The sequence below is a fragment of the Poecilia mexicana genome, unplaced genomic scaffold (assembly GCF_051168715.1).
Source record: "Poecilia mexicana isolate PSO_F unplaced genomic scaffold, ASM5116871v1 scaffold_12, whole genome shotgun sequence".
Taxonomy (NCBI): Eukaryota; Metazoa; Chordata; class Actinopteri; order Cyprinodontiformes; family Poeciliidae; genus Poecilia; species Poecilia mexicana.
The window spans coordinates 22,930,444-23,074,622 of NW_028263381.1; the positions used below are offsets into that span (position 1 = coordinate 22,930,444).

At 40.6% G+C, this 144,179-nt stretch overlaps 5 protein-coding genes, 3 long non-coding RNA genes and 1 pseudogene across 10 annotated transcripts; 7 read left to right on the forward strand and 2 right to left on the reverse strand.

Annotated features, from left to right (window-relative positions):
* Positions 1 to 15,254: 15,254 nt before the first annotated feature.
* Positions 15,255 to 19,874, forward strand: LOC148156131 (NLR family CARD domain-containing protein 3-like). Its single transcript, XM_088010610.1, has 4 exons — positions 15,255 to 16,088; positions 16,242 to 16,367; positions 17,332 to 17,799; positions 17,942 to 19,874. The coding sequence occupies exons 1-4, from the start codon at positions 16,064 to 16,066 to the stop codon at positions 19,735 to 19,737; spliced, it is 2,415 nt and encodes an 804-aa protein (XP_087866736.1). The 5' UTR covers positions 15,255 to 16,063; the 3' UTR covers positions 19,738 to 19,874.
* A 256-nt stretch (positions 19,875 to 20,130) lies between these two features.
* On the forward strand, positions 20,131 to 21,068 carry LOC148156132 (uncharacterized). The gene is made up of 2 exons (XR_015764762.1): positions 20,131 to 20,360; positions 20,635 to 21,068. It is a non-coding gene; the product is annotated as an uncharacterized LOC148156132 (long non-coding RNA).
* Positions 21,069 to 41,734: 20,666 nt separating this feature from the next.
* Positions 41,735 to 42,520, reverse strand: LOC148156133 (perforin-1-like). Its single transcript, XM_088010630.1, has one exon. The coding sequence runs from the start codon at positions 42,294 to 42,296 to the stop codon at positions 41,910 to 41,912; it is 387 nt and encodes a 128-aa protein (XP_087866756.1). The 5' UTR covers positions 42,297 to 42,520; the 3' UTR covers positions 41,735 to 41,909.
* Positions 42,521 to 55,756: 13,236 nt separating this feature from the next.
* On the forward strand, positions 55,757 to 105,563 carry LOC148156134 (NLR family CARD domain-containing protein 3-like). 2 transcript variants are annotated; one of them, XM_088010614.1, is made up of 3 exons: positions 55,757 to 56,252; positions 101,203 to 102,994; positions 103,449 to 105,563. In XM_088010614.1, exons 1-3 carry the CDS (start codon positions 55,994 to 55,996, stop codon positions 103,624 to 103,626), a joined length of 2,229 nt encoding a protein of 742 aa, XP_087866740.1. In that variant the 5' UTR covers positions 55,757 to 55,993; the 3' UTR covers positions 103,627 to 105,563. The 2 variants fall into 2 exon arrangements, with proteins under 2 accessions (XP_087866740.1, XP_087866737.1); XM_088010611.1 differs by lacking the exon at positions 55,757 to 56,252 and adding an exon at positions 100,541 to 101,058.
* On the forward strand, positions 60,580 to 61,411 carry LOC148156135 (uncharacterized). Its single transcript, XR_015764763.1, has 2 exons — positions 60,580 to 60,781; positions 60,978 to 61,411. It is a non-coding gene; the product is annotated as an uncharacterized LOC148156135 (long non-coding RNA).
* Positions 62,215 to 63,386, forward strand: LOC148156136 (stonustoxin subunit alpha-like; the record flags this gene model as incomplete). Its single annotated transcript, XM_088011327.1, has 2 exons — positions 62,215 to 62,284; positions 62,432 to 63,386. Coding segments are annotated over 2 exons (600 nt in total), but the record flags the coding sequence as incomplete, so codon positions are not given.
* On the forward strand, positions 81,640 to 84,597 carry LOC148156137 (uncharacterized). Of its 2 annotated transcripts, XR_015764753.1 has the most exons (4): positions 81,640 to 81,937; positions 83,954 to 84,074; positions 84,267 to 84,359; positions 84,477 to 84,597. It is a non-coding gene; the product is annotated as an uncharacterized LOC148156137 (long non-coding RNA). The 2 variants fall into 2 exon arrangements; XR_015764752.1 differs by lacking the exon at positions 81,640 to 81,937 and having other exon boundaries at positions 83,018 to 84,074.
* LOC148156138 (E3 ubiquitin-protein ligase TRIM35-like) lies at positions 84,639 to 85,792 on the reverse strand (annotated as a pseudogene).
* LOC148156139 (stonustoxin subunit beta-like) lies at positions 104,270 to 107,398 on the forward strand. Its single transcript, XM_088011366.1, has 2 exons — positions 104,270 to 104,285; positions 106,408 to 107,398. Exons 1-2 carry the CDS (start codon positions 104,270 to 104,272, stop codon positions 106,962 to 106,964), a joined length of 573 nt encoding a protein of 190 aa, XP_087867492.1. The 3' UTR covers positions 106,965 to 107,398.
* The last annotated feature ends 36,781 nt before the right edge of the window (positions 107,399 to 144,179 follow it).

Here is a 144,179-nt window from a genome sequence, read left to right on the forward strand (position 1 = left end):
TTCATGTCTAATGGCATTTCGACTGAGCAATGACTGGAACTCACTAGATAAAAATTCAGTTCCATTATCAGATCTTATACATTTGATTTTCCCATAAGGTGCCACATCTGCAATAAACTTCTCTGTCCCTTTAACAGTGTCACTCTTAGCTTTCAGGAAGTAGGTAAAAATAGTACCTGAATAGTCATCTGTAAAAGCTAGTGTGTATCTAAACCCATCTTTAGCAGCTGGCTCTATTGGGCCAGCCAGATCTGCATGTACTAGATCCAATGCACCTTTAGCTTTTCCATCAGGCTCTCTATTTCTGGTCTGAGTAAACTTGCCCTGTGTGCACACTTCACAGTTTAGATGAGGCTTTTCAGTTTTACCTTTAATTTTCATTCCCTCTACAACACTCTCCAGCTTTGACACATCTTCATAATTACAGTGACCTAATATTTCATGCCACGTTTGAATGTCATAACATGCATTGCATTTATCAACCTCATCTGCAAGAGTATTTAAATAGAACAATCGGTCATGAACATCAATATCAAAAGCCGTACCATTTTTATGGATGAGCCTGTTCTGTCCGTCTTTGAAGATGACTGTCGCTCCTTGGGCTGTTGCAGCTTTAACTGAAAAGATGTCCTGGGAAAATGACGGGACGTACAAGGTGTCCCTCAACATCATCTCCACAACCCGTCCATTATTGTCTCTCACACGAACTCTGGCGGTGCCTTTCTTCAGCGCGATGCCACTGGCCCTCACGCCATCAGCCAACTCCAACACATGGCTCTGAGGCTTAAACGTTGAGTCGAAATCCTGGAACTTTGCCGCGTCCGTCACAATGTGCTTTGTTGCCCCGGAATCAATCATGAGGCCCTTTATCTTCGTGCCATAAATCTGGGAGTCGTCAATCTGCTTCACCTTGAAAGCGAACGTGTGGTCTTCCTCATCCCTCGCTTGTTTCACCTTGTCTCGCCTTTTCCGCCGGCAGTTTGCGTCTTTATGCGTGGCGCTCTTGCAGAAACTACACCACTGTCTCGACTCTCTGCGCTCGCCCAAGGTTGAAGAACAATCCAGGGCTTTGTGACCTCTCTGGCCGCAGGTGTAACAGATGAATTTCGTGCTCCAATCGTCTCTTCCTTTAACTTTCATCACGCAATCTTCCGCGGAGTCCGCAACACTCAACTTCTCGGTGCCCTCATAGCTCCTCAGCTTGGTTTTAAATTGGGCAAAAGTTAACTCTTCATCACTCTGTGTAACGTAAACAGAGAATGGCTTGAACTCATCGGGCAGTCCTTTTAAAATCATTGCAGTCAACAGGCCATCGCTTAAAACTTCTCCTGCATTACGCAACGCTGTAATTGCAGTTTCTGCTCGTATAATATAATCAGTGACGTTCTCATTGACGGCTTTCTGAAGAGACGTCAGTTCCGTATACAAACTGATCACTCGTGGCTTACTAGAACCAGCATAGTGATCTCTCAGGATCTTTAAGGCTTTTCTGCCATCATCTGCAGCATCTCTCATGACAAGGGACAAACTCTTATCATCCAAAACTTGGATTAATTCTGCATACGCCTCTTCGTTCTTGGTGGCGTCTTCTTCCGCATCATCGGGTTCGTCTTTCAATAATATGGTGCTTTTCAGCTCAAGCAGACGTAAGTGGGCTAAAAACTTGGTTTCCCACAACTCATACTTCTTCTCATCTCCGTCAAAACATAATCGGTTCCATCGGCCGCCAAGCTCCTTCCTGGGCCCATAACCTGTAGACGCTGCCATTAGTAAAGGGCTGGAAATGCCGAGGACGGACGGAGGAAATCAACCCACAGAGCCACCAGATACGTTTGGCCTGAGTGCAGTGCTCATCAGAGCGACCTGTGGCCTTTTATTGAGAAACGATGTCACCTGCGCAAAACTCCGCCCACAACAGGAAGTCAACATGAAAACAATATTCAACACCTTTACCTGCTTTCAAAGATGATGTAATTATTATTTGATATAATAATTGATGTCTGACTGTGACATGGTTAACCTGCTAAATCTCAACACATAATAATGGATAATTTTCATTTCCTCCAGGCTGAAAGAATCATAAAGAAAGTTATTAAGAAAAGTGGAGGTCAGGCTTCCACTGATAGTGTAACTCTGGATTATTGACAGAACAAAGGAGATTATTGCAGATCTTTCCAACCATTGATGGGGAAATGTTGATTTTTATCATCTACAAAAGGAAATACAGTTTTATTAATATTTCAAAGTATTAACAGTTTAAGCTCCAGTTTCTTGACTTTTTTCCTCTTCTATAAATGTCCAGTTCAGACCTTGGGCTCTACCTCAATGTTCTCATCATGTGATGAATTGTGTGTCTGCAGCTTATCAGGCTGTTTGGTCTCAGAGGAAGGCTGTGCTTCTCTGGCCTCAGCTCTGACCTTTAACCCCTCCCATCTGAAAGAGTTGGACCTGAGCTACAATCATCCAGGAGACTCAGGAGTGAAGCTGCTGTCGGCTGGACTGAAGGATCCAGACTGGAGACTGGAAGCTCTCAGGTATGGAGGAACCTGCTGCAGGAGCAGAGAAGGTCTGATAGAGGAGGAAGAGGAGAAACGTCTTTAGTCTGATGGGAAACATTTAGTTTGAAGAGAAATATTTAGTTTGATCATTAAATATTTAGACGCCTCATCTGGAGGCAGAGATCATTACCCAGTTTTCTGGAATATTCTCCTGACTAAGAACGGCTCACAAGGAAAATGAAAGAGTGGGATGGATTTAATAGAGTTTAATAGGGACTCTGACTAAATGAATAAAAGTGAAGTTCAGTTAGATTTCCATGATGATCTACTGATGACAGAAAGGACTTTAAAACAATATTTGATGGAGCTCCAGACCAATCAGCCCCAAGGAGCAAAGATGAGAAGAAAAGTAACTCCATGTTGGTCAGATGGATGTTTAAAAGTTCAGAGAGAGAAATCAAGATTTTGAACTAAACTCACAAGTGTGTATAGCGCCACCTGGTGGTGCTGGTTGGTAGAGGAAGTGCTGAAAGGTTGGAGGTGTTTGTCAGAGGTGTGTGATGATGGAAGCCTCTCCCTGGTTTGTGAGTCTGAGCTCAGAGATCAAATGTTTGGTTCTTGTTGAACTCTTTGTTGAATGTGATGCAGCTTCTCCTTTTTAATGTTTGTATTTCTGGATATTCCAGTGAAGCCACAGCAGGTTTTCAGCAGCAGGTTGTTTAGTGTTTCATTCCTTCATCTGTGTGTGGGAGTGTGGATGGAGCAGGTATCCAGGTGTTGATCAGAGTTTAGACTGATTGGATTTTAATGCTGATTATTAAATCAGGTTGAGCTTCCAGAAATGTTTCCTTAGTTTCCTGATGTCCTTTTAGGCTTCAGTGAGTTTCTTCAGGTTGTTACTGAGGGATTTCCTTTCTCCTCTCTGTTGGAGCTTTTCCTGTGTTTGGAGAAATGAGTTGTGCTGCAGCAGCACCAACTGTCCTTCCTACATCCACTGCAGTTTGCAATCCAGATGTTGGACTGTTCCTGTCTCAGTGGAGGACAATGTGTGTCTGAGAGACATGTAATGTCCATGTTTGCTGCTGAAAGAGACTGATGGTCTGACCCCCCTCCTCCTTTCAGGGTGGAGCCTGCTGGAGGCCCATTCTTGACACCAGGTCTGAGGAAGTGTAAGTGTGTTTTTCATCTGATTCATGACAACAAAGCAGCTCACATTCAACCATCTTCAAACTGTCACATCACTCATTCAGGATCATCATCAAAGATCAATAAATGATCAATAACTGCAGCTGGATTGTGTTTGTTCTCTCCATCAGATTCCTGTCAACTCACCATCGACACAAACACAGTGAACAGAAAACTCAAACTGTCTGAAGACAACAGGAAGGTGACATGTGTGGAGGAGCTTCAGTCATATCCTGATCATCCAGACAGATTTGATCACTGTTATCAGCTGCTGTGTAGAACTGGTCTGACTGGTCGCTGTTACTGGGAGGTCGAGTGGAGAGGAAATGTTTATATATCAGTGAGTTACAGAAGAATCAGGAGGAAAGGAAACAGTAGAGACTGTTTGTTTGGATATAATGATCGTTCCTGGAGTCTGATCTGCTCTGATGATGGTTACTCTGTCAGGCACAATAACAGATCAACTCGTCTCTCCTCCTCCTCCTCCGTCTCTAACAGAGTATCAGTGTATGTGGACTGTCCTGCTGGCATTCTGTCCTTCTACAGAGTCTCCTCTGACTCACTGATCCACCTCCACACCTTCAACACCACATTCACTGAACCTCTGATTCCTGGATTTAGGTTCTTGTCTTATAATTCCTCTTCAGTGTCTCTTTCCTGATTTGAGTCTAAAGATTTTCCTCCTGTCAGAGAAACTCTCTCACTCTTGAACAGATAGTTCATCTCTACAATCTATTTCTTGGTGAACCTTTTCTGATTGAGTCCTTGGAAACTTTTTCTTCTTCCAGTCCTTTAAAGATGGAAGCTGGGATTATTCCAGGATTATTCCAGGATTATTCCAGGATTATTCCAGGAATATTCCAGGATCCTCATGTTTTCCTGTGTGTTTCCAGTCAAAGCTTCACACTGAATATCAAGATGTTGTTTCTCTCATTTTTTCCTCTCATTCATCAGATTTCATTGAAATGTTGATCAGTTTTTCTCTCTGAACATTTTCTGTTTCTGTCGGCTCCTATTTTTCTAAACTCGTCAGATTTTAGGAGGAGGAGGAAGACGAGGAGGAAGAAGAGGAGGAGGAGGTGGAGGAGGAGGAGGAGGAGGAGGAGCAGGAGGAGGAGGAGGAGGAGGAAGACGAGGAGGAAGAAGAGGAGGAGGAGGTGGAGGTGGAGGAGGAGGAAGACGAGGAGGAAGAAGAGGAGGAGGAGGTGGAGGTGGAGGAGGAGGAGGAGCAGAAGGAGCAGGAGCAGGAGGAGGAGGAAGAGGAGGAGGAAGACGAGGAGGAGGAGCAGGAGGAGTAGGAGGAGAAGGAGTTATCAGACCCAGTGATGGTGACCTGGATCTCCTTCCTCTTCTTCAGCCCGTTTGCTTTGAAAAGGGCCATGTTGGTGTTTGGCCTCCTTCATGGAGGCGATGAGAGCGTGGGCCTCCTTCAGGGAGGCGATGAGAGCCTGGGCCTCCTTCAGGGAGGCGATGAGAGCCTGGGGCTCCTTCAGGGAGGCGATGAGAGCCTGGGGCTCCTTCAGGGAGGCGATGAGAGCCTGGGGCTCCTTCAGGGAGGCGATGAGAGCCTGGGCCTCCTTCAGGGAGGTGATGAGAGCCTGGGCCTCCTTCAGGGAGGTGATGAGAGCCTGGGCCTCCTTCAGGGAGGCGATGAGAGCCTGGGCCTCCTTGCTTGGCTCCTCATTCCTCCTTCATGGACCTGATTTAAAGTCTCCACCATCAGACATCCGGAGTCTTCTGGGCCTCCTGCAGCTCGGCCTCCTTCTCCTGAACAGCTCCAGATCTCCTCCACCTCCTGATCTGGGAGGTGGAGCTGAGGAGCAGAAACACCTGATATCTTTTCTACCAGGTTAGTTTTCTGAAGATAGTTTATTAAATACCGTAAATATCCAGAAGAATTCCCCAGAACATCTTGTGTTTTAACTGTAACTTATTCTTTAGCCGTCGACTTTCTAACTTCCTTCTCTCCTCAGAGAACTGAGGACAGAACAACTAAACATGTTTTACTGTCTCTGCTTGGAAACTAAAACCACAGTTTCCTGTTTCCCCATTTTAAATAGTGAAACTGTTTAAACCTGAGTGACCAAAACGTCACCTGGATAAAATGTTTCCTTCTTTTCTCCTTCTTCCTGTTCCCCTCATTGCACCAACTTTCCTCTGAATCCTATGAAGCATCTACCAGTTCTCTCTTCTTCACTGCTTCTGCCATCTTTCCTTCACCTTTTGTTTAATAATACATTTTATTTCCTCTTTACTAAATGAATCAGTTTCTCAATAAAACTGTTTTTGAAGCTTGTTTTGCATATTTATCTGCCGACTCGTTTCCTTTTATTCCTCCATGAGATGAACCCATGAAAAAATGACTATTAATCCCACGGCCTGAATTATATAAAGTAAAAACTGAATCTCCAATAAAAGGTCTGGTCGACTATCAGACTGATTATTTTAACTGAGTCTAATGATGAACTTGAATCAGAACAAAGTGAATTGGCTGATTTCCACTTTACTGCCATTTGGTTTCCTGCTTCCTAATGGGACCCCCCCCCCCCCCCAAAGCCCCTTCAATAGTTACTTCATTATGCAAATCAATCTAAAGGTTATCAAGCTGAACTCCAGGGGGAAAAGATCCTTTGGTCTATAAAACAAAGAACATTGTGTTTATATGTGACCAACAGCATAAATTCATCAGTTTAACATCCACAGATCATTTCATGGCTGTTCATCATATTTTCTGTTCTCCATCCACCAAAACAACAAGACAAACAAACAAAAAGCCCAAATCAGTCCAACGTCTCAGACCAGCAGCTCCACATGGATCCTCTGGTCCAGCAGAGGCCCGGCTCACACACAGACCGGGAATTAAACCAGTGAGGTCAGCATCTTCCAGAAGATGTTTAGTTTCCATTTATTCCTCAGACGTCCCAGTGACCCTATAAACCAGAGACTCTTCAGAGGGCCCCACTCCTCGCTCTGAACCGACACCTTGTCAGGTTTAGTCGGTGAGGACTGAAAGTCCAGAGACGCACTTTCCCCTTTTTCCCTCTGATTTCCATTAAATCCTGTATTTCACCATGAAACGAAGCTGCAGCCTTGAATTTAGGAGCCTAATAATTCAGACACCAGCCTCTTCATGTGGTTCAGTCACTCAGTTAAAGTTTCTATTGACCTTTTGTTTCTGTGGGTCAACCCAGAGTTGGGTCTGCTGAGCTCTGCTCAGTTTCTCTCTGACCTCCATACGTCTCAGCAGAGCCTCCAGACTGTGGAGAATTATCCTTTCTCAGTTCAGCTTCTCAGTGTTTGAGGCTCAATGAGTTGAATTCATGAACTCCATGAATTCAGACTAAGAAGCAGAGCTGGTCCATCATCAGGCCGTCGTTATGGGCTGGAACAACAAAAAGGCTCCTAGCAACAGGTTCTGGTTCCTGTTGTTGGCTCATTTTTAGCTTTGTGCACATGTGCACTATGGCTGCGCATGTGTAGATACGAGCATGGAAGCAGCTGGAAGAGACGGAGGAAAACATGGAATTATTTATTCCAACTAATGTCAAGAAATCTTTTTCATTAATTGTTGAAAAGCCAATAGAATAAATCTACTTGCTATTTTTAAACCAACTATAAATAAACTAGACTTTTAATGATAGATGCAAACATAGATATATGCAGAATAGATCAGCACACAGCGACTCAGCAACCCAAAATAAATCCACAATACAGCCGACACAGCAAATTAAATCATGTCAACATGTCACAGCCAAACTGAATAAATCCAAAATAGTAAAAACATGAAAATAACTCAAAAGGCCACTTTGCTACACAAAGCCTTCCTGTTTCCCATCAGAACCAGAACTTCTGGTCCAGTGAACATCATCTGGATCATGGAGATTATTTGCTGAGATCTTGTTTCCAGGCAGGTTTTCCTCTGATCCTTCAGAGGATCTGGGTTTCCTCCTCAACACCATTCAGCTCAACTTTCACCTGATTTGATCTTATTGCAGATTCTGAAAGCAGCAGGTTCTGAACCAGGGCTGCATTTTACCAGGGCTGGTCCAGAACCAGAATGTGGCCCTGATATGAAACTGGATCATGTCTGATTGTCCGGTTTGACCATCGTGGCTCCAGCTGCTCTGAGAGCTGCAGATCCAGAGCGTCTCTGTCTGAGGATCAGATCCAGAGGAAACGGCGATCTGCTGCTGAGAGGATGAAGGTTGATGATGATGAGTTACAGGTGTGATGCGTTTACAGCTGGCGTCTCCTAGAGACGTGTTGGTCACCTGGCAGTAGAAGGTGGAACATCTTCATTGGAAACATTCAAATCCTGTTTTGAGAGTTTTTATTGTGGTTCTGTTTCTCCTGAGAAATTCTTCTTTTTTATTTTCTCATGTTGTTTCAGCTCCAGTCTCTGACATCAGGATCCATCAGGATGGAAACAGGATCACCTGCAGCTCAGAGGGGATCTACCCTCAACCTGAACCCACCTGGTCCACTGAGCCTCCATCCAACACGGCTCTGCAGAACAGAACCAGAGTCCATCAGACTGAGGAGAAGCTTGATGACATCAGCAGCTCTCTGACGGGTCCAGATGGTCCAGATCTGATCACTGAAATATCCTGAATGAGGTTCAGGATTTCTGAACAAAAGGTTTCATTACTCAGCAGATTACTATTAAACTTCCAGTTTGAAGCTGGTTTAGATTCATTTAGAGAGAGAAACAAGGTGACTGAACAATGATCTGTTAGAGGAGCCGCTGAGATTTCACAGCTTGAAGATTATTTACCAGATTATGAGGGATTAACCAATAATCTGGCTTAGAGCTCTGGCCATTTCCAGAAGGATTGAACCAGGAGTATTGTCTGGTTTTAGGGTTTCTAATTCTCCAGCAGTCTGTCAAATCTGTATTAGAGATTAAGTTACAAAAACATCATTGTAAATGTGGTGCTGCCCCCTAGAGGGGAGACGATCGATTGATCCATCTGGAGTTACATTGAAATCCTAGTTAAAACACACAGACTACTGTATTTTGTGGGACCCAAGTTGGATGTGAGTCTTGCTGAGACTGGCAGCCCAGCTGAGGATCCAAAACTCACTAGCAGGATGGAATAGATCTTGGAGAAGCTGCTGGCTTTGGTTCAGTGGAACGGCCACATTAATCTGGATGAACTAGAAGAGATATAACGGTTAAAGACTCGAGGACAGACAGAAATGTTAAGTCTGCCAGATCTAAAGAGAATTTGTTCTTCTGAATCTGTGTGGCCTTCTGGATATCTGGACTCTCCTGGAGACCAGATGTAAACAAACGGCTCGTTCCCGTCTCCTCTCCCTTCCCAAGTCACCCTGGAATCTGATGGCTGAACTCTAGAGGACTCTCTCCTGATATTTCCACCTTCATCAGAGAGTTTTTACATTATTACTTTGTAGAAACTGTGCAGTTCTCACTGTTAACCCAGAAAAGGAATCAGAACAAACCTGGAATCCAGAAAAATTCCTCCAGAACCAGAACATTTAGTTTTTATTATTACTTAGAAACTTGTAAAAGTACTAATTACTTTAATTACCTCAACTACATGTCAGACGTTTCAGTCATAAGACTTTAATTCGGTATTTAAAAATAATTCAGGTTTTTGTTGTTAGCTTGATTTAAAAGCCTTTTTTAAGAATGACCTACTAATTTTGAGTATATTAATTATTTACTCCAAATAAATTTAAGAAAAATTAAGATGTATTTTCTTTTGTGATTGCAAACCAAACGGTTCTGTAAACGTTTTAATATTTTTGATTCAAATAATAAAAATAAGTACGGATCCCACAACAATCCAAGAAGAAGAAGCTGACGTCATTATATGCGACACTTACTTCCAAACCGGTGAGTAGAAACCTGCATCTGGAGGAGGAGGGGCTCTCGACTGCTGGATGCACCTGCAGGAGTTTTGGGACGAAGGATTGAGGAGTTTGTTGCTTTTGAACAAAAGATCTAGGATTGTGGAACAAAACTTGGAGTGTGGAAAAGGAGGGTTTTGGCATAAACTGGTATGTGAATGGATCGGATGGAAATGGAGATAAGTGATGAAGAAGAAGGGGAAGATGAAGGATGGACGGCAGTGGGAAGAGGGAGAGGAAGAAATGAAATAGATGAAGGGAATCAGAGATAGTCAAGGTAGCAAACGGGATCTAGAAGGAAGCAGTTCAGAGGAAGAGAGAGTTAGGATAAAAGATGTGAGGAATTTAAAGTCATTCTGAAAGTTAAGAGTGAGGAAGGTCAGGAGAAAATCAGCCCAATTGGGGCGTCAAGAGAAATTAAAAAGAAAATAGGAGACGTTGAAATGGTAAAGATTTAGAGAGACGGAAACCTATTGATAGAATGTAAGAATATAGAGAAAAGAATAAGGCCTTCAATGTGGATAATATATGTAAAAGAGCTGAGCTGGAGAAAACAATGTTGGGAGGAAATAAAACAATTAGAGGGGTGATCTATGGGATCCCTCTAGATGAGGATCTGGAAAAACTTAAGAGAAATATTGTTGGAGCAAATGTGACTAATGTGAAAAGGCTGTGAAGAACTGTGGATGGTGAGAGAGTGGGGAGTCAGTCAGTCCTAGTGGAGTCTGAAGGAAAAGAGCTGCCAAGTAATATAAAAATAGGATTTATAAGTTTCCAAGTCAGACCTTATGTTCCTCCACCACTTCGGTGGTTTAAATGCCAAAGGTTTGGACACATTGCGGCAGTTTGTAAAGGAAAGCAGAGATGTCCAAAATGTGGGGAAGATCATAAAGAATGTAAGGAAGATGAACAAGAGAAATGTTGTAACTGTGGGGAAATCATAGGGTTACGTACGGAGGATGGGAGGTAAGGAAGAGGCTAAAGAAGCTGTGCAGATTAAAACATCTACAAATATAAGCTATGCAGAAGCTGTAAAAAATGTGAAGGAGCAGGAAAAAAGAGGTGAAGCAAATGGGGAGTCAAACAATACAGCAAACTAAAATACTAGCAGAAGAAAAGGTCACTTACTCAGTGGAAAATCTAGTTTTATTCATAGCTTCTGTTATCAACTGTACTGATCAAGCTAAGCACAAAACCAGAAGATTAAAATAATAGTGAGAGGAGCTGAAATATTCTTGGGCTTTAAGGAAGGAACATGGGAAGAAATAAATAAAAAGTTAGAGGTGGATAAGAAGTCGGGACCAGCAAGTGAAAGTAGTTTATGTTCATATTGCAATGGAGCGCTAGGAGTTTGGTAGCTAATGGACAGGAATTTAAAGGTTATATTGACCAGCTTGAAGTCCAACCGGATTTAATATGTGTGCAGGAAACTTGGTTAAAAGTAACATTAGATTTTGTGATTAGAGGATATGATGGTATAAGAAGAGATGGAGAAGAGGGAGGGGGAATATTTATAAAACCAGGGATAAAATATCAGCTTTTAGGAAAACAACTAGAATTCATAGTAATTGAGTTCTGGGAGCAGGGAGGTAAATTTAAAATAATAAATGTTTATAATCCATGTAAATCGTTATCGGCTGAAATAATGGTGGGATTATTAGATTATTTGGAGGGGAGAGTAATTTGGTGTGGGGATTTCAATGCTAATAGTTCACTGTGGGCTAATAGTGATGATAAAAATGGGCAGGTTATAGAAGAAGTGATGGAAATGAAACATTTAGTTTGTATTAATGAGAGAAGGGGAACAAGAATCAATATAAGAACGGGGATGGAATCAACTATTGATCTAACAATTGTATCAATGATATAGCTGGTATTTGTGATTGGTCAGTTGATAAAGAAACTACAGTAGGTAGTGATCATTATCCTATAACTATAAGGGTAGGAATAATTGGAAATAAGTATAAAAATAGTGGGGAGAGATTGAACTTTAATAAGGCAGATTGGAGTAAATTTAGATATTCGAGTCAAATGTATTTAGAAAAGGTAGATTTTAAAATGCATATAAATGAAGTAAATGCAAGAATCTCAAAGATAATAACAGCAGAAAACTCTATTAAAACATCAGGGAGTATTAATGATAAGAAAAAGGTGCCATGGTGGACAAGTGAGTGTAAGGAAGCAATTAAATGAAGAAATAAAGCCTTGAAGGTATTAAAACATAACCCAGTTTATATGAACTTATTGATTATAAAAGGAAGCAAGCAGCAGTAAGGAGGATTATAAAGAAAGCTAAGAGATTATTGGAGACATTTTAGTAGTTCAATAGGGAGAGATACAAAAACTGAGAAGATTTGGAAAGTAATTAAAAAATGAATGGTATTAAAAAGAGTTTGATTATCCTGTATTAAAAGTAGAGAATGTTAATATAATTAGAGATGAGGATAAAGCTGAGGTATTGGCAAGATTATTTAGTAAGATACATAGCACACATAATATTAGCAAAGAGGGAAGAAAAGGAAGAGAATATACGGTACTTAAGTATAAACATTTAATACAGAGTGATGAAGAAATAAATAATTTTTTGAATGTTGAGTTTACCAAAGTGGAATTGAATTGTGTGTCTTTACGGACTACCGGATCGCCGGCGATCCGAGATGCATACATATTTTTCAAATGCCGGTAGAATTCGAACCACGTAAGATAGAACAATATTTATTTTTTTATATAAAACCGTAAGAATTATACTTACTTTTCCGACATTCCACACGTCCCAGAAGCGCTGCATGCTGCACTTACGACTTCATAGATTTATAATAAACAGAGGAGTCACACATGCCTGGCACATGTATACATGACATCTCTCTATATGGTTTTTAGATCTGCGCCATCACTTCCTGGTTTGGATCTCCCATTCTCACGTCGACAGAGTAAGATATCGTGAGATATTTTCACAGGACTACATATCCCATCAGGCTTTATTTCCGGGTACAGTGTGCTGTACCATTCACATAGTGCCACGTAGTGCCACGTAGTGCCACCTGGCATACAAAATGGAGCCAGGTGTGCGGTACACGTTTTTTTTTATTCTTTAGATCTTTATTGAGAAACGGTAACAGTACAAACATCCTAAACGGTGTAAAATATACGAAAAAATACACAAAATCAATTAGACAGACGCACAACATTTCTATTTTGGCTTTGGATACATTTTTATAAACTTGGCTGTATGTGCAAAACTAACTTTTGCAAAAACACAAAATACAATTTATGTGGTTCATCAGGCCTCAGTGCAACTTATTTATATAGACAACTTTCCAAAATATATTAGGAAATTGTTGTATTTGCAATATATTGAAAAAAATTATGAACCGAATGATGTTTTGTGATTTTTCTTTGCAGTTTTTAGCATTTTATTTTGTTGTTATGGATTAATAACATATAAATTATGAAAGACCTGGATTTAAGGATTGTATTGATGTATTGGTTATTGAAATGCTCCAAATAATGGCTGTGCAGCATCCAAAAATGTAAAAGTAAGCTCATGCGAACCTTTATAATTGTAGTCCTAGACCAAAAATACAGGTAAAGATAAAATCTGGTATAGAATGATAAGTCAACTCAGTGATAAGTCAAAAGATATAATATTACAATTATTTAATAAAATCTGGGAGGAGGGAAAAGGACCAGAGTTATGGAAGGAATCTATTATTGATTATTATTATTATTATTGATTATTGATAGTTAAACCAGGAAAAGATCATTCAAAACCAGAAAGTTATAGGCCAATAGCTTTAACTTCAAACTTATGTAAAATAATGGAAAAATGATTAATAATCGATCAGTGTATTATTTAAATAAAAGGGATATATTTCTAATGATCACAGTGGTTTTGGTAAAGGGAGGAGCACTAATGACTCAACGTTATGTCTGGAGCAGGAAGTTAGAAGAGCTCAAGGAAACAAAGAAACTGTAGCGGCAGAATTTATCGATACTGAAAAAGCATCTGATATGATGTGGGTGGAGGGCTTATTAATTAAATTACACAAATTGGGGATCAAAGGAAAATATATGAATGGATTAAAGACTTTTTAACAAACAGGAAATTACAGGTAAGAATTGGTGAAGCAGTTTCAGGTAAATATGTAGTGGAAAATGAAACGCCACAGGGGAGTATCATAAGCCCATTATTGTTTTCTGTTTTGATAAATGACATATTCAAAAATATTGGAAAGGATGTGGGTTGTTCACTGTTTGCAGATGATGGAGCAACATGGAAAAATGTTGAGTTTATAGTAAAGAAATGACAAAAGGTCATTATTGATATAGAGTTGTGGGCACTGCAATGGGGATTCAAATTCTCAGTGGATAAAACAAAAGTAATTATATTTTCTCAGAAAAAAACAAACAAGGTAATAGATTTAAAATTATATAATCAAAAAATAGGGCAGGTAAAGAGCATAAAATGTTTAGGTTTGTGGTTTGATGAAAAATTAAAATGGAATATTCACATTCAAAAGATTGTAGATAAATGTAAGAGAAAGTTGAATATATTGAGGTGTTTGGCTGGTAGTGAATGGGGGCAGACAGACAATCGTTAAAACAGATTTATACAGGGATGATAAGATCCAACTTTGATTTTGGTTGTTTAGTTTACAGTTCAGCAGCTAAAACTCATCTGGATAAATTAGACAGTATTCAACATCAAGCATTAAGATTGTTTACTGGAGCCTTCAAAACAACACCTACAGCAGCATTAGAAATAGAAACGGGAGAAATGCCACGGTGTAAGCTAGCTAAATTAGCCTCCTGGAGGCTAATTATACCTGTACACTGTACCTGAGCTTAATACGTTTAATTAGCCATGATAGTCACATAATAGTGTTTATAAGCCTGCTTGTTGTTGCCACTTTCTAAAATTGGAGGGTTGCTAAAAACATCTGTGCCGCTTGGCTGTGATAATCTTTAAAGTTTTGTTCATGAACCCTGTCTGAATACACTGATAGCAGCGAGATCATTTACTTGAATGAACAACTTTAACAACTAGAAAATGGCACATAATAAGAATATTTTTTCCACTCTGATTGGCTGCTGTTAGGCTTACTAATTTTAAGTTGAATATCCATTGCATTTTTCTTAGACACCTGTGAAAATAATTTCTATTCACATGGCTTTTTGTTCTCTGGGAAATTATTTTTGATGATAAATACAGAAATAAGCATAAAAATCAAAACATCTACAATAATGATAGTAACATTAATAATAAAATAATAGTCAGAGCAAAGTAGCCTACAAATTCTTTGGTGGGGGCGGTGAGGGACCTGGATGAAGGCTGGGGGGCGCTGGCCCAAAAAGGTTGAGAAATACTGGTCTAAACAAAGTAAATCCTCATGAAGATTTTATCAACCTGCCTCTGATTTCACTGCAGACCTTCAACTTCCTGGTTCTGCTGCTCTGAAAGAAAAAACTACAACTCACATGAGCTGTGACGTCATCAGTTATGCAACAGCCGTCACATTTACTTTCAGTTTGAATGACACTGTTAAGGTGCGGCTCTGATCAGGTTGTTGGATCTTTATTTGTTCTTCAGATGTTTTTCTTCGACTCTTTTGATCGTTTGAGCAAATTGTAAGTTTGATTTGTTTACTTGAACTTTGTCTTCAGGAACTTTCCTGTTTCTGCTCTCTAAAGTTTGGAGAAAAGATTCACTGATTATTTCAGCTCAAAGTTTCATCTCTCTGCTGATTGAAGGTCACAATTATATTACTGATGAACTGGAATCAAAATGATAAAAGGACGATGTTTCTATGATTTATTCTCTGAAAAATCTGCTTCATGTTTTTATTTCCTGTAATCAAACTCTGGTTTCCACCATCAAGGTCACAAACAACAACTGGTTGCTTCCTTTCAAAGTAAAATATCGATATAATCGTTGAAGCAGAATATAATCCAATCACTGCAAATGATTAATTATTTGTTAATCCACTTGTAGAGATTAATAATGAACTAAACTCCTTCCTGTTGTTCAGGCTGAATCAGTGAATGTAAATGTTGCTCCATGTCTCCATCTAGTGGACTGATAGTAGAAGTGCAGGCTGAATCAGTGAATGTAAATGTTGCTCCATGTCTCCATCTAGTGGACTGATAGTAGAAGTGCAGGTTGAATCAGTGAATGTAAATGCTGCTCCATGTCTCCATCTAGTGGACTGATAGTAGAAGTGCAGCAGCTGATGCAGCTTCCTCTGCCTCTCTGCTGTCTGACTGCATTCACCTGACACTGATATGAAGCAGAGAAGAAGAGCCAATCAGAGGAGGAGCAGCTGATCTTTTTCCAGCACTAATGATGTAAAGGATGATCAGAGTTGATGTGCAGATGAATGATGTGTGTTTCCTCTGCAGGTGAAGCTAGAAAGTGTGTGTGAGCTGATGTGAATTCAGCAGCATGGATCAGTGTGAGGACAGAGAGGAGGGAGTCCCTCCCTCTAAAACCACTCTGTGTGGGGAAGATGAGAGCCAGAGCAAAGGTCAGAGGTGAGGTCACCATCTCTAACTGTCCACAGCCCTTTTCACACAGCGTTCACTATATCAGGCCAAAACAGACATGGTGATGAAGCTGCTGCTGCTCCTCTTTGCTGCTTCATCCAGACTGAACAGATTCAGTTTTAATCATCATGTTTCTGTCAGGAGCCGTAAGAGACGCAGACCAGAACCAGAACCAGAACCAGAACCCAGCTGTGTGTCCTTTAAGAGCAACAGGTCAATGGGTCTTCCCCTTGACTTTAAATCTCCTGGATCTCCACCATCAGAGAGGTGAGCTGCTTCTAACTGCTGTAAACTGAACCAGTAAGTCTCAGATGTTCCCAGTTATATTTACAGAGTTTTGATCCATTATCTAAACCAGCTGCTCTGTTCTAATGAAAACACCTTCATGTCTTCATCTCTGGGTGATGATGATGATGTTCTGCTGCTTCCTGGCTCCATGTCAGACTAACAGTGGGACACATTTCCACCAGCCACTGGGAAATAGCTGGTAAACCAGTCTGATCCATCAGGACTTGGTTCCTGTGTGCACTGTGAGATCAGTTCAGCAGGAAGGAAAGCTTCATGATGTGTTTGGTGAGATCTGCTGGAACTCAACCAGACTGAGCTGATGTGGACCATCAGAGGTTCTGCTGGTTCTTAGTGGATCAGCAGGAACATTAAATCTTTACTTGGATCATCTGGTTCACTGCTCACATCCAGATATCACTTCATGGACCTTTACCTTCTGATTGTCTCTGTGTGGACAGATATAATGTGAGCTCACTGGCTTCCAGGATCTACAGGATCCATTTTAAATCCTCTAGAACATCCAGGAGAGGATCCCACATGAACACACCCACATATCTCAGAGCTCCTCCATGTCCACATCACCTCAGATCCAGTCATCAGAACCTGATGGATGTCCCACACTGTCCTGAAGACCTGTGTGGACAGAGCCTTCACTTCCACTGTCCCCAAGCTCTGGGACTCTGTCTCCACCAGCATCAGATCTGCTGACAGTGTGGACAGTTTGAAGTCCAAGTTCAGCACCAACTTTTTAAAATGTCTACTGGTGATTCTGGTGTTACTGGTCTTCATCCTTGTAGTTCATCTTCCTCTTTCTAACTTCTTTGTATTGTGTTTATGTGATGCTCTGTTTTCTGCTTTAATGTGACACTCTTAGTTATTTTATTAGTAAATATTGCTGGATGAATATTTCCTGCCTTCCTGATTGTTCCTGGTTCCTCCACAGAGTGGACCAGCAGAGCTCAGAGGTTCCCAGTGGTCCGTCTGCCCAGCAGCATCAAACACAGCTGGACTCCATATTTATGGTCGGTACATGAACAACAACTACTTTTCCATGGTTCTGTTCACAGTCGTCTCCATGCTGCACTTTGTAGACCAGAGGACTGTCAGTCTGTCCAACATCCATCTGGTGTTTGGCTCCATGATTTCAGTCTGATGTTTCCTTCATCTATTATTCTGTTCCAGCTGCTGGAGGAAAACATTGTCACTTTTGTGAAGAACGAGCTGAAGAAGATCCACAAGGTGCTGAGTCCAGATTACCCAGAATGCTCAGAGAGTCAGAGAGAGGATGATGAGGTGTTGGGAGGTGATGATGAAGAGCAGAGGAGGAGCAGCAGAGAGGCAGTGATGAAGATCACACTGAACTTCCTGAGGAGGATGAAGCAGGAGGAGCTGGCTGACCGTCTGCAGAGCAGTAAGAGGATTTCTACAAAGATTTGACCTGATGGATAAATGACACATTTACTGATGTCTGAGGAAATGGAATCACATTTATTTAAATAATCTTCAGAAGGTATTTTTGTTTCATCACTCATTTTACTTTTGTGTAAATTTAGAACATTTTGGTCCAGTTTGTCAACATCAACTTAAATCTGGTCTGAAGAAGAAGTTCCAGTCTGTGTTTGAGGGGATTGCTAAAACAGGAAGTCCAACCCCTCTGAACCAGATCTACACAGAGCTCTACATCACAGAGGGAGGGACTGGAGAGGTCAATGATGAACATGAGGTCAGACAGATTGAAACAGCATCCAGGAAACCACACAGACCAGAAACAACAATCAGACAAGAAGACATCTTTAAAGTCCCACCTGGAAGAGATCAACCAATCAGAACAGTGATGACAAAGGGAGTGGCTGGCATTGGGAAAACAGTCTTAACACAGAAGTTCACTCTGGACTGGGCTGAAGACAAAGCCCACCAGAACATCCACTTCATATTTCCATTCACCTTCAGAGAGCTGAATGTGCTGAGAGAGAAAAAGTTCAGCTTGGTGGAACTTGTTCATCACTTCTTTACTGAAACCAAAGGAATCTGCAGCTTTGAACACTTCCAGGTTCTGTTCATCTTTGATGGCTTGGATGAGAGTCGACTTCCGCTGGACTTCCACAACAAGGAGATCCTGACTGATGCTACAGAGTCCAGCTCAGTGGATGTTCTGCTGACAAACCTCATCAGGGGGAAACTGCTTCCCTCTGCTCTCCTCTGGATAACCACACGACCTGCAGCAGCCAGTCAGATCCCTCCTCAGTGTGTTGGCATGGTGACAGAGGTCAGAGGGTTCAATGACCCCCAGAAGGAGGAGTACTTCAGGAAGAGATTCAGAGATGAGCAGCAGGCCAGCAGGATCATCTCCCACATGAAGACGTCACGAAGCCTCCACATCATGTGCCACATCCCAGTCTTCTGCTGGATCACTGCTACAGTTCTGGAGGATGTGTTGGAGACCAGAGAGGGAGGAGAGCTGCCCAGAACCCTGACTGAGATGTACATCCACTTCCTGGTGGTTCAGACCAAAGTGAAGAAGGTCAAGTATGATGGAGGGGCTGAAACAGATCCACACTGGAGTCCAGAGAGCAGGAAGATGATCGAGTCTCTGGGAAAACTGGCTTTTGATCAGCTGCAGAAAGGAAACCTGATCTTCTATGGATCAGACCTGACAGAGTGTGGCATCGATATCAGAGCAGCCTCAGTGTACTCAGGAGTGTTCACACAGATCTTTAGAGAGGAGAGAGGGCTGTACCAGGACAAGGTGTTCTGCTTCGTCCATCTGAGTGTTCAGGAGTTTCTGGCTGCTCTTCATGTTCATCTGACCTTCATCAACTCTGGAGTCAACCTGATGGAAGAAACACAAACATCTGAAAAGTTTTCATCATCTAATAAACCTAAACTAAAGTCTTTCCATCAGAGAGCTGTTGACCAGGCCTCACAGAGTCCAAATGGACACCTGGACTTGTTCCTCCGTTTCCTCCTGGGACTTTCACTGCAGACCAATCAGAGACTCCTACAAGGTCTGTTGACACAGACAGGAAGTAGCTCACAAACCAATCAGGAAACAGTTCAGTACATCAAGGAGAAGATCAGTGAGAAAGTGTCTGCAGAGAAAAGCATCAATCTGTTCCACTGTCTGAATGAACTGAATGATCGTTCTCTAGTGGAGGAGATCCAACAGTCTCTGAGTTCAGGAAGTCTCTCCACAGATAAAATGTCTCCTGCTCAGTGGTCAGCTCTGGGTTTCATCTTAGTGTCATCAGGAAAAGATCTGGATGTGTTTGACCTGAAGAAATACTCTGCATCAGAGGAGGCTCTTCTGAGGCTGCTGCCAGTGGTTAAAGCCTCCAACAAAGCTCTGTAAGGACACACATTGGTACTGCAGGTATTGTTGATGGGTAGAAATCTGCTAATTATGAGGTAAATATTCATGTTTCAGTTTATATTTTGGTGCTTTGTCTCTTCAAAATGTCCCACTGGGGGGGATGCGCAAAAAAGAAACAGACTTCCTTCAGCAGCTGAACATAATGTTACATATTCAAGCAGCAAAACTCCTCCACTTTATGTTAACATTGAAATTAATTAATATAATTAATTGTGTAATTTTATAATTCTCTTTCCAACCTCCTTGTTACCTGTAGTTCTGTCATTTAAGGCTGGAGGCCCAACTATAGAATGAACCAGTTCACAACAAATACAAAGGTTGTGTAAAATCAGATGGTTCCATCTCTGTCCAATAAAAACATTGTTGATTTAAAGAATATAAATCCTGATGAATAGTTTAATACCAGATTTTCCTCCCTGTCTCCTCAGACTGAGTGGCTGTAACCTCTCAGAGAGAAGCTGTGAAGCTCTGTCCTCAGTTCTCAGCTCCCAGTCCTCCAGTCTCAGAGAACTGGACCTGAGTAACAACAACCTGCAGGATTCAGGAGTGAAGCTTCTCTCTGCTGGACTGAAGAGTCCAAACTGCAACCTGGAAATTCTCAGGTATCTTTGGGCTCTTGACAAATTGCTGCATCTTTGGTGCAAAAACAATAATTATTACAGATCCAGCATTTGCTTGGCTTTCTTATTTATTCCACATGTCACAAATCCATCCATCCATCCATCCATCCATCCATCCATCCATCCATCCATCCATCCATCCATCCATCCATCCATCCATCCATCCATCCATCCATCCATCCACCTGTCAGTATCCAGTTCAGACCTTGGGCTCTACCTCAATGTTCTCATCATGTGATGAATTGTGTGTCTGCAGCTTATCAGGCTGTTTGGTCTCAGAGGAAGGCTGTGCTTCTCTGGCCTCAGCTCTGACCTTTAACCCCTCCCATCTGAAAGAGTTGGACCTGAGCTACAATCATCCAGGAGACTCAGGAGTGAAGCTGCTGTCGGCTGGACTGAAGGATCCAGACTGGAGACTGGAAGCTCTCAGGTATGGAGGAACCTGCTGCAGGAGCAGAGAAGGTCTGATAGAGGAGGAAGAGGAGAAACGTCTTTAGTCTGATGGGAAACATTTAGTTTGAAGAGAAATATTTAGTTTGATCATTAAATATTTAGACGCCTCATCTGGAGGCAGAGATCATTACCCAGTTTTCTGGAATATTCTCCTGACTAAGAACGGCTCACAAGGAAAATGAAAGAGTGGGATGGATTTAATAGAGTTTAATAGGGACTCTGACTAAATGAATAAAAGTGAAGTTCAGTTAGATTTCCATGATGATCTACTGATGACAGAAAGGACTTTAAAACAATATTTGATGGAGCTCCAGACCAATCAGCCCCAAGGAGCAAAGATGAGAAGAAAAGTAACTCCATGTTGGTCAGATGGATGTTTAAAAGTTCAGAGAGAGAAATCAAGATTTGGAACTAAACTCACAAGTGTGTATAGCGCCACCTGGTGGTGCTGGTTGGTAGAGGAAGTGCTGAAAGGTTGGAGGTGTTTGTCAGAGGTGTGTGATGATGGAAGCCTCTCCCTGGTTTGTGAGTCTGAGCTCAGAGATCAAATGTTTGGTTCTTGTTGAACTCTTTGTTGAATGTGATGCAGCTTCTCCTTTTTAATGTTTGTATTTCTGGATATTCCAGTGAGGCCACAGCAGGTTTTCAGCAGCAGGTTGTTTAGTGTTTCATTCCTTCATCTGTGTGTGGGAGTGTGGATAGAGCAGGTATCCAGGTGTTGATCAGAGTTTAGATTGATTGGATTTTAATGCTGATTATTAAATCAGGTTGAGCTTCCAGAAATGTTTCCTTAGTTTCCTGATGTCCTTTTAGGCTTCAGTGAGTTTCTTCAGGTTGTTACTGAGGGATTTCCTTTCTCCTCTCTGTTGGAGCTTTTCCTGTGTTTGGAGAAATGAGTTGTGCTGCAGCAGCACCAACTGTCCTTCCTACATCCACTGCAGTTTGCAATCCAGATGTTGGACTGTTCCTGTCTCAGTGGAGGACAATGTGTGTCTGAGAGACATGTAATGTCCATGTTTGCTGCTGAAAGAGACTGATGGTCTGACCCCCCTCCTCCTTTCAGGGTGGAGCCTGCTGGAGGCCCATTCTTGACACCATGTCTGAGGAAGTGTAAGTGTGTTTTTCATCTGATTCATGACAACAAAGCAGCTCACATTCAACCATCTTCAAACTGTCACATCACTCATTCAGGATCATCATCAAAGATCAATAAATGATCAATAACTGCAGCTGGATTGTGTTTGTTCTCTCCATCAGATTCCTGTCAACTCACCATCGACACAAACACAGTGAGCAGATTCCTCAAACTGTCTGAAGACAACAGGAAGGTGACATGGGATGAGGAGCTTCAGTCATATCCTGATCATCCAGACAGATTTGAATATTGTCACAATGTCCTGTCTACAACTGGTCTGACTGGTCGCTGTTACTGGGAGGTCGAGTGGAGAGGATTAGTTTATATATCAGTGAGTTACAGAAGAATCAGGAGGAAAGGAAACAGTGAAGACTGTGTGTTTGGATGGAATGATCATTCCTGGAGTCTGAGCTGCTCTGATGTTGGTTACTCTGTCTGGCACAATAACATAGAAACTCGTCTCTCCTCCTCCTCCGTCTCTCACAGAGTATCAGTGTATGTGGACTGTCCTGCTGGCATTCTGTCCTTCTACAGAGTCTCCTCTGACTCACTGATCCACCTCCACACCTTCAACACCACATTCACTGAACCTCTGATTCCTGGATTTGGGTTCTGGTTCAGTTCTGGTTCCTCAGTGTTTCTTTGCTGATTTGAGTCTAAAGATTTTCCTCCTGTCAGAGAAACTCTCTCACTGTTGAACAGATAGTTCATCTCTACAATCTATTTCTTGGTGAAACTTTTCTGATTGAGTCCTTGGAAACTTTTTCTTCTTCCAGTCCTTTAAAGATGGAAGCTGAGATTATTCCAGGATTATTCCAGGATTATTCCAGGATCCTCATGTTTTCCTGTTTGTTTCCAGTCAAAGCTTCACACTGAATATCAAGATGTTGTTTCTCTTATTTTTTCCTCTCATTCATCAGATTTCATTGAAATGTTGATCAGTTTTTCTCTCTGAACATTTTCTGTTTCTGTCGGCTCCTATTTTTCTAAACTCGTCAGATTTGAATATTAAATCTTCCTTTTGTTTATTTGCTGCAGTTTTTCTTCATGTGTTTTAGAGAAATAAAAACATTTTTCTTCTTCTGCATTTGGTTCATTTGCTGCTCATTCTGTTCTTTTCCTGTTCAAATTTAAATATTTTCATTAAAATATTTTTAATCAACTCTGCCTTTCAGAAAGTCCTAATTAAAGTAAAACATTCCCATCCCATGAAGGTGAAAAATGAAAAATATAATCTACAACTTTGGGTCATTTAAATACAGGTTTGTCTCACCAAATTAGTTTCCAGCAGTTCATTGTTTTTTGTAAAATTAAAAGATGACATTTTGTCTCTTCCCTCAGAATAAACTCTGGACTCTCAGTGCAGAATTAGTAGTTTGAACAAATTCAGGCATTTATAGCTGCAGTGTGTAACTTTTATTAAAAATATGTTTTTTACATATTTGTGAAAAATGTTACCGTGTCATGACTGTATGGCATCAGACAGATGAAATGTGAACAGATCAAACTCCTCCATGAGCTGCTATTGAGAAATACACCAGGTTGGTGTAGCGCATTAGCATTAGCTCCTGTTAAGTACTATGTTGTTGTAGCACTTTACAACTAGCTACTGATAAATGCTGAGTTCGTGTAGCACTTTGGCATTAGTTGCTAATGTGTACTATGTTGATATAGTGTGCTAGCGTTAACTAGTGGTAAAAACCAGTGTAGTGTAGTGCATTAGCGTTAGCTAGTGATATATACTTAGTTGGTGTAGCGCTTTGGCATTAGTTTCTAATATGTGCTATGTTGATATTGTGTGCTAGTGTTAGCTAGTGTTAAATATCAGGTTGATGTAGCGCTTTACAGCTAGGTACAGAAATCAAAATAAGGGACGCCCACTAATGCGCGTCGTCCGAGTCTCAACAATCCGCCCAATATTTGAACCTCCCGCTTATGCAAAAGTGCCTGAATTTTCACGGGTCAGTGAGTGGCGGATGCTTGGATTGAACTTTAGTATATTATTTTAGTTCATAGGTTCGGAGTTGTTTATGTCACGATGTCGACGGTGGGACTCAAACACGCAACCCTGTGATTCACCAGGTTCCTCTGTCACTTTGAGAAGCCGCTCACATAGAATCTACCTGGGAATTTTGCGTTGTGGACTTTTCTTTTTGGATTTTTCCACCTTTACAAGCTTTTTACTGATTATTAGTTATATATGGTTTACAATATGTATCAGGTTAAATTAAGTTCAGAGCGTAAAAAGCAAATGTAAATAAAATCTATGTACCTACATAGTAATACGAACTGATGAGAACTTAATCCTTCTGACACCTCAGTGTAGCTGCACCTGTGTTCGGTTGCTAAAGACCAGCCTGAAATCCCACAGGGCTCAAAGTTCAGCTGATGATCTGCAGCTCCCCAGATCCCCAGATGGTCAGTAAACACTGCATCCTCCAAATCAAAGCAACTAAAAGTAGCACAACAAACTGATTCTGTGAACAGCATTTATTCCCACAAGAACACACTTCCACTTATAAGCAGGGAAATATCAAGTACAACTTTATTAAGGAATATAAATGGGAAAAAACAAACATCACAATACAAAACATACAAGTTATATTATATGTTTGGGTAAGTATAAAGACCTACTTACATTTTTACAAATATATATACAATATTTAAAGATGTACATCCACCTATGGGGGTTGTGGTGCCTCTGCTGGCGCTGCTCTCCCAGCCTGGCCTCCACCAGCGCTGCCCGGGCAGAATGTGGCTCTGCCGAAGCGGCTGAGGACCAAGTCTTTGTCTTTGGTTGGCCACATGTCCTGCACGCGTTGAATGCCACCTCCCATACTACCTCCTTTTCTGCACACCAGCGGCCTCTTCCTCTGCCCTGCGTCGCCGATTCCTCGTTGTGGAGTGGGGTACAGGGACAGCAGGCAGAGGAGCCACTGGTGTGCCAACCAGAATGAGAGGAGCAGGACAGGAGCTGCTGAGGGACGACCTGCACCGGTCAGCGCTGAACTTGGCTGGACCAGGATCTGGAGTCCTTGCACAAGTCCTAGCACAGGAGCTGGCAGTGGCACTGCAGGGACGATGGGACTGCAGCTGATGAGCAATCTACTCACAGGGACCTGGAGTGGATGCTGGACCCAGAGGGTTCTGCAGGAGGCTGCGGCCGAGACGCTCCCTGGCTGGACGACGTGGACGGCCCTGAGGAAGATGAGGGCGAGGCCAGGGAGACGCCGCTGTCCTCTGGGGACATGTTGAGGGTCTCATACAGGACGGGCACCGTCAGGTCCTCCGGCTCCCCGTCTACAAAGTCGTCGTCGGCCGCCTCCTCGTCCTCCATGTTCTCCATCCACCAATCCTCTTCCTCCGGGTCGACCAGGACGGTCAGGGACTGACCGGACCGGCTGTAGAGGTCCTCCATCCCAAGGAGTTCTCCTGCAAGAGAACCTGGTCCAGAGCTGGAACCAAATAAGTGGCAGAAAAGTAAATCCACTGGACTTAAGGAAACGTTCAGATCCTACATGGTGAAGCTCTGAAGCAGCATCGCTGCCCTTTGGACCAAAAACATTTTCATAAAAATACATTTAACTTTTTCTGAAAGAAGTGTAGTTTTTACTGACAAAGTACATTTAAAAAGTTTTATTTGAAGTGGAATTTAAATTAAATGAGCTGCTTTTGTATCTATACTGTGACTTTAAAAACAAACTGTTGCACTTTAATATCCATCTGTATAATTGTTTCTCCTGCTGTCAGAGTTCTGGTCAACACTTGTTGCCATGTGTGGCTGCTGGTCCAGTCAGACCTGCTGGATGAGCTCATGGTCCAGCAGCGGCTCTCCCAGAGTGTCCTTCCCGCTCTCGACATCCATCTGGTGGCTGAGCGCCTGGATCCTCCTGGCCGTCTCCTCCGGGCCGCCTCCTCCGGGCCGCCTCCTCCGGGCCGTCTCCTCCTGGCCGCCTCCTCCGGGCCGCCTCCTCCTGGCCGCCTCCTCCGGGCCGCCTCCTCCGGGCCGCCTCCTTCTGGCCGCCTCCTCCTGGCCGCCTCCTCCGGGCCGTCTCCTCCGGGCCGTCTCCTCCTGGCCGCCTCCTCCGGGCCGCCTCCTCCTGGCCGTCTCCTCCGGCCCGTCTCCTCCGGCCCGTCTCCTCCGGCCCGTCTCCTCCGGGCCGTCTCCTCCGGGCCGTCTCCTCCGGGCCGCTTCCTCCTGACCGTCTCCTCCACGCCGTCTCCTCCACGCCTGGTCCTCTTCCTGCAGTGTAGTGTCGGCTCTCTTCTGCTGACGAGCTGGTCCAGGGCCTTCTGGGACACCGGGTCGCCCCCCTGGCCAGGATGCTTGGCAGCCGGAGAGCGGCGACGTCCTCCGGGTCCAGCTGGAAGAGACACCTGGACAGGTTCATGTTTACAATGTGTCTGTTTGAGTTTAACACTTTGGACGAAACAACAAAAGTAGATAAATGGCAAAAGAAGCTGCAGAGTTTTAGCTTTGATTGATTTAAAGCTACTTTATAGTTGTTCTCTGGTTTTAGTTTACAAAGTGTTTGCAAATGTCATCAATTGCATCTATGAACTGAAATCAACTTTACTAAAACTAAACTAAAACCACAGTTTCCTGTTTCCCCATTTTAAATAGTGAAACTGTTTAAACCTGAGTGACCAAAACGTCACCTGGATAAAATGTTTCCTTCTTTTCTCCTTCTTCCTGTTCCCCTCATTGCACCAACTTTCCTCTGAATCCTATAAAGCATCTACCAGTTCTCTCTTCTTCACTGCTTCTGCCATCTTTCCTTCACCTTTTTTATATATATATATATTCATTGAGTTTTCAAAATACAACATACATAAATCATACACAAGAGAATGAAGCATATACATATTTAACAAATTACTGTATAAGAAAAATATACTCTTACCAATACAGCAGTACCAATAAAAACATACAGTAACTAAAAGTAAATAAAATAAGAACAAGTCAAGGCAATTATCTAAATAACTGGTTACCATTTTCACTTTAGGATGGTACAACCTGTCTATAAAGGCACAGGTGGCATACTAAGAGACTGAACGGGCGTGGGGGACACTCTTAGACTGAGAAAGATGGTCCAAAAGCGGCTGCCAGATACTACAGAACTTATTAGTGGAGCCCAAAACATCATACCAGTTTCTCCAAATGAAGAATCTCAGTGAAATCACTTAACACATTTTAAACTGAGGAATCTTGTCAGTTTTCCACAATCTTAATATTACTTTCTTAGCCGTTACCATTCCATACATCACAGTCGTTTGCATAGAAATGCTGCGGCTCCTAAGTGAAGGAGAATATCCAAACGATGCAATCTGGGCATCTGGAACCAACGTGCATCCATACACTTCGGAAAACAAGTTAAAAATGTCACACCAATATTGGAGGAGTTTGGGGCATGACCAGAACAGATGCGCCAGGGAGCCGTCAGCGGACCTACATTTATCACATTTTGAAGATATTGAGGGGAATATTCTGTGCAGTTTCATTTTAGAATAGTGGAGTCTATGAAACACCTTGAACTGAATTAACTGATGTCTTACATTGATAGAACATGACCGGATCCTCCCAAGACCCTTTTCCCAGACCTCACTCCCAATCTGCAAACCCAGCTCCTCCTCCCACCAAACCCTCAAGGAGTTTGTGGTGAAATTGATTTGCTCTGCAAAGATGTCAACAAAGCTTGAAATTATTTTTTTTGATTCTGGAGAGCCCAACAGCATTTTACATATCTTATTTTCTTCTGGAAGAGATACAAAATTTGGGATGTTAATTCGAACAAAATTTCTAATTTGCAGATATCTAAAAAAATCTGCATCCGGAAGAGAGAAACAGCTCTTCAACATTGCAAATGAAGCAAACTTTTTGTGAATATACAAATTTTTCAGCGTAATTAGACCTTTTAGTCTCCAATTTTTAAATGATATATCCGATAGCGATGGGGGAAAAGCATGGTTACGGTAAATTGGGGCATGAACTGAGGTCTCTGGTAGGTTACAGTATACCTTAATTTGTTTCCATATTTTCAAACAATTTAAAACAATCAAATTATTTATTCCACTATTTGTTGGAGTGTGTGATGGCCAAATCCATGGCCACACTCTGAAGTCGGTAACCCTTTTATGCAGTTTATTTTTTCATTCAAACACAACACTTTAGTTTAAGTAAAACATTTATTAGTTGATTTGGATACATTTGTTCTTTATGTTAGCGCGCACATTTAGTTAACATGTGTATTTATATCAACTTTAAAGTATTATTTGCTTGCTTAAGATTAACTTTGTTTTCTTTTGCCGGTGCTTACCTGCCTTGGAGTGGCCAGACAGGAGATGGGGTCCAGGGCTCAGCAGGCATAGGTGCTAATTGGACTGCACCATTAGTTCCTGCTGGCAGGGGAAATTTGTAGTTTCTTTATTTAGATAAGTTTGTATTCAAGTAAATATTAGTATTTAAACTTTAATATTTTTTATTTTCATTTTGTGAGTCTTTAGTTTAGCCAAACTTGGCTGTAATGTTTGTTTTTGTGTGTGTGATTGTATTCTGTTTAGATACCCCTATTGTGTCTTAATTGGTCTGATCAGCCAGTGTATATAAACCCCTGTGTGTCATTTCTTTGTTAGGTCAGTTATGTTTGTTTGTGCAGCCAGTTTGTTCACATTTTTGCCTGAGTTCAGTTTTGTTTCTTTGACCTCTTTTATGAGCTCAGTTTATCTTGTCATTTATAATCTTTGGGTTAAAATAAAAAACCCTATTTTTCTAATTAATTTCCTGTGACTCCTTCTGTTTTTTAACTCGGTCCATCACATGTGGTGTCAGAAGTGGGATTTTGAGTTAAGGAGCCAGGAATTTTTTTTTTCTTTTTTTTTCTTTTCTTTCCTCTGCTTTTGGTGAGCAATTTTTTTTCACTCCCCCTCCAACAAATTTTTTGAGCCATGCAGAATGGTGTGCGCCCAAGAAAAGGAAACAAGGTTGAGACCAAAGAGGCTTCCCAGCAATCAGAGAGGGAGGAAATTGAAGGAGGAGCTTCAGCAGCAGCTGGAGGCACTGATGATGACGAGGAGACCAGAGAGCCGACTCTGCATGATATTGCTGGGATTCTTCAGGCGTTCATGGGACAACAGGAAGTTCGGGAGAAAAAGCAGAAAGAGGTTTCTGCACAACAAGAACAGCGCTTTAAGTGCTTGCAACACCAGTTGCGGCTTTTGCAGATGGAAATGCATGCCAGGACAACCCCGCCCCCTGAGCCCACATCAACTGATCCACCACCTGTTGAAACTCAAATTGATCATCAGATTCAAGCAACATCTCAACCTGAGGATTCAGCTTTCAGCTCGACAGGTCAGTCTGTGCACATTCATCATCCTAAATTGGAAAAATTAACTGCTGAAGATGATATTGAACACTTTCTGACCACATTTGAGAGAATTGCAGCTGCTTATCATTGGCCAAAGTCAGACTGGGTTTTCCATCTCATTCCTCTTCTGACGGGTAAGGCTCGCTGTGCCTATGTTAACATGGATGTGGATGATTCCCTGGAATATGGAAAGGTAAAAGTTGCCATTTTACAAAAATATGATATAAATCCAGAAACTTGCCGACAAAGATTTCGCTGCCTTGATGTTCTTGATGAGAGTCCAAAGGAATTATATTCAAGGCTGAAAGAACTTTATGAGAAGTGGATTCAGCCTAAAGATAAAACTGTGAAACAAGTTGGTGAACTGATTATTCTGGAACAATTTTTGAGAATGTTGTGTCCCGAGCTTCAGGTCTGGATCAAGGAGCACAATCCGAAGTCTGCTGCAGAAGCTGCTGCTCTGGCTGACGTGTTTGTAGCTGCCAGAAGTAGGAGTCAGCCATGGAGCAACAGTGCATGGAGAGCTGCGAAAGATTCACGTCAGTTACAACCTTCCCAGCCTCATCACAAGTTGGCAATGGGTGTGGGTAAGCCTTTAAGAGAAAACCAGCCCTCTAAGGCAGGAAAAAGGCCTCTGGTGTGTTACCTCTGTGGACAAGAAGGTCACACCAAACCCATGTGCCCCAAGAATCAAAGTAAGCTAACTCAAATGTGTTTTGTGCCTCATCAGAATGTGGATATTAAACCTGAAATAAAGCAGTCAAGTAAAATCATTGCAGTGAAGATTGCTGGACATGAAATGAATGCTTTAATAGATACTGGCAGCACACAGACTCTAGTGCACAAGAACCATGTACCAACTAATTGTATATGCCCTTCTGAAACAATATCAGTTCGCTGTGTACATGGTGATGAGAAATCATACCCCACTGCTGATATGTTTGTTGAGGTGCAGGGGGCTCCCTATCTGTTGAAGGTTGGGGTAGCTGATAACCTACCCTATCCTGTAGTTTTGGGGGAGGATCTTCCTGTCATCTATGATTTGTTGAGGGATGTGCAGAGCTGTAATGTGGCTGTAACCAGGGCTCAAGCTAAAAATCAAGATGAGCATTTTGGAACACTTAGTGCTTTACCTTTTTTCGAGGCTGAGTTGCAGACAGAACCTGGAAAGCCTCGGAAGCCACGCAGTCAAAAAAGGCGTGAGAAATTTCAACATGCACTGGGTGAGACTTCAGTTGAGGTGGCTCCAGATATGCCACTGGGTTTTTCAATACCCACAAACATCAGACAAATGCAGCAGAATGATCCAACTTTGTCTGCCCTGTTGCTGAAGGCTAGGAGGGAGGCCTCGGTAGGATCTGACACAAATAAAGAGCAGTATATACTGCAAGATGGCATTTTATATCATCAACGTGGCCAGTTTAAGCAGTTAGTTGTCCCTAAGGAAGCTCGTGAGACAGTACTGACTTTGGGACACTCTATTCCCTGGGCTGGCCACCTTGGGAAGTATAAGACCACTGCTCGCATTAAGCGATATTTTTTCTGGCCTGGTTTAAGATCAGATGTTGCTTTATTTTGCAGAAGCTGCCCTGAGTGTCAGAAAACCTCAATTAGAGTCCCTACCAAAGCACCACTTCAACCCCTCCCCATTATTGGCACACCTTTTCTACGCCTTGGAATGGATGTGGTTGGCCCGGTGGAAAAAAGTAAATCTGGAAATCGCTTCATGCTAGTCATCACAGACTATGCGACAAGATATCCTGAAGTTTTTCCACTAAAGACTGTTAAAGCAAAACATGTGGCTTCCTCACTGATTCAACTTTTCTCAAGGGTTGGATTTCCACAGGAGATTTTAACCGATCAGGGCACTAACTTTATGTCCACACTGTTGAAACAGGTCTATAAGCTGTTGGGCATCAGGAGCATGAGGACGACACCATACCACCCACAGACGGATGGCCTGACTGAGCGTTTTAATCAAACCCTCAAACAAATGCTTCGTAAGTTTGTTAATGATACAGGCTCTGATTGGGACCAGTGGTTGCCATACCTCCTTTTTGCCTATAGAGAGGTTCCTCAGGCTTCCACTGGTTTCTCCCCATTTGAGCTCCTTTATGGCCATGATGTGAGGGGCCCTCTGACCCTGCTGAGAAATGCATGGGAGGGAGATCAAAGTAAAGAGGATCCGGTCAACATTATTTCATTTGTTCTCCATATGAGGGATAAACTGCAGCAAATGAGTGAGTTGGCTCAGAGTCACATGGCAGCTGCTCAGAAACGCCAAAAGGTTTGGTTTGACAAGAAAGCTCGCCACAGAAGTTTTGCTCCTGGTCAGAAGGTCTTGGTCATGTTGCCAACTTCTGACAGCAAGTTGCTTGCAAAGTGGCAGGGACCCTTTGAAGTACTGAGGAAAACTGGACCTACTACCTATCAAGTCTCTACACCAGGTCTCCAGCGAGGGAGTCGAGTGCTCCATGTTAACCTTCTCAAGGAGTGGGTTCCACGGAAGGAGAATGAAACTGAGGTGTTGCTTATTCACAGAGTGGAGGAGGAGGAAGAAGTTAATGACTATTTGCCTTCAGTAACATCCTCTGTGCTGGACCTAAGCCATCTCACCAGCAAGCAACAGTCTCAGGTAACACCTCTTATTACTTCTGACATATTTCAAGAGTGCCCAGGTCACACCACTCTGGTGGAGCACAGCATTGTTTTAAAACCAGATGCTGTTGTAAAGCGTATGAGTTACAGGATACCTGAACGCTTCCGGGTGGAGCTGAAGGAGGAGATGGACCTCATGCTGTCTCTAGGAATTATCCAACCTTCAACAAGTGAGTGGTGCAACCCTGTTGTGTTGGTTCCGAAAAAGGATGGAAAAATAAGATTTTGCATCGACTTCAGGTACCTCAACTCCATATCAAAATTTGACTCTTACCCAATGCCACGTATAGATGACCTCATTGAGCACCTGGGGGAAGCAAGATACTTAACAACTATTGATCTGTCTAAGGGCTACTGGCAGGTACCTCTCACCAAACAGTCTCAGGAGCTGACAGCATTTCGCACCCCCTGGGGATTGTTTGAGTTCACAGTCCTGCCATTCGGCCTGCATGGGGCCCCAGCAACATTTCAAAGACTAATGGATCAGGTACTCTCTGGGCTCTCAGCATTCACCTGTGCATACCTTGATGATGTTGTGGTTTTCAGTGCAACTTGGGAAGAGCATGTCGACCATCTAAAGGAGGTCCTGGATCGGCTGCGTTCAGCAGGCCTTACCATCAATCCAGCAAAGTGTGCTCTTGCTAGGACAGAAATACAGTACCTGGGGTACACCATTGGAGGTGGTACTCTGAAACCTGAAGTTGATAAAATCAATGCAATCTCATCCTGTCCGCTCCCACAAACCAGGAAACAGCTGCGGTCTTTCCTTGGCATGGCTGCATTCTACCACAGATTCATTCCTAATTTTTCAGCTAGAGCAGCATTCCTAACAGACATGACAGGCTCCAGAAGTCCCACTAAAATTCAGTGGACAGCAGATGCTATTGCAGCATTTAAGGACATTAGCCAATCTCTGAGTAAGAATCCTGTTTTGCACTCACCAGATTTTGCAAAAGACTTTTTGTTGCAGACCGATGCTTCTGAAAGAGGCCTTGGGGCAGTCCTTCTGCAGGGACCACCAGAGGACCAACATCCAGTTGCCTACATCAGTCGCAAGCTGCTGCCAAGAGAGACGCTATGCAACTGTGGAGAAGGAAGCCTTGGCTATTAAATGGGCCCTTGACTCATTCAAATATTATTTGTTAGGAAGAGAATTCACACTTCAGACTGATCACAGAGCCCTCCAGTGGCTAGAAAAGATGAAGGACACTAATGGAAGAATCACCAGATGGTATCTTGCAATGCAGCCATTTCGGTTTAAGGTTCACTACATCCCCGGTAAAGACAACACCACTGCTGATTACCTTTCTCGGTGCCAGAGGGAAGATCAGGAAGTGGGGGAGTGTGTGATGGCCAAATCCATGGCCACACTCTGAAGTCGGTAACCCTTTTATGCAGTTTATTTTTTCATTCAAACACAACACTTTAGTTTAAGTAAAACATTTATTAGTTGATTTGGATACATTTGTTCTTTATGTTAGCGCGCACATTTAGTTAACATGTGTATTTATATCAACTTTAAAGTATTATTTGCTTGCTTAAGATTAACTTTGTTTTCTTTTGCCGGTGCTTACCTGCCTTGGAGTGGCCAGACAGGAGATGGGGTCCAGGGCTCAGCAGGCATAGGTGCTAATTGGACTGCACCATTAGTTCCTGCTGGCAGGGGAAATTTGTAGTTTCTTTATTTAGATAAGTTTGTATTCAAGTAAATATTAGTATTTAAACTTTAATATTTTTTATTTTCATTTTGTGAGTCTTTAGTTTAGCCAAACTTGGCTGTAATGTTTGTTTTTGTGTGTGTGATTGTATTCTGTTTAGATACCCCTATTGTGTCTTAATTGGTCTGATCAGCCAGCTTATATACCCCTGTGTGTCATTTCTTTGTTAGGTCAGTTATGTTTGTTTGTGCAGCCAGTTTGTTCACATTTTTGCCTGAGTTCAGTTTTGTTTGACCTCTTTTATGAGCTCAGTTTATCTTGTCATTTATAATCTTTGGGTTAAAATAAAAAACCCTATTTTTCTAATTAATTTCCTGTGACTCCTTCTGTTTTTTAACTCGGTCCATCACAGAGATATTGGTCCCGAGAAAAGAAGTGCCGAAAGAGAACTGTTTATAACACCAGTTCTTTCAATAGGGGAGAGTTTGCAGGAAGTTCCTGAGCATCACCTTCCTGCCAGTATAACAGGGCCCTTGGATTCACTGCCCAATAATAGTGCTGGAAGCAGGGTAGTCCTACCCCCCCATCTCTCTTGGTTTATGTAAATGAGTTTTTGATATTCTATGAGCTTTAAAGCCCCAGACAAAAGGCAAAATTATTGAGTCCAATGATTTAAAAAAGGCCTTTGTTAAAAAAATAGGCAGACCCTGAAAAAGATATAAAAATTTAGGCAAGGACACCATCTTAATAGCATTAATGCGGCCCATCATTGAGAGTGGGAGTGTTCTCCATTTATCAACATCTTTCCTAAGATTATCCACTTTTTCTAAAAAGTTCAATTTGAAAATTTGTTTGGGGTCTTTAGGCAGAATAACTCCAAGATATTTCACTTTGTCAGTTATCTTAAATAAAAGGTTATCTAAGAATTCAGAAAGTCTTGCACCTAATGACATAAATTCACTCTTCTGCCAGTTAATAGTATAACCTGAAATCTCGCCAAATGACTGAATAAGGTCTAGGAGAATTGGCACTGACTGCTCAGGATGTGATACAAAAACATCATCAGCATACAATGAAATGTGATGGTCAATGTTTCCCAATTGAATTGGTTTGATTAGGGAGTGTTTTCTAATACTAATGGCAAGGGGCTCCATAGCAACCACAAAAAGCAGAGGGACTAAGGGGGCAACCCTGACGGGTTCCCCGATGCAGTAGAAAGGGCTCTGACTTGTCCTGGTTTGTGAGGACAGAGGCAGAAGGTTGAGCAAACATTGTTTTAATCCACGACACAAATTTACTACCAAACCCAAATTCCTCAAGTACAGCCAGAATGTAAGGCCACTCCAGTTGGTCAAATGCCTTTTCAGCATCCAGGCAAAGAACAGCTCCCTTAAACTTACTGTCAAATTTATGATACATAATGTTCATTAACCGTCTGATATTAAAAAATGAAAACCTTTTAGGGACAAAGCTCGTTTGGTCCAGATGAACAATAGAAGAGATATGTTTATTTAGCCTATTTGCCAGTACTTTAGCAAATATTTTAATGTCAGAATTCAATAATGAAATAGGACGATATGATGAGAGCTCTGTCTCCTCCCTGCCTTCTTTATGTAGTAATGTGATATTAGCTTCATACATAGTAGGGGGAAATTTTCCTGAGTCAAGAGAGTGAACGAACATCCTCTGGAGGAGAGGAGCAATCTTCTGGGCATATCTTTTATAGAGCTCAGTTCCGAAACCATCTGGTCCTGGGGCTTTGACATTGGGAAATGATTTGATTACACCAACAATCTCTTCCACAGTGATGTCTGCGTCGAGGCTTCACTCATCTTTGGGAGATTTAGATCTTTAAGCCAGTTTGAGATATTTCCTTTTGCTTTGGACATGTATAGTTGTTCATCATATTCCTTAAATGAGTCATTTATGTTTCTTGGTTCAATTATAATTTTTCCTGCCTTGGACTTGATTTTATGTATTGCCATGTTGGCCTGCAAGCCCCGCAGCTGACGAGCCAACAGTTTATGGGGCTTATCACTCAGCTCAACGTGCTTCTGCTTAATTTTAAACATCTGATCAAGCGCCTGCCCGGACAGAATAGTGTTATATTCATACTTTAATACAAGAATGTTTTGTAAAATCGAAGGGTTGGAAGAGGACTTGTAGTTAGATTCTAAGCGTGCTAGTTCAGTCTCAGTTTCTGAGAGGCGTTTCCGTCTTTTGTTTTTCAGGAACTTTTCAAAAGAAATAATATGACCCCTGGTCACAACTTTAAAAGTTTCCCATAAAGTAGAATCTGTAACATCTTTTGTATCGTTAGTGTCTAGAAATTCAGAAATTTTATCATCTAGGAATTTACAGAATGTCTCCTCTGATAGCAGGGATTGGTGAAAACGCCAGAAATATTGTTGTTTCTTATGGTTAAGATCGAGAGTCAGTGAAACTGGAGAGTGGTCAGAGATTAAAAGCGTATGATATTTGGAGGATATTACATTAGGTATTAATTTAGAATCCAATAGAAAATAATCTATTCTTGAATAGGACTTATGCACATTTGAAAAAAAGGAATAGTCCCTCTCCACCGGATGCTGCCGTCTCCAAACATCAACCAGATTTGTTGTGGTCATGAGGGTGTTCAAAACCACAGAGGAGGAGGAGGAGGGTGGCTGTCTCGTTCGAGCTGACCTATCCAGGCGGGTGTCAAGCATGCAGTTAAAATCCCCTCCCAAAATTAGATGTGTATCAGCCAGGTCTGGAACCAAATTAAATATTTTTCTGAAGAAGCCTGGGTCATCAAAATTAGGACCATATACATTAAGAAGCGACATGAAAGGAATATAAATAACCGTTACCAATATAAATCTGCCATTTGGGTCAGTCACAGTAGAAATGTGTTCTACGAATCAGAATTGCCACCCCATGAGCTTTACCTGAAAAGGTGGACCGAAAAACTTGGTTGGTCCAGCTGCATCTCAGTGACCCCTCCCTGCCTGGTCTTATGTGGGTTTCTTGAAGGTATATAATGTCCGCTGATAAGCTCTTTAAATGAGAAAATACTTTAGCCCTTTTTAAGACATGCCCCAAACCCTTAACATTCCAGCTGGTAAAAGTTATGCCACCGCCTTGCAATGATGTTATGATACACAGAGACTTTTTAACAGAATGGCTTCAGTGCACTCATGTGTTAGCCTGACCGAGTATTGAACACATAAAATATTTTTTAAACAAAAGAGACCAACAAAAAATTACCCTCCACCCCACTTTCCCAAACAAAGCGAGAGTAAAAGCCCCACATAACCAGATAGAGGAAGCCGGGCCACATGGGCCATACAAATACAGAACCAACTCCACAAAAAGGCTCCGTCACCCACTCAACTTTTACAAACTTAGATTATGGTACAAACATCAAGCTGTTATAAAAGTAATTCCGGTCCCCAGTGACCCGAAGCAAGAAGCACATACCACAGTGTCTCTAACTTCCAGATGCTCAGTGACTCTGTAAAGTTTCTCCCTCTGCATCCCGCGGAGAGGAGAACGTCTCATCCGTAGAGCCGATGGTGACACGTAAACGTGCTGGATACAGGACGCCGCACCGCTCCAGCATCCTGCAGCCGCTTCTTTACACCGTCCAAAGCCTGCCGCTGCCTCATCACCTCCGCCGGGTAGTCAGGGAAGATGTAGATCGGCTTATCCTTGTGACGGAGGGGGAACTGCTGACGGGCCAGTCGTAGAATCGTCTCCTTCACATGGAAGTAGTGAATCCGTGCTATCATTGCTTGCCGCCGCGCGTTGTCACCAGGCAGCCTGGTTCCCAGCCGATGCGCCCGGTCCACCTCCAGCTGTGTGTGAAAATGATCCGCACCAAGCAGTTCCGGAATGAACTTCGTCAGAAACTCTCTTGGAGATCCACCCTCGATTTTTTCCGGCAACCCGATGATTTTAATATTCTGCCGCCTGAAACGGGCCTCAAAATCGATCATTTTCACGCGTAGAGCTTCGTTCTCCGCCTGCATCCTGGCACAGGTCTCCTCCAGTTTGGAAAGGCGGCCCTCGTGATTGGATGTAGCTTCTTCCACCTCTTTAATCCGGTCGACGAGGTTTAATAAAGATGCCTGGGTTGAAGCTAGTGCTGCTTCAAGATCGTTAAATCTATCATTCATTGTGTTGCTCATATTATTTATTGCAGCAAGGATGGTGGAGGATCCCGTATCAGGCTACATGCTAGTTCAGTTTCTGTTGCGGTTGTCGCTTGTGTAGCTCCAGCACGTCGTCTCTTCCGAAGCCTTATCTTGCTTCTTTCCTTTATCCGCCTTGGGTTTAGTCATCCTCAATGTCAAAGCAGTCAGTCAGAGCACGGGGAAACCGAAATATGAGTGAAATATCAATGTAAATATGAAATTATTTTTAAGTGGTGAGGAGCCAGAAAAAACATGTCTAACTCCATACGGTGCTCACTGAGCCCTCCCCCTTCCCCCTTCACCTTTTGTTTAATAATACATTTTATTTCCTCTTTACTAAATGAATCAGTTTCTCAATAAAACTGTTTTTGAAGCTTGTTTTGCATATTTATCTGCCGACTCGTTTCCTTTTATTCCTCCATGAGATGAACCCATGAAAAAATGACTATTAATCCCACGGCCTGAATTATATAAAGTAAAAACTGAATCTCCAATAAAAGGTCTGGTCGACTATCAGACTGATTATTTTAACTGAGTCTAATGATGAACTTGAATCAGAACAAAGTGAATTGGCTGATTTCCACTTTACTGCCATTTGGTTTCCTGCTTCCTAATGGGACCCCCCCCCCCCCAAAAGCCCCTTCAATAGTTACTTCATTATGCAAATCAATCTAAAGGTTATCAAGCTGAACTCCAGGGGGAAAAGATCCTTTGGTCTCTAAAACAAAGAACATTGTGTTTATATGTGACCAACAGCATAAATTCATCAGTTTAACATCCACAGATCATTTCATGGCTGTTCATCATATTTTCTGTTCTCCATCCACCAAAACAACAAGACAAACAAACAAAAAGCCCAAATCAGTCCAACGTCTCAGACCAGCAGCTCCACATGGATCCTCTGGTCCAGCAGAGGCCCGGCTCACACACAGACCGGGAATTAAACCAGTGAGGTCAGCATCTTCCAGAACATGTTTAGTTTCCATTTATTCCTCAGACGTCCCAGTGACCCTATAAACCAGAGACTCTTCAGAGGGCCCCACTCCTCGCTCTGAACCGACACCTTGTCAGGTTTAGTCGGTGAGGACTGAAAGTCCAGAGACGCACTTTCCCCTTTTTTCCTCTGATTTCCATTAAATCCTGTATTTCACCATGAAACGAAGCTGCAGCCTTGAATTTAGGAGCCTAATAATTCAGACACCAGCCTCTTCATGTGGTTCAATCACTCAGTTAAAGTTTCTATTGACCTTTTGTTTCTGTGGGTCAACCCAGAGTTGGGTCTGCTGAGCTCTGCTCAGTTTCTCTCTGACCTCCATACGTCTCAGCAGAGCCTCCAGACTGTGGAGAATTATCCTTTCTCAGTTCAGCTTCTCAGTGTTTGAGGCTCAATGAGTTGAATTCATGAACTCCATGAATTCAGACTAAGAAGCAGAGCTGGTCCATCATCAGGCCGTCGTTATGGGCTGGAACAACAAAAAGGCTCCTAGCAACAGGTTCTGGTTCCTGTTGTTGGCTCATTTTTAGCTTTGTGCACATGTGCACTATGGCTGCGCATGTGTAGATACGAGCATGGAAGCAGCTGGAAGAGACGGAGGAAAACATGGAATTATTTATTCCAACTAATGTCAAGAAATCTTTTTCATTAATTGTTGAAAAGCCAATAGAATAAATCTACTTGCTATTTTTAAACCAACTATAAATAAACTAGACTTTTAATGATATGTGCAAACATAGATATATGCAGAATAGATCAGCACACAGCGACTCAGCAACCCAAAATAAATCCACAATACAGACGACTCAGCAAATTAAATCATGTCAACATGTCACAGCCAAACTGAATAAATCCAAAATAGTAAAAACATGAAAATAACTCAAAAGGCCACTTTGCTCCACAAAGCCTTCCTGTTTCCCATCAGAACCAGAACTTCTGGTCCAGTGAACATCATCTGGATCATGGAGATTATTTGCTGAGATCTTGTTTCCAGGCAGGTTTTCCTCTGATCCTTCAGAGGATCTGGGTTTCCTCCTCAACACCATTCAGCTCAACTTTCACCTGATTTGATCTTATTGCAGATTCTGAAAGCAGCAGGTTCTGAACCAGGGCTGCATTTTACCAGGGCTGGTCCAGAACCAGAATGTGGCCCTGATATGGAAACTGGATCATCTCTGATTGTCCGGTTTGACCATCGTGGCTCCAGCTGCTCTGAGAGCTGCAGATCCAGAGCGTCTCTGTCTGAGGATCAGATCCAGAGGAAACGGCGATCTGCTGCTGAGAGGATGAAGGTTGATGATGATGAGTTACAGGTGTGATGCGTTTACAGCTGGCGTCTCCTAGAGACGTGTTGGTCACCTGGCAGTAGAAGGTGGAACATCTTCATTGAAAACATTCAAATCCTGTTTTGAGAGTTTTTATTGTGGTTCTATTTCTCCTGAGAAATTCTTCTTTTTTATTTTCTCATGTTGTTTCAGCTCCAGTCTCTGACATCAGGATCCATCAGGATGGAAACAGGATCACCTGCAGCTCAGAGGGGATCTACCCTCAACCTGAACCCACCTGGTCCACTGAGCCTCCATCCAACACGGCTCTGCAGAACAGAACCAGAGTCCATCAGACTGAGGAGAAGCTTGATGACATCAGCAGCTCTCTGACGGGTCCAGATGGTCCAGATCTGATCACTGAAATATCCTGAATGAGGTTCAGGATTTCTGAACAAAAGGTTTCATTACTCAGCAGATTACTATTAAACTTCCAGTTTGAAGCTGGTTTAGATTCATTTAGAGAGAGAAACAAGGTGACTGAACAATGATCTGTTAGAGGAGCCGCTGAGATTTCACAGCTTGAAGATTATTTACCAGATTATGAGGGATTAACCAATAATCTGGCTTAGAGCTCTGGCCATTTCCAGAAGGATTGAACCAGGAGTATTGTCTGGTTTTAGGGTTTCTAATTCTCCAGCAGTCTGTCAAATTTATATTAGAGATTAAGTTACAAAAACATCATTGTAAATGTGGTGCTGCCCCCTAGAGGGGAGACGATCGATTGATCCATCTGGAGTTACATTGAAATCTCCTCCTGAAATAACCTGATCAGTGAATATTTTAATTTCCAATGTTTTATCATCACTCAGCAAAAAATATACTATTTATCGCTTTATTATTGTATCCATATACACACCAAAATGATCTTATTTCCTTAATTTCCACTATTACAGTTACCCAGAGGCCATTTGAGTCACTGATTTGCTCCAACAAAGAACCTGGGAATCTATAAAACATGATCATAACCAGCTGAATGCGACGGACCACGACTAAAATAAATGTATTTCTTTACTTGTTTTAACAGGCATCATCCACCGACTGAAATGTTTAAAATAAAAAAATATTCAGCAAACACCCGGAAAACATACATTGTTGTGCTCACGACCCAGGTTAGTTTAGTCAGATATTTGAAAAAATTATATTTTGTGTTTATTTTATTCAAATTTCATGCTTTATCCATAGGACCTGTTTTGTCCCTTTTCTCAAGAATCACTGATTAACGTCTAATTGAAGAATTCTTAAGTCCATAACCAAAACGTCAAACCAGATGTCAAACTTTATTCAACTGAAAGTTTACAACAAACTGTTTATCTGGAAAAATAATTTAGAGTAGTTAAGTTATTAAACGTTTTCAAAGTTAGCTGAAGCTAATCAAAGCGAATTAGCTCTGCTATCAGCAGATTAGCGGACGTGCGCCCACCTCCTGATGCAGAATGAGGGGCTTTGATGTTAAGGTTTAATTTCTGTCTCTTAAGTCAAATAGTTTAGTACCCAGAGGAAAAGACGGGTCATTAATGTTCCTCAGGATGGTGGAAATATTTTCTATTTCATCTCCAACAAGGAATAAAATGCCAGACTCGTTACATTTTGGTTTAATAAGTTTATTTCTTACTTTCAGCCCAGACATTTGAATATTTTGATCCTCTCGGTTTTCATAGTTGATCTGAAAGTTGATACAATCATTCATGTTTTCTAAACATATGCAGTGATATAAAACTTATTTCTGCCAGACACAATGAAGCAGGACAGCAACACTCTGCTCAACTGAAGCTGTAGGTGAAATACAAGGTTCCCCCTTTGCTCAGATTGCACCGGACGTTGTAGGTTCCCCTCTTGATCACAGCTGTGCAGCTTCCCAGGTAATCATCGAAGGCAACGTCCTTGTCGTAAACTTTGACCGTCAGTCGGCCATTCAGCTTGGCATTGTAGTAATTAAAGCTCTGAGGCCATGAAGGATCTCGATTGCCCTGCACAAAAGGCGTTTGACCCATGTTGCTGAATCCGTAGTAGACTTTCACATAGCCGTCCGGTTTGCTGTACTTGTCAGGCCGCAGGTTTCGGGCCCTGAGGTTGGAGACCGTCAGGTAGGAGTGAGCCAGGCCCACACAGCAGAGCAGCAGGACGATGAGAGGAAGGCTGGAGGCCATGACTCAGGAAGCTGCAGACAAACACAATTTATCATAAGGTTGAGCTGATTCTGCTGCTGGCCTGAAACTGAACTGTTCAAACTTCCTCTGGGTTTCAGTTCCTTTCATCTGTCAGACTGAACTACCCTTAAAGCAGGGATGGACCTGTGTTAACAGCATGAAGCAGGCTAACACATCAACAGGCAACAGCAGTAAAGCCATTCATCACTTCTAGAAACTAAGGAAGAAAATAGTCAATGAAAAGAGAAAGTTTTACCTGAACAGGTGATCAGAGATCTGAGCTGCTCCTGCTCTGGTTCCTGCTTATAAAGACCAGAGGAGCAGACACGCCTGATTTTATGACTTTATTGTTGTGTTCAGAGAAAGCATTGAAACTTTGTCATGTTGAAAAACAAAACCTTCAATAAAACATTTACTGCTGCTGAACGTCCCTGACCCTGGGAAATCTTTATTATTGTATAACAGACATGAAGAACTCTGGCTCAACCCTGGAGCTGTGGATAATGTTTGCTCACCTGTCCAGGTGCCACATCCAATCAGAATATTGCACATAGATCCAGGGGCGTGCAGAGACATTTTGGGGGTCAGCCCAAGTAAAAAAAAGTATACTTTAGTAGTATTTAAATAGTATTAAATTACAACTAATAGTATATTTTAGTATACTATACATACTTTTTTGGAAAAACTTCAAGTTGTACTTAGAGTGTACTTAAATTATAATTTTTAAATATTTCAGAGCTTTATTATTATTTATTATCTTCCCTGCTTCAAGTTTTTTTTCTCTTTGTGGCGTTTTTTAAATAAATGAAAGTGTGCAATACCGCCACCATCTGGTCTGGAGTATAAACTGGAGCTAATGCCGTTGATTATAAGGTTTTACATCAAACATCAGAAAACTGATTGGGTATTTTCTTAAAAAGTTACATCATGATTATCCTTTTTTATCGTATGCAATTTTAATAAATAGTAAAAGCTTGTTAAGGCACTTAAAAATTCATACATATTCATTCATATTTTGTTCACTTAAAATACACTTTTAATATATTAAAAGTGTATTTTGGTACAATTATGTTTAAGTGTGTTTAAAGTACTAATTTTGAAATTGGTACAAGTGTATTTTTAGCATACTTATAGGTAGTACACTTAATAATTACTTAAAGTGTACTTTCACAAAAGTAAGTATGTTTGAAGTGTACTAAAGTATCCTTTTTTTCACCTGGGTTTGGTTCACAAGCAGGAAGAAAAGGTGCCTTGTGCTGCATGTGGAGCTGCAGCTGCCTGGATGAATATTCAGACAAACTTTGAACATCATGTTTCAGATCAAGAGCCAAACAGGGTCTGATGTAGATGGGTAATAAAGTCTGAGGAAAGAACTTGACTGAAAACAAGATGCTGACAAAAACCTTTAGTCAGCAAAAAACCAAACTAGGTCAGAGCAGATCTGAAGTAAACGACGAGGTAAAGTTTAAGCTACAAGGTCAAAGAGTCACTTGGTAGTAAATTTAATCCCAGTTTACAATAAATCAGGAACAAAAATGTTGAATCATTTTTATTGCATAGATACTGGAACCTTTTCTCCGTTTCCCTGTAGCTTTACTGGCAGCACCGTAAACATCAAGGTGGATTAAATTAAATAAAAACAGTCCAGATCATCCCTCAGTTCAAATGACTGTCAGTAAACTGATGTACGGAAACACAGCAGATGGTAAATAAATAGTTTATTATTGCAACAGGAGCTGCAGAAAAACAAAAGCAGAATCAAGACAAAGATGAATATTTCCATTAATAACTGCTAAGAAACTAAATCAATATCTAATAAACATCAAAACTGTTCATAAATTTCCCCTGAAGTTCAGGAAGGGAGTGAAAAGTGATTAAATTTGCTCCAATATTTATTCATTTCAATCCAACAGATTTTGCTTTGACTCATAATAATTATAAGCTTTAACTGATGACTTAAAAAAAAAAAAAAAAAAACTCCAAAAACCTTTATTGTGTTGCAATTAGTTTAATCATCTGATAAGAAAGCAATAAATGTTTTCACCAAACTATGGGGAAAATGAAGAAAAGAGAAAATCTCCACCAACAAAAAACTATTAAATTTCTTGGTTTCAAAAGTCGAGAATTTTCCACTTTTATATCCATAAAGTCAACATCTCTGTTTGTAAAAACTTAGTGCAGATTTCAGAACCAATAATAAATGTTCAGTTGCTTCCATGTTTATGTTGCACATGTATCTGTTATTAACTTATAAATTTAATCTGGTTTTAACCCTTATAAGATCCAGTTCTGGAACATTACTACAAAGAAATGTACAAATGTTGACTTTCCTTCTGTTGTCTTGTTTATTTTTTATCCATACTGCATACAAGTTTCCCCCTTGCTAAGAAATATTTATTCATTGTACCAGATTATTCAAAAGAAGTCAGTAAAATGTCTTTTCAAATGTATTTTTTGTACAAATGGTTGTACAAAATGCAAATGTTTATGTTGTATTTAAAATAACAGTTTCATAAACTCTTATAACCCCCAAAATCTAAAAAACATATTTTCATTTCCAAAGTACTCCAAAAAACCTGCAAAACTCCTACAGATTTAGTGCATTTATTTATGTTTTACTGTTTAAATAATCTCATTAGATGTTATTTTAATAATCTCATTAGTGGGTAAAAGTTGCGAACAGCAGTAATAATAAACATGTGAACTTGGGCCTGATCGGAGCCGCTTTCAGAGCTGTCTGGGTCTGGCTGCTGGGACGGTTCTGGTAGGTTCCCAGACTGACCGGAGGGGGCGCTGTTGTTCCGCGCAGCATAAATCCAACGGGAGAAGAAGGATCAGAAGCTATGAGAACATTTGTGGAGATACATAGTGGGGAAAAATGATCAGTTAATGAAATAGAGTGTTGAAAATGACTACTTCAACACCGATGAATCAAAAATGTGCCGCACACGGAGCAGAAAATCAGCCAACACAAAGCAACCAGACTTTACTTATTTTATTCTTTTTTAGCGCTAAAAAAGGAGACGCTTACCCTGACAGACCAGGTGTGAATGTGACCGAGTCTAAACAGCATCTGATCAAAAACAGGAAGGTTCATTTTTTATACTCTAAGAAGGCACCCAGTGGTCATCCGATGTCTTACGTCAGTTTTACACCAACAAAGTTTCTATTTCCTTAGAGACGGCATCTCAGGAATGTCTCTAGTGTTACAATTACAAGAGCCTTTGTGTGAAAATATAAGAATGTAATGTATGAAAGCATGTGAGTGTACTTGACCTTGGTAAGCGCCTCAACAGCTCCCCCTTTTGGTCTCAACGAGACAACACAAGACAAGAAACAGGAAAATAACGAAAAGAATAAAAGAGGGGGGCTGCATGTCCTCGACTAGACACTGTCCCTTCTGGAAAACTTCCCCCTGAAGCTTCTTCCACCCAAACCCTAATGTTTGTTTGTCTTTCATTTCATGTCATTTCATTTCGTCATTTGGGGGTAAAAACGGACAGTGTTAGGTTTTCTTTTTTTGTCTTTATTGTTAGTAATGAAAAGTGACATTTACTAAGTTGTTAAATTCTACTAAAAGTGAAGTGAACAAAATTCTAGGCTAATATGTGAAAATTAATAAAAATGCAAGATGAAAAGTGCTAGGTTAATTTTTATTTTTTAATCATTAAAATGTGAAATCCATGTTAGGTAATATGCAAAAGTCCAACATAATGTTAGATTAATATGATTTAAAGTGAAGAACTCAAAAACGAATCAGATTTAAGAAAAAGTAAACTGATTAAGTTATGTATTACTTAAAACTTAATAAAATGTAAAAATAGAAATGTTAAAGTAGTAACTCTTAATGTCCACAAAGCAATAATCACTAATGCGTAAAACAATGTGTTAGTAAGTTAATTCACCAAACTGATTGAAATTTCTATGTAATATTTTGAAATTATTGAAATACAGAAAGGATGCAATGTTAAATGAAATTGGATGATAAGAGAAACATAGAAGTATTGAGTCGTGAAAGACAGAACATATAATGAACACATTCATAAAACAGCAAACCAATGCAATAAATCAGGATCAAAGGCAACACAAAATATACTGATATGAATTAACTATGATGAGGAAACAAGAAAAAAGGTTTTCTAAGTAAAATGCAATAATAGTAATAAAACAGAATCATCAGTCTCTATATAGCGAGACCTGTCTATGTCAAATCAGTTTCTGCGTGTGTCCAGATGTAGAGCCGGCGCAGCCCGATAGGAAACCCCGACAGGCCCGCGAGGCTTCAGTGGCGTTTCAGCTTTAACTCGGTCCACCAATCGTGGAAGGCGCCACAGTCTCACACCCGGCACACCCAGAAAGGATTGGACTTCATTCTGCAACAGAAAAAACACAACAAGAAGCGAAATTAATGGATTATATAAAGAACATTAAAGTGAATGAAAAAATGTTGTTTTGTCACTAGATACTAGTACTGCCCTTATACTATAGAAAGCTGGAGTTCAAAGGTCGTCTGTCGGTTCTGGGAAACCATCTGATAGGCAGGTGGGGTTCTATTGGTACCGCTGCCCTTCTCTGTGTTGGAAGTGATGCACTGAACAGCCGAGGACCTCAGGCAGGGAACAGCAGCATCCACAGGTGATGAGGAGAGCAAGGAAGGTTCTTTAAGATTCTGCATCATCTGATTAGTAAATATGTCATTTTGTTTTTGTTTTATTTAAAGGCTGCTCCTTGAAGCTGAAGATCAAGTATTTTTTTATATGTGTATAAATACTAAGCCAATAGAGCATCAATATATCAGTAACATTTGTTATTTAAGTTCTCCTCGTAATAATAGTTAAAAGAAAATGCTTAATTTAAGTAACACATTTCAACCTTCAAAAATAACTTTGCTTGTTTTAAGTGTTGGCATATTCAGAGGATCAGACAAAATCAGAAACCAAACAAAAATCATGTAAAAGATCAGATTATGAAATAAATGTGCAAAACTGCCCACAGTCATGTTTTATCAAAGAAATATCATTTGAAATGTATATAAGATTTATCCCTAATAGAAACTTTACCAGAAATCTTAAACCATATGTAAATGTTTTGCTTTGGTTTTTTTAATTAAATTCAATCAAATAGTCCTCATTTAACAAGAAGTAACCCGCTACACTAAAGGCCTATAAAATATCATCAATAGTGTGAAAAGTTAATGATCCGTGTTAAATTAATTTGTAATTTGTTCTATTCATGTAATAAAAGACAACCCTATTTTGTCTCAAACCAAAAACTGTAAATTATGATTATCAGAAATGTTTAGGCTCTATTACCTTGGATCAAAAATTACACATAGAACTAGATTTTTGGTTTTTGTAAATCCTTTTGACCCCCTTTAAGCAGGTCCATAATTTCTCATTTGTAACTTCCCAATTTAGACCGATTTAATTTGAATCCTCTGAGTCTCAGTCCAACTCTACTTGTGATGTTCCCTTTGCCCCGTCAGAATCTGTCCAGGGCAGCATTCAGTCCCGCTGTGCAGAAACATCTGGACAAAGTGTGTGGCCCCCCTTGTGTGGGAGAGACGGAGAGATACAGCCGATGAATCATTGTTTTCAAACCTCCGTCTCACGTCGGGCAGAAGCTGCTGGTCTTTTCTGCCATAGGAGACCCTCAGAAATGACGCCTGGGTCTCGTCCTTTAGCCAGGTGTTTCCTCAGAGATCACAGTCAGACATCCAATCCGAGATCCTGCAAACTGCAATCCGCCTTCAGGTGACAACAGGAAAAATCAATCCAGCCTCACTGACCTCTGTAGAAGCTGTAAGAATCGTCCAACAGGTCTTTGCTCTCAGACAGCTGTCCAGCAGAAGATGGCACAATTCATGTGTAGGAAGTGCAAATGTCCAAGTCAGCGTGGCCAAGAACAACGGAGACCCCTACAAAAACCCGGCCCCTACAGTCCGTCAGACCACAGGAAGCAGAACTGCTAGAGTAAAACACAAAGTAAATTAAGAAAATAAAAGTGTATGCCACCTTTTGCTCACATAATTATAAATTAAATGTCTTTTCTGTAGCTTGTGATGTAGAAGAAGAGTTGGCTCTGATTTTGTTTCTTTTTGTTTCAGCCAGGCTCAGGGTCACTGGAGCGGCTCAGATAAGGTCCACTGCCTCAGTCTCTGAGCTCCAAGGAAAGATAAAATAGAAATGCGTTAAGATGATTCACCCTCAGATGTTTCAGAATTAACCGATTATGGAATCAACTCCTCTCAAAAATTAAACTCTCAAAGATCATTAAAAATGTAAACAAAATTTAGTATTTCAGCTACATACACTTTTCACAAATTGGTTATTCAAATGCATATATAAAATAATTAAGTTAATAGTGTCCAATTTTACACAAAAGCATCCCTGTGATAATGCCACGCTTTAAGACAATCAGTTCTGTTTTCATCATAATTTACGTCAAAAAGAAAACTAAGCAAATGTTCTTTATACCATTAATAGAAATGTTACCTTTATCCTGACTTTCTTCAAAGCTGCTTCTATTGTTTTCTTTATTAATGCTTTTTGTAAAGAATTCAAAAAATTGTTCACATTTTATCAGAATTTTAAAGTATTATTAACCAAGATTTTCTCAATGATAACAATTACATCCAACTGTAACGTTGCATGATTAAAAAGTAGAAATGATGCAAGAAATTTATCAATAATTAATATACAAATAAACATGGCATAGATATTGATTGAAACTATTTAATTTTAAATTACCAATTTTAATTTAGTAAAAGCTTCTATATAACTCTGTATTTCAGTCGTGCAGGAAGGCACAGTGTAAGAGCTTATTAAATAAACTCACAATATACCAATGTCAGATGAATAAATTCTAAAGTCTTGATTAACAAATTCATAATTAACCATATCTATAAACCAACTAGGAATTAGTCTATTTCTTCTTTACCCCCTATTGATATAATTTAAAAATTTGAAAGCAATTTCTAATTCTTCTGTCTAGAATTGAAAATAGACTATGAGATGTTTTAAATGTAAAGTTTTATCAAAAATGTTTTTATGTTTATCATTTTCATTTCCCCATTTGTTTTCTTATGTAAATACAAAACAAACATTTCTGACAACATTTCTATTATCAGAAATATTGTTCAGAGACTGTTTTTCTGTACATATTTCTAAAATGTCCAACTAAAACTGTACTGCAAAAGCCAAAAGTTTTACTTTAAAGAGTTAAAATCAGAATTTAGATTTCTTTCGTAAAATGCAGTGTCAATGTTCTGTTTGAACTGACAAAAGAAGAATTGTTCAATTTAGACAGTGAAGCAAAAAACTGAACATGAAAATTTGTGTCAAATGTTGTGCAGTACTGTAAGATGTCTTTGCGTTTCAAATCAAATGTTTTGTTGGACTTGAATTTATGCATCAATTCAATCAAAATTTAAGGCACACAACTGCTGTGAGCCAGTTGTTGTCCAATCAGGTTGTTTTTGACATAATCAATTATTATCATATCCACTTTAAAAATGTTATGTCCAATTTGTGCCTTTCTACAAAGACACGCATGTGTTTTGAAAGCAGCAGTTAGTTAATTGGTTAGTTTGTTATTAGAAAAAATAAAAACAACAATAATATAAATAAAATTGAAAAGAAAATAAAACTTGTCAAACTAAATGAAACAGTCTGGTAATAAATGCTTTAAACAAAAGCTGAAATGTGATTACTCCTTTTTCTAACATTATTTCCCACTTTGAAGTAAGGTAAATGAATTATCTAGATTTAGAAGCATAAATTGTCTTTGAGACAAGAATATATTGTAACCAATATAATGAACCTTAAAGAGGAACTTAAACCAAAAATAGAAAAAACTCCCAACGGTTCCTGAAATCTGGAAACACTGGAGAGTTTTACAGATTATCAACTAAATAAAAACCAGATTAGTGGCTTTTATTTAGGTTTTATTAAACGGCCATGTTGAACATTTTATACCTTCTCAGTAATCACTTCTTTCTTTTATATGAAAACCGTCAAAACCTTCTTATAGTAGCTGTCCAGATTTTCCATGTTGTTGATATTTTGAATCTTTAAGCTTCAGATCTTTGAGCTCAGCCTCATCTTTAGCTGAATCCATCAGATTCACTAACATCACTTCCAATCAGAAGAAACATTGTTGTAAAATTAAAAGATGACACTTTGTCTGTTCCTTCAGAATAAACTCTGGACTCTCAGTGCAGAATCAAACCAAATGTTATTTGTACATTTCAGCAGCAAGGCATTTCAAAGAGCTTTACATCTTTGAACACAAAACACAAAGTCATGCAGCTGAGAATCAACAATCAGAAACATCACATTAAGTCAAAACTAATTAATTATGTTTCAACTCTAAACAGGTGGTTTTTAGTCCAGATTTAAAGGCTCTCAGTGTTTCAGCTGGTTTACAGTTTTCTGGAAGTTTGTTCCAGATTTGTGGTGCATAGAAGCTGAATGCTGCTTCTCCTCGTTTGGTTCTGGTTCTGGGGATGCAGAGCAGAACCAGAACCAGAACCTGAGGGGTCAATCTAATCATTCAGTTCACATTTACACTAAACTGGATTAAACCTGTTCACATTTACACTAAACTGGATTAAACCTGTTCACAATTACACTCAACTGGATTAAACCTGTTCACAATTACACTCAACTGGATTAAACCTGTTCACAATTACACTAAATTGGATTAAACCTGTTCATAATTATATTAAACTGGTTTAAACCTGTTCATAATTATATTAAACTGGTTTAAACCTGTTCACCACCTGTTGCTGAATGGAGGAGAAACTGAAACATGACAACATGATGGAGCGTCTGACTGAACAACTAGACATTAATATCTAGTCCAGAAGTAGGTAATTAAATATGTAGTTTGGACAATAAATATTAAATTTGAAAATCAAATGTTAATTTAGAAAATATTACATTTGCAAAATAAATGTTTATTTTGAAGTTAAATATGAATTAGTAGATGTTTTATAGCAATACTTAGTTTGTATGGATTTCCACATTTTTCTCTGTGTGAAATGATAAACTAAAATATTGATGTTAATTTTTTCATAATATTCACTATATTAATCATGGTCTAAACCAGGGGCCACCAACGCGGTGCCCGCGGACCCCCTGTCGCCCGCGGGCCCTTTGTTAGTCGCCCGCAGAGGAAGTTCTAAAAATAGCCAGTCATTAGGGAGCATTGCCAAATAAATTATTTAATTTAATATTTTTACATTGATGTAGTAAAATTTGTTTATATTCAGAATTTAAAAAAAAAAAGCTAATTATAAAAAAAAATTAAAATGTAAATTTTTATACGTAAATGTTATCGGAGGGCAGCAGCGCCTGCAGCTCCAACCTTAGAGTGGGAGCAACTCTAAGGTCTTTTTTTTTTAACTTGAATAAAACAAAAAAAGAAGAATTTCTGAAATTTTAATTATCGAACCCTCTTTACAATTAACAAAATTGTGGAGAAAAAAATATTAAGTGTCAAAACATCTTGTACGTGGCGCACATCTGAGTCTGTGGGGGTCAAAGGGCACCCAAAGCTTAAATCTTATTGGTCTGTTTGCTTTTGTTTATTTGGCGGTTTGGCGCTTTTTCTGTAAGCTAAAACTGAATGAGCGGAGTTTGAACCTCCCGTAGTTCTAGGAGCGGTTCGGATGTCGGTTGAGCTTTTTACCGTGTTCGGTTCTGACGGGTCGCCGGTTCTGAGCTTCTTTGATGTTTTCGAACCGGAGAGTTAGCGGGTCACCCGTTAGCTGACATCTTCCGCTCATACTTAGCGTCGCGCTAAGACTGCGGGTTAAACAATTTAATCTAGTTGAAACTTTCCTAAAAGAGTAAAAACTGAACAACCATTGTTGCTTCACCTTCTCCTCCTCTGGACGTCTGACACCAGAACCGGGGATCAACATCCTCCTCTTTCCGTGGATCACAGGTCAGCTTCGCTTCCATGTCTTTATTTGTATTTAGCATCGTTTGTGTTAAAAAAAAGGCCTTGCTGCTTTAGTGGTTTAAGTTTGCGCTGGTTTTGTGCGACGCGCACATGATGCGCTCTTATAGGTCAGGTGCAGGGATCGTTTTGTGCTACCTTACAATCTGTCGGACATTTTTTTTCTCGACATCAGGTGTCAGCCAGCAGATGTCTCTGCACAATTTGTTAACAGTAAAGAGGGTTGGATAAAATTATACAATAACTTTTCTTTATTGTTGCGTCCAACAGCTGCAATAATCCGGACTGTCATTCACTTGTGGGAAATTTAGAATCACACAGAAGAGCAAAAAAGGGAATCAAACTTAAAACTGAACTAAGAACTTCTGATCACATAATAGCAATTAACCATAGCTACCATGGTAATAATTACTGATAACTATTGTGAATAGTCTCTAACATTAATATGATTAGACGGCATGTAATCATATGTATTATTGTTATAAAGGGTGAGCCAAGGAAAGTAGCCCTTCGTGTTGCTCTGGACTCGTGAAGTAGCTCCCAGGCTCCAAAAGGTTGGTGACCCCTGGTCTAAACAAAGTAAATCCTCATGAAGATTTCATCAACCTGCCTCTGATTTCACTGCAGACCTTCTACTTCCTGGTTCTGCTGCTCTGACAGAAAAAAACTACAACCCAGGTGAGCTGTGACGTCATCAGTTATGTAACATTTGTCACATTTACTTTGTTTGGATTACACTGTTAAGGTGCGGCTGAGATCAGGTTGTTGGATCTTTATTTGTTGTTCAAAAATAGTTAAAGTTCAGATTTCCATCTGGCCAGCAGCTTCTTTGCTGACCTTTGACCTGCTGTGGAAGCAGAAAAGATGGACTTAGTTTTTTACTCACTGCTTCAGCATCTTGGTTCTGATTCTGGTCAACAAATAATGATTCAATATAATCTGTGATGCTGTTGTGTTGAACTCATTTTAAAAGCTGCTGACGAACAAATGATCTTTATTCATGTCCTGATTAATGAAACAGTAGAACTGGTTCTGGTTCTGATAACTTTGACCATCACTGACATATTTGGATAACATTTCGTCTGGGTTTATAATCAGACATCAGGCAAGTTGTAGTTTCACCAGCAGAGGGAGACAAATCCCCACCAGTTAGTTCAGTTGGTACAAAGTTAAAACAGGTTCTGGTTCCAGTAGATCTGAACAGAACCTGGATCGGCAGAATAACAGCAGCAGATTGTTTGTGATTGGACTGGAAGTCATGAGGAGGATTTATGTCTTCAGACGTCAACAGATAAACTTTCCTCTGACTCACAGTCAGTCTGACCAGTCAGACCAGTTTGAGCTCATTTCTCCTCATAACACTTTCAGTTTGTTCTGTTCAGGTGTGGCACCACTGCCGTGGTTCTGTTGGGTCTCAGTCTGTTGTTCAGATGTTCTTCTTCAACTCTTTGGATCGTTTGAACAAACTGTAAGTTTGATTTGTTTCCTATTGAACTTTGTGAACAGAAACAATTCGACTTGATTCTGTTTGGAGAAAATGTTCACTTCTAAATTCAGCTCAAAGTTTCATCTCCCTGCTGTTTGGAAGCTAATATACAGGATTATTATAATTGGAAGAAAAAACATGATGAACAGTTGATGTTTCTTTATTTTCTTTTCTAAACAAATGATTCATGATTTTATTTCCAGGAATCAAATTTTGCTCTTAACCATTAACTTCAATCACAACGATTTCCTGCTTTTTCATTTCAAAATGACTTTATTCTTAAAATGTCTTTGATTCAGTCAGATTATTAAATAGTGAATAATGATTAATTAAAAGATTATTAATCTAATAAGGACGTAAACTCCTTCCTGATGTTCAGGTTGAATCAGTGAATGTAAATGTTGCTCCATGTCTCCATCTAGTGGACTGATAGAAGTGCAGGTTGAATCAGTGAATGTAAATGTTGCTCCATGTCTCCATCTAGTGGACTGATAGTAGAAGTGCAGCAGCTGATGCAGCTTCCTCTGCCTCTCTGCTGTCTGACTGCATTCACCTGACACTGATATGAAGCAGAGAAGAAGAGCCAATCAGAGGAGGAGCAGCTGATCTTTTTCCAGCACTAATGATGTAAAGGATGATCAGATGTGCAGATGAATGATGTGTGTTTCCTCTGCAGGTGAAGCTAGAAAGTGTGTGTGAGCTGATGTGAATTCAACAGCATGGATCAGTGTGAGGACAGAGAGGAGGGAGTCCCTCCCTCTAAAACCACTCTGTGTGGGGAAGATGAGAGCCAGAGCAAAGGTCAGAGGTGAGGTCACCATCTCTAACTGTCCACAGCCCTTTTCACACAGCGTTCACTATATCAGGCCAAAACAGACGTGGTGATGAAGCTGCTGCTGCTCCTCTTTGCTGCTTCATCCAGACTAAACAGATTCAGTTTTAATCATCATGTTTCTGTCAGGATCCATCAGAGACTCAGACCAGAACCAGAACCCAGCTGTGTGTCCTTTAAGAGCGACTGGTCAAAGGGTCCTCCCCTTGACTTTAAATCTCCTGGATCTCCACCATCAGAGAGGTGAGCTGTTTGTAACTGCTGTAAACTGAACCAGTAAGTTTCAGATGTTCCCAGTTATATTTACAGAGTTTTGATCCATTATCTAAACCAGCTGCTCTGTTCTAATGAAAACACCTTCATATCTTCATCTCTGGGTGATGATGATGTTGTGCTGCTTCCTGGCTCCATGTCAGACTAACAGTGGGACACATTTCCACCACCCACTGGGAAATACCTGGTAAACCAGTCTGGTCCATCAGGACTTGGTTCCTGTGTGCATTGTGAGATCAGTTCAGCAGGAAGGAAAGCTTCATGATGTGGTTGGTGAGATCTGCTGGAACTCAACCAGACTGAGCTGATGTGGACCATCAGAGGTTCTGCTGGTTCTTAGTGGATCAGCAGGAACATTAAATCTTTACTTGGATCATCTGGTTCACTGCTCACATCCAGATATCACTTCATGGACCTTTACCTTCTGATTGTCTCTGTGTGGACAGATATAATGTGAGCTCACTGGCTTCCAGGATCTACAGGATCCATTTTAAATCCTCTAGAACATCCAGGAGAGGATCCCACATGGACACACCCACATATCTCAGAGCTCCTCCATGTCCACATCACCTCAGATCCAGTCATCAGAACCTGATGGATGTCCCACACTGTCCTGAAGACCTGTGTGGACAGAGCCTTCACTTCCACTGTCCCCAAGCTCTGGGACTCTGTCTCCACCAGCATCAGATCTGCTGACAGTGTGGACAGTTTGAAGTCCAAGTTCAGCACCAACTTTTTAAAATGTCTACTGGTGATTCTGGTGTTACTGGTCTTCATCCTTGTAGTTCATCTTCCTCTTTCTAACTCCTTTGTATTGTGTTCATGTGATGCTCTGTTTTCTGCTTTAATGTGACACTCTTAGTTATTTTATTAGTAAATATTGCTGGATGAATATTTCCTGCCTTCCTGATTGTTCCTGGTTCCTCCACAGAGTGGACCAGCAGAGCTCAGAGGTTCCCAGTGGTCCGTCTGCCCAGCAGCATCAAACACAGCTGGACTCCATATTTATGGTCTGTACATGAACAACAACTACTTTTCCATGGTTCTGTTCACAGTCGTCTCCATGCTGCACTTTGTAGACCAGAGGACTGTCAGTCTGTCCAACATCCATCTGGTGTTTGGCTCCATGATTTCAGTCTGATGTTTCCTTCATCTATTATTCTGTTCCAGCTGCTGGAGGAAAACATTGTCACTTTTGTGAAGAACGAGCTGAAGAAGATCCACAAGGTTCTGAGTCCAGATTACCCAGAATGCTCAGAGAGTCAGAGAGAGGATGATAAGGTGTTGGGAGGTGATGATGAAGAGCAGAGGAGGAGCAGCAGAGAGGCAGTGATGAAGATCACACTGAACTTCCTGAGGAGGATGAAGCAGGAGGAGCTGGCTGACCATCTGCAGAGCAGTAAGAGGATTTCTACAAAGATTTGACCTGATGGATAAATGACACATTTACAGATGTCTGAAGAAATGGAATCACATTTATTTAAATCATCTTCAGAAGGTATTTTTGTTTAATCTATGATTTTACTTTTTGTGTTAATTTAGAACATTTTGGTCCAGTTTGTCAACATCAACTTAAATCTGGTCTGAAGAAGAAGTTCCAGTCTGTGTTTGAGGGGATTGCTAAAGCAGGAAGTCCAACCCTTCTGAACCAGATCTACACAGAGCTCTACATCACAGAGGGAGGGACTGGAGAGGTCAATGATGAACATGAGGTCAGACAGATTGAAACAGCATCCAGGAAACCACACAGACCAGAAACAACAATCAGACAAGAAGACATCTTTAAAGTCCCACCTGGAAGAGATCAACCAATCAGAACAGTGATGACAAAGGGAGTGGCTGGCATTGGGAAAACAGTCTTAACACAGAAGTTCACTCTGGACTGGGCTGAAGACAAAGCCCACCAGAACATCCACTTCATATTTCCATTCACCTTCAGAGAGCTGAATGTGCTGAGAGAGAAAAAGTTCAGCTTGGTGGAACTTGTTCATCACTTCTTTACTGAAACCAAAGAAATCTGCAGCTTTGAACACTTCCAGGTTCTGTTCATCTTTGATGGCCTGGATGAGAGTCGACTTCCTCTGGACTTCCACAACAAGGAGATCCTGACTGATGCTACAGAGTCCAGCTCAGTGGATTTTCTGCTGACAAACCTCATCAGGGGGAAACTGCTTCCCTCTGCTCTCCTCTGGATAACCACACGACCTGCAGCAGCCAATCAGATCCCTCCTCAGTGTGTTGGCATGGTGACAGAGGTTAGAGGGTTCAATGACCCCCAGAAGGAGGAGTACTTCAGGAAGAGATTCAGAGATGAGCAGCAGGCCAGCAGGATCATCTCCCACATGAAGACGTCACGAAGCCTCCACATCATGTGCCACATCCCAGTCTTCTGCTGGATCACTGCTACAGTTCTGGAGGATGTGTTGGAGACCAGAGAGGGAGGAGAGCTGCCCAGAACCCTGACTGAGATGTACATCCACTTCCTGGTGGTTCAGACCAAAGTGAAGAAGGTCAAGTATGATGGAGGAGCTGAAACAGATCCACTCTGGAGTCCAGAGAGCAGGAAGATGATAGAGTCTCTGGGAAAACTGGCTTTTGATCAGCTGCAGAAAGGAAACCTGATCTTCTGTGGATCAGACCTGACAGAGTGTGGCATCGATATCAGAGCAGCCTCAGTGCACTCAGGAGTGTTCACACAGATCTTTAGAGAGGAGAGAGGGCTGTACCAGGACAAGGTGTTCTGCTTCGTCCATCTGAGTGTTCAGGAGTTTCTGGCTGCTCTTCATGTTCATCTGACCTTCATCAACTCTGGAGTCAACCTGATGAAAGAAACACAAAGATCTAAAAAATCTTCATTATTTAATAAACCTAAACTAAAGTCTCTCCATCAGAGAGCTGTTGACCAGGCCTTACAGAGTCCAAATGGACACCTGGACTTGTTCCTCCGTTTCCTCCTGGGACTTTCACTGCAGACCAATCAGAGAATCCTACAAGGTCTGCTGACACAGACAGGAAGTAGCTCAGAGACCAATCAGGAAACAGTTCAGTACATCAAGAAGAAGATCAGTGAGAATGTGTCTGCAGAGAAAAGCATCAATCTGTTCCACTGTCTGAATGAACTGAATGATCGTTCTCTAGTGGAGGAGATCCAACAGTCTCTGAGTTCAGGAAGTCTCTCCACAGATAAACTGTCTACTGCTCAGTGGTCAGCTCTGGGTTTCATCTTAGTGTCATCAGGAAAAGATCTGGATGTGTTTGACCTGAAGAAATACTCTGCTTCAGAGGAGGCTCTTCTGAGGCTGCTGCCAGTGGTTAAAGCCTCCAACAAAGCTCTGTAAGGACACACATTGTTACTGCAGGTATTGTTGATGGGTAGAAATCTGCTAATTATGAGGTAAATATTCATGTATCAGTTTATATTTTGGTGCTTTGTCTTTTCAAAGTGTCCCACTGGGAGGGGGATGCGCAAAAAAAAGAAAGACTTCCTTCAGCAGCTGAACATAATGTTACATATTCAAGCAGCAAAACTCCTCCACTTTATGTTAACATTGGATTAATATAGTTAATTGTGTAATTTTATAATTCTCTTTCCAACCTCCTTGTTACCTGTAGTTCTGTCATTTAAGGCTGGAGGCCCAACTATAGAATGAACCAGTTCACAACAAATACAAAGGTTGTGTAAAATCAGATGGTTCCTTCTCTGTCCAATAAAAACATTGTTGATTTGAAAGAAAATGAATTCAGATGAATTGTTTAATACCAGATTTTCCTCCCCGTCTGCTCAGACTGAGTGGCTGTAACCTCTCAGAGAGAAGCTGTGAAGCTCTGTCCTCAGTTCTCAGCTCCCAGTCCTCCAGTCTCAGAGAACTGGACCTGAGTAACAACAACCTGCAGGATTCAGGAGTGAAGCTTCTCTCTGCTGGACTGAAGAGTCCAAACTGCAACCTGGAGACTCTCAGGTAAAATGTGACCAATCCTAGTGAAACCAGATTTCTGTCCTTTACCTGCTTTCAAAGATGATGTAATTATTATTTGATATAATAATTGATGTCTGACTGTGACATGGTTAACCTGCTAAATCTCAACACATAATAATGGATAATTTTCATTTCCTCCAGGCTGAAAGAATCATAAAGAAAGTTATTAAGAAAAGTGGAGGTCAGGCTTCCACTGATAGTGTAACTCTGGATTATTGACAGATTGCTGCATCCTAGTTGATCAGAGCAGCAGGGGGCCAAATATAGCTCCATGTGGAACCAAGAGGTTGGAGAGAGAAAATCAGTTTAAACTGTTTCCTATCAGAGTTCAGTTTGTCTCTCTGTCTTCACATCATGGGCTGGGCGGGGCTTCCACTGATTGGTCTACTGAGAAAATACCAGGAGCTGATTGGCTGATGGACAGGAAGTTAGACTGTTCAGATAAATGACATTAACAGATTTTATTGGCAGTGAAGAGATTTGGCTGAGAGCAAATGTAGATTCTAGAATAAGTGGAAATGTTTCAGTAACAGGAAGAGGATGAGCAACATGTTAAAATAATCATCTATATTCAGAGAAACAAGTAGAGGAATTTATCTAGAATATAAATAATACAAAGTCAGAACCTTCTAGAAATTCACTGTTATACAGACCAAAGTGATCTTTAAGCTAAACAGTCATTAATATCTACAATAACCCTTTGAAGAATTTGAATTAAAATGAGTTACAAGAAGATTTTATTTCCTTTTGTGATCAATAAGCCATTTTTAATTATAATGTAAGTATAGCAGTTGAAACAATAATAATTTAAGTTAAAGAAGAGATAACTGTTATGAACATCAGAATCAGTGTGAGCCCCACAGCCCTGAATCCGACGGCCAACTGCTGCTTATTTCTTTGTTCTCTCTGTTATTTTACCCAGACTGCCAGAACCACTTTGTGTCCAGACTTGGGTTTAATAAAACCTCTTTGTTAAAAACATCATCTGGTCTGGACTTTGTGTTTTCTGTGTGATGACATGAGGATGGTAACATATTGGTGGTCCATCCTGTTCCAATAACATGTTTAAAACATATTTGGTTCAATGTTGTGATATTTATGAATGCAGTTTTAATGGTGGTGATTTCTGAAAGTGTTTCCATGTGTTTAGTGACCTTTAGTGTCAGGTTGGTGTTTTCACAACTCTTTAAATACGGGGTTAAATTTCCCAGTAACACTTTATTTGTGTGCATCAGACTGACATGACATTGTCATAAACGTGACATAGCAGCTGTTATGAACATGATGGAGTCTTCATGAATGTTTACAACTGTTGGCATGAAGAGTCATTTGGTAAATAATGACACATCTAATGCAAAGTTGACATTTTAATGGACTTTTAATACAAGTTTTAATGCAACTTTGGATTAAATGTGTCATTATTTACCGAATGACACTTTATGATAAAGTCGTTAACATTCATGAAGACTCCTTCATCTTCATGACAGAAGATATTTTTGACAGTTTCATGTCAAACTTATGCACAAATAAAATGGTAACAATTATTTTGTATTTAATGTTTGGCTACTGTTTGTTTTTGGATTGTTTTAGGAGCAAATTTGTTTCTATTTTTTCCCACATTACTTTTGTCATAATTTTGTCATCACAACAAAAGGCAACATAATTAAATGTAAAACAGTCCCTTAAATCAGTGAAACAGTAATATTGTTGGCTGGATAGAAAGAACATAAATTCAGATGAATAGTTTAATACCAGATTTTCCTCCCTGTCTCCTCAGACTGAGTGGCTGTAACCTCTCAGAGAGAAGCTGTGAAGCTCTGTCCTCAGTTCTCAGCTCCCAGTCCTCCAGTCTCAGAGAACTGGACCTGAGTAACAACAACCTGCAGGATTCAGGAGTGAAGCTTCTCTCTGCTGGACTGAAGAGTCCAAACTGCAAACTGGAGACTCTCAGGTAAGTCTGGGCTCTTGGCAAATTGCTGCATCTTTGGTGCAAAAGAAGAATTATTACAGATCCAGCAGCTGCTTGGCTTTCTTATTTATTCCACGTTACAAATCCATCTATCCATCCATCCATCCATCAGTTTAGACCTTGGGCTCTACCTCAATGTTCTCATCTTCTCATCATGTGATGAATTGTGTGTCTGCAGCTTATCAGGCTGTTTGGTCTCAGAGGAAGGCTGTGCTTCTCTGGCCTCAGCTCTGACCTTTAACCCCTCCCATCTGAAAGAGTTGGACCTGAGCTACAATCATCCAGGAGACTCAGGAGTGAAGCTGCTGTCGGCTGGACTGAAGGATCCAGACTGGAGACTGGAAGCTCTCAGGTATGGAGGAACCTGCTGCAGGAGCAGAGAAGGTCTGATAGAGGAGGAAGAGGAGAAACGTCTTTAGTCTGATGGGAAACATTTAGTTTGAAGAGAAATATTTAGTTTGATCATTAAATATTTAGACGCCTCATCTGGAGGCAGAGATCATTACCCAGTTTTCTGGAATATTCTCCTGACTAAGAACGGCTCACAAGGAAAATGAAAGAGTGGGATGGATTTAATAGAGTTTAATAGGGACTCTGACTAAATGAATAAAAGTGAAGTTCAGTTAGATTTCCATGATGATCTACTGATGACAGAAAGGACTTTAAAACAATATTTGATGGAGCTCCAGACCAATCAGCCCCAAGGAGCAAAGATGAGAAGAAAAGTAACTCCATGTTGGTCAGATGGATGTTTAAAAGTTCAGAGAGAGAAATAAAGATGTTGAACTAAACTCACAAGTGTGTATAGCGCCACCTGGTGGTGCTGGTTGGTAGAGGAAGTGCTGAAAGGTTGGAGGTGTTTGTCAGAGGTGTGTGATGATGGAAGCCTCTCCCTGGTTTGTGAGTCTGAGCTCAGAGATCAAATGTTTGGTTCTTGTTGAACTCTTTGTTGAATGTGATACAGCTTCTCCTTTTTAATGTTTGTATTTCTGGATATTCCAGTGAGGCCACAGCAGGTTTTCAGCAGCAGGTTGTTTAGTGTTTCATTCCTTCATCTGTGTGTGGGAGTGTGGATAGAGCAGGTATCCAGGTGTTGATCAGAGTTTAGATTGATTGGATTTTAATGCTGATTATTAAATCAGGTTGAGCTTCCAGAAATGTTTCCTTAGTTTCCTGATGTCCTTTTAGGCTTCAGTGAGTTTCTTCAGGTTGTTACTGAGGGATTTCCTTTCTCCTCTCTGTTGGAGCTTTTCCTGTGTTTGGAGAAATGAGTTGTGCTGCAGCAGCACCAACTGTCCTTCCTACATCCACTGCAGTTTGCAATCCAGATGTTGGACTGTTCCTGTCTCAGTGGAGGACAATGTGTGTCTGAGAGACATGTAATGTCCATGTTTGCTGCTGAAAGAGACTGATGGTCTGACCCCCCTCCTCCTTTCAGGGTGGAGCCTGCTGGAGGCCCATTCTTGACACCAGGTGTGAGGAAGTGTAAGTGTGTTTTTCATCTGATTCATGACAACAAAGCAGCTCACATTCAACCATCTTCAAACTGTCACATCACTCATTCAGGATCATCATCAAAGATCAATAAATGATCAATAACTGCAGCTGGATTGTGTTTGTTCTCTCCATCAGATTCCTGTCAACTCACCATCGACACAAACACAGTGAACAGAAACCTCAAAATGTCTGAAGACAACAGGAAGGTGACATATGTGAAGGAGCTTCAGTCATATCCTGATCATCCAGACAGATTTGATTACTGGAATCAGCTGCTGTGTAGAACTGGTCTGACTGGTCGCTGTTACTGGGAGGTCGAGTGGAGAGGAGATGTTGATATATCAGTGAGTTACAGAAGAATCAGGAGGAAAGGAAACAGTATAGACTGTTGGTTTGGATATAATGATCATTCCTGGAGACTGCACTGTTCTGATGTTAAAGGTTACTCTGTCAGACACAATAACATAGAAACTCGTCTCTCCTCCTCCTCCGTCTCTAACAGAGTATCAGTGTATGTGGACTGTCCTGCTGGCATTCTGTCCTTCTACAGAGTCTCCTCTGACTCACTGATCCACCTCCACACCTTCAACACCACATTCACTGAACCTCTGATTCCTGGATTCTGGTTCTGGTTCAGTTCTGGTTCTTCAGTGTTTCTTTGCTGATTTGAGTAAAGATTTTCCTCCTGTCAGAGAAACTCTCTCACTGTTGAACAGATAGTTCATCTCTACAATCTATTTCTTGGTGAAACTTTTCTGATTGAGTCCTTGGAAACTTTTTCTTCTTCCAGTCCTTTAAAGATGGAAGCTGGGATTATTCCAGGATTATTCCAGGATCCTCATGTTTTCCTGTTTGTTTCCAGTCAAAGCTTCACACTGAATATCAAGATGTTGTTTCTCTCATTTTTTCCTCTCATTCATCAGATTTCATTGAAATGTTGATCAGTTTTTCTCACTGAACATTTTCTGTTTCTGTCGGCTCCTATTTTTCTAAACTCGTCAGATTTGAATATTAAATCTTCCTTTTGTTTATTTGCTGCAGTTTTTCTTCATGTGTTTTAGAGAAATAAAAACATTTTTCTTCTTCTGCATTTGGTTCATTTGCTGCTCATTCTGTTCTTTTCCTGTTCAAATTTAAATATTTGCATTATAAACATAATAAATGTGCAGAATCAGTAGTTTGAACAAATTCAGGCATTTATAGCTGCAGTGTGTAACTTTTATTAAAAATATGTTTTACATATTTATGAAAAATGTTACCGTGTCATGACTGTATGGCATCAGACAGATGAAATGTGAACAGATCAAACTCCTCCATGAGCTGCTATTGAGGTTTGAAGAAATACACCAGGTTGATGTAGAGCGTTAGCATTAGCTCCTGTTAAGTGCTATGTTATTGTAGTGCTTTAGCATTAGTTTAAGATAAATGCCTTAGTGTAGCGTTTTAGTGTTAGCTACTGCTAAATACCATGTTTGTGCAGCATGTTAGCATTTGTTTCTGCTAAATATAATAAGTACTATGTTGGTATTGTGCTGTAGCATTAGCAAGTGCTAAATACCATGTTGGTGTAGCTCAGCACTGTAGCTAATTAGCTGGTATCCCGCAGGTGGACGTAAATACAGTGACATAATATTCTAATCACAGTATATACACAATAATATGTCCATCTTACTTGTGAAATGTTGTCTGTTGAGTCCTCTCAGCCAATGGACCTTACCAAGCCCCGCCCAGAAACGCCCCTCGACAGTCCCACGTGGCTGCATGGCTCACAAAGCTTAGCAGTGCTTAGTTTCTATGTGTAAACATGGCGTCTTTCGTTTCAACTGACTCTCTACAAAGTATTTCTGAGTAGATTAGTGTAGCCTTTCTGCCGGATTTTCAAAAAATATCAGCCACGACAATGGACAGGTGAACCAACGAGTTCATGTCATCTTTTTTGGACGACATCAAGGTGTTTGAGCCACGGGATGCCTCCAACATTGTGCGCGTCGCAGCGAAATGCTACCGGTCGATGAGGAAAACAGCAGATCCTCACACCCTCAGCATATATAGCTGTGGACAAGATCACTGATGCCTATTGGTCTTGCAAGGCTGGGTAAGTCGGACATTCATTTTTTGAGGGTTACTTTTGGAATCAGTGATTTCTGTTGTTGGCAAATGTTTGAGTGTGACTAGGCCTCATACTCGGTACTCGTGCTAGCGTGGCTAACACGATTACAGTTTTGTAAAAAGCCTTTTCAGGTAAAATAAAATCTGTAATGTATGTCAGATACGGTACACATTGCATATTGATCTGTTCAGCTAACGTAAGACTGTATAACAGACAGGCTTCAAGGTGTAGAAGTTGTATCGGTACTGCCATTATGCTGTACTTAGCTAAAAGGTTTTCATAATTAATGTGTTTATTATTGACTTTTTTCAGACTTGGGGGTCATTGTTCACACATTAAAGGCCTCCTTAAGACCTTACAATATTTCAAGCTTCAAAATTCAAAAGGGATCGGGCGGTGCTGGTGCCTATCTCTAGCTAACGTTCCGGGCGAGAGGCGGGGTCACCCTGGACAGGTCGCCAGTCTGTCGCAGGGCCACTCAAAATATCCCCATTCACTAAACACAAAGAAAGCAAAGTAATAATACTCACACCAGCACAGACTCCTTTGTTTTTATTGATCTTACGACGGTTGAGCTGCAAATGCGGTCGTGCACAAGCTTTGATCCAAACTAGGCATTCCGTATCAGATTTGGGAAATCTGTGAATTTTATTTCCACAAATACGATCAGGATACCTGACATCGCCTGAACAGATTCCCCACTGACAGTGGAGAATCAATCTTATTTGAGTTCTGTCGCAAAAACTTTGATTATGTAGATTGTGGTCTGCTAGTCCACAATCTACATTAGCGTATACTACTTTAGCTTTTGTTTGTGAGATGGTCAAGCACGTGGTAGCTGCGCAGTGACGTCAAATGGGCATTAGCCAATGAAACGCGGACCCTGTGGTAAGGTCCATAGTCCGTCGATTCGAACAATGTCCGTCAGTGCTGAAGCATCTTCTGCTGTTTTGATTTAGCAAAGTAGGAGGGACGACCCATTCAAGATGGCCACCGTATTTCCTGCGCCGGAGCAGCCAATGCGGGTTAAAAAAAAAAAACATTCGTCCAAGGAGCCTAAGTGTTGACATTTATTGGAGGACGAAATAAAAACAGAAATACATTTTTTGACAAATAGAATATTTTTAATACATCTCAATAAATAAATGCACTTTAAAGGCAATTAAGAACTTTACCTAATGTTTTATCAAGTTAACTGACCATCTACAATGTCCATATACCGGATCCTTTTCTGCGTTGTGCTGGTTATTGAGTGAACAGGCCGTGACGCAGCTTATCTTTCAAAAGATGATTCTCGGTTTATTTCTGACGAGAATACAGACAAAACAACCGTGTTAAAGGCTGCCCACTCCAAGTCCTACACAAAACAAAAGTATATAACAAAAATTAACTTAATAGATCTATAAATAAACTGAATGTATTTAGATGGAAAAATAAAACGCACACACCTCTCCCGCAGAACAACATGACAAAAGGGGAGGGGCTAAGGGGCGCAAACAATTTAAAGACGATACCACAGAAGAAGAAATAAAAGGGAGGGGCTTCAATCTTAAAGTAACACGGTTAAAACAATGACAGAGGTGTTTCAGTAAGATAAGGAACAAGACAAATAATCAAAAAAAAACATTTTGTGTAATTATAACAAAAGAGAATTACAACCAGGTTACACATATTCATTTTTCCACCTTAGTTCCAACAAATTATAGATTTTAGTAGGTACCGGCAGCCAATTTTTTTTTCTTTAGATTTTTGGCACTCTAAATGCATTTTTCTACTAAGTGTATTACCAGAAAAGAGCAGAAAAAATTTCAGCCCATTATCTCTAACGGTTTTTGAGATTTTGGGGGTTAGATGTGCCTTCCCACAAATGCACCTTGGAGTAGAAAAAGATGTGGTTTTTGAAAGTCAATTACTCAAAAAATAAATCAATTTAACACTTATTTGTAATTACATTCTTTAAATAGATATAAATTATATTGTAAAACATGAAAATGTGCAGTATAATTAGTTTACTTTAAAAATGAAGGTTCTTTAAAAAATTGAATTTTTAAAATAACAGAAATTTCAATATTTACCCTGACAGCAAAGATGGCATGTTTGGGATATGATATTAAAAAATATATATTGAAACTAAGGCCCAAAAGCCATTTTTCCCAGGCTGCTATGTGATTTTAACAAGCCCAATTTTTTGTAGGGGTCTGAGACAGTCAAACAAAAAATTATTTGGCTGCAAAAATGCTTCCTAAGCTAATTTGGCCGACGGAACAAAATTTCAAAAATAGACAAAATTGAGTATTTTTTGACCACTCCTCAAATTTGTATCTTTCATTGGATTTCAATGAAACTTCTTTAGTACAAGTAAATTAGGTTGCTGAACATTATAAAGACATCCATTTTTGGCTACCTTCAATAGTTTCCTTAATATTGCAGGTAGGAAAGATGGATTTTGAGGCGTTTTTTAAAAAATTCGTATTTTAGACAATTTTTGACTTGCTCCAAAATGTTTGTTGTTTTATGCGTTTCATAGAAACTTCCTTCCTAGATGTCAATTAGGCTGCTGCATCAGATAAAGACATTTACTTAGGGCTATCTTCAGTAGTTTTCTTAATAAAGCTGGCACAGAAAATATAGATTTTTCCTTTTTTTAATGGAAAATTTACTATTAGGAACCATCTGAAAAAGTGCCAAAGAAGGTGCCATTTTTCATAAAAATTGTCTAGAGTTTGTATTTGTATGTATTTTAACGAGTAGTAGTCATCATTCACTGAAAAACAAGAAAGCAGCAATGAATATTCTCAATATCAAATTTTTTTTAAGCTTTACATGTATTTGAGCTTCTACTGAAATTAGATACCCTGATTTTCTTTATTGCTCACATTGATTTTGATTATAAAAATGAACACATCTTATTGTTAAAAAAAACACAAAATAAAACTAATAAACATGAAAAAACACCATGTTCATTTGTTTATTTTTTCATCCATGAACTGTCATGTCGGATGTTTTTCTGTACACAGACATTGGGAAATCGATCGATTTCACAGACTCTTGTCTTGACTCTTGTCTGTGAAACCTCGCACGTTTGTGCTGCGATGTCACCAGACAAGTAATATTAAATAGAGTCTATAAAAAGAGTCCGATATGAGAAATGAAGTAACAACATATCTTTAATAACTAGCATGTATAATGAGCATTGATATTTTTGTTTCTTAACCGCTGGTTGTAGCGTAAGCGGCACACTAATGAAAAAAAAAAAAAAAATCCGCTCCAAGACCGAACCCATTTCTCTGAGAATATACAATCAATATTATTTATTTTATTGACCAGGTATCTAAATTCACACATATACGCTCCATCTTCTACCACTCCGTTTTGTATTTTAAGCGTAAGCTATATAGAAACCCAGCTAAAAACAAGCAGCTTGCTAACAGGACGGCGAAGTTAGAGAAAGCCCGACCAGATCGGCAGAAACCGCCTTCCCACACCGGATTAAATGGCTACAATCACATATCAAAATAACGCTAACTATTATCTTTACATTACTTTAAAGATATCTGATGTAAGAAGGTGTGTCTAACTTACCCAAGTATGGAATTAGTACGTCCGGAATAGAGCAGTGATCCGAACAGTCAGCAGCGTCCACAGAAGGCGGCTCCATTCTTTTATGCTAGAGGGGCGACGTGCCTTTCGTTGATGATATGCTCGGCGCGTCACGCACATTGATTCTACAACTGTGATTCCTGTATTATATTAAAGCTAACAAATTAATCTTTATTTTGATACCCAGTTTGTCTGGTTTATTTTTTATAATTCGTTCGCTATTTGACGAAGTTTTGATACTTTTATGATTTACAAAAAAACTAAAAAAATAATCCTTGACAAACCGGGTATGTAGAGAAAGCCTATAGTTTAAGGTTTAATATGATATCACTGTTGACTCATTTGGTCATATGTTCGTGACGCGCCAACTGATTTTCTTGAACTATGTGTCAGGAGGGGCGTTCGAATTAGCATAAATAATGCGGCTTTTCGAAAAAATTATGAAAATTACTGGGAAATTTAAAGTGTTTAATTTGCTTCAACATACATAAAACTGGTATCATTGGAAAGGAAAATCAATGAACTTTAACACAGTAGTGTTGCTTTTGGAAAAAAAATATTCTAAAAAGGACTTTTGATGGTGGGAATTTAGGGCATTTTCTATGATCAGCGCGCGTTCTCTCCCATTCCTGAGTGGAAAGAGCGTCGCTGCCGGTACCTAATTTTAGCCTGCAGTCAGCACATCGATGCAAAACTTTGACCAAGAGCCACATATGTGCTTCTGAGGAAGTTTACAATACAAAAATCGTGGTAGCTGCTTGTATTTTCTCTTAAGAAAAGTTCTATTAGCGCAACCGAGTAGCATACTGCGCTTAGCTAGCTGCTAGCTCCTGCCCTCGACAGTTAGCAAGCTGTTGTTTTATGTCCTGAGTTTAAATATGTAACAGAGAGACGAACTTTTAGCTCTTAACATTTTAAAAATGGATGGCTTTATCAAAAAACGACAAATGCAGCTTACCTTACTTCTATGGCTCCAGCTCGCTTCGCATTTAGAAAAAATGCCGCCTTTGGTATCCAGAGCTGTGTCCGAATTCAGGGTCTGCATCCTTCGAAGGACGGATTTGTAGGCCGATTACGTCATAGCGTGGCGACAAGGCCTGTCCGAATTCAAAGACTCCTTCAAATGTGTCCTTTTCCCCAGATTTGAAGGATGGGTCTGGTGTATCCTTCACGGCCCACGATATCCCATAATTCATTGCGGGTTCCAACTGGGCATTCAGGCAGAGCGTCAATGGCGGTGAATAGCGAATAATTATTTAGCTTTATAACACTTTAAATGACACAACGTGATTTGATACAAGGTTTTTAGGTAAGAATGTAAGTGTGTAAATCTCAAATATATGCTCGGTTCATCAATACAGCACCTAATTGCAATATTGCTCCGACATTTTCGGACCTGTCTGCTACCGCTGCATTAACAGCCAGCATCCCGCCAGCTGTCAGCTGGCCGGGCGCTCCAGGTTCGGTACACCGAGAGAAAACGCCCAACTCCTGGCACATTTATATAAAAACTCCCGGTAGCTTTTCCCAATGAGTGGGAGTTAAACACCGATATTATTCAGACAGGTCTGGTTGAAAAATGTTTGGTTTACAAAGTATTTCAAAGCAGAGCACATCGGTTTGATTGATTAATTAAAGTTAAGCCTTCAAACATAATAGGTTTATTTAACCGTAATGTCCTATCTGCAATGTGGAGAGTATTATATTTGTAAATGAATAATTTGTATTCCTTGTAGAAAAGTGCAGTACAAATTTTAACATTTTAGAATCAAACTAATAGATTTCCTTTTTACTATGTTACATCCTTTACTATAAAAGTTGAATATAGAAATCAGTAATACATGACTGAAAAACAAACTTCGGCTCCATTGTTTTTTTTTTTTTTTTCTTCTCCGCTCTGTTTCGCGACGTCACGGTTGCTTGGCAACATGAGTTACGCTGAGGTGGGGGCGGGGTCAGTTGGTGAAGGCTAGACCTGTCCGAATCCACAGATATTTTTCTTCCGGTCTTAGTAGGACCCGTCCTACGTAGACCAGTCCTTCGAAGGATGCAGACCCTGAATTCGGACACAGCTCAGGTCTTGGAAAAAATGGTATTCATCCGCGACTTTGCTTTCGACGTCCTTAATCTGGTCAGGTGGTGTTCCTCTTCATTTAATATGCAATTCTGACTCGGATGGAGAACTTTATAAAGTCTCACATCATATTTAGTCCCTTATCAGAGAAAGAGCAAATTTCCGGAACTATTTGGTTCTCGCATTAATATTGCCAGTGGTGATCAGTTTTTGGAAGATCCGGTTACCATTTTAAAACTCAGATTGTCAAGTTATGTTCACACATTTAAATTTATGTTTCACTGAACTGACCAGTTTAATAAACCGTACTGGTCAGTAGTAAACCAAGGGCAATACACATTAACAGAGCACAGTTAACTTTCAGCATTTAGCACACTTGGTGCAACCGCGCTGTCTCAGAACTGTATAAAACAACCCTTTAAAGTGAATACATAAGAAATAAGCAAACAAGGCTGAATGCATCTACCACTCTTGAATTAGTAAAGCAGTCTGTTAGCTTTACAAACGTTGGAGGCCTGAAGGGACTCGGTTAGCATTCGTCCTCGGAATAGCAGTTCCAAAGATGGCGGCTCCCAGAACAAGTACAAGGAATGGGTTACTCACCCCACCATGGATTACCAGTTTTAAATGAACGGCAATAAAACGGCTCCAACTCCAGTCCAACAGTCCTTTCCGGCTCACGAGTGTGGTCCGGTTCTGTGGCTCCAAAAAATGTCCAGGGAAAAGTTCGTAGCTCCATTAGCTAACAAATAAAAGTCCACAGCAGCACAGATCCAACCTCGTCCATGAACGGCTGCCGACCAACTGCCAGTACGTAGCAGCGGCACGTGCAGCTCCAGTCCCGTTCTCAGCCCATCACAACCAATCAAATCGCTTAAACTTGATTTTGCCCTTGACTGACCAGTAAGGTGGTAGACAAGTAAAAACGATGCATTTACTGGCGGTAGTAAATAACAGTTACTGACGAAATGCTACATTTACTGCGTGTTTTAAGCCAACTGAAAATACTTGTGCGGACTATAATGTTAAGGACTTTTACAGCGGGTAAAACCTCCAATATGTGAGTGTAAAACATTAACCAGGTTAAATAACAGGCGATTATTACTGTTTAAAGTAAAAAGGCCTACACTGCATTGTATTTAAGAATAAGGTGTGTAGGAGAAAAGAGCCATATAACCCGAGGGGTTACATCAAGTACAACTTTATGTGGCAACTGGGGGGTGGATTTTCTTAGTATGAACCCAAATATAAAATATTAAAGGTTACGATGACCAACAACGCCCCCTGGAATAAATCCAGGAAAATATAATGCAGTAAGGACACAGGTAAGTTCTACAAATTATATAAAGGTGTAATAACAACTCAAATAAAAATATCCAAACACTTATCATTAATACAGAAGGAAAAATAAACATTTGAACTCTATAAATGAAAGGATTACAATAGATTATAAAACTTGCCTCTCCCCAGTGGAACAAACAACAAAAGGGAAGAGGAAATTAATAACTTAATATTTATAATAGTCCTGGAGGACCCTGAACAAAAGAAGAAGAAAATAAGGCGGAGTTGGAGGACCGAACCCCTTATAGTAGACACAGAAGAACACAACAACAGTCAAATAGAAGCAAACAAATACATGAAAGAACACATTTTGTGGAAATATACAACTATTAATATAGACCCAGTTACATTCACCCCCCTAGATTTACACAAAATTATAAAACCATAAGGAAAACAAACAAAAACCATACAACACAGGCCAAAAATTACCACAGCCAACTGACAAAGTCGGCAGAAGAGCCATCTAGTAAAAGATGAAGAGGTGACAGAAGCCTATCAGACAGGATGCGGTGCCCTATACACCACACCGTTTTGGCCAATGACAATATTCAGAGAAATAAAATTGTGCACATGCCATCCACATACTCAACAAAACACTTGCCCAGAAGCATAACAATCAGGTGACCAAAGATGAAGTACTGGGAAAAACACACACACGTAAGAATAATAATAAAAAAAATAAAAATAAATAAATAATAAAAAAAATAAATTACACAGCTGTAATAGTAGGTTTAACTTTTTGACTCTCAAAAACATACTCAATTTGGGCCATAGACTTAATCAACCTACGCACTGGCTTGATAATCCTGCCAAGACGCGTAGTCACTCTGTGACCTAATCCCTGAAGGTCATTGAGGTCCCCTGGAGGGATATGTGACTCAACGGAAGGGATTGAAGGAGCACCATCACCAGCCCACCCAAGGGGGGCAGAAGACAACCCATCAGAAGAGGGTAAGTCTTCGCTCTCACATGACGACTGTGCCTGAACCCAGGATGCCGTACGGGCCTCAGTAGACTCACTGGCACAAGGAGGGATACCAGGCCCAAGGGTGTCAGTTCCTCTTTCCAAGGTAGAGGTATCGGGCTCCCCAGGGGCAACAACAAAACTGACAGAGTGCTGCTCACCCAATGAAGGGTCCAAAGGCAAGAAGTTGACCTGGAGTAGGAGGTTGCGATGAACTGTCTTTTCACGTCCTGACGAATCCCTGATCTTACAAAGGTTGAGGCCGGGTTTAGAAGCGATCACCTCAAAAACTGTAGACTCCCATTTATCTGACAGCTTACGTTTCCCTCTCGCGCCTTTGTTTGCCAACAGCACCCGGTCCCCCACCAACAGAGGTAAACCCCTGACCCTTTTGTTGTACTGCCTTGATTGATGTCTCTGCTCAGCAGCACTGTGTTCTTGAGCCAGGGCCATAGCAGAATGCAAGTCATCCATGAGTGACTTGACATAGGCATTGTAGTCACAAACTGTGTCATCACGAAGAACACTCTTGAAAATGAGATCAACCGGTAACCGTGGAACCCGTCCAAACATCAGGTAAAACGGTGCAAACCCAGTCGTTTCATGTGCAGTACAATTGTACACAAATGTCATCGACTGAATCATTTGTGGCCACTTCTGTTTCACTCTAGGGGGCAGAGATCTCAACATGCTCCCCAAAGTTCGGTTAAACCTCTCCGTAACGCCATTGCCCATGGGGTGGTAGGGCGTAGTGTGTGATTTCATGATCCCACCCATGTCCAATAACTCTGCCACTAACTCACTCTCAAAGCTTGGACCCTGGTCAGAGTGTATGCGCTGAGGGAAACCATATATGCAGAAGAAACCCTCCCACAGCTTCTTTGCCACACTCTTAGCTGACTGGTCATGACAGGTGAATGCATGTGCTAACTTAGTAAAGTGGTCAGTGATTACAAGCACATCCACAGACTTGTTGTGACTGTCTTCAGCTGACCAGAAATCAATGCACACTAACTCAAGAGGAGCACAGGTCTTTATACTCTCCAGTGGTGCCCTGGCAGCTGGCTCAGGGGTCTTACTGAGAACACATCTTGAACACTGCCTTACATGGTTACGCACATCCTTGTCCATATCAAACCAAAAAAAAACGTTGACGAGCCAGCGACAAAGTGCGCGGCTGGCCTTGGTGACCGGCGTTGTCATGTATGCCAGAAAGTACCACTGAGCGAAGGGACTCTGGTACAATAAACTGGAAGCGCTTGTGTTTCGTCAAGGGATCTTTTGTAACACGGTAAAGAATCCCATCCAAAAGCACAAGTCTATCCCACTGCTTCAAAAGTTTCAAGGTCCGCTGACACTCGTTGTGGCGTTCACGTCTAGAAGGCCTCCGCTTCCTGGTCACATAATGGAGAACCCTGGAGAGCGTGGCATCACGCTCCTGTTGAGACTGAAGCTCCACCTTGGATAGCACAGAGGAAGCATCAACATTAGGAACAACAACCGATGGCAAGTGGTCAGCTAGGGATGCGGCACAGTGTCTAGGCGCCACATTCCAGTTGCTGATGGACGATAACACCGAAGAGACATCATCGTCAGACATGGAGACATTGACAGCCGTTGAGAACGGTAAGTCAACCAAAGACTGGGGATGGCAAGTCAGATGAAAAGCTGCCTGCACAGACTCATCCTTCACATCACAGGCCTGCTTCAATAGGTCAGCATAGGGTTCTGCCAGCACACGTTCAGCCAGCGACTTGACAAACGGCCCTCTGCTCAGAGCATCCGCCACAATATTCAACCTGCCCGGGACATACTTGATGTCAAAGGTGTATGGAGAAAGCTTGGAGACCCAGCGTTGCTCACAAGCATCCAACTTTGGCTTGGTCAGAATATAGGTGAGAGGGTTATTATCGGTCCAAACAGTGAATTTATGACCCTTGAGCCAATGACTGAATTTATCACACACTGCCCATTTAAGAGCCAAAAACTCAAGTCTGTGAGCGGGGTACTTGACTTGGCTACGACTGAGAGACTTGCTAGCAAAAGCAACTGGTCTTGCCCTCTCCTCACCCACTGGAACCTGAGAAAGAACGGCACCCAGACCATCAGTGGAAGCATCTGTGGAAAGGATGAAAGGCCTGTCAAAATCCGGGTGTGCCAAAACCACAGAATTGAGGAGTGCATTTTTCAACTGCACAAAGGCTGTCTCACACTCAGGTGTCCAATCAAGTGGCGTCAGTTTCCTGAACGTCCCAGGTCTCACATGATGACTGATACCCTTGTGTCTCCTCTTCTGGCCTGCAGTCAAGGCAAAAAGTGGTTTGGCAATACGAGAACATGCAGGGATGAAATGTTGGTAAAATATTACCATTCCAAGAAATGATCTAACCTTCTGCTGAGAGGGAGTGTGACCATCAGCCTCCATTAGATCTGCTTTTGTGAAGCCAGTTAATACTCTCACCTTTTCCTCATCAACAGAGACACCAGATGCACTCACAACATGTCCAAGAAATGCCACAGACCGTCTCAGGAAGTGACACTTTTTCTGAGAAAGTTTCAAGTTGCTGGACCGCAGCCGGGAGAATACAACTCTCAAACGATTCAACGACTCCTCTTCAGAAGATGCGAACACCAACAGATCATCCAAATAGCAGAGGAGACTGGAGAAGTTTAAGTCACCAAAGATACTAAGCATCATGCGCATGAACGATGCAGGACTGTTACAGAGACCTTGAGGGAGACGGTTATACTCGTATAGGCCAAGTGGTGTAGTGAAGGCCGTGAAACGTCTGTCGGACTCATGCAGAGGCACATTGTAAAACCCAGAGGTCAGATCCATGGTGCTGAAGAAGGCATTCTCACCCAGGGCAGCAAGACAATCAGCTTGGTGGGGCAGTGGATGTGCATCTTTAACCGTCCTGGCGTTAAGCCAACGGAAATCAGTACATACTCTCAAGTCACCATTCTTCTTCCACACCAACACCAAGGGTGAAGCATATTCACTGATTGACTTACTGATTATGCCTTTCATCTCCATCTCTGATAGCACTTCTCTCAACACTTGATATTGCGCTGGGGGCACCCTGCGGAAAGGCAACCTGAAGGGGCGAGCGTCAGATAGATGGATCCGATGGACAAACCCTTTTGCTTCCCCACAGTCCAAATGGTCCTTGGAGAACATATCCTGAAAGCTCAACAACAGATCAGCCAGCTTCCCCCTCCACTCATCAGACACTTCACAACCCTCTAAGGCCACATCACCAAGTCCACAGTCCTTTAGCATCTGCACAGGATCTGATGACTCACATCCCAGGGAGAACGAGGAAGTAGCCTGGTTTGACTGCACCATGCATGAGCCCGGAGTGACAGGAAAGTCCTCAACAGCCACACATGGGAATACATCAGCCAATTTACTATTGCGGCGCAATATAAGAGGCTTATCAGTGGGATTAAGAACCTTCATGGGAACCCAACGATCGCCCCACATCGGTGTAATAACCCGACCAACCAAGATGTTTTTCGGTGTGGGGCGAGCTGAAGTTGGTTCCACAACGACAGTGCTCCCAGGTGACACAGGAGCAGAAGAAGGAAGCCTTCCCCAAACAATGTATTCTTTTCGGGGTAGCAGTGTAACAGCCTGCTGTAATGTCACAGTACCCACCTTATCTGGTACCTCTGGGCTCAGCCACCGAGAGGTGCAACTCAGCAACTGGAGGAACTGTTCACAATCAGGGTCAGTTGTATGAGAGGACACCATCTCCCAGTATTTCCCATCAGATTTCATCTTTTGGATCACTGGTCGAAGCACATTTGTGCCAATAATCAACTCATCCCTCTGCCCAGGGACAAGGAACATCGGCACTAGACACTTAAGACCGTAGAGCTCCATGTTCAGCTCATAAATGCATTTAGGCCTTGTAACAAGTCCACCACAACCGACAAGGACAACTTTATCAGGGACAGGTTGTGGAGACAGGACAACACCTGCCGCTCTCAACTTAGCCTCTCCCATTTCACTAAGTGTACATGACATGCTGCCTGAGTCCAGCATCCCTCTCAGTGATGTCTGGCCACCAATCAACACAGGAGCATAAAACAACTCACTAGCTTCCTGAACTCTTTGTGAATCAACCAAAATTATTGTTTTCTCTTCGGGGAAGCTGTTACAACATTCAACATACACAGAGTGTGGATTAACAGAATCAGTGAGGGTGTTGTTTACATTGCCCATGCTGCCCCTCTCATCACACAGGCTGGTCAGTTTAAATCAACATGTGAAGCAGCATTTGAGGATCTCTGTCCCACTGCCTGCCTGCAGTCACGTTTCACATGTCCTGGCTCAAAACAGTGAAGACATAACCTGAATAGTCTGCAGTGTGAATGTGTGGAGTGTTCGCTGGATCCACAAACTCGACATCCTTGGGGCTGTGTGCGCCGAGGAACCTGAGATTGGCTTGCTTTCTGGTGACCAGTAGCCAGTGACGCATTGCACAGAGAGAGGACCTTGTTAAACATGGTCACCATCTGTTGAGCAACAGGTTCAGTAGCGATAACACTGGACACCCCAATGGGCTGCTGGGTGTCCAGGTTTTGCGATGTATTGGCACCTTCAACAGCCTGTGTATTTGCCACTAAGCCCTTGACCTTCCTCACACGATCATCCAGGCGCTGCTGAACCTCAGCTGCCGTCCACTGTTCTGGTGGTTTCATTTGAAATGACAAGGAAAGGGTGGGGTCAGGACAGTGGCTGATGAACATCATTACAACCTCTGTATTAGGGTCCTCCACACATTTACCGCGCCTGCGGAGGCATTCAACCACAGCATCGATGGACTTATTAAGACGGATCCAATAGTCCATAGCATCCTCACCAGCCTTTGGAACAGTACCATAAAAGTCTCTCATTGGCAAGCTGGAACAGGTGAGTTCACTGAAGTGGTGCTTTAAGACATCAAACACAGCATTAATTAACCCACCTCCACACAGTTCAGGGCGGCACCGCAAAGAGACTTTCACCATATCACGGGCTTTGCCTGTTAATCTCGACATCAGGAGCCCATATTGTTCTTCTGGTGTCTCACAGTTAGCCCTGGACAGGTAACACCTCATCAGATCCTCCCACTCTTGAATGGAAAATGTGTCACTATTGTCACCTCTGAAGAGTGGAGGGGCTTTGGCTTCAGACTGCACCACAACCTTCACATGGGGGGACTCCAGTAGAGTAGGAGACGCATTATTAGCAGGGTACTCCTGGGGGTGGCTGGCCTGTTGCATGGTGCACAAATTAGCTGTAATATTATCTCCAATTTGTTTTGCCAGGCCAGATATTAAATCACTGAGTGCCTTTTGTGAAACATGTGTAGGCTGTGAAACAACCAGAGGAACTGGCGTGGAGTTTGCAACAGGTACAAACTCTGGATTTATTGCAGACTGGTCAATTGTGCATTTGTTGTGACCAGGCGGTACAGGCCTACCCCTCCCAAAACACAGTGAAGCATTGTGTGGGTTTTTGCTGGAACAAAACTGACACCACTTCCCACATATTCAAGTTCAGGCAGATTTGCATGAGACATTTCTGTGAATTGCAGCAAAGCATACAAATAAAATAAAATAAAAAAAATATATATATATATTTTTTTAAATTCAGAATAACGATTTAAAAAAAAATCACACAGAACAAATGTAGAAAGAAAGAAGGGGAGAAAAACTGCGTTTAATGGAAAACTTATTGTTCTTTTTCTTATTATTCCGACCGTAATGCGCCAAAAAAGGGTAGTATTAGACCTGACAGACCGCACTCAGGGCAAAGCGGCTCTAGCGGCGCAGCTCGCAACCAGGAGACAGCCAGAAATCGTCACAGCCCCGCTGGACTGGGGAGCGCTGACTGCAGACTCAATCGGAGATGTCTCGGGTCGAACGGCACCAAGTGTGACCGGTGGAGTTCTGCGTTGTGTTTGGTGTGGTGATCAGACAAACCACAAGACATCAAGTCTGGGTTTGGAGGCGGTCTCCGTTTATTTATTCTGTCAATCGGGAGATATTAGCATTAGCACCTAGCATGTGCTCCAGTTCTCCAACCCGATCTCTCCCCAGTGGAACGAACAACAAAAGGGCCCACGCTAACGTACCTGTCAATCGGGAGATATTAGCATTAGCACCTAGCATGTGCTCCAGTTCTCCAACCCGATCTATACAAAATAATAGTTAGCATGCACAAATTATATAAAGGTGTAATAACAACTCAAATAAAAATATCCAAACACTTATCATTAATACAGAAGGAAAAATAAACATTTGAACTCTATAAATGAAAGGATTACAATAGATTATAAAACTTGCCTCTCCCCAGTGGAACAAACAACAAAAGGGAAGAGGAAATTAATAACTTAATATTTATAATAGTCCTGGAGGACCCTGAACAAAAGAAGAAGAAAATAAGGCGGAGTTGGAGGACCGAACCCCTTATAGTAGACACAGAAGAACACAACAACAGTCAAATAGAAGCAAACAAATACATGAAAGAACACATTTTGTGGAAATATACAACTATTAATATAGACCCAGTTACACTTGCTTATATGCAGCAGCTGAAATTGGCATTAAAGTGGCAGCGCACCATTTATGCTGCTACATTTATTAAGGAATATAAATGGGAGAAATACAAAACAGACGTCACAATACAAAATATACAAGTTGTCTTATACGTTTGGGTAAGTATAAAGATCTATTTAAATTTTTACAGATTTATATACAATATTTAAAGATGTACATCCACCTATGGGGGTTGTGGTGCCTCTGCTGGAGCTGCTCTGCCAGCCTGGCCTTCAAAGACGCCCACCAGCCCTGCCCGGGCAGAATGTGGCTCTGCTGAAGCAGCTGAGGACAAAGTCTTTGGTCTTTGGGTGGCCACATGTCCTGCACGTGTTGAATGCCACCTCCCATACTGCCTCCTTTTCTGCACACCAGCAGCCTCTTCCTCTGCCCTGCGTCGCCGATTCCTCTTTGTGGAGTGGGGTACAGGCACAGCAGGCAGAGGAGCCACTGGTGTGCCAACCAGAATGTTGGCACACCAGTGGCTCCTCTTTATAAAGCATCTACCAGTTCTCTCTTCTTCACTGCTTCTGCCATCTTTCCTTCACCTTTTGTTTAATAATACATTTTATTTCCTCTTTACTAAATGAATCAGTTTCTCAATAAAACTGTTTTTGAAGCTTGTTTTGCATATTTATCTGCCGACTCGTTTCCTTTTCTTCCTCCATGAGATGAACCCATGAAAAAATGACTATTAATCCCACGGCCTGAATTATATAAAGTAAAAACTGAATCTCCAATAAAAGGTCTGGTCGACTATCAGACTGATTATTTTAACTGAGTCTAATGATGAACTTGAATCAGAACAAAGTGAATTGGCTGATTTCCACTTTACTGCCATTTGGTTTCCTGCTTCCTAATGCCCCCCCCCCCCAAAGCCCCTTCAATAGTTACTTCATTATGCAAATCAGTCTAAAGGTTATCAAGCTGAACTCCAGGGGGAAAAGATCCTTTGGTCTATAAAACAAAGAACATTGTGTTTATATGTGACCAACAGCATAAATTCATCAGTTTAACATCCACAGATCATTTCATGGCTGTTCATCATATTTTCTGTTCTCCATCCACCAAAACAACAAGACAAACAAACAAAAAGCCCAAATCAGTCCAACGTCTCAGACCAGCAGCTCCACATGGATCCTCTGGTCCAGCAGAGGCCCGGCTCACACACAGACCGGGAATTAAACCAGTGAGGTCAGCATCTTCCAGAACATGTTTAGTTTCCATTTATTCCTCAGACGTCCCAGTGACCCTATAAACCAGAGACTCTTCAGAGGGCCCCACTCCTCGCTCTGAACCGACACCTTGTCAGGTTTAGTCGGTGAGGACTGAAAGTCCAGAGACGCACTTTCCCCTTTTTTCCTCTGATTTCCATTAAATCCTGTATTTCACCATGAAACGAAGCTGCAGCCTTGAATTTAGGAGCCTAATAATTCAGACACCAGCCTCTTCATGTGGTTCAATCACTCAGTTAAAGTTTCTATTGACCTTTTGTTTCTGTGGGTCAACCCAGAGTTGGGTCTGCTGAGCTCTGCTCAGTTTCTCTCTGACCTCCATACGTCTCAGCAGAGCCTCCAGACTGTGGAGAATTATCCTTTCTCAGTTCAGCTTCTCAGTGTTTGAGGCTCAATGAGTTGAATTCATGAACTCCATGAATTCAGACTAAGAAGCAGAGCTGGTCCATCATCAGGCCGTCGTTATGGGCTGGAACAACAAAAAGGCTCCTAGCAACAGGTTCTGGTTCCTGTTGTTGGCTCATTTTTAGCTTTGTGCACATGTGCACTATGGCTGCGCATGTGTAGATACGAGCATGGAAGCAGCTGGAAGAGACGGAGGAAAACATGGAATTATTTATTCCAACTAATGTCAAGAAATCTTTTTCATTAATTGTTGAAAAGCCAATAGAATAAATCTACTTGCTATTTTTAAACAAACTATAAATAAACTAGACGTTTAATGATAGATGCAAACATAGATATATGCAAAATAGATCAGCACACAGCGACTCAGCAACCCAAAATAAATCCACAATACAGCCGACACAGCAAATTAAATCATGTCAACATGTCACAGCCAAACTGAATAAATCCAAAACAGTAAAAACATGAAAATAACTCAAAAGGCCACTTTGCTCCACAAAGCCTTCCTGTTTCCCATCAGAACCAGAACTTCTGGTCCAGTGAACATCATCTGGATCATGGAGATTATTTGCTGAGATCTTGTTTCCAGGTAGGTTTTCCTCTGATCCTTCAGAGGATCTGGGTTTCCTCCTCAACACCATTCAGCTCAACTTTCACCTGATTTGATCTTATTGCAGATTCTGAAACCAGCAGGTTCTGAACCAGGGCTGCATTTTACCAGGGCTGGTCCAGAACCAGAATGTGGCCCTGATATGGAAACTGGATCATCTCTGATTGTCCGGTTTGACCATCGTGGCTCCAGCTGCTCTGAGAGCTGCAGATCCAGAGCGTCTCTGTCTGAGGATCAGATCCAGAGGAAACGGCGATCTGCTGCTGAGAGGATGAAGGTTGATGATGATGAGTTACAGGTGTGATGCGTTTACAGCTGGCGTCTCCTAGAATCGTGTTGGTCACCTGGCAGCAGAAGGTGGAACATCTTCATTGAAAACATTCAAATCCTGTTTTGAGAGTTTTTATTGTGGTTCTGTTTCTCCTGAGAAATTCTTCTTTTTTATTTTCTCATGTTGTTTCAGCTCCAGTCTCTGACATCAGGATCCATCAGGATGGAAACAGGATCACCTGCAGCTCAGAGGGGATCTACCCTCAACCTGAACCCACCTGGTCCACTGAGCCTCCATCCAACACGGCTCTGCAGAACAGAACCAGAGTCCATCAGCCTGAGGAGAAGCTTGATGACATCAGCAGCTCTCTGACGGGTCCAGATGGTCCAGATCTGATCACTGAAATATCCTGAATGAGGTTCAGGATTTCTGAACAAAAGGTTTCATTACTCAGCAGATTACTATTAAACTTCCAGTTTGAAGCTGGTTTAGATTCATTTAGAGAGAGAAACAAGGTACCTGAACAATGATCTGTTAGAGGAGCCGCTGAGATTTCACAGCTTGAATATTATTTACCAGATTATGAGGGATTAACCAATAATCTGGCTTAGAGCTCTGGCCATTTCCAGAAGGATTGAACCAGGAGTATTGTCTGGTTTTAGGGTTTCTAATTCTCCAGCAGTCTGTCAAATTTATATTAGAGATTAAGTTACAAAAACATCATTGTAAATGTGGTGCTGCCCCCTAGAGGGGAGACGATCGATTGATCCATCTGGAGTTACATTGAAATCTCCTCCTAAAATAACCTGATCAGTGGAATATTTTAATTTCCAATGTTTTATCATCACTCAGCAAAAATACTATTTATCACTTTATTATTGTATCCATATACACACCAAAATGATCTTATGTCCTTAATTTCCACTATTACAGTTACCCAGAGGCCATTTGAGTCACTGATTTGCTCCAACAAAGAACCTGGGAATCTGTAAAACATGATCATAACCAGCTGAATGCGACGGACCACGACTAAAATAAATGTTATCACCCATTGAAGTTCCCAGAATTTAGCCTCCTCACTTGATGAAGGAGCTTCTGCAGAAAAAAACAATTTGCCTTTTGCTCCTTACAATAAAGAAAAGTAGCCTTACGGGTAACAATAGTTTTAAACCCTAGTATGAAGTGAAAGTAATGACAACATGACAGAAACACAGTAGTTGTGCAAAACCTGATTTCTGAACGATGAGCAGGAATGAGGTAACATATCCAGTAACAGCTGTGTGGTTTAGTGCGATGGCCCTTTAAACAGATACAAACATACCAGACCAGAGGGTTATAATATAGAGGACACAGATATGGAAGTGCAGAAGCTCCTACTGTATCAAACTGATGCAGGAAGAACAGAAAGTTGGTCATTCTGAGGTAAAAACCCAACAGTGTTCATCGTTGTTTCTTTTAGTTCATTCATTCATTCTGCTTCCTGCCTCCCCTACAATGGCATGGCGTCCCCCCTAGGGGCCGCGCCCCACAGTTTGGGCCCCTCTGCACTAAGCCATATTAAACTGATGGTTTCAGGTTGGAGAGGCAGCAGAAGTTCTGCTCACTACTTTTCTCTCTAGCACTCGGTGAAGGCGGACGCTTCTTCCTCTGCTCCTCTCCCTTCACATCCATCTGCTTCATCTTGTTCTGTTGTTTTTTTGGAGCCTTTTTTTGCACATCCTCCAGATCTACAAACTATAGATCTGGTTAACTGGTCTCTCAATCCAAGGGATCAAATTTTCTCCAGGAGACGGAGCAAATGGGAACCATCTGGTCCTGCAGGAACACATGATGGGATGGTTTCACCTGGATTTATCTGGACGCATGTTGTGATGATGAAGTTATTTTAATTTTCTAGTCCTTCATAAATAAAACAGAAACAGCAAAAGTTCACAAACTCACTGAAGGTTTTGGAGGTTTGGTTTCCAAAGTCTTGAAAACCAAAATAAACTCTTATAGCTACTAATTTATTAAGTTTCCATTTTGCTTTCAATCATCTGCTAGTAATTTATTCACATCAAGTTGTTGTAAATAATAAACACAACGTTCAAAACATTTCAGTAGAAAACACAGAAAGATGTGAAAAAGTCCCCATATGATCAGATCATCTCCAGTTTCCTGATTAAAACTTTAAAAATTAAAAATTCACCAAACCAGAAAATGATTATCCAAACATCAGACACACAAATGTTGCTTTTTGAAACCATTCCTGATGTCAGACAGTTTAAAGAATGACTTGAATTTGTTTTATAAGTCTTTATGTTTGGTGAAGTCAAAAATCTCTTTCCTGAAGTTTCACACTTTAATGTTCTGTTTCATTTATTTATTCCTATTTTATTCATTTCTATTGTAACTCCAGCTGCCTGCTAAAATCTACATGTTTGTTGTCTCTGTTGTTTTGTGTCGTTTTCTTCCAGCTGCTGTTTGGTTCTGTTGGCCTCCATGTTTGTACTGTGAACTCATAATGTGGACATTATGGACCTTGATGGACTCGACTGTATGTCTTCATAGAAATAACAAGAAGCATGAAAGCTGTTGGTTTGTATTCAATGTTGCTATGGATATTTTGTTGACTAGGAATAATTCAGCCATATGTAAAAACAAAGCAAAACTTTTTATAAGAGCTTTTGCAGCATGAAGCTAAATATTTTCTCTGTAGAAACTTTATTGTAATTGAAGTTCTGTATTGTTTGTTACTGTGTTTCATTCCTGAAAGTTTTATGTTCTCAGTTTGACTCCAACTGGCTTCAGTAAAGAGTCGACAGAAGCTTCTGATCTGGGCTCTTATTTTGGAGGGTTGATCTGAATGTCGACTCCAACAAGGTGATGGAGGCTGAGGACACGACAGAAATGCTTCAAATGACACAACAATGGCAACAAGGCTAAATAAAACACAACATTTTATTTTCCCCACATGAATTATGTCTTTTTCTCTCTCAGGTCGGCCATTTTTCCTCCTCAGAACTTAAATCCATGCAGACAATCATCCTGGTTCTGCAGATAAAGATCGGAGCGCCGCTGCTGCACTCTCCTCCGCCAGCTTCCTGGTTTCCATGGCAACGCCTCAGTTTAGTATTTAGTATATATTTATATATATTATATATATTTAGTATAACCCTATCTAACCTTATACCCAACAATCCAGACTTTATGCTTCCCTTCCTCTCTACAGACTCTTCTAACACACCAAGTATCCAGTATTTACTGTCTCCAACATCAACATCCCAGCTGTGGTTCCCTGAGTTCAAACCCTCAGAACTCAGAACAGAACGGGACCAATCAAACCTCTCTGGATTATCAGGAAGCTGCTGTTTCTCTCCTCTAGTCAAACCAGTCAGATCTTCAGACAGGATGACCTTTGACCCAGCCGTGTTTGGGTCCAGAACCAGAGGAGTGTAGGTCACCATGGTCTCCATGTTGCTCCAGATGTTGAAGGCCAGGTTGCCCAGATGTTTGGCCTGGTCTATCAGAGCTCCTGAGGGCAGCTGTGGATCCTCCAGCAGGGGGCAGCGCTGGACTCTTTCCACTGCAGCCTTGTAGTTGTGCAGGAATGAGACGTCTGCAGCTCTCAGCTCCTCCTCTGTGGCTCTGACTGTGTCTGAAAGAGCTGCTATCTCTCTGCTCAGAGCCTCCATGTTCTCCTTCATCATCCCTCTCTTCTGCTCCTCTTCCTCCCTCAGTGCAGCCAGCCTGGCCTCCTCTTCCTCTGCTAGAAACTGATGAAGCTGCTTAAACTGCTCCCTAATCTGCCTCTCTGTGTGTCGGGCCTGGACCTCCAGGTGTTCTGCTGTCTGATCAAACTCCTCCTGAACTTTCTTCCTGAGCTCCAGCTTCTCCTCTAAAGGCTCCAGAGTTTCCTGAACTTTCTTCCTGTGTTGCTGAGCAGCTTCATCGATGGCTCTGAATCTGTGCTCGGTGTGTAAATCTGAATCTCTGCAGACGAGACACACTGGCTGCTGATGGTCCAGACAGAAGAGTTTGAGTTTCTCAGAGTGCAGAGAGCAGAGACCCTCTGAAGCATTTTGGTTTCTCTGCTGTAACAAAGACTCACACAGATTCTTCAGAGCCAGACATGAAGGTGGTTCATCTCTAGAAGATTTCCTCTTACAAACTGGACACTCTCTTGCTGGTTTCTCTCTCCACCAGTTCTTCAGACATTCCTTACAGAAGCTGTGGCTACATGACAAAAGAACTGGATCCTTAAAGATGTCCTGACAGACCGGACAGCAGAGATCCTCCTCTAACCTTGAAGCCATTTTGTCTCTGAGTGAAGCTGAAAATCCAGCAGACAGAAAGTTAAAACAGGAAGTCAGTTTCCATCCTACAGAAACTTTATTCTCTTACTTTAACTGTGATTCCCTTGTTTTTCCTCCAGCAGCAGTCTGTGTTCCAGCGTCTGGTTCCTCAGCTCTCTGTTCCCCTTGCTCAGTGTCAGGCTGTCAGTCGGTGATCAAGTTGACCCTGAGTGATTTCTCGATTTGTTTTTTCTCTCTGATCTACTTCCTGTTGCATTTACAGCCGTCAGGCTCTAAATATCAGTGTTTTCCAGTATCATGTCCTGGATGACACCAAGCACTGCTAATCCACCTCATTTGCTTTTGCTGTTCCTCTTTAAATCTCTGTTTGTTCAGAAGAGACGGTTTGAACTTCCTCCTTCTCTTCTGTTTTGTTTTCACATTTTCATTAATTTATTTGAAATTGTCTGAAATATATGTGCAAATTTTGTAAATTTCTCAAACTATTCTGCTCTCTTTCACACTTCTTTTAACCTGGGTATCATATTTTTGATATCTGTACAATATCTTTCTGTTGTAATAAATTTGCCTTAACTGTACAGTTTTATTTTTTATGACCTTTCACCTTTTTATGTGAGTCTCCATGCTTCCCTCAGTCTGTCACTTTATTGCTGATAAACCTGAATTTTTTTCCATCATTTCCTCTGTAGCATTAATCATATCTGGCCCAAAAGTTGCTTTAATAAACTGATATTAGGTTATTTTCTCTAAGCAGGTGCAGGTGATTGTCAGTAAAACAAAAACAAGGTATTTTTCTAAATGTTCCATTTTCTTCCCAAAAAATATTACATTAAAAGTTTTATTAATAAAATATTGTCTATATTTCCTGTTGTGCTCTTTATTGGTGATAATAATTCAGTTAAAATAGAATGATGATATAATTTTAATTTATTAGCTTCATTTAATGAACCCAGGCCATAATAAAATAGCCTGGAGATCAACTGTTTTCCATGTATTTGCTGCTGAAGCAAAGTTACAGCCAGGCTTCTCTCCAGCTTTTAAGTCCAGTAGTTAAACTCATCCCCATCTCTGACATTTTGATCTTCAGCGGCCCGCCTCCTCCATTATTCTCCCATCAGTTAACCAGCACAGGATGCAGAGTCTGTAAACGTGCCATAACTCAGAGGAAACCCTCCATCTTTTACCAGAGGAGGGCAAACTAATTAATTCAAGTTTATTATTCATACCCACTGTTTGATCAACCAGAAATCTTCCCCAGCTGTTCCATCACCACATCTGCCCCATATTAGCACCTAATTTGTTGAAGGCCTTTTAGCTCCTGCTAGCTTACCGAGTGTTTCACCTGCAGAAGGAAGAAAATATGGTAACACTTTATATGAAGGGGTGTGAATAAGACTGACATGACTGTCATTCAGTCTTCATGAATATTTATGACTGTTGTCATAAAGTGTTGTTGGGTAAATCATGACACTTTTAATACAAAGCTGACATGATTCAAGACAAAAATGTCTTTGTTACGACAACTTGACATTAACCAATAATCATCATGTCATAATGATTAATTATTACACTAGCAAAGACTTTAACAAAACAATGATTAATTTTTCCACTACGTGAAATAAAGCGAAACAAGTAGGACAAGCAATAAAGATTTTATTAAGCTTTATTACACTGTTAATAAGGTTTGACCTTCCTCTGACCTTTGACCTTCATCAGTAGATCAAATCAATCAAATGTTGTCATTTCAGCAGCAAGATATTTCAAAGAGCTTCACATCATTAAACACAAAGTCATGCAACATAGAATCAGCAAAACATGACATAAAGTCATTGAATTGGTAACTGATTCTGTTCCAGCTGTGTCTCTGTGACCTTTGACCTGTGTCAGAACCACTGTGTGTCTCAGGATGTCCTGGCCCCTGTAGATGGTGCAGATGTTGCTTCCACTGTCTCTGTCAGTGGGATCCCTCAGGGTCAGACTGGCGTCTCCGGTCCTCAGCAGCTCTTTATTCATCTCTGTGCGCCGCCATAAAGGCTGTCCTGCTTATTGTCAGATCTGCTGCTGTTTGAAAACACATGAACCATCATGAGTTCTGGTTCTGGACGGGTCCAGTCCACTGAAGTGTCCTCAGGAAGGTCAGCAGACGTTCTGCAGGGCAGGATAACAGACTCTGCTCCTTCATTCATCGCCACCTCCTCCTGATCATCTGAGGAAACATCAAATGTAACCAGTGGGGAGGAAACTGACATGAAATTATTACAACATTTAATATCATTGAGTTTCTGTGTTGTGCTGGAAAATTAGAGGCAAATATCTGATGACTGTTAATGAGATGCCATGTCTTCTCTGTTTACTGCGTCCACAATCAGCAGGCAGACATTTTTAAAGAAGGATTTGTGTCAATTTCACAAGTAGAGAAAAGATTTTCATTTAAAGATATAAAACCAAGCAGCTGTTTTTACATGACATTTACTGTATATTTATTTATATCATCTTCATTGAACCAATTGTGTCTCAGTGAGATGAAAAATCAACCTTTGAAGAGACCTAGCCGAGACAATACACAAACAATTACAGATCAAAACTACATCAAAATGCAATTCATGTCAAATGTAGATAATAAAGGAAGAAGAAAAAAGCAACACAAATGTAGAAATAGGACTAAACTACAACTTGATATTAATCAAAGCTTACAAAACAAATCATAAACTGATGAAGAGACAAGAGAGGAGAGAATTTCCTTCAAGTCTTTCTACAGTTGATTCCAATCTGAGCATCTAAATCTAATTTAGTTTGACTTTGTTTTATTAGATTTGTATGATTACATAGTCTAATAAAATGCTCGTTATAAAACCACCTGATCCAACTCTACTAATTATCCACAATTGTTGTCAAATAATTTCATGAACATCAAGTTTCTACTGCAAACAGAGCAGCTGATAGATTCCCTCTGAGTCCTTGGTCTCATTCATCCATCCATGGGTTTCACTCATTCACTCTGGGATGCTGCTGCTGCTGCTGGTCTCCATGGTTACAGAGACCAGGACCAACAACCATCATCATCAGTTTTCTCACTGCAACAGATTCATTCACAACATGTAGCTTTAGAATCTGGTGTTAATCTGACCTTTGACCTCCAGGTGAACGGCTGCCAGCTCCAGTTCTTCTCTCCCGTCGTAGATGATGCAGGTGTAGTTTCCACTGTCAGACAGGTGAGGTTTCCTCAGAGTCAGGCTGAAGGTTCTGCTGTCCAGAGGGTTCATGGAGGTCCGGCCTGTAAAGTTCTGGTTCTGGCCTTTGAGCTCATCGTTGTCTTCTCTCCTCAGGTGGACAGATTTAGGAGTGAGATCGCTGCGGTTCCACATCAGTGAGGCTCTTCAGGCAAATGATCAGAGTATCGGCAGCTCAGGAGGACAGACTCCGCCCCCTCATTAACCTCCACCACTCCAGCAGGGCATGCTGGGAAACTGAGGACACAGACAGGAAATACTACGTGTTCAGTGGGAAGAAATGACATTGCAAGGATCTGATGTGGGATTTTTAATTGATGAACAAAGATTTTGGAAAAGATTCAAGTCCTGGACTCCATTATTTGGGTAGAAGGGATCACTCTTTACTTTGGACCCTTTAAATAAACAGGGACATAAAAGTGTCATAAAAACTGATAGTTTAATCAAAGTATAGCTTATCGTACCATGGTAAAGAAATGCAGCTGTCAGAGCAGCAACTTCAGTTTGAACAAGAATATAAACACAAAGATAAAAAGTATAAAAGTGAGAATAAGGAACTACAATCATGACGACTTTAACACTTGATTCAGATTCAAACATATTGATCCCAAGGGGAAATGAAATGTAACACATATTATTCAAGGCTCTTCAAAGACTTATTGTAGGTGGTGATGGTTGTGGGCAGGAAAAGTCTCCTGTAGTGGTCTGTGTCGCAGCACATTTCAAGGAGCCTCTGACTGAAGACACTGTTTCTCTAAGGCCGTCTGATGAAGAGGATGGTCAGGGTGATCCATAATGTTCCTGATTTGATCTAAAGTTCCTCTGGACCATCATCTCCAGTAGCCCCACAGTCATCCCCAGAACAGAACAGAACCAGAACCAGAACCTCCCTTTTTCCCAGGGATCCAGACGCTCTCAAACTGGTTTTTCCGTCTTTGGCTCCGTCTTGGTCTGATCTGACAAATTGTGTCCAGGCTGGTTTGAGACTTTATGGATTTAGTCCAAATGACCACAACATAACTCGTCTTTATCTTCACCTGCAGACGCTCAGCAAACTGGATTTAATTCAAAGCAACATGATGAGAGATATTTAATAGATTAGATTTAATAGAGACTCTTTATGTTCACATGCTGACGTTTGCTGAGAAAACACCTGGAACCTGATAGCAGGAAATTATTACATTTGTCTTTTTAAAATACATATCTATGTTCAAAACATTTCAAACATAAAAATACAAAAATACCTGTTTATTTGATGACTGCCAAGATGAACAATATGTGAAGAGAAGGAGACAAGATCTAGTTTTACTAGATCTACAGCAACAAAAGGACGAGTAGCATTTGATTTACTAACTACATCAACCTTTGTCAAAAGTGCCAACATTGTGTAAAATGTGTTCAAATCCTAACTGAGCCATTAAAGACAGAGCAATGCTAGAGCATCGCTGTCTGAGCCACACAGGAACCTTTCAAAATAAAGGCCCAACAGCTTCAACCATCATCACACAGCAAAACTCCCTGAAGCAGTGGCTGGTGAAGAGGAGAAATCAGACTAATGTCATCAAGTCAGAGACATCAATTCAGTCTCATCTCCAATGAGACGTCGTTAATCTAACTGGTTACATTTTGTCATCTTGGGACAACATGGAACATTTTGGGGAGCCTTTAATTGTCCCCAGATTATCCAGCTGTGGCTCATTTTGTCTGCCCCACTCAGGCACTGAGTAAAAAACAAGTGACTGAGTAAAGCTCACTGACAGCATGTTGGATTAAAGATTACAGAGAAATATGACTTTGGAGAATAAATGTCAGCAAATGATCATTTACAGCTGTCAGCTTCACATGGCAACAATATGTCCATGTTGTCCAGCTTCACATGGCAACAATATGTCCATGTTGTCCAGCTTCACATGGCAACAATATGTCCATGTTGTCCAGCTTCACATGGCAACAATATGTCCATGTTGTCCAGCTTCACATGGCAACAATATGTCCATGTTGTCCAGCTTCACATGGCAACAATATGTCCATGTTGTCCAGCTTCACATGGCAACAATATGTCCATGTTGTCCAGCTTCACATGGCAACAATATGTCCATGTTGTCCAGCTTCACATGGCAACAATATGTCCATGTTGTCCAGCTTCACATGGCAACAATATGTCCATGTTGTCCAGCTTCACATGGCAACAATATGTCCATGTTGTCCACAGATGGTGTCTTCTCCTCTCAGCTCTGATCAGGTTGATCTTTTCTTTCTCTGCTCTGATCCTGGACAGCAGACCAGTGGAGGTTGTTAAAGCTCAGTCACACACAGTTTCAGTCCAAATGTCCAACAGGAGACAGACAGTCGTCCCCTGAATGGACATGTCTCATCAGTTCTCTGGTGTCAAATAAATCAGGATCAACAGAAACTTCAGAGCCTGGAGGTGATGAAGGTTTTCTTCATCTTCCTCATCTTGTTGATCCACTGGATCTACTGGATCACTTTGATCAGCTGGTGGTGTGAGAGGGACGTCATCTGGTCCATGGAGGACAGGGCTGAGGAGTTGAGGTCAGAGGTCAGATGCACCACAGTGAGGCTCAGACAGAGGAGAGAAGAAGAAGCAAATAGAAATCCATTAGTTTGTTTTGTTGTTTTTATTGTTTATATAAATATTTACATCTTATTTTTCCTTTTCATGATTGTTTTAGTCACTTATTATCCTCCTTTTCAAAATAAAATCATTTGCTGATTCAAGCACACTAAAACATATTAAGGCCTGTAATTTATCCACAAAAGATTTATGTTCAGAAATAGAAGCATTTCCATCTGTTCATCATTTTTCTGTCTTTCTCTTCTTTCTCTCTTTCATCCAACTTTCCAAACTTTCCTTGTTTCTCAGGATCAACTCGACTCTTCGTTTCTCGTTTCTTTGCCTCAGTTTCTTCCTCTGCTTCTAATTATCTTTCTTTTCCTTTTAAACCATCAGCTTCAATGAACAGGAGAAATGACACTTTTCATCCATTCATTCACATCATGCAAACTTTTTTCTCCATATTTCATTATTATATAGTGAATCGATTCACCCTGAGGAGGAGAAAAGACCCAGGAACCACTCAGACCCATTTCTTCTGAATAGGTGGGATTTCCTCTTTAGACTGCAAACGTCTCCACAGAATCCAACCAATCAGCTTTGAGGTCGCTCTGCCTCTTCATCCTCTAACAGGTTTTTATTTCTGATAAAGTCTTTAGGATTCTCTAAAGGTTTGGTTCCCTGAATTTAAAACCAAAACTCTAGTAAATACCTGCCTTATCCTCCCATAAGGACTTTGACTAGGAATCATCCTAGAACCTGTGGTTCCATCAAAACTCTGTAAAGGTTTTTATTCAGCTTTCCAAGAAAAACTAAAAAATATCTATAAGTTTCAATTTCTTTGTCAGACACCCTGCAGGAATCTTCAAGAAAATAATCTTTACAAAGATCTGTCTTCTCTTCTTCTCTTACTTTTATTCTTTGTTCTTTTCCTATTATTTTTTCTTTCTCTTGTAATCTCTATTAATCTGGTCAATCTCAATCCTCAGGGAAAAAGGTCATTAGGATCCTTTAGTATTTTATCATTTATAATTAGTAAGTTAGTTTATTCCCTGAGTGAGTCTCAGCAGATATCAGTGGATTGAGTTCGTTGATCTCAGCTCTGGAGCCGTGGAGCCGACCAGCAGCCCTCGTCTCCTTAATCCTAATCCAGGTTTGAGGCTGGAGCCGAGTGTCCAGGTCGGCACCAAACTGTTGAGGAAAACATTAATTTCCAAGCTGTTAGATGAAATCAGTCCATCAGGTTTATTTGTATCTTGTGCAGAATGCAGAGAGCCTGTAAGACGATCAGTAATGAATCAGTTCAGGATGAAAAGCTCCAACAGGAAGAGTCAACATGTAGGTTTTATATCCAGGATCCAGAACATGCAGAGACAGTCTGGTTCCCTTCAGCTGCAGGAAAACAACTTCCAACCTTGTGTGTGTTTAACCCAAACAGGATCTTCAGGTCAGAGTTCACAAGCATTAATATAACATGATCAGCTGATGGGAACTTAGGATCATTTTATCACCACACAGACAGACTTGGTTTGTATTTTATTTGATATTTTTTCCTTAGTTTGGCCCTAAAACTCTGTTGTAGCAAATAAAACTGGACATAAGTTTATAATTTTCTACACATTTTAATCTAAAGGTTATAATCTTTACATGTGTGGAATACAAGATGTTAGCTTTGTTAGCTAATGTGGTTATAAATATGATATGAATGGTGATTATCTTGACTGAGGCATGTTTGTTCTTCCATACATCAGTTTACTTTATATTAGTTTGCCAATAACATAATTGATCAATTAAACTGATGGTTGTTGCTTCAAAATAATAAATCTGATCAGTTTGATTTGTTATAAAGAGTAAATATTTTAAAAAGTTGTTCAGATGAACAAATCATAGCATCATGAAGCTTCTTTTCTAAATGTGACAGATTTCAACATCTCAACTCTCTTAATCCCAGTTTGTGACATTTTGGTCTCCAAGCTTCAGATTAGTGGAGATTAATCTGCATGGCAGGAAAACTGGGATGATGAATGGATGAATGCAGCTCTGCCACTAAATAAAAACAACTCATCGGCTCTCATCCAGTCTCAACCCACCATCCTGATGTCTGAAAGGCGTTGCCACGGCGACTCCAATCGAGACGTGGAGGTTTGGTTTCCTGCAGGAGATTAAAGCCGAACACAGACTGGAGGAAACGCTCACAGTTCTTAGTGGAAACAGACTTTACTCAACTAACAGCAGAAGGTTTGATTTTATTATTAACACTTTAATGGACCAAATTCCTGATGTTTCCAACTGATTCTAGTTGTTAAAGTTCAGAACCTGAACATCCCTGAATGGGAGGAGTGAAGATTTCCCAGCATTCAGTCTGAAGAAGCTCAGCTCTTCTCAGCTCTGAGACATTTTCTGAATAAATCCCAGTCAGTGAATCTGCAGACCTGATCAGATCCAAACATCCATTTTCCAGGAGTCTCTGGTTTCATCTGTGTCGTTGTTCCAGCTGCTGAGGTCAGAATCCAGCTGTAAAACCTGGAGGCTGAATGTTCAGGTTCTCTCCTCCAAACATCCCCCCTCCCTCCCTCCAGCTGTGGAGAACAGCTGGAAAACAGCTGCATGTGTAAATAATGAGTCTGGAACAAGCTGCCACCTTCTGCTGCTGATCTGACTTTAGATTCAGGTTGATGATTGAAATGAAATCAGGGTTTGAACCTGGATCAGCAGAACCTGCTCAGCTGATCCTGGTTTAACCAGAGACTGTCCTCACTCTGCTCACCTCACTGACATGATGATCAATGATTATATAGGAGCTATATTAATAATCTATATTATAACAACGTGTGGTTTCAGCTGCAGTAATGTGGTGATGTTAAGAACTACAGTTTAGTTTGTTTGAGTTTCTGATTATTTTCTGTTTGTATTTATATTCTGACCAGTTACTGTATCATGAATAAATCAGCTGTTCTGGTTTCTGGGCTCATTTTCAGATCTACTTTCTGGTTTTGCGGCTTTGAAAGAAGAAACTAAAAACCATGTGAGTTGTGACATCATCAGTCATAATATCCCTCACATTTACTTTCAGTTTAAAGTCAGTCTGTTGTTCAGATCTTCTTCTTCATCTCTTGGATCGTTTGAACAAACTGTAAGTTTGATTTGTTTCCTATTTAAACTTTGTCTTCAGAAACTTTCCTGTTTGTTTTTTCTCTCTGAAGTTTGGAGAAAAGATTCACTTTTGATTTCAGCTCAAAGTTTCATCTCTTCCTTTTAAATGTTACTTTTCAGGATCATTAGATTAGTGATGAACTGCAAACAACACGAACAGCTGATCTCTGTTTTTATCCTGAATTCAAAGTTTCAGTTCTGTTTCACAAAACAAGAAAAGCAGATTAAGCCAGGATTTTTAAGGTAACCTGCCTTAATAAAGCCTTGATTTTGTTTCACAAAAGGTTGTAATGACGTTTCATCCTGTTCTCCTATCCTGCTCCAAATCACACTAACATTCATAATTAGTTAATCCTGGTGCTTCACACCTATCAGAAACCAGAATGTTTGTCATTGATTCCACCTTCTTATCTGCCTGTTTTGGTCTTTTTTCACCCTGCAGTAAAATACTGCAAATTCATGTTGGCATTCAGTCATGTACTACTTGTTTTTTAACATTATGATGGTAGTAAAACTATTACCAATTTTAAAATGATCCATATTTTGCTGTTGTAAGTTTGTCTAAAGTCTCAGGTTGTGACAAACCTCTGCACATGAAAAGTTTTTTTTATGTTACCAACATAAAAACAGAGCCTGTGGTTCAGGAGCAGGAGAAGTGAGAGAGAAGAGGGTGATGGTGGTGGGCGGGTCCCAGAACAGGAAGCCCAAGTGAGCAACGCAGCTACTTGGTTCATTGCAACAGGCTGCAGTACAGGGACATGATGAGGGACGGGGGGCGGCAAAGACAGTGAGTTTAGAGTTTGTGTTTATAGCTGTTCTTTGTGTATTTGCAAGTAAGTCAGTGAACACTGTCCATCAGCTACAGGTAGAGCTCTGGTTCAGGTCCTTAGAGCGTCTTGTTCATAACATCCAGGATAATTTGAGATAGCCAGCCTTCAGGACTGACACAAGGGGAGTCAGATTCAGATGACAAAACCAGCGATCAGCCCAAAACCTGGGAGTAGTGATGGACTCTGACCTGAACCTTCAGAGCCACATAAAGACAGTTACAAAGTCGGCCTTCTGTCACCTGAAGAACATCTCCAGGATTAGAGGACTAATGTCTCAGCGAGATCTAGAGAAACTCATCCATGCGTTTATCTTTAGCCGTATTGATTACTGCAACAGCGTCTTCACAGGTCTGACTAATAAACCAATCAAACAGCTGCAGCTGATCCAGAAGCTGCTGCTGCTGTTCTCACTAAAACCAGGAAGATAGAGACATAACACCAGTTTTAAAGTCCCTACACTGGCTCCCTGTAGCTCAGAGAATAGACTTTAAAATACTGTTGTTAGTTTATAAATCACTGAACGGTTTAGCACCACAATACATTAAAGATCTGTTATTGCTGTACCAACCGTCTAGACCCCTCAGGTTCTGGTTCTGCTCTGCATCCCCAGAACCAGAACCAAACGAGGAGAAGCAGCATTCAGCTTCTATGCACCACAAATCTGGAACAAACTTCCAGAAAACTGTAAAACAGCTGAAACACTGTGTGCCTTTAAATCTCAACTTAAAACCCACCTGTTTAGAGTTTTATTTGAAAAAATCAATTACAAATTGAATGACTTGATGTAATGTTTTGATTGTACATTCTATGTTGCATGACTTTGTGTTTCTGTGTTTCTGATGATATATAGCACTTTGAAATGCCTTGCTGCTGAAATGTGCTATGCAAATAAAATTTGACTGATTGATTTTGATTGACAATAATTTAATTAGGATCAGGCCAAGTTCCCCATCTACCTTAAAGTTTTACTGTTACATTTTAATGGCGACTCCAGACAGACAAACTGATGATCAATCTCACCAAGCTGAGATGGCAACTTCTGCAAGGTCTGTTCCTTCCTGCCAGCAAGTTTCAGGAACTGGAACTGAGCTGTGGTTCTCAACAAGAATCACTTCCTGTCTGGTTCTGCTCACACATCTGAGTCTGAGTGTTCACAGCAAAGCATTTCATTGTATGAACCGATCAGCCTCTCAATGGCCAGAATAGCTGCCAACATTTCCCAAACTTCAGGATATGTGAGGTACCTTCCAGGTCCAAAAAGCAGAAACCCTGTTACCAAAAATTAAATTACGTGCATTTTAAACATTGGCAAACCAACAATATGGACAGACTCAGGGTTTTCCTTCTCCCAGGAGTCCATCATTTATCCAGATGCAAATGTCCCATTGAGGCAGGAGGGCTGACCTTTGCCCAATCTTCTCATTGAGACCAGATCCAAACTCAATATGGATTGAATTTGTAATTTGGAAGATGTGCAAACAGAAGCTCTAAGAAAGATAGCACAGCACACAGAGCAAAAAGCAGAGCAGATGAGGGAGGGAGAATAAAAACCATCTGCATCACAGAGAAGAGGAAGAGAAAACCAACCCACTGTCAGATTCACATGATCATATTCACTTCCATTGTTAATTTATGAGTTTAAAGTTGTTCATTTGAGCAAATGACAGACATGATTATGATGGTTTTTAGTTAAGAATGGTTTCAAAATGTCTGTGTTGAGCTAATTATGTACTCAATCCACCACTACTGTTTATTATTGTAGCAGCCAGTTTAATACTGAATCAGTTAAGCGTTGACCTGTTGCTGCTTAGTTATGACGCGCTGAGCGGCTAATGTTGTACATTTGTAAAGTCAATCCCAGATCGTCTTTAAGTCCAAATTCAAAATCTGTTCCAGTCAGATGAATCGTTTGTTAACAAAATCCATTTATTCCATGATACACAGCAACAATGTTAACAATGACTCCACCACAGCAGTCAAAACCTGTCAACTGTTGAGCACCTGTCGCCTCTTGGTTCATATACTGGAGCTGACAGCCCCACCTAGTGACCAAACCACCAAAAATACACATATTTGGCTCCAACAGCAGTTTGTCCTTCAGTTTGACGTGATTCAATTCTTCACAATTCTCCATTGTAAAAGATTGTATGTTTGGTGAAAGGTATAGCGTACGCAATTTATTTGTTATAGCATCAGTGAACCTGTGATTGATCTCATGGTCTCTTGAAGAAATGTGTGAATGAGCGTTCATCTAATTTATTTAGACCTGGCTCAATATAGACACACTTCCTTAGATTGGTTTGGACTTTGTGAAACGGAAAAATCTAGAATGAACTGATGGTGTTATGTCAAGCCTGGATTTATCTCTTATCCTGGATTTCTGTATCTTACTTTCATGAAAGAGTCCTCAAGTTTAAACAGTTAACCTCATACACAGCAGTTTTCTGCCGCATCCTTTAAAATAAAGTATTATTATTCAAATGTGTTTCATTCAGTCACATCATCAAGTATTTATGGAGCACATGTTCAGTTCTTGGTATTCAGTCAGAGTGAATCAGTGAATGTAAATGCTGCTCCATGTCTCCATCTAGTGGACTGATAGTAGAAGTGCAGCAGCTGATGCAGCTTCCTCTGCCTCTCTGCTGTCTGACTGCATTCACCTGACACTGATATGAAGCAGAGAAGAAGAGCCAATCAGAGGAGGAGCAGCTGATCTTTTTCCAGCACTAATGATGTAAAGGATGATCAGAGTTGATGTGCAGATGAATGATGTGTGTTTCCTCTGCAGGTGAAGCTAGAAAGTGTGTGTGAGCTGATGTGAATTCAGCAGCATGGATCAGTGTGAGGACAGAGAGGAGGGAGTCCCTCCCTCTAAAACCACTCTGTGTGGGGAAGATGAGAGCCAGAGCAAAGGTCAGAGGTGAGGTCACCATCTCTAACTGTCCACAGCCCTTTTCACACAGCGTTCACTATATCAGGCCAAAACAGACGTGGTGATGAAGCTGCTGCTGCTCCTCTTTGCTGCTTCATCCAGACTGAACAGATTCAGTTTTAATCATCATGTTTCTGTCAGGATCCATCAGAGACTCAGACCAGAACCAGAACCAGAACCCAGCTGTGTGTCCTTTAAGAGCAACAGGTCAAAGGATCATTGGATTGAATTTAAATCTCCTGGATCTCCACCATCAGAGAGGTGAGCTGTTTCTAACTGCTGATCTCTTTATCTGTCATTGTGGCCATGTGACGATACCAAGTTCTGCATCAACTTCATGTTTCCAAATGAAACAAAATCATGCACTTTGTCCAATATTAATATTAACACAAATACACAAATCCATCAGTGAATTTCATTTCTAGGTTGATATTTAGATTGTTCTCAAAATCAATGAATCAATAAATCAGATTTTTAGCATCTGACAATAAACAGATTAACGCTGGACGATTAGACATCCATTAAATAATTATATGATTCCAGTTTCAACTCTGCGGTTCAAACATCATGGATCATCAACCATTTCTGCATTTAATCTAAATTATACCTCAAGTGGATCTGATTCAGAACCAGATGGTCTCTATCGGACCATCTGGTTCTGAATGCAGCTCCATCAGATCCTCCTTGGATGGTCAGAGTGGAAACGACTCCTGGTTCTTCTCCATGTCAGAGCTCAACACTAAGATCATCAAACTTCTATCAGTCATTTAAACCAACATGTTTGTCTGAGAATCAGATCTTTCTGCTCTTTAAACAAGGCTGGAATTTATTCAGGAGGATCAATGATCAGGAAAATGTTGGAGGATTGGACCGGTTCTGATGGGAATCATTTAGAGCATCAAGTTGATGACCTGTCTGGTTCTGTTGGGTCTCAAAGCTCAGTATTTTAAAATGTTCCACATTCAAAATAAACTTTACAGAAAAAATACACAGAAATATTTTAATTAAATTTTTCTATCAGGATTCATCAGAGGGTCAAATCAGAACCAGAACCAGAACCCAGCTGTGTGTCTTTTAAGAGCGACAGGTCAAAGGATAAGTTCATTGACTTTAAATCTCCTGGATCTCCACCATCAGAGAGGTGAGCTGTTTCTAACTGCTGTAAACTGAATCAGTAAGTTTCAGATGTTCCCAGTTATATTTACAGAGTTTTGATCCATTATCTAAACCAGCTGCTCTGTTCTAATGAAAACACCTTCATATCTTCATCTCTGGGTGATGATGATGATGTTCTGCTGCTTCCTGGCTCCATGTCAGACTAACAGTGGGACACATATCCACCACCCACTGGGAAATACCTGGTAAACCAGTCTGGTCCATCAGGACTTGGTTCCTGTGTGCATTGTGAGATCAGTTCAGCAGGAAGGAAAGCTTCATGATGTGGTTGGTGAGATCTGCTGGAACTCAACCAGACTGAGCTGATGTGGACCATCAGAGGTTCTGCTGGTTCTTAGTGGATCAGCAGGAACATTAAATCTTTACTTGGATCATCTGGTTCACTGCTCACATCCAGATATCACTTCATGGACCTTTACCTTCTGATTGTCTCTGTGTGGACAGATATAATGTGAGCTCACTGGCTTCCAGGATCTACAGGATCCATTTTAAATCCTCTAGAACATCCAGGAGAGGATCCCACATGGACACACCCACATATCTCAGAGCTCCTCCATGTCCACATCACCTCAGATCCAGTCATCAGAACCTGATGGATGTCCCACACTGTCCTGAAGACCTGTGTGGACAGAGCCTTCACTTCCACTGTCCCCAAGCTCTGGGACTCTGTCTCCACCAGCATCAGATCTGCTGACAGTGTGGACAGTTTGAAGTCCAAGTTCAGCACCAACTTTTTAAAATGTCTACTGGTGTTACTGGTCTTCATCCTTGTAGTTCATCTTCCTCTTTCTAACTTCTTTGTATTATGTTCATGTGATTCTCTGTTTTCTGCTTTAATGTGACACTCTTAGTTATTTTATTAGTAAATATTGCTGGATGAATATTTGCTGCCTTCCTGATTGTTCCTGGTTCCTCCACAGAGTGGACCAGCAGAGCTCAGAGGTTCCCAGTGGTCCGTCTGCCCAGCAGCATCAAACACAGCTGGACTCCATATTTATGGTCTGTACATGAACAACAACTACTTTTCCATGGTTCTGTTCACAGTCGTCTCCATGCTGCACTTTGTAGACCAGAGGACTGTCAGTCTGTCCAACATCCATCTGGTGTTTGGCTCCATGATTTCAGTCTGATGTTTCCTTCATCTATTATTCTGTTCCAGCTGCTGGAGGAAAACATTGTCACTTTTGTGAAGAACGAGCTGAAGAAGATCCACAAGGTTCTGAGTCCAGATTACCCAGAATGCTCAGAGAGTCAGAGAGAGGATGATGATGAAGAGCAGAGGAGGAGCAGCAGAGAGGCAGTGATGAAGATCACACTGAACTTCCTGAGGAGGATGAAGCAGGAGGAGCTGGCTGACCGTCTGCAGAGCAGTAAGAGGATTTCTACAAAGATTTGACCTGATGGATAAATGACACATTTACTGATGTCTGAAGAAATGGAATCACATTTATTTAAATCATCTTCAGAAGGTATTTTTTGTTTCATCCCTGATTTTACTTTTTGTATTACTTTAGAACATTTTGCTGCAGTTTGTCAACATCAACTTAAATCTGGTCTGAAGAAGAAGTTCCAGTCTGTGTTTGAGGGGATTGCTAAAGCAGGAAGTCCAACCCTTCTGAACCAGATCTACACAGAGCTCTACATCACAGAGGGAGGGACTGGAGAGGTCAATGATGAACATGAGGTCAGACAGATTGAAACAGCATCCAGGAAACCACACAGACCAGAAACAACAATCAGACAAGAAGACATCTTTAAAGTCCCACCTGGAAGAGATCAACCAATCAGAACAGTGATGACAAAGGGAGTGGCTGGCATTGGGAAAACAGTCTTAACACAGAAGTTCACTCTGGACTGGGCTGAAGACAAAGCCCACCAGAACATCCACTTCATATTTCCATTCACCTTCAGAGAGCTGAATGTGCTGAGAGAGAAAAAGTTCAGCTTGGTGGAAGTTGTTCATCACTTCTTTACTGAAACCAAAGGAATCTGCAGCTTTGAACACTTCCAGGTTCTGTTCATCTTTGATGGCTTGGATGAGAGTCGACTTCCTCTGGACTTCCACAACAAGGAGATCCTGACTGATGCTACAGAGTCCAGCTCAGTGGATGTTCTGCTGACAAACCTCATCAGGGGGAAACTGCTTCCCTCTGCTCTCCTCTGGATAACCACACGACCTGCAGCAGCCAATCAGATCCCTCCTCAGTGTGTTGGCATGGTGACAGAGGTCAGAGGGTTCAATGACCCCCAGAAGGAGGAGTACTTCAGGAAGAGATTCAGAGATGAGCAGCAGGCCAGCAGGATCATCTCCCACATGAAGACGTCACGAAGCCTCCACATCATGTGCCACATCCCAGTCTTCTGCTGGATCACTGCTACAGTTCTGGAGGATGTGTTGGAGACCAGAGAGGGAGGAGAGCTGCCCAGAACCCTGACTGAGATGTACATCCACTTCCTGGTGGTTCAGACCAAAGTGAAGAAGGTCAAGTATGATGGAGGAGCTGAAACAGATCCACACTGGAGTCCAGAGAGCAGGAAGATGATCAAGTCTCTGGGAAAACTGGCTTTTGATCAGCTGCAGAAAGGAAACCTGATCTTCTATGGATCAGACCTGACAGAGTGTGGCATCGATATCAGAGCAGCCTCAGTGTACTCAGGAGTGTTCACACAGATCTTTAGAGAGGAGAGAGGGCTGTACCAGGACAAGGTGTTCTGCTTCGTCCATCTGAGTGTTCAGGAGTTTCTGGCTGCTCTTCATGTTCATCGGACCTTCATCAAGTCTGCAGTCAACCTGATGGAAGAAACACAAACATCTAAAAAGTCTTCATTATTTAATAAACCTAAACTAAAGTCTCTCCATCAGAGAGCTGTTGACCAGGCCTTACAGAGTCCAAATGGACACCTGGACTTGTTCCTCCGTTTCCTCCTGGGACTTTCACTGCAGACCAATCAGAGACTCCTACAAGGTCTGCTGACACAGACAGGAAGTAGCTCACAGCCCAATCAGGAAACAGTTCAGTACATCAAGAAGAAGATCAGTGAGAATGTGTCTGCAGAGAAAAGCATCAATCTGTTCCACTGTCTGAATGAACTGAATGATCGTTCTCTAGTGGAGGAGATCCAACAGACTCTGAGTTCAGGAAGTCTCTCCACAGATAAACTGTCTCCTGCTCAGTGGTCAGCTCTGGGTTTCATCTTAGTGTCATCAGGAAAAGATCTGGATGTGTTTGACCTGAAGAAATACTCTGCTTCAGAGGAGGCTCTTCTGAGGCTGCTGCCAGTGGTTAAAGCCTCCAACAAAGCTCTGTAAGGACACACATTGTTACTGCAGGTATTGTTGATGGGTAGAAATCTGCTAATTATGAGGTAAATATTCATGTTTCAGTTTATATTTTGGTGCTTTGTCTCTTCAAAGTGTCCCACTGGGGGGGATGAGCAAAAAAGAAACAGACTTCCTTCAGCAGCTGAACATAATGTTACATATTCAAGCAGCATAACTTCTCCACTTTATGTTAACATTGAAATGGATTAATATAGTTAATTGTGTAATTTTATAATTCTCTTTCCAACCTCCTTGTTACCTGTAGTTCTGTCATTTAAGGCTGGAGGCCCAACTATAGAATGAACCAGTTCACAACAAATATAAAGGTTGTGTAAAATCAGATGGTTCCTTCTCTGTCCAATAAAAACATTGTTGATTTGAAAGAACATAAATCCTGATGAATTGTTTAATACCAGATTTTCCTCCCCGTCTCCTCAGACTGAGTGGCTGTAACCTCTCAAAGAGAAGCTGTGAAGCTCTGTCCTCAGTTCTCAGTTCCCAGTCCTCCAGTCTCAGAGAACTGGACCTGAGTAACAACAACCTGCAGGATTCAGGAGTGAAGCTTCTCTCAGCTGGACTGAAGAGTCCAAACTGCAACCTGGAGACTCTCAGGTAAAATGTGACCAATCCTGGTGATTTCTATCCACCAGCTGCTAGCAGAGATTGACTAAAGTATTTTACCTCCATCCAAATGATGGGAATCAGGTGCTCCAGTAACTTCCATGGCCACAGGTTTATGAAAGTAGCACCAAGGCATGTAGACTGTTTTTACAAACATTTGTGAAATAATGTCTTGCTCTCAGGAACTCAGTGGATTCCAGCCTGGAACTGTGATAGGATGAGCAACAAGTGGCTTCCTGTCACTAACAAGTTTCTACACATAAACGTTGCTGGTTTTCATTCCCTCCATGCTGACAGAACCAAGAACAGAGGTGTTTAGAAAGGCAGTGGTCAGACTTCATTGATAGTGTAACTCTGGATACTTGACAGATTGCTGCATCCTCGGCGCACAAATGAGCTTTATTGCAGATCCTTCCTCCCAGCAGATGTTAGACTTTCTAACCAGAACTGCTCCCAATAGGGCTGCACCGATTGCAGTTTTCTGGCCGATTACAGATTACAGATCTTTTAAAAGCCTAACTTACATATTCCGATTTTGGCTGATGCCATGTTTTTGTCTGAAATGTTGCTCCATATATCAAGAAAGTTACTGAATTGGCAGCAATGGAACGACTATTGTTAACTGTAAATGTGCAGACATGAGCTGGTCGGCTGGTTTGACAGTCAAACTTTTCTCACGGGAGAAAAGAAAAGCACAGTGGTTGATTTTTAGACTTTTGCCGAGGTTGATAACATCGGTGGATGAGATCAGCTTCACATGTAAAAATCGGCCAATTACTGATTTCCTAAAATTAAGGAAATTGGCACCGATAAATCGGTGCAGCCCTAGCTCCCAACAAACTCATTAATTATATACATTCTGGTTGTTACCTGGTGTCTTTTTACATTTCTTTTAAATAGTCTATTGCTGTTTAACATACAAATATACACATCTTATAGATGGTTATAAAATGCCCTACTCAGCTGCACATTTCTTTGAAACTGATGCTGTTTTTATTAAATGTACAGCATTATTATTATTCCTCTGTTGTAAATGTGTCATTACTCTACAGTCTCCTATTATTATTTATTTTTACCTTTTCTTGAATATCTGATTCTTCCATTTTAACTTGTTGCTGGTAAACCTGAACTCCCTGCTGTGGATCAATGAAGGATGTTTCTATTCTGATCCGTTCTACATGTGACAAATGTTGATTTTTATTACACACAGAACTACATGAGAGTGTTATTACTATTTCATCTTATTGACAGGTTAATTTATTGACTTTTTTCCTCTCCTATAAATGTCCAGTTCAGACCTTGGGCTCTACCTCAATGTTCTCATCATGTGATGAATTGTGTGTCTGCAGCTTATCAGGCTGTTTGGTCTCAGAGGAAGGCTGTGCTTCTCTGGCCTCAGCTCTGACCTTTAACCCCTCCCATCTGAAAGAGTTGGACCTGAGCTACAATCATCCAGGAGACTCAGGAGTGAAGCTGCTGTCGGCTGGACTGAAGGATCCAGACTGGAGACTGGAAGCTCTCAGGTATGGAGGAACCTGCTGCAGGAGCAGAGAAGGTCTGATAGAGGAGGAAGAGGAGAAACGTCTTTAGTCTGATGGGAAACATTTAGTTTGAAGAGAAATATTTAGTTTGATCATTAAATATTTAGACGCCTCATCTGGAGGCAGAGATCATTACCCAGTTTTCTGGAATATTCTCCTGACTAAGAACGGCTCACAAGGAAAATGAAAGAGTGGGATGGATTTAATAGAGTTTAATAGGGACTCTGACTAAATGAATAAAAGTGAAGTTCAGTTAGATTTCCATGATGATCTACTGATGACAGAAAGGACTTTAAAACAATATTTGATGGAGCTCCAGACCAATCAGCCCCAAGGAGCAAAGAGGAGAAGAAAAGTAACTCCATGTTGGTCAGATGGATGTTTAAAAGTTCAGAGAGAGAAATCAAGATTTTGAACTAAACTCACAAGTGTGTATAGCGCCACCTGGTGGTGCTGGTTGGTAGAGGAAGTGCTGAAAGGTTGGAGGTGTTTGTCAGAGGTGTGTGATGATGGAAGCCTCTCCCTGGTTTGTGAGTCTGAGCTCAGAGATCAAATGTTTGGTTCTTGTTGAACTCTTTGTTGAATGTGATGCAGCTTCTCCTTTTTAATGTTTGTATTTCTGGATATTCCAGTGAGGCCACAGCAGGTTTTCAGCAGCAGGTTGTTTAGTGTTTCATTCCTTCATCTGTGTGTGGGAGTGTGGATGGAGCAGGTATCCAGGTGTTGATCAGAGTTTAGATTGATTGGATTTTAATGCTGATTATTAAATCAGGTTGAGCTTCCAGAAATGTTTCCTTAGTTTCCTGATGTCCTTTTAGGCTTCAGTGAGTTTCTTCAGGTTGTTACTGAGGGATTTCCTTTCTCCTCTCTGTTGGAGCTTTTCCTGTGTTTGGAGAAATGAGTTGTGCTGCAGCAGCACCAACTGTCCTTCCTACATCCACTGCAGTTTGCAATCCAGATGTTGGACTGTTCCTGTCTCAGTGGAGGACAATGTGTGTCTGAGAGACATGTAATGTCCATGTTTGCTGCTGAAAGAGACTGATGGTCTGACCCCCCTCCTCCTTTCAGGGTGGAGCCTGCTGGAGGCCCATTCTTGACACCAGGTCTGAGGAAGTGTAAGTGTGTTTTTCATCTGATTCATGACAACAAAGCAGCTCACATTCAACCATCTTCAAACTGTCACATCACTCATTCAGGATCATCATCAAAGATCAATAAATGATCAATAACTGCAGCTGGATTGTGTTTGTTCTCTCCATCAGATTCCTGTCAACTCACCATCAACACAAACACAGTGAACAGAAAACTCAAACTGTCTGAAGACAACAGGAAGGTGACATGGGAGAAGGAGTTTCAGTCATATCCTGATCATCCAGACAGATTTGATTACTGGAATCAGCTGCTGTGTAGAACTGGTCTGACTGGTCGCTGTTACTGGGAGGTCGAGTGGAGAGGAATAGTTTATATATCAGTGAGTTACAGAAGAATCAGGAGGAAAGGAGACAGTGGAGACTGTAGGTTTGGAAGGAATGATCATTCCTGGAGTCTGAGATGCTCTGACGATGGTTACTCTGTCTGGCACAATAACATAGAAACTCGTCTCTCCTCCTCCTCCGTCTCTAACAGAGTATCAGTGTATGTGGACTGTCCTGCTGGCATTCTGTCCTTCTACAGAGTCTCCTCTGACTCACTGATCCTCCTCCACACCTTCAACACCACATTCACTGAACCTCTGATTCCTGGATTTACAGTCTGGTGGACCAGTTCTGGTTCTTCATTGTTTCTTTGCTGATTTGAGTCTAAAGATTTTCCTCCAGTCAGAGAAACTCTCTCACTGTTGAACAGATAGTTCATCTCTACAATCTATTTCTTGGTGAAACTTTTCTGATTGAGTCCTTGGAACCTTTTTTTCTTCCAGTCCTTTAAAGATGGAAGCTGGGATTATTCCAGGATTATTCCAGTATTATTCCAGGATCCTTATGTTTCCCTGTTTGTTTCCAGTCAAAGCTTCACACTGAATATCAAGATGTTTCTCTTATTTTTTCCTCTCATTCATCAGATTTCATTGAAATGTTGATCAGTTTTTCTCTCTGAACATTTTCTGTTTCTGTCGGCTCCTATTTTTCTAAACTCGTCAGATTTGAATATTAAATCTTCCTTTTGTTTATTTGCTGCAGTTTTTCTTCATGTGTTTTAGAGAAATAAAAACATTTTTCTTCTTCTGCATTTGGTTAATTTGCTGCTCATTCTGTTCTTTTCCTGTTCAAATTTAAATATTTGGATTAAAAATATTTTTCATCAACTCTGCCTTTCAGAAAGTCGTAGTTAAAGTAAAACATTCCCATCCCATGAAGTTGAAAGATGAAAAAATATAATCTACAACTTTGGGTCATTTAATTGCAGGTTTGTCTCACCAAATTAGTTTCCAGCAGTTCATTGTTTTTTTTTGTAAAATTAAAAGATGACACTTTGTCTTTTCCCTCAGAATAAACTCTGGACTCTCAGTGCAGAATTAGTAGTTTGAACAAATTCAGGCATTTATAGCTGCAGTGTGTAACTTTTATTAAAAATGTTTTTTACATATTTGTGAAAAATGTTACCGTGTCATGACTGTATGGCATCAGACAGATGAAATGTGAACAGATCAAACTCCTCCATGAGCTGCTATTGAGGTTTGAAGAAATACACCAGGTTGGTGTAGCGTGTTAGCATTAGCTCCTGTTAAGTACTATGTTATTGTAGTGCTTTAGCAATAGTTTAAGATAAATGCCTTATTGTAGCATTTTAGTCTTAGCTACTGCTAAATACCATGTTTGTGCAGCATATTAGCATTTGTTTCTGCTAAAAAAGTAATATGATGGTATTGTGTACTAGTGTTAGCTAGTGCTATATACCGGGTTGTTGTAGCACTCTAGCATTAGCCAAAACTTAATACCGGGTTGGTGTTTGAATAAAACCTCCAGAACCTGGTGTGAGTGTGTGGCTGTTCCCTAATGGTATAACTTCATTAGTTCCTCCTGAAGTGTCAATAACAGACAATGTGTGTGTGAGTGTGTGGCTGGACCCTGAGAGTGAAGGTACCTCTATCAGAGTCCTGAAGTTTCATGTTGGACAGAATGTGTGTGTGAGTGTGTGGCTGGACCCTGAGAGTGAATGTACCTCGATCAGAGTCCTTAAGTTTCCATGTTGGACAGAATGTGTGTGTGAGTGTGTGGCTGTTCAATGCATGTCCAATTGCACTGTGGTCTACTTCCTGCTGTTGGATGGGTCTCCAATACGGTCTTCCTCAAAGCACCAGATTAAAACTTTTCAACTCTCATAATAAAAGAAAAATAAAGGACATTTATATCCTTGAAAAAATTATAGTTCCTGATGACAGAGAAGATTGTTTTGAATCATAGAAGGAAATCTGATTTTAATGAGAGCATTAATGTTTCTGTCTCTAAAACTCAGCAAATCCCTGATAAATTTTCAGCAATAATGTGTTTAATTTACTGTCTTAATCTAAAACTTTAATTAAAATGAGTTTTTGGCTTTGGAGTAAAAGCCTGTTTGTGACTGAAGCTGCTGAGAAACCTTATTATTCTGGAGCCTCTAATTGGTTTCACTTTTTATCATTTATTTTCTAATGAGAATAAGATACAATAAGGTGTTATCTCACATTTTCTGCCTTTAATGTCTTTTTTCTGTTTTGTGTTTAGAGGGAATGTGGTTTCTGGTTCAAACTGGATGATCTTATAAAAAACATGTTTCAGTTTAAATCCAGCCCTGCTGTTTATAACCTACCAGCTAACAGCAGCTATTATCCATCTCAGTTACTGTGAGGTTTGATTTTACTGTTAAATAGAGAGAAAAGAAACCAAACATTTGACATTTGTTCATTATGTCACGAATTTATGGCAGATTTTAAACATAAAAACTGGAAAAGATGGATGGATGGATGGATGGATGGATGAGAATATACTTTATTGATCCTCAATGATAAATTACTTATTCATTGACAAGCTTCTCCATCTGAGGTTTTAAAACTCAGTAATCCAAATGTAACCAAATGAGACGTTTATAAAATACATTTATACCTGAGAGTAATGAGAGGATTCTATATGACTAAAATAAATAAATAACAACCATGCACATGCAGATATATTAATCAATAAATATTCTATGAATCTGCGACAGACTGGCGACCCGTCCAGGGTGACCCCGCCTCTCGCCCGGAACGTTAGCTGGAGAGGCAGCAGCTCCTCCCGACCCACTAGGGACAAGGGTGGACAGAAAATGGATGGATGGATAATCTATGAATGACTGCAGAGAAAATTAGATCTCAGTAAGTCAGACTTGGTGTTGTAAAGTCCACTGGCTGCAGGCAGAAATGATTTCCTGAGTCTCTCTGTGGTTCTTTGGTAAAATGAGTCTCTGGCTGAAGCTCCTGGATCCGTCCAGCACGTCATGAAGTGGATGAGACTCGTTGTCCAACATGTCCTCCATCTTGGACAGGGTCCTTCTCTCTGACTCCACTGTCAGAGAGTCCAGCTCCACTCCAGCCACGCCGCTGGCCTTCCGGGTCAGTCGGTCCAGTCTGTTGGTGTCCTCCACCTCCAGCCTGCTGTCCAGCACCACAGCATCCAGGATGGCTCTGGCAACCACAGACTCACAGAACATCCTGACAAAGTCCGGCAGATGTTGAAGGACCTCAGCCGCCTCAGAAAGTAGAGGAGACTTTGGCCCTTCCTGTTCACAGCATCGCTGTTCTTGACCCAGTCCAGTTTGTGTCAATGTGGACTCCCAGATATTTATAGTTGTCCTCCATAATGTCCACACTGACCCCTGGATGGTAACAGGGGTCACCGGCGTCCTGGTCCTCCTCCTCAGATCCACCTCCAGTTCCTTGGTCACATTGAGCTGCAGCTGGTTCAGCCCACACCATGTGACAAAGTTGTCCACAGCAGCCCTGGACTCAGTCTCATCACCTCACTGATCCAACCAACCACAGCTGGAAACTTCTGGAGACGACGGGTCTCAGAGCAACAGCTGGAGTCGGATGGATAGAGCCTGAAGGAGAGAGGACAGTTCCCTGTGGAGCCCCATGTTGCTGACAACACTGTCTGACACACCAACTGTGGTAGGAAGTCAACAATCAGGACACCAGGGGGCTCCACCTGCATCACCATCAGGTTCTGACCCAGTAGAGCCGGACGGATGGAGCTGAATGTGCTGGAGAATCAAAGAACATGATTCTCTCAGAGCTGGTCCAGGTGAGCGTTTACACAGTTCAGCAGGAAGATGATGGCGTCCTCAACTCCCAGTCTGGGCTGCTAGGAGAACTGCAAGGGGTCCAGTGTGGTTGGACCAGCGTCCGGAGCGGCTCCAGGACCAGTCTCTCCAGGGTCTTCATGATGTGGGAGGTCAGAGGTCACAGGAGTCCTTGGAGTCACAGGGTCGCTGCGTCTTTGGTACCGGAACAATGCAGGATGTTTTCCACGTCAAAGGGATCCACTGTAGGCGCAGGCTCATGTTGAAGACATGTGCTCTGCTTCCCCCTGCTGGACTGGAGGGTGTACTGCATGTCGCCCCATTACTCACATTAGAAACCTTTTAATTTTTACCAATATTAGTGGCAAATAATTGCAGTAAACTGTAATAAACTTATACAGGTTCACATATGGCCAGACTTTTTTATTGTAGTTTATCTGTAACAGGTTAATATAACAAATAACCAGCAGATCAGTAAACACTGTGTTGATGTGAAGTCAAGCAGAAAGGCCTGAACTTTTCACATTTTGGTGTTAGAAGGATTTTTAGCTGCAGATTCATGAAGACATTAATCCCAACAAACCTGATAACTTTATCTGTTTTATTTGGTTTTATTTTTGCTGTTTCAGATCAACAAGAGACATTCAGGAAATATAATCATTTGTTCCCATGAAGCAGCTGAAACATTTGTTTGCATGAAATTCTTCCTAAATGAACATAAAATAACTTCAGGTTTGGACTGGGAACAAATAATGTAGCAAACAAAACAAAATAGATGATTTTTTAGATTTCTGACCAGAGGGTGAAGATGAAATAATACATTTATGTTGCTGCTAATTCTGCTTTTCTAGGATTTTTGTTATTTCATTTGTTCACCAGTCAAGCAGAGAAGATGGTTGGACGCATGTTGTGATGGTAAAGTTGTTTTAATTTTCTAATCCTTTATAAATAAAACAGCAAAAGATGATAAAGTTACTGAAGATGTTGGTGGTGATTGTGATGGACCGAGCAGTCAAAGGAAAGCCAGGCACAGGTTTAAATTAAAACATTATTGGCTTTTATTTAACCCAAAACATAAACTTTGGTCAACAATAAAAAATGACAAACTTGGGCCCATAAAAAGGTTAAAGTAACAAAGTTGAACTCAGACTGACTCCAACAAACATCCCTCCCTAAATGAGACAAAGGGGAAACTTAAATCCTGGCTGATCAGGCCACATAGAAACACAGAGGGGAGAAACACAAACAGCAACTGAAGCCAGCATAGAAAAACCCCCTCCCCTCTGGATGAGTAGTGGTATGAGCCAAGCTGCAGCCTCAGCAGCTCCAGCTCTTTGTTCCTGTGAAGGACTGGAGCAGCCGGGACTGAGGAAACTCAGAAAACAGGTTCAATCAGGCGGGACATAACAGTGAGATCTAAAATGTCTGCACTTCTTCTAGAATACAGCGTTATGATGTGCTGCCTTCTAAACAAAAATAGTTATTCTGTCAATTCAATGCTAGACTTAAAGAAACCCAGATATAAATGTGGTGAGACTGAACTATTGTGTGTGGTGTGATTGAATGGCGCCACATTTGTGCGACTGTAACTGCAGCATCACAGTGATGAAAAACTAAATACATTCTTACCAGCTACTAATACATTTATTAAGCTTCCCATTATGCTTTCAATCATCTGCTGGTCATTTCATTGACATCAAGTTGTTGTAAATAATAAACATTACAGTGGAAAACACAGAAAGAAATTAAAAAGTCCCCAGATGATCAGATCAGCTCCAGTTTCCTGATTAAAAACTGTTTAAAAATGATATGAAGAAATTCACCAAACCAGTAAACAATCAATCATTGTCAAGTTTTCTGGTCTCTTTAAACCACCTCAGCTTCTGGCCAAACTAGAAAAAGCTTGTTTCCCTCAAAGAAATGCAGGAACCACTCATCTCATCTTTTATTCATCTTTTCTTTTTGTCTTTAGATGATTTCAGCTGACAGTGTAAGACCACCATGACTTGGCATAAGTAGTCAGAGAGTCACAGAGAGTCACAGAGCAGGTTGGAAACCTACAAACTAATGAAACTAAATCAATTACAGATCACAATCAACTCATTCACTAGTTTTCCAGGTAATGTTAACAATCTACTTTGAAGTTAACAGTGAATGAAGGAACAAATAAACTACATTCCAAACACATCAAACCCATTGAATCAAAGGCTGATTTGGTCTCTGAATGCAGATTAAATGATATCATGTCCAGTTCCTACCAGAGTGTCTTTGTGGAAGCTTGAAGCTGAGGCTCTTTGTCTGCAGAGATCATTGTGAGCACAGGTGTGCCAAGTTACCTGATAGACTTCAGATGGGCCTGAGTGAAAGGGATGGGTGCGCTTGGTTCTCTGTGATGTGTGTGCCAGTTGGGTGGAGATAGTAAATGCACTCACAAATGAACCATTTGCTGTTTTAACTTGACAATCATCAAACCAATCCTTCATCTGATCAATAATGTTTCATTTGGACTTTTTGTTCTTCATGCTGAGCTGCTGGTTGATCACTGAGATCTTCATCGGTAGGATTTTTAGTTCATAATCAGAGCTGAAGAATGGAGCCATCTTGGCAGTGAAGGTGTGTGTGAAGGTGTGTGTGAAGATGTGTGTGTGTGTGTGTGTGTGTGTGTGTGTGTGTGTTAGTATCCAGGTCAGAGAAGGACAGCTTTCCTCTGTCCCAGTCCAGATTCACTCTGATCCTCTGGACTTTATTCTGGACTGGGAGACGAGTGGGAGGAGCTGATGGAGACCATGCTGAGTCTTCATCTCCATTGAACTCTATAACCAACAGTCCAGACTTTATGTTTTTCTTCCTATCAACAGATTCTTCTATCACACCAAATATCCAGGATTTCCTGCCTCCAGCATCAACATCCCAGCTGTGGTTCCCTGAGTTCAAACCCTCAGAAGTCAAAACAGAGACAGAATTTATCAGCAAAACTCTCTGGATTATCAGGAAGCTGCTGTTTCTCTCCTCCAGTCAAACTGGTCAGATCTTCAGACAGATGGAGTTCTTTACCAGCCGTGTTTGGGTCCAGAACCAGAGGAGTGTAGGTCACCATGGTCTCCATGTTGCTCCAGATGTTGAAGGCCAGGTTGCCCAGATGTTTGGCCTGGTCTATCAGAGCTCCTGAGGGCAGCTGTGGATCCTCCAGCAGGGGGCAGCGCTGGACTCTTTCCACTGCAGCCTTGTAGTTGTGCAGGAATGAGACGTCTGCAGCTCTCAGCTCCTCCTCTGTGGCTCTGACTGTGTCTGAAAGAGCTGCTATCTCTCTGCTCAGAGCCTCCATCTTCTCCTTCATCATCCCTCTCTTCTGCTCCTCTTCCTCCCTCAGTGCAGCCAGCCTGGCCTCCTCTTCCTCTGCTAGAAACTGATGAAGCTGCTTAAACTGCTCCCTAATCTGCCTCTCTGTGTGTCGGGCCTGGACCTCCAGGTGTTCTGCTGTCTGATCAAACTCCTCCTGAACTTTCTTCCTGAGCTCCAGCTTCTCCTTTAAAGGCTTCAGAGTTTCCTGAAGTTTCTTCCTGTGTTGCTGAGCAGCTTCATCGATGGCTCTGAATCTGTGCTCGGTGTGTAAATCTGAATCTCTGCAGACGAGACACACTGGCTGCTGATGGTCCAGACAGAAGAGTTTGAGTTTCTCAGAGTGCAGAGAGCAGAGACCCTCTGAAGCATTTTGGTTTCTCTGCTGTAACAAAGACTCACACAGATTCTTCAGAGCCAGATTACAGGGAGGAGCATCTGATGCTGATCTTTTCCTACCAACAGGACATGAGCGACCAGTTCTTCTTCTCCAACATTTCTGGAGAGGCAGCAGAAGTTCTGCTCACTACTTTTCTCTCTAGCACTCGGTGAAGGCCGACGCTTTTTCCTCTGCTCCTCTCCCTACCCATTCCACCCTGCTTGATCTTTCTTGCTTTTTTGGAGCCTTTTTTTGCACATCCTCCAAATCTATCAATTATACATCTGGTTAACTGCTCTCTCAATCCAAGTGATCAAATTTTCTCCAGGAGACGGAGCAAATGGGAACCCTCTTGTCCTGCAGGAACACACATGATGGGATGGTTTCACCTGGATTTATTCATGATAACAGGATTTCTGCTGTTTGCAGTTTGTGCATTTCTGGCTTAGCAACACATTTGTGACAGATTTGGCCTAGTTAAAACACACAGACAGACTACTGTATTTTGTGGGACCCAAGTTGGATGTGAGTCTTGCTGAGACTGGCAGCCCAGCTGAGGATCCAAAACTCACTAGCAGGATGGAATAGATCTTGGAGAAGCTGCTGGCTTTGGTTCAGTGGAACGGCCACATTAATCTGGATGAACTAGAAGAGATATAACGGTTAAAGACTCGAGGACAGACAGAAATGTTAAGTCTGCCAGATCTAAAGAGAATTTGTTCTTCTGAATCTGTGTGGCCTTCTGGATATCTGGACTCTCCTGGAGACCAGATGTAAACAAACGGCTCGTTCCCGTCTCCTCTCCCTTCCCAAGTCACCCTGGAATCTGATGGCTGAACTCTAGAGGACTCTCTCCTGATATTTCCACCTTCATCAGAGAGTTTTTACATTATTACTTTGTAGAAACTGTGCAGTTCTCACTGTTAACCCAGAAAAGGAATCAGAACAAACCTGGAATCCAGAGACTCTCATTTATTAGTCTTTCTGTTTTTTACTAATTGTAGAGTTCTCACAATTTAGACCAATTTTATTTCTTACTTTTAAGATTATTATGCAGCAAGACTCCTATTATTGCAACCCAGAAAAGGAATCAGAACAAACTGAGAATCCAGAAAAATTCCTCCAGAACCAGAACATTTAGTTTTTATTATTACTTAGAAACTTGTAAAAGTACTAATTACTTTTATTACTTTCATTACCTCAACTACATGTCAGACGTTTCAGTCATAAGACTTTAATTCAGTATTTAAAAATAATTCAGGTTTTTGTTGTTAGCTTGATTTAAAAGCCTTTTTTCAGAATGACCTACTAATTTTGAATATATTAATTATTTACTCCAATAAATTTAAGAAAAATTAAGATGTATTTTCTTTTGTGATTGCAAACCAAACAGTTCTGTAAACGTTTTAATATTTTTGATTCAAATAATAAAAGTAAGTACGGATCCCACAACAATCCAAGAAGAAGAAGCCGACGTCATTATATGCGACACTTTCTTCCAAACCGGTGAGTAGAAACCTGCATCTGGAGGAGGAGGGGCTCTCGACTGCTGGATGCACCTGCAGGAGTTTTGGGACGAAGGATTGAGGAGTTTGTTGCTTTTGACTGAAAGATCTGGGATTGTGGAACAAAACTTGGAGTGTGGAAAAGGCGGGTTTTGGCATAAACTGGTATGTGAATGGATCGGATGGAAATGGAGACAAGTAATGAAGAAGAAGGGGAAGATGAAGGATGGACGGCAGTGGGAAGAGGGAGAGGAAGAAATGAAATAGATGAAGGGAATCAGAGATAGTCAAGGTAGCAAACGGGATCTAGAAGGAAGCAGTTCAGAGGAAGAGAGAGTTAGGAGAAAAGATGTGAGGAATTTAAAGTCATTCTGAAACTTAAGAGTGAGGAAGGTCAGGAGAAAATCAGCCCAATTGGGGTGTCAAGAGAAATTAAAAGAAAATAGGAGACGTTGAAATGGTAAAGATTTAGAGAGACGGAAACCTATTGATAGAATGTAAGAATATAGAGAAAAGAATAAGGCCTTCAATGTGGATAATATATGTAAAAGAGCTGAGCTGGAGAAAACAATGTTGGGAGGAAATAAAACAATTAGAGGGGTGATCTATGGGATCCCTCTAGATGAGGATCTGGAAAAACTTTAGAGAAATATTGTTGGAGCAAAGGTGACTAATGTGAAAAGGCTGTGAAGAACTGTGGATGGTGAGAGAGTGGGGAGTCAGTCAGTCCTAGTGGAGTCTGAAGGAAAAGAGCTGCCAAGTAATATAAAAATAGGATTTATAAGTTTCCAAGTCAGACCTGATGTTCCTCCACCACTTTGGTGTTTTAAATGCCAAAGGTTTGGACACATTGCGGCAGTTTGTAAAGGAAAGCAGAGATGTCCAAAATGTGGGGAAGATCATAAAGAATGTAAGGAAGATGAACAAGAGAAATGTTGTAACTGTGGGGGATCATAGGGTTACGTACGGAGGATGGGAGGTAAGGAAGAGGCTAAAGAAGCTGTGCAGATTAAAACATCTACAAATATAAGCTATGCAGAAGCTGTAAAAATGTGAAGGAGCAGGAAAAAAGAGGTGGAGCAAATGGGGAGTCAAACAATACAGCAAACTAAAATACTAGCAGAAGAAAAGGTCACTTACTCAGTGGAAAATCTAGTTTTATTCATAGCTTCTGTTATCAACTGTACTGATCAAGCTAAGCACAAAACCAGAAGATTAAAATAATAGTGAGAGGAGCTGAAATATTCTTGGGCTTTAAGGAAGGAACATGGGAAGAAATAAATAAAAAGTTAGAGGTGGATAAGAAGTCGGGACCAGCAAGTGAAAGTAGTTTATGTTCATATTGCAATGGAGCGCTAGGAGTTTGGTAGCTAATGGACAGGAATTTAAAGGTTATATTGACGAGCCTGAAGTCCAACCGGATTTAATATGTGTGCAGGAAACTTGGTTAAAAGTAACATTAGATTTTGTGATTAGAGGATATGATGGTATAAGAAGAGATGGAGAAGAGGGAGGGGGAATATTTATAAAACCAGGGATAAAATATCAGCTTTTAGGAAAAGAACTAGAATTCATAGTAACTGAGTTCTGGGAGCAGGGAGGTAAATTTAAAATAATAAATGTTTTATAATCCATGTAAATCATTATCGGCTGAAATAATGGTGGGATTATTAGATTATTTGGAGGGGAGAGTAATTTGGTGTGGGGATTTCAATGCTAATAGTTCACTGTGGGCTAATAGTGATGATAAAAATGGGCAGGTTATAGAAGAAGTGATGGAAATGAAACATTTAGTTTGTATTAATGAGAGAAGGGGAACAAGAATCAATATAAGAACGGGGATGGAATCAACTATTGATCTAACAATTGTATCAATGATTCAGCTGGTAATTGTGATTGGTCAGTTGATAGAGAAACTACAGTAGGTAGTGATCATTATCCTATAACTATAAGGGTAGGAATAATTGGAAATAAGTATAAAAATAGTGGGGAGAGATTGAACTTTAATAAAGCAGATTGGAGTAAGTTTAGATATTTGAGTCAAATGTATTTAGAAAAGGTAGATTTTAAAATGCATATAAATGAAGTAAATGCAAGAATCTCAAAGATAATAACAGCAGAAAACTCTATTAAAACGTCAGGGAGTATTAATGATAAGAAAAAGGTGCCATGGTGGACAAGTGAGTGTAAGGAAGCAATTAAATGAAGAAATAAAGCCTTGAAGGTATTAAAACATAACCCAGTTTATATGAACTTATTGATTATAAGAGGAAGCAAGCAGCAGTAAGGAGGATTATAAAGAAAGCTAAGAGATTATTGGAGACATTTTAGTAGTTCAATAGGGAGAGATACAAAAACTGAGAAGATTTGGAAAGTAATTTAAAAATGAAAGGTATTAAAAAGAGTTTGATTATCCTGTATTAAAAGTAGAGAATGTTAATATAATTAGAGATGAGGATAAAGCTGAGGTATTGGCAAGATTATTTAGTAAGATACATAGCACAGATAATATTAGCAAAGAGGGAAGAAAAGGAAGAGAATATACGGTACTTAAGTATAAAAATGTAATACAGAGTGATGAAGAAATAAATCATTTTTGAATGTTGAGTTTACCAAAGTGGAATTGAATTGTGTGTTTAAAAAGACCAAAAATACAGGAAAGATAAAATCTGGTATAGAACGATAAGTCAACTCAGTGATAAGTCAAAAGATATAATATTACAATTATTTAATACAATCTGGGAGGAGGGAAAATGACCAGAGTTATGGAAGGAATCTATTATTGATTATTATTATTATTATTATTGATTATTGATAGCTAAACCAGGAAAAGATCTTTCAAAACCAGAAAGCTATAGGCCAATAGCTTTAACTTCAAACTTATGTAAAATAATGGAAGAAATGATTAATAATAGATCAGTGTATTATTTAAATAAAAGGGATATATTTCTAATGATCACAGTGGTTTTGGTAAAGGGAGGAGCACTAATGACTCAACGTTATGTCTGGAGCAGGAAGTTAGAAGAGCTCAAGTAAACAAAGAAACTGTAGCGGCAGAATTTATCGATACTGAAAAAGCATCTGATATGATGTGGGTAGAGGGTTTATTAATTAAATTACACAAATTGGGGATTAGAGGAAAATATATGAATGGATTAAAGAGTTTTTAACAAACAGGAAATTACAGGTAAGAATTGGTGAAGCAGTTTCAGGTAAATATGTAGTGGAAAATGGAACGCCACAGGGGAGTATCATAAGCCCATTATTGTTTTCTGTTATGATAAATGACATATTCAGAAATATTGGAAAGGATGTGGGTTGTTCACTGTTTGCAGATGATGGAGCGACATGGAAAAATGTTGAGTTTATAGTAAAGAAATGACAAAAGGTCATTATTGATATAGAGTTGTGGGCACTGCAATGGGGATTCAAATTCTCAGGGGATAAAACTAAAGTAATTATATTTTCTCAGAAAAAAACAAACAAGGTAATAGAATTAAAATTATACTGATACACTGATTGCAGCCAGATCATTTACTTGAATAAACAACTTTAACAACTAGAAATTGGCACAGAATAAGAATATTTTTCCACTCTGATTGGCTGCTGTTAGGCTTACTAATTTTAAGTTGAATATCCATTGCATTTTTCTTAGACACCTGTGAAAATAATTTCTATTCACATGGATTTTTGTTCTCTGGGAAATTATTTTTGATGATAAATACAAAAATAACCATAAAAATCAAAACATCTACAATAATGATGGTAACACTAATTATAAAATAATAGTCAGTGCAAAGTAGCCTACAAATTCTTTGGTGGGGGCGGTGAGGGACCTGGATGAAGGCTGGGGGGCGCTGGCCCAAAGAGGTTGAGAAACACTGGTCTAAACAAAGTAAATCCTCATGAAGATTTTATCAACCTGCCTCTGATTTTACTGCAGACCTTCTACTTCCTGGTTCTGCTGCTCTGAAAGAAAAAACTACAACTCAGGTGAGCTGTGACGTCATCAGTTATGCAACATCCGTCACATTTACTTTCAGTTTGAATGACACTGTTAAGGTGCGGCTCTGATCAGGTTGTTGGATCTTTATTTGTTGTTCAAATGTTTTTCTTCAACTCTTTTGATCATTTGAACAAATTGTAAGTTTGATTTGTTTACTTAAACTTTGTCTTCAGGAACTTTCCTGTTACTTTCTGCTCTCTAAAGTTTGGAGAAAAGATTCACTGCTTATTTCAGCTCAAAGTTTCATCTCTGCTGTTTGTAGGTCAGAATTATATTACTGATGAACTGGAATCAAACAACATGATGAAAGGACGATGTTTCTATGATTACTTCTCTGAAAAATCTGCTTCATGTTTTTATTTCCTGTAATCAAACTCTGGTCTCCACCATCAAGGTCACAAACAACAACTTGTTGCTTCCTTTCAAAGTAAAATATCTATATAATCTTTGATGCAGAATATAATCCAATCACTGCAAATGATTAATTATTTGTTAATCATTTGTAGAGATAAATAATGAACTAAAATCCTTCCTGTTGTTCAGGTTGAATCAGTGAATGTAAATGCTGCCCCATGTCTCCATCTAGTGGACTGATAGTAGAAGTGCAGGTTGAATCAGTGAATGTAAATGTTGCTCCATGTCTCCATCTAGTGGACTGATAGTAGAAGTGCAGCAGCTGATGCAGCTTCCTCTCCCTCTCTGCTGTCTGACTGCATTCACCTGACACTGATATGAAGCAGAGAAGAAGAGCCAATCAGAGGAGGAGCAGCTGATCTTTTTCCAGCACTAATGATGTAAAGGATGATCAGAGTTGATGTGCAGATGAATGATGTGTGTTTCCTCTGCAGGTGAAGCTAGAAAGTGTGTGTGAGCTGATGTGAATTCAGCAGCATGGATCAGTGTGAGGACAGAGAGGAGGGAGTCCCTCCCTCTAAAACCACTCTGTGTGGGGAAGATGAGAGCCAGAGCAAAGGTCAGAGGTGAGGTCACCATCTCTAACTGTCCACAGCCCTTTTCACACAGCGTTCACTATATCAGGCCAAAACAGACGTGGTGATGAAGCTGCTGCTGCTCCTCTTTGCTGCTTCATCCAGACTGAACAGATTCAGTTTTAATCATCATGTTTCTGTCAGGATCCATCAGAGACTCAGACCAGAACCAGAACCAGAACCCAGCTGTGTGTCCTTTAAGAGCAACAGGTCAAAGGATCATTGGATTGAATTTAAATCTCCTGGATCTCCACCATCAGAGAGGTGAGCTGTTTCTAACTGCTGATCTCTTTATCTGTCATTGTGGCCATGTGACGATACCAAGTTCTGCATCAACTTCATGTTTCCAAATGAAACAAAATCATGCACTTTGTCCAATATTAATATTAACACAAATACACAAATCCATCAGTGAATTTCATTTCTAGGTTGATATTTAGATTGTTCTCAAAATCAATGAATCAATAAATCAGATTTTGAGCTTCTGACAATAAACAGATTAACGCTGGACGATTAGACATCCATTAAATAATTATATGATTCCAGTTTCAACTCTGCGGTTCAAACATCATGGATCATCAACCATTTCTGCATTTAATCTAAATTATACCTCAAGTGGATCTGATTCAGAACCAGATGGTCTCTATCGGACCATCTGGTTCTGAATGCAGCTCCATCAGATCCTCCTTGGATGGTCAGAGTGGAAACGACTCCTGGTTCTTCTCCATGTCAGAGCTCAACACTAAGATCATCAAACTTCTATCAGTCATTTAAACCAACATGTTTGTCTGAGAATCAGATCTTTCTGCTCTTTAAACAAGGCTGGAATTTATTCAGGAGGATCAATGATCAGGAAAATGTTGGAGGATTGGACCGGTTCTGATGGGAATCATTTAGAGCATCAAGTTGATGACCTGTCTGGTTCTGTTGGGTCTCATTGCTCAGTATTTTAAAATGTTCCACATTCAAAATAAACTTTACAGAAAAAATACACAGAAATATTTTAATGAAATTTTTCTATCAGGATTCATCAGAGGGTCAAATCAGAACCAGAACCAGAACCAGAACCCAGCTGTGTGTCTTTTAAGAGCGACAGGTCAAAGGATAAGTTCATTGACTTTAAATCTCCTGGATCTCCACCATCAGAGAGGTGAGCTGTTTCTAACTGCTGTAAACTGAACCAGTAAGTTTCAGATGTTCCCAGTTATATTTACAGAGTTTTGATCCATTATCTAAACCAGCTGCTCTGTTCTAATGAAAACACCTTCATATCTTCATCTCTGGGTGGTGATGATGATGTTCTGCTGCTTCCTGGCTCCATGTCAGACTAACAGTGGGACACATTTCCACCAGCCACTGGGAAATACCTGGTAAACCAGTCTGGTCCATCAGGACTTGGTTCCTGTGTGCATTGTGAGATCAGTTCAGCAGGAAGGAAAGCTTCATGATGTGGTTGGTGAGATCTGCTGGAACTCAACCAGACTGAACTGATGTGGACCATCAGAGGTTCTGCTGGTTCTTAGTGGATCAGCAGGAACATTAAATCTTTACTTGGATCATCTGGTTCACTGCTCACATCCAGATATCACTTCATGGACCTTTACCTTCTGATTGTCTCTGTGTGGACAGATATAATGTGAGCTCACTGGCTTCCAGGATCTACAGGATCCATTTTAAATCCTCTAGAACATCCAGGAGAGGATCCCACATGGACACACCCACATATCTCAGAGCTCCTCCATGTCCACATCACCTCAGATCCAGTCATCAGAACCTGATGGATGTCCCACACTGTCCTGAAGACCTGTGTGGACAGAGCCTTCATTTCCACTGTCCCCAAGCTCTGGGACTCTGTCTCCACCAGCATCAGATCTGCTGACAGTGTGGACAGTTTGAAGTCCAAGTTCAGCACCAACTTTTTAAAATGTCTACTGGTGATTCTGGTGTTACTGGTCTTCATCCTTGTAGTTCATCTTCCTCTTTCTAACTTCTTTGTATTGTGTTCATGTGATGCTCTGTTTTCTGCTTTAATGTGACACTCTTAGTTATTTTATTAGTAAATATTGCTGGATGAATATTTCCTGCCTTCCTGATTGTTCCTGGTTCCTCCACAGAGTGGACCAGCAGAGCTCAGAGGTTCCCAGTGGTCCGTCTGCCCAGCAGCATCAAACACAGCTGGACTCCATATTTATGGTCTGTACATGAACAACAACTACTTTTCCATGGTTCTGTTCACAGTCGTCTCCATGCTGCACTTTGTAGACCAGAGGACTGTCAGTCTGTCCAACATCCATCTGGTGTTTGGCTCCATGATTTCAGTCTGATGTTTCCTTCATCTATTATTCTGTTCCAGCTGCTGGAGGAAAACATTGTCACTTTTGTGAAGAACGAGCTGAAGAAGATCCACAAGGTTCTGAGTGCAGATGACCCAGAATGCTCAGAGACTCAGAGAGAGGATGATGAGGTGTTGAGAGGTGAGGATGAAGAGCAGAGGAGGAGCAGCAGATTGGCAGTGATGAAGATCACACTGAACTTCCTGAGGAGGATGAAGCAGGAGGAGCTGGCTGACCGTCTGCAGAGCAGTAAGAGGATTTCTACAAAGATTTGACCTGATGGATAAATGACACATTTACTGATGTCTGAAGAGACGGAATCACATTTATTTAAATCATCTTCAGAAGGTATTTTTGTTTCATCCTTGATTTTACTTTTTGTGTTAATTTAGAACATCTTGCTGCAGTTTGTCGACATCAACTTAAATCAGGTCTGAAGAAGAAGTTCCAGTCTGTGTTTGAGGGGATTGCTAAAGCAGGAAGTCCAACCCTTCTGAACCAGATCTACACAGAGCTCTACATCACAGAGGGAGGGACTGGAGAGGTCAATGATGAACATGAGGTCAGACAGATTGAAACAGCATCCAGGAAACCACACAGACCAGAAACAACAATCAGACAAGAAGACATCTTTAAAGTCCCACCTGGAAGAGATCAACCAATCAGAACAGTGATGACAAAGGGAGTGGCTGGCATTGGGAAAACAGTCTTAACACAGAAGTTCACTCTGGACTGGGCTGAAGACAAAGCCCACCAGAACATCCACTTCATATTTCCATTCACCTTCAGAGAGCTGAATGTGCTGAGAGGGAAAAAGTTCAGCTTGGTGGAACTTGTTCATCACTTCTTTACTGAAACCAAAGGAATCTGCAGCTTTGAACACTTCCAGGTTCTGTTCATCTTTGATGGCTTGGATGAGAGTCGACTTCCTCTGGACTTCCACAACAAGGAGATCCTGACTGATGCTACAGAGTCCAGCTCAGTGGATGTTCTGCTGACAAACCTCATCAGGGGGAAACTGCTTTCCTCTGCTCTTCTGTGGATAACCACACGACCTGCAGCAGCCAATCAGATCCCTCCTCAGTGTGTTGGCATGGTGACAGAGGTCAGAGGGTTCAATGACCCCCAGAAGGAGGAGTACTTCAGGAAGAGATTCAGAGATGAGCAGCAGGCCAGCAGGATCATCTCCCACATGAAGACGTCACGAAGCCTCCACATCATGTGCCACATCCCAGTCTTCTGCTGGATCACTGCTACAGTTCTGGAGGATGTGATGGAGACCAGAGAGGGAGGAGAGCTGCCCAGAACCCTGACTGAGATGTACATCCACTTCCTGGTGGTTCAGGCCAAAGTGAAGAAGGTCAAGTATGATGGAGGAGCTGAAACAGATCCACACTGGAGTCCAGAGAGCAGGAAGATGATCAAGTCTCTGGGAAAACTGGCTTTTGATCAGCTGCAGAAAGGAAACCTGATCTTCTATGGATCAGACCTGACAGAGTGTGGCATCGATATCAGAGCAGCCTCAGTGTACTCAGGAGTGTTCACACAGATCTTTAGAGAGGAGAGAGGGCTGTACCAGGACAAGGTGTTCTGCTTCGTCCATCTGAGTGTTCAGGAGTTTCTGGCTGCTCTTCATGTTCATCGGACCTTCATCAACTCTGGAGTCAACCTGATGGAAGAAACACAAACATCTAAAAAGTCTTCATTATTTATTAAACCTAAACTAAAGTCTGTCCATCAGAGAGCTGTTGACCAGGCCTTACAGAGTCCAAATGGACACCTGGACTTGTTCCTCCGTTTCCTCCTGGGACTTTCACTGCAGACCAATCAGAGACTCCTACAAGGTCTGCTGACACAGACAGGAAGTAGCTCACAGACCAATCAGGAAACAGTTCAGTACATCAAGGAGAAGATCAGTGAGAATGTGTCTGCAGAGAAAAGCATCAATCTGTTCCACTGTCTGAATGAACTGAATGATCGTTCTCTAGTGGAGGAGATCCAACAGTCTCTGAGTTCAGGAAGTCTCTCCACAGATAAACTGTCTCCTGCTCAGTGGTCAGCTCTGGTCTTCATCTTGGTGTCATCAGGAAAAGATCTGGATGTGTTTGACCTGAAGAAATACTCTGCTTCAGAGGAGGCTCTTCTGAGGCTGCTGCCAGTGGTTAAAGCCTCCAACAAAGCTCTGTAAGGACACACATTGTTACTGCAGGTATTGTTGATAGGTAGAAATCTGCTAATTATGAGGTAAATATTCATGTTTCAGTTTATATTTTGGTGCTTTGTCTCTTCAAAGTGTCCCACTGGGGGGGACAAATACAAAGGTTGTGTAAAATCAGATGGTTCCCTCTCTGTCCAATAAAAACATTGTTGATTTAAATTACATAAATTCTGATAAATAGTTTAATACCAGATTTTCCTCCCTTTCTCCTCAGACTGAGTGGCTGTAACCTCTCAGAGAGAAGCTGTGAAGCTCTGTCCTCAGTTCTCAGCTCCCAGTCCTCCAGTCTCAGAGAACTGGACCTGAGTAACAACAACCTGCAGGATTCAGGAGTGAAGCTTCTCTCTGCTGGACTGAAGAGTCCAAACTGCAACCTGGAGACTCTCAGGTAAAATGTGACCAATCCTGGTGAAACCAGATTTCTGTCCTTTACCTGCTTTCAAAGATGATGTAATTATTATTTGATATAATAATTGATGTCTGACTGTGACATGGTTAACCTGCTAAATCTCAACACATAATAATGGATAATTTTCATTTCCTCCAGGCTGAAAGAATCATAAAGAAAGTTATTAAGAAAAGTGGAGGTCAGGCTTCCACTGATAGTGTAACTCTGGATTATTGACAGAACAAAGGAGATTATTGTAGATCTTTCCAACCAGCAGTTGTCAGACTTTCTCAACCATCGGTGTGGAAATGTTGATTTTTATTATCTACAAAAGGAAATACAGTTTTATTCATATTTCAAAATATTAACAGTTTAAGCTCCAGTTTCTTGTGTGTTTTCCTCTTGTGAAAATGTCCAATTCAGACCTTGGGCTCTACCTCAACGCAGCGGCGTCGGATTCATTTTTGAGGTATTGGGGCCATGGGGTGTTTCGTCACCTCTGTTACGCACTTTGAATGTCAGGCTCTTGTTCAGTTGATATGATGGCTCCTGTCAATCAATTCAGTGGGTTTGTCGCCATTTGTCCTGAAGTAAAACAGTAAACATCCCTTACCTGGTGGACAACGTTTCTGAGTCTACCATGCGCTGCGGTCATAGAGGTTTGGTGGAAAACAATCAGAACAAAATGTAAAAGTTGTCAGTGGGGAGCAGAAGGCAGCTTTACACAGAGCATTAGATGGTGGAGTGGACTTTATTGCATTTTCAGAACTGGAGTCTGGAAAAATGGAAAAGAGAATAAATGGCTGCAGCCGATCTGAGAACAGCTGAACACAGATCGACGGGATTAAAACACCTGATTGGATGAAGGTTTTGTCATCATTACATCATTGGTGTGAACAGTAGCGGGTTAAACAGCTGTCCAACCGGGTTCAGCTCTTCAGTTCGCCAAAACACACACACACACACACACACACACACACACACACACACACACACACACACACACACACACACACACACACCGGAGACCCGCCCGAACCGGACACGGTAAAAAGCTCTGCAGGATCCGACCGCTCTTAGAACTACGGGAGGATTCAAACTCCGCTCTTCATTTTTACCTTATAGAAAAAGCGCCAAGCTGCCAAATTCACTAAAGTAAACTGACCAATCAGATTCAGGCTTTGTGCGCACCTCCACGGACTCACACAGACTCGCTACGTTTGGACACAATAGATCTTTTTTCTCCTAAATGTTAAAAGTAAAGATAGATAATTAAAAAAAAATAAAAAAAATATTTATTTCTGTTTGACTTAAAGGAAAATCTCAAGGTAAACAGTACAGCTGCGGCTTCCTGTGTTCAGCTACTCTAAGAAATAATCCTGTAAATTTACAGTAACATACTGGCATCTATAGCTGCCAGTATTTTACCGTTCTTTCGAAAGAACGGTAAAATACTGGCAGCTATAGATGCCAGTATTTTACCGTTCTTTCGAAAGAACGGTAAAACTATTAATGGTTTTCAAGAGTACAAGTGGCATTTACTTTATTAGATGCAGATGGAGGCACCGACCAACATGGGAAAAAAAGACAATACAATTTAGATCCTGTTGAGAATGAAAATCCTGATCGATGAATCATAATTTGTATGGAGCATAAAATCAGCCAAGAAAATGGACCTTGGTGTCTAACAGAATCAAAAATGTAACTCTTTACTATGGGCCCTTTGTCTAACAGCATGTGACTCTTTCTCGACCTGGTAAAGCGTCTCAACATTATATATAATATATTATTACCCCCAAGACTTTAAAACTACTTTCTCCCCTGGATGCAGCTGTTATTCAGTTACATTTCCAACTGAAATGCCTTATTTTATTTCTTTGCTAGTTTATAATCGTCTTTTAGCACGTTTATTCCCTTTGTGGACATTTGGTTCATTTATGAAAGTATGTACAAGCAAGTTATCATAATTTGTGTTGTATATAACTCCACATATGGTAAAATTCAGCTTCTATTTAAAGAGGAACTCATAATACACTGAAGGGCCATCGGTCACAGGCATCAGGTAAAATATGTTACACCAGTTAATTTGACAAGATAATAAATAGCCAACCACTCAAAATGAAATTTTGTTAATGTTTAGCAACAATAATTTATTTCAAAAACCACCAGCTAAGGAATAATAATATTTATCCTGATAAATAGACCAGTAACTAAACATCCCTCAGAAATAATGTTGGGTTTGATTTAAATCACTCAGTTCATGTCAGTAAAGAAACCCAAATGGTTAAATGTCCAAAAATTCCTGTTCCTTTTTAATGCAAATATTGTCCCCAAAAGAGTTCCATATCCTGGGGGAATTTCCCCATTTTAATCCAAAGTCCCAATGCAAAATGAAAAATCCAAGTGTCAACCAATCCTGCTTCTAAAGCACACGATCCGCGGCGCTGGGCGAACTTTAATTGCTGTTTTATCTCTTTTCTTTGATTCATTACTAAACATTCAGTCAAGTCTCCGCTGCACAGATCTGACGGTGAGCGTCTTCCTCTCTGGTTGCGCCGCTGCGCCGACGCACTCGGCCCTTTTTATACACTAATATCAGCCACACCTAAACCCAGCATGACCTGCCCAAAGATCAGTTTAAAATGGACATTCAGAAGAATTTTACAATGAAATAATAGCAACAAAACCAGATGATACATTTACTCTTCAGTGTATTTATCCAGGGGAAAAATCAAACACAGTGGTTTTGTTACAATACCTTTTGTGTGGATGAACCTGGAAAGCTCATTAAACTCAAGTAAAGCTCAATTCTTGACTCAGACGTTTTCTTTCACTCACTAAGTCACCTAAACACATATCAGCTGTTCTAACCCAACAACCTGGACTGATTGTTCATCCATATCCAAACGAGCCTCGGTCTTCATTACAGAACCAGTTCACAACAAATACAAAGGTTGTGTAAAATCAGATGGTTCCTTCTCTGTCCAATAAAAACATTGTTGATTTGAAAGAACATAAATCCTGATGAATAGTTTAATACCAGATTTTCCTCCCTGTCTCCTCAGACTGAGTGGCTGTAACCTCTCAGAGAGAAGCTGTGAAGCTCTGTCCTCAGTTCTCAGCTCCCAGTCCTCCAGTCTCAGAGAACTGGACCTGAGTAACAACAACCTGCAGGATTCAGGAGTGAAGCTTCTCTCTGCTGGACTGAAGAGTCCAAACTGCAACCTGGAGACTCTCAGGTAAAATGTGACCAATCCTGGTGAAACCAGATTTCTGTCCTTTACCTGCTTTCAAAGGTGATGTAATTATTATTTGTGATTGTTACATCCCGGCTCGGCCAGGGGAAAGGGAAGTAACTGTAGCACCCACCGCTCCCGTACCTGGACCCAGGACAGAACTCTTGCTCTCAAGTGGGAAACTACTGGGGTTCGTTAGCTTTCCGGTATAAACCAATCAGGTTTACCTAAATGTAGTGACTACTACTCAGTTACTATTTTCATTCCTATTTTGTTTCATCTAGAATAACCCAGACATCCATGCAGGACTTCGGGTTTATTTTTATTTTTTTCACACAGCTAACTTTTTTTTTCCTCTACCCAGAACTGTGGCAGAAATTTAACACATTTCAGTATACATAACCCATTAATAACATTCCCAAAAATCACAGTTCTCGATTCTACACCCTTTTACATTTCAACATATAATTTCACACACACACACACACACACACACACACACACACACACACACACACACACACACACACACACACTCGCAGGGCCCACATTCTCTCACAAACCGTCCGATACCCGCTGAATCTTTCGTCGCAGGCCTGTTGGTTTTCGAGTTCGCCGAAGCAATCCTGCCGTCCGCGTTTCTTTGTTCTCGTCTGGTAACTCGATGAACTCATGAAAACCTCCTCCACCGATGTCCTCAACGTCAATGCTGTTTTCTGAGTCCACAGTCCCTTCTTTTCTTCTTTACTCTTTACTCCTTCAAACACGTTTCTTACAACTATATCTGTCCTTATGAAAAACCTCTCGCCATCTTGGTCGTTCCTCCGAACATGTGCTCCGTAGCTAGGTCCCCTCATAAATCACAGTCCTCTTCACAGTTCCTAACTCTTATTCCTCAGTACTGTACTATACTCAGCGTATAGTAATGGTTATATTCAACTACTATATCTAACACAGATATTTTCCCATCTGTTTGAATACAAAATCCCTCGTTACGACTCTTTCAACACTCTGCTCCATCCTTCCTCCCCGCTCTCCTTCTCCTTCCTCCTCCCCCCTTTTTTTTCAGTCCCCTTTACTTTCCCTCGTAAATTTCCGTTACTCTCAAACCTATGGGATTCAGCCTCTTACTTACGCTGCAATAGATAAATCACCGAAATGTACATTTATGTAACTCCATTACCCATTTTTAACCCCAGGTACTTATCAAAAGACATAAACCCCCCACTTCTTGTGGTTCTCAAACCCCAGGGCTACATAACATTAAAGAAACCTAGATAGTAAAGGTTTTACAATTAGAGATTTATTTTTTGGGTTTTGACAAAATAAAAGAGTAAAAATTAACAATAATCAAAATGTAGAGACTTACAACCATAATGTACTAAATTAAACAAAATCTACAAAACAATCAGAGTTGTAAACCAAAGATCTTAACTAAACAAAACTGGACTTCAAGTTCAGGTTAAACAACATTAAACAAAACAAACTACAAATCTCTAGCAGAGACACTAAGATCCCCCACAGGGACAAAGCAACGTACCAAAGCTAGCAAAGCTTAGAAAAGCTAGCAAAGCTTAGAAAAGCTAGCAAAGCTTAGAAAAGCTAGCAAAGCTGAGAAAAGCTAGCAAAGCTTAGAAAAACTAGCAAAGCTTAGAAAAGCTAGCAAAGCTGAGAAAAGCTAGCAAAGCTTAGAAAAGCTAGCAAAGTTTAGAAAAGCTAGCAAAGTTTAGAAAAGCTAGCAAAGCTTAGAAAAGCTAGCAAAGCTGAGGAAAGCTAGCAAAGCTTAGAAAAACTAGCAAAGCTTAGAAAAGCTAGCAAAGCTGAGAAAAGCTAGCAAAGCTTAGAAAAGCTAGCAAAGTTTAGAAAAGCTAGCAAAGTTTAGAAAAGCTAGCAAAGCTTAGAAAAGCTAGCAAAGCTGAGGAAAGCTAGCAAAGCTTAGAAAAGCTAGCAAAGCTGAGAAAAGCTAGCAAAGCTGAGAAAAGCTAGCAAAAGGACAAGATGAGTTTACAGCCGTCAACCCAACAAAGTGGCAAACTGTCAACAAAGAAACAGCCACTTCTCCTCTTCCTCCTCCTCCTCCTCCTCCTCTATTATGGCGGATCATAAGCAACTTTAAGGTGCATAGCGCCACCTACTGTACACGAGTGTGCAGCAACATTTCTTTACATCTATTAAATTGTATTTATTAATCTTGTTTTTTGAAGAAAAATAAATGATGCTTCTCTTAATCTGTAAATATCCGTTATGTTTCCTTCATTTCCTAACATTCCTTTAAGGCTCCATTCTTGACCTGTCCTTCCAACCATTCTTTTCAAATTCTCCCTTTCAGATTCACATGTTCTACATTTTCTTTCTCTCCACATCCTGAACATTTATCATCATTTTTCCTCCCTATTAAATATAAAATATCATTCAAATAGGTCTGACCTACTCTGAATCTGATAATTATTATTTCTTCCCTTCTGTTTCTCTCATTAATATTTCTAATTACTACTGACTTTTGTACTTTATATAATCTTCTCCCTTTCTTATCTTCATTCCACCTTTTTTGCCATTTTTCCATTTCTTTACTCTTAATAAATGATTTCCCTTCCTCTTTCCCAAAAGGAATTATAATGTTATTGCCACCTCTAAAGCCCTTTTTACTAATTTATCTGCCTTTTCATTTCCTTTAACCCCTTCATGACCTGGTACCCAGCAGAACCAAACATCGATGCCACCTCTATATAATCTAAATAAACTATGCTGAATTTCTAACACTAAATCTTTCCTATTATTTCCTTCTCCCTTAATACTTTCTAAGGCTGCTGTAGGATCTGTGCATATCACCACCCCGTCTGGTCGAACCTCCTCTACCCACTGTAAGCTTAATATACCTGCCATCATTTCTGCTGTGGAAACAGATAGATGATCTGATAATCTTTTAGAAACGTGAATTTCAAACTCTGGTACATATATTCCTATTCCCACACATCCTTTAAGATTTTTAGAACCATCTGAATAGATTTTGAGGTAATTATAATATGAGTTTCTTAAATATACATCAGTCTTTCCCCCTGTTTCATTTAAATTCCAGTCATTTTTCATTTTAAGAAGTCTCATGTCTACATTTACCTCAGGAAACAGCCATGGAGGAAAAACACTAATCGGATTAAACGGAGCTATTTTCTTATCCTTTAATCCAGACATTTTGATCAATTTACTTATCATCCATCCAAAACCATTACTCTGGAACTTTGCATGTTCCCAACAGTTTTGTAATATAGTTGAAGTTACATTCTCTTCTTCATTACTTTTAATTTTCCTCCAATAAACTAGAGCTAATTTATTCTTCTCATTTCCAGCCGAGTCTCTCCAGTCTCTATTAGAAGAGCATTAATAGGTGTCGTTTTCACCACTCCTGTACGTAAAGCCCTGCTCTGTAGTCTGTCTATCTTTTGTAGTGTTTTAGCTGCTGCTCCATGTATTAAACTGCCATAATCGATTATTGATCTCATAAGAGCCCTATATATGATTAATAATGACTGTCTATCTGCACCCCAGTTATTTCCAGCCACAGCCTTTAGTAGATTTATAACTTTCTTACATTTAGTTTCTAAGTTATCTAAATGTGTTTTCCATCTATAAGAACTATCTAACATAATCCTAGATATTTAAATCCTTTAACCCTTTCCACAGGCTGTCCATATAATGTTATTGTTCCTGTATCAATATTTCTCTTATCTGTAACAACCATAAAACACGACTTGCTTGCTGATCATTTAAACCCCATTCATACGACCATTTTTCTACTTTATTAATTGCCTTCTTAATATTTCCTACTACATGTTTTATATTATTTCCCCTCATCCATTTGGCCCCATCATCTGCATTCAGTGCAGAATTTATACATTTATCGGTATCAGAAAAATGTCATTAATCATTATATTAAATAAGATTGGACTGATCTCTCATCCCATTTTCCACATTAAACTCCTTTGAATAATCGTTCCCAATCTTAACTCTTATTTTTCTATCCAGATAAAAATTTGCCATCCAGTTATACATCTTTCCACTAATTCCCATCTGATTCATTTTTATAAGTAGTCCTTCTCTCCACAGTGAATCATTTGCTTTTTCTATATCAGAAAATACTCTAATCATTGCCTCCTTCATTTTAAAGCTTTCTCTGTCATTACTGACTCTAGTTAGAGCATCCATTGTTGATCTCCTGTTCTAAAGCCACACTGGTTTCCATTCATTAGTTTATTAAGCTCAAGATCATAACCTGATCTACTGACTATTATTTTCTCCATCCATTTACTTAAATGACAAGTTAAAGCTATTGGTCTATAATTATTTGGACTGATAGGATCTTTCCCTGGTTTATTAAACTGAAGTATTATTGGCCTTTTCCAGCTATTTGGTGTTAAACCTTCTTTCCATATTTTATTAAATAATTTTAATATTAATTTCAATGTTACTTCTGGAATCTGTGGAAACATAGCATAACATAATTGATCCTCCCCTGGAGCTGAGTATCCTGTCCCTTTCAATCCTGTTTTCATTTCTTTCATGGTTTTATTCATGTCTAATTTTGCATTTTTGACATTTTTCCAATACATTTTTATGATTTCAGAGTTTTTGTGTTTTCTGCTGTCTATGAATGTCTGTCAGATGTTCACCACTATGAACTGCAGCAAATGTCTCCCCTAGTAAATCTGCCTTATCTTTATTTAAAACTAATATTTCCTGCCCTCTGACTAATGCTGGCATTTTAACATTATTCCTTTTCCCAGTCATTTTCCTAAACATTGACCAAACGTTCTGTAATTTTATTTCTGAACCTATTGAGGAACAAAACTCTCTCCATGTTTTCTTTTTTTCTTCTTTAATAATTTTGCGAGTTATTGCTCTTTTCTTTTTATATCCAATAAGGTTTCCGGATGTTAAATTTTCCTGTAATATTTTAAATGCCTTGTTACGTTCTTTAATTGCTCCACTACATTCATCATTCCACCAAGGAACTACTTTTTTCTTACCTTTAACTTTTATTTCTGGGATACTAGAATTTGCAGCATTTAAAATCTGTTATCTGTTTTGTACAATCTTCAATGTTGCCTTTTAATGTAACCATATGACTGGTTTCCTCACATTTTAAATGTATTCCAGTTAGCTTTATTGAAACTCCATCTTGTTAATATGAAATCTTCCTGCCTATTTATCCGGTCATTAATTATTGTACTCACTGGAAAGTGATCACTCCCTAATGTAGACTCCCTGTTAATATCCCATTCACATGGACTAACAAGACTATCAGTTATTAATGTAACATCTAGACATGAAACTGTATTTTTATGTATATTTACTCTTGTACCTTTTCCATTATTAAGACAAACTAATGACCTTTCATCCATCATTTCTTCAACTATGATACCATTATGATCCGTCTTCTTGCTCCCCATAGACTATTGTGTGCATTAAAGTCACCACACCATAATTATCTCCTATGTAGTTTCCCTGCTATTTTTTAAACATTTCACTATTAAGACTTTGACAAGGATTATAATGATTTATAATTTTAATATTTCCATATTTTCTTAAATTAAATGTTTCTATATTAACACATTCTAATTCTTTATTCGTTGGGATTTTCTTATAAGCTGTTCCATCCTGAATTAAAGTGGCTCATCCACCTCCACCACCATAACTTCTATCCTGTCTTTCTATACTATATCCAGGGATTTTAAAATCTAGGTTAGGTTTCAACCATGTTTCTTGAACACATATTATTTCTAAATCATCAATAAACTTTAAATTCTGTCATATTAAACTTCTAGCATTCCATTGAAGAATATGTAGAACCATTATAAAAGCTTGAATCCTGAGCATTTTCTGTTGTTTCACTCAAAATGGTCTGAATCTGATCTGCTTGGATTTCTTTCATATCTAAAAATCTTCCTGCTGCCGTTACGATTGCTTTTATTTGATCACTTTTCTTCTTCATTTGTACTGTAACATTGATAATATGGCACATAAATGCTACAAAGTTTTCTTTTTCCACCACCATTGAATTTCCATCCACTACATTTATGCAAACATGCTTTTTGTATATTTGTTGTTGGTACCAACATTTGTCTCTGATCATTCTGCCCTTGATTTGCATTCCAAGTTGTGTTTCTTTGACCTGTTTCTCCCAACCTCATTTCTCTTGAATTATCTTTCCTTACTCTTTTTAAAGCCTCAGCTTATGAAACTCTGTTATTTTGGTTCTTTGAGCTTCTCTGGCTTCCCTTTGTATTTTACATCCACCATATGCTGCATTATGATCTCCTCTGCAGTTACAACATTGATTTTAGCATCTTTATCTCACTTTCCAAATTCATGTGGACCTCCACATCTTGGACTCCTAAGTTTACAATCCTTTGCAATGTGTCCCATTCTTTGGCAAGTAAAACATCTGAGGGGTTTGGGGATGAACTCTCTAACTCTGTACTTCATGGATCCTAGCTGGATATTTTCTGGCAAAACATTTTCAGATTGTAAAATTACTGCCATTGTGTCTTTAAGTTCTCCATCTCTTTTACTTTTAATCCTGGTGGCGTCTGTTATTTTCCCTCCTGTGATTTCTTTTTTCAAATCCTCCATTGTCATTTCCATAGGAACTCCTGATATTACTCCTCTCAGCCTTGATAAAGACCCTGGAAGATGTTTTAATTCTTTCCCCCATAAAGTTTTTCATTCTGATTATCTTTTGTTGTTGTGTTTCACTGATAGCATATATTAGCATTCTTCTGTTGTTCATAATTCTAGCCGTTTTAATTTTCCCTGTTTCTTCCTCTATTGCTCTGGTCAACTTTATCGGGTGGATAGATCCTCCTTCTTGCTTCAATTCCACTATGACTTTAAATTCCACTTCTCTAGTAAAGTCATTCTGTTCTCGTGAACTCGCCCTGTCGTTTGTTTTTGTCTTTTTGTTAATTGTTTAATCACAACAAAAGGCAACATAATTAAATATAAAACAGTCCCTTAAATCAGTAAAACAGGAACATTGTTGACCTGATAGAAAAAGACATAAATCCTGATGAATAGTTTAATACCAGATTTTCCTCCCTGTCTCCTCAGACTGAGTGGCTGTAACCTCTCAGAGAGAAGCTGTGAAGCTCTGTCCTCAGTTCTCAGCTCCCAGTCCTCCAGTCTCAGAGAACTGGACCTGAGTAACAACAACCTGCAGGATTCAGGAGTGAAGCTTCTCTCTGCTGGACTGAAGAGTCCAAACTGCAACCTGGAGACTCTCAGGTAACTCTGGGCTCTTGACAAATTGCTGCATCTTAGGAGCAAAAAGAAGAATTATTACAGATCCAGCAGTTGCTTGGCTTTATTATTTATTCCACATGTTACAAATCCATCCATCCAGTTCAGACCTTGGGCTCTACCTCAACATTCTCATCATGTGATGAATTGTGTGTCTGCAGCTTATCAGGCTGTTTGGTCTCAGAGGAAGGCTGTGCTTCTCTGGCCTCAGCTCTGACCTTTAACCCCTCCCATCTGAAAGAGTTGGACCTGAGCTACAATCATCCAGGAGACTCAGGAGTGAAGCTGCTGTCGGCTGGACTGAAGGATCCAGACTGGAGACTGGAAGCTCTCAGGTATGGAGGAACCTGCTGCAGGAGCAGAGAAGGTCTGATAGAGGAGGAAGAGGAGAAACGTCTTTAGTCTGATGGGAAACATTTAGTTTGAAGAGAAATATTTAGTTTGATCATTAAATATTTAGACGCCTCATCTGGAGGCAGAGATCATTACCCAGTTTTCTGGAATATTCTCCTGACTAAGAACGGCTCACAAGGAAAATGAAAGAGTGGGATGGATTTAATAGAGTTTAATAGGGACTCTGACTAAATGAATAAAAGTGAAGTTCAGTTAGATTTCCATGATGATCTACTGATGACAGAAAGGACTTTAAAACAATATTTGATGGAGCTCCAGACCAATCAGCCCCAAGGAGCAAAGATGAGAAGAAAAGTAACTCCATGTTGGTCAGATGGATGTTTAAAAGTTCAGAGAGAGAAATCAAGATTTTGAACTAAACTCACAAGTGTGTATAGCGCCACCTGGTGGTGCTGGTTGGTAGAGGAAGTGCTGAAAGGTTGGAGGTGTTTGTCAGAGGTGTGTGATGATGGAAGCCTCTCCCTGGTTTGTGAGTCTGAGCTCAGAGATCAAATGTTTGGTTCTTGTTGAACTCTTTGTTGAATGTGATGCAGCTTCTCCTTTTTAATGTTTGTATTTCTGGATATTCCAGTGAGGCCACAGCAGGTTTTCAGCAGCAGGTTGTTTAGTGTTTCATTCCTTCATCTGTGTGTGGGAGTGTGGATGGAGCAGGTATCCAGGTGTTGATCAGAGTTTAGATTGATTGGATTTTAATGCTGATTATTAAATCAGGTTGAGCTTCCAGAAATGTTTCCTTAGTTTCCTGATGTCCTTTTAGGCTTCAGTGAGTTTCTTCAGGTTGTTACTGAGGGATTTCCTTTCTCCTCTCTGTTGGAGCTTTTCCTGTGTTTGGAGAAATGAGTTGTGCTGCAGCAGCACCAACTGTCCTTCCTACATCCACTGCAGTTTGCAATCCAGATGTTGGACTGTTCCTGTCTCAGTGGAGGACAATGTGTGTCTGAGAGACATGTAATGTCCATGTTTGCTGCTGAAAGAGACTGATGGTCTGACCCCCCTCCTCCTTTCAGGGTGGAGCCTGCTGGAGGCCCATTCTTGACACCAGGTCTGAGGAAGTGTAAGTGTGTTTTTCATCTGATTCATGACAACAAAGCAGCTCACATTCAACCATCTTCAAACTGTCACATCACTCATTCAGGATCATCATCAAAGATCAATAAATGATCAATAACTGCAGCTGGATTGTGTTTGTTCTCTCCATCAGATTCCTGTCAACTCACCATCGACACAAACACAGTGAGCAGAAAACTCAAACTGTCTGAAGACAACAGGAAGGTGACATTAGTGGAGGAGCTTCAGTCATATCCTGATCATCCAGACAGATTTGATTATCCTCAGCTGCTGTGTAGAACTGGTCTGACTGGTCGTTGTTACTGGGAGGTCGAGTGGAGAGGAGATGTTTATATATCAGTGAGTTACAGAAGAATCAGGAGGAAAGGAAACAGTGGAGACTGTGTGTTTGGATGGAATGATCATTCCTGGAGTCTGAGATGCTCTGATGTTCATGGTTTCTCTGTCTGGCACAATAACATTAAAACCCATCTCTCCTCCTCCTCCGTCTCTAACAGAGTATCAGTGTATGTGGACTGTCCTGCTGGCATTCTGTCCTTCTACAGAGTCTCCTCTGACTCACTGATCCACCTCCACACCTTCAACACCACATTCACTGAACCTCCGATTCCTGGATTTACAGTCTGGTCCAGTTCTGGTTCCTCTTCAGTGTTTCTTTGCTGATTTGAGTCTAAAGATTTTCCTCCTGTCAGAGAAACTCTCTCACTGTTGAACAGATAGTTCATCTCTACAATCTATTTCTTGGTGAAACTTTTCTGATTGAGTCCTTGGAAACTTTTTCTTCTTCCAGTCCTTTAAAGATGGAAGCTGGGATTATTTCAGGATTATTCCAGGATTATTCCAGGATCCTCATGTTTTCCTGTTTGTTTCCAGTCAAAGCTTCACACTGAATATCAAGATGTTGTTTCTCTTATTTTTTCCTCTCATTCATCAGATTTCATTGAAATGTTGATCAGTTTTTCTCTCTGAACATTTTCTGTTTCTGTCGGCTCCTATTTTTCTAAACTCGTCAGATTTGAATATTAAATCTTCCTTTTGTTTATTTGCTGCAGTTTTTCTTCATGTGTTTTAGAGAAATAAACATTTTTCTTCTTCTGCATTTGGTTCATTTGCTGCTCATTCTGTTCTTTTCCTGTTCAAATTTAAATATTTGCATTAAAAATATTTTTAATCAACTCTGCCTTTCTGAAAGTCCTAGTTAAAGTAAAACATTCCCATCCCATGAAGGTGAAAGATGAAAAATATAATCTCCAACTTTGGGTCATTTAAATACAGGCTTGTCTCACCAAATTAGTTTCCAGCAGACCAGTTTAACCAGGGGGGCATCGACTTATTTTGGGGGGTAGGGTTGCCATCTTTCAGAAATCAAAATAAGGGACGCCCACTAATAAGGGACGCCCACTAATGCGCGTCGTCCGAGTCTCATCAATCTGCCCAATATTTGAACCCCCCTGCTTATGCAAAAGGGCCTGAATGGCCCTTTTGCATAAGCAGAAGATTCTCCTTTTGTATGGAGAATCTTTGATGCGTCCATTATTGGATTCTAAGGTCCCATTAATAACTCACATGTGACCTGCGCATGAGGATCTTCCATATATATTTCATTTAACATATCGTCCATGTCATATTATTACCATCTTCTACATTCCTCCACTACACAGTCACTTCAGTCCATACCTACATAATCACACCCCATTTGAACACTTAGTGGCCTGTTTGTACTTATGCAAGAAATTCACAGGCTAATAATTTACAGACGAACAACGTCCCAGCAAGCTAACCTTCCCATTATCACTCATTGAAAGGACCTTGTAAATCAGAATTGAACAAACTTTTTGACAGTACAATAAAGGAATTTGATAAAAAAGAAAACAGTTCACATAATATCCAATGTGGCTGATCTGAACACGTCATTCCAGAATCAAATTTTCCATGTAGTTGCATAATAATGGCATCACCTTTGCATCCTAACGGTGTCAGTTCCCCCAGTTATCTTAGTCTGCTTGTTCACAGTCCACATGGTTGTCCAGGAACCACGACTCCACCCGAGACGCAAATTAACAAAAATAAAGACATCAACAAAATAACTTCCAAATCAACGTCACAGTAACAATCACAACCTTAAAGAGCATTTCATGATGGATGTAACAGTTATAAATTATCAGGTGTCAACTCAAAGGATATAGTTCATGTAGCTCACTCAGCCAGTACTCAGATTCAGCCATTCTCCTGGGCAATCTGCTCTACCCGATTGCAGTTCCTGAACATAGTTCTGATGGGAATATACATTGAATGGAATGGAACTGAGTTTTGTTTAGGATTATATAAATTTATTGATCAGGGTTTTCATGCAAGAGGAAACAAGGAAAGAAGCAAAGGTGAGCAGCAATAGGATCAGAAACCCTCTTCTGCTCTGGAAGACTTCCATTCACTCCAAAGATCTAAGAACATCACATTTCGTTCATGTATATATGTAGAGGCATTGTCTGGTCAGATATGTTGGATAACATGTAGTTCAATCCAGTGCTGTGAAGCTCAACTATTCACACTATTACATGAGTCATATTTACCACATAATGCTTATGTAATGGCTAGGAATAAAGTTAATTGTGAAATACCCCCCTATGACCATGACTACCCCGCTATGGAAAGGAAACTGTCAATTTAATTGTCCAAATCAAACATCCATCAACTATGCAGTTTATTTTTAATGCCACAGCCGCCAGTCACTGATAGTTCTCAAATTGGTTTACAAATATCTGTGATGAAAACCTTTTCCCTGCACAGCTTGTAACATAACTTCCATAAAATCTCCTCACCTGATTCCACCTCCAATTTAATATTATGCTACTCATCTTGACTGTCATTATATGTCTATTTATGTATTAAAGGTTAATAAAGATTTTGTAGTAAAAGTTGTACCTTAACCTGTCAGTGGTTCGTTTCCTATTGTATCGTATACAAGTCTGATGTCAAGCTTATCGATTTAGATTTAAACAGGTACATAAACTGACATTAATAAAGGTGTTGCAGTTTGTTCCACATTCGACTCTATTACATGTTCTCTAACTTTCAGTTGCCACGGCCAGAGTTATGTCATAGGTAAAGGTCGCTTCAACTTAAGTTTACTACTTAAATTTTAGCCAAGTCTTTTAACAAGTGTGTTGAATTTTGTTCCTCTTTTAAATGTTTTGCCTCCCCAGTGTAGATGTTAATCCTTCTTAAGCAGTTTGAAAGGTGCTTTATAAAATAAGATGACCTTACCTTGAATACTTTAAAATAGTTCCACAAGACTAATCTTACTTACTTGCCAACCCATTTGTCAAAAAGTTCTTCCATCTGAAGAAGAACTGTCGTGCTTAGATGTAAGTTATAATATTAAATGTACACTGTCTGTCAGGAACGACCCCTAAATGTCCGTTTGGTCCAATAGTATAATTTCAGTAGAAAGCTGTTATAATGAATTTTAATGACCAAATATCAGCAGAGATCTGTTCCAGTCACCTGCAGTTCTGATTACCTAAATCAAGAATTAACATCAGCCATATTTTCACTTTGTGGATCATCATACCGCCTCTCCAGGTCTCACTCCTCCTTTCTGGAGATATTTAGGTGTCTTCCATCAGAAGAAGGCGGCTAGAATAGGACAGATTTACAGCTTCTGAAAAGACAGATCTAAAAGCAGAAACCATTAGTGCTTTTGATTAGACAAAGCATGCAATCAAACCCTGGTCCTGTCTTTATTCTGGTATACTAAGGCTGAATCTGTTGTCCTGGTCAGAATATGAAACATTTCTTCTTCCATTATGTAAAGCTGATGGCATGTGTTGCATTTGACAAATATAGCACATTCAGACTGATGCCCGATATAAACTTATTCTTATCCACAGTCTTAGTTACCAAAACAAATTAATGACCAATCAAACAGAAACCCGTAATATTTCAACCTTAGTGGAAAATTTCAAGTCCTCGACATGAGTTTAAATAAAAACACAGAGAAAATGAAGTGAAGTGTGCATTCTGTCTGCTTATGAAAGGGTGCAAATGAAACACCTACTGCAGAGTTCAAAGAAATTTATGAGTTTTCCTAAGACAATTTCTGATTCGTATATCTCTTAGCATTCATTGTCTTGAGTTTGATGTTTATATAGTATTGCCACACTGAAGACAGAATCTAGTTGGGTTTTTACCAATCGTTTTGTTTTTAACATCAACTGTTTCCTGTAAAAGCATTATTGTGACACAGTTCTTAGAACTAAATATGTTTTGTTCTAACCTTTAACCTGCTGACCCCCTTGAAAGTAATCCTGGTCTCTAGGAACTTCATAACTGTCCTTGTCAGGTTCATTTCAGCAATTAATTATCTGAACCCTTCACTTATCCATTTATTTTCCCATTCATTTTTATTCCACTCCTAAAGGAACGTTATCTGTCTCCTATTTAGCAGTGTATAGTGATATGAATTATTTTGTCATGGGAGAACTCGTTACCTTCATTTATTGACAGAATATGTTAGTTTAGCTTTGAAACAATTTGGACAAGGTGTTAACCAGCAAACCTTTGAACTAGAATTGAGAAAAAAGATTCTATTAGAATAAAAATAGCATTAACACCGACTTTTAAGTCCAGTTTAATTGATCCAATTTCTTCTCAACAATTATTTTTGATTTATTTTTTTATCATTAATAATGCTCAAATTTATAATTTATGAAATTAACTTCCAGATTGCAAGATTAAGATCAAGAAGGTTCAGAGGGTATTAATGAAGATTTATTTAATTAATTGGTCATCCTATGATCTTCCTGATGGACTGTCTGTTGGCCTGGTTGCATGATGGTTCCTGTGCTGCTGCTCCTTCGTCCAAGGCTGTCACCAACCAGTGGAGACCGTTCCCTGTGCTCAGCCGTTGTTGTTGCCGGCCTGAGCATCAATCCTTGAGCAGGCGTTGTGCCAGTGCTCCTTGGTCCCTGCAGGTTCCTGCTGTGGAGATGAGTTTTGGTTCTCCATGTTGACATGCTGTGAGGAACCAACGTCACCAGTCAGCAGCTTCACTTCTCCTCTAGTGCCATAGTTGTCAAAGTTGTCATATGCAACTCTATCATGGCCAACAGATCCACCTCTTAGTGAGTAATATTGGGACTATTTGAGTTGTTGTATTTCACCTGTAATCAAATCATTTGTTTTATTAAATCCCATTCATTGTGACACTCAATTTTGATCAATTATAATTGTTGCCTTGTCTGTGTCTTTGTGTCCAAGACTGCAGAGGTCTCCCACTAGCAAAATAATTCATCATCATGTTAACTATAACTTGAAGGGGAATAAGTATTCCACTACAACACTTGCTTTTTGTTTTTCTTCAATCCCATCTAAAACATGTTTTCCATAACCTATTATTTTGCTGTTATTGCACTGGTTCACTGTGTCTCCTGTGTATGTTAATGAGTAATGGAAATCATGAGCAACAAATTACTAACAGAATATTCTATTCCATCGATTAATTTCTATGTAATCAACACTCAGTCCTTTGCCCAGTTCGTTGTTTTAAATTGTCGATTGTATTTCCTATAATTAAGATTCTATATCCTGTTTCACTCAAACTGAATGGATAGATGTGGGCCCTGTTTCTCTTTGGATCGCCCGTGTTGCAGCTCACAGCAGCTGGAGCTGAGCCCCCTTCTTCCTTTCCTCTGCTCAGAGCTGCATCCTGTGTGCAGCTGTTGGCCGTTTGCCTCGTGTGACGTAGAGGTGGAGGCGTAGAGACTGTGGTGTTCAACTACAACACAATTCATAACATTCATGTCTTCACATGACACTTAACATACCAAACACTTCCAACTTAACCCAATGTGTTAAATTATAACTGTACACATTTGTGTCTCATGACCATAAAATCTTAAAAGTAAAATCATTCTCTTTACTCAATATACAACATCTTTCACATTCCAAACGCTTTATGCCCATTTTTACGAAACCTTGATAGCAATGATTCTTGAACTAGGAAAGAATTTAGATCCACATGTTTGACTCTGTCGACTCAGTACTCCTACAGATTTGAAATGATCAATTGCAGAATCTTAAAGGCGTCCTGCCAACCTTCAACACAGTCCAGACTTTTGAGTACTGAGAAGTCAGGCTTGTTGTGGATGACTAAAGGCCTTGAACATATTTAAATTGTAGTTTCATATGGATCCGTCAATGTGAAATTAGAATTGTACCCCAGCAAAATAACTAACTATACAGGTTTGTACAGATATTAGTAAAACACACTTATGACGAACAAATTCAACATTTAGACAACAGACGGCATGGGAACAATATCATAGATAATCTCGCTCGCACTCATTCCACTGCTTTGTACATATAATCATGGCTGTGTGTGTGTGGGGGTGTGTGTGTGTGTGTGTGTGTGTGTGTGCGTTTGTTTGTAATACCTTGTGGGGACGATTTTCCTGACATTTACTACGTTGTGGGGACCAATTGCTCCTTGTGGGGACGGGAGCCTGGTCCCCACAAGGGGAAACCCTGTTTTTGGGTCAGGGGTCAGGGTTAGAACTAAGGTATGAATTGAGCTTTGGTTTGGGTT

Bases quoted from the DNA above. Each gene is read 5' to 3' on its own strand.
- LOC148156131 (XM_088010610.1), top strand. From the start codon at position 16,064: ATGAGAGCCAGAGCAAAGGTCAGAG. The intron at 16,368-17,331 runs GTGAGCTGCTTC...GTTCCTCCACAG, and splicing joins GGATCTCCACCATCAGAGAG to AGTGGACCAGCAGAGCTCAG. The intron at 17,800-17,941 runs GTAAGAGGATTT...GTGTAAATTTAG, and splicing joins GGCTGACCGTCTGCAGAGCA to AACATTTTGGTCCAGTTTGT.
- LOC148156133 (XM_088010630.1), bottom strand. From the start codon at position 42,296: ATGGCCTCCAGCCTTCCTCTCATCGTCCTGCTGCTCTGCTGTGTGGGC.
- LOC148156134 (XM_088010614.1), top strand. From the start codon at position 55,994: ATGTTTCCTTCATCTATTATTCTGTTCCAGCTGCTGGAGGAAAACATT. The intron at 56,253-101,202 runs GTAAGAGGATTT...GTATTACTTTAG, and splicing joins GGCTGACCATCTGCAGAGCA to AACATTTTGCTGCAGTTTGT. The intron at 102,995-103,448 runs GTAAGGACACAC...CCGTCTCCTCAG, and splicing joins AAAGCCTCCAACAAAGCTCT to ACTGAGTGGCTGTAACCTCT.